We start from the raw sequence: 106,332 nt of genomic DNA on the forward strand, positions 1-106,332 counted from the left end.
GTTTTCCTCTAAAATATTCTGAACATCTTAGCTTAGAGAAAAACATGCATGTGCATTTTCTCTTTTCCTGCCTTCCTCACGAGCTAGCAATTTTCATGGGCTGCTCAGTTAATCCAACCATCTTCTTAAATAGAAATATCCAGTTGTGCCACAACAGAGAATAAACCAAATGCTGTGTTCTAAATAGCTGCATACACGATGAATATTTCTTTATTTTGTTGTTATAATTGTGCAATTGTGATGTCCCTAATATGAGCCAGAGTGCATTCTGCCGTGTCCAGTTGGAAACTGTAACCCTAAACTCCCATCGTCTCTTCTCGGTGAGCCCACTCTTCAACCATTGCCAAGGTTACCACAGCCACATAATCCGCTGGTTGTGAGTGTGCGTGCGTGTTTTTTCTAAAAGTGACTGATTTTCTCTGTTGGTGTGTGTGTGTGTGTGTGTGTGTGTGTGTGTGTTTGTGTGTGCGTCCCCTTCCCTGGTTTTCCTGTTTGTTACTGTGGTCAGAACAGAGGCAGGAGAGCTGGAACTGGAGAGGTTCTTGTGGTGTTCTCTATGAAAGCAGATCCTGCCGTGAATGACACTCTGTTGGCCCAGTACAGTGTGTTTTAGTGGTGTGTGTGGTTTCAAGATCTCATCGTCATGCGCTATTTATTGGATCTGTTCAGTAGCAGTGCCCTCAAAGATCGTCTCTTAGCATTGACAATATTGCAATATATGATGAAAGGGAATTATGGCCACATGCTAAATGATTGTAATTTCCCCCCCCTCTTTTTTTCTTTTACAACACCAAATCATAATTCATTAAAAAACTGAAATGACAGATCTTAAAACATATTTTAAATTGCATCAATGTGTCTGTAATACTGAATTCTTTTTCATTTCAGTTCATGGTGTGATGCCTTTCTTCTTTTCAGGCTGACCGACAGCACATGCGGCAGAGTCTGTTCCACCAATCAGTTAAGATTGTCATTAGCAAAGTAGCACAGCAAAGACCCCAAGCCAAATCTATGTTTGATGAATAATCAAGAGAATGGAGAGATAACGAAGAAACACAAGAACAATACAAAAAGGGTGATGAGAGAGGAAACAGGGAGAAAGAATGGACAGCTGGTGCTCAGTGGAGACTGCCTGCCTTCCCTTTGCTGTCTTTCCATGTAGAGATTAGATAACATCTCTTACCTTATTCACTGCAGCCCACATAGACTCCGCTCTATTGTACACAGGTAAGCTGGCATGTTGAGGAAAGGAAGAATAACCTTGCTGGGTTGCCCTAACAACACTGTTGTTCATAGACAGTCTGCAGGAAAAAAACAAAAAACAAAACAGTATTAGGTGTATATGTTAATGGACACATTTGTGTAGTGCTTGTAGCTTTTATATTCAAAAATGGGCCTGAATTGGCGATTTAAAACAAAATGCTACACATTAGCTTTGGTCAAGAGCAACTGTCCTGGGCTATATTGTTTTTAAGGATTCCTGAAAGTGAAAAAGCTGGGTAGTATGTGGAACAAGGAATGAAAGTGGCCATTTTAATGACTTGTCACGTTGACAGGTAACGCATTCACCATGTCCAGTGTTGTTCTTTGCCAGACTAACACACAGACCACCAAAGTAGGGTGCCACCAGCACAGTATATTCCGTATACCTCTTCTGTTCTGCACCATTACCGCTCACTGTTCTCACACGCAGCTCAACTGTAAAGGTCATTCTGCTTACCTCTGAATCCTCGCCATCTTTCAACTGCAGAATCCTCTGTCTATATAAAGCAAGTGGGTGAGAGAAATTCGCATAAACATGTTCATACAGCTATGGGTGCGCATGGAAGAGAAAATGAGAGAATGTGAGTGGTTAACAAGGAGGCGTTTGAATGTCTCCTCCTGTTTCTTGTCAGGCCCGCGCTTTGATCTGTCTTCGGGGTGTCAGCTGGCGGCCATGTTTGTTTGCCCAGCGAGGTAGGCTACCTGTGTAATTACCTCTAACGAAGTGACTTGTTTTGATTTGGGCTGAAATCTAATCCCCGGCCGGGATGAAGATGTGGAAATGGGTTTGAGGTTACTTGGGGATTTAGAAGGGGGAGTATGAGGGGTGAGAAGGTTCGCATTGTGAGGAGGAAATGTTGGCTTTGTGCGAGTTTGGATTGTTGCTGTTCTTTTATTCCCATCCAGACAGAGATTTCATGATCACTGTCATTGCCCAGCCCACCTCATTTTACACTTTCATCTCCCCTTATCTCCTTCTATTTACCTCTCACATAAATATAATGTGGAATATGTGCACAAACCCAAAGGACCTAAGAATGCCTGTTGACTCAGACGTTCTCCCTCATCTAGAACAGGCATAGAGCATACACATACTTCTGTTCCTGTGAATCATTTAAGCCCTGGCAGAAGTTCAACAATACTTCAAAGAGAAGCTTGTTGGCAGGAGGCAGCAGCACTTCACCTCTCAGTGAAGGTTAGCAAGAATACAATGAGACTCTCCTCTGCTTTCTCCTCTGTTTTCACCTCTCTCTGCACCTCCATCTATGTGCCTTCTTTCTTCCCACCTTCATCTTTCAGTTTTATGGGTTGCCACAGAACCATCGAGGATTTTTTTCATTTGATGAAATACCCACACGCATGGCTGTATTCCAGATGCATCCAACAAAAACTTGCTCTAGGTGAGCCCAACGTACCCTGCTGCAACCACGTTCCCATTAACTCCTTCAACCAGACCCCCTGTGCTGATACACAATATTTAATGTGATAATAAACCCCTTTTTTTACGTGTAAACACATTTGTCAACTAAAAAATCCCACTGGATCTAATGAGCAGTCGTGGAAGGAGATAGGTGGAGATGGGATGTGTACTCTCCACACAATGATCTGAATGTTTGAAGGAGAGGGGATGGACTGTACAAAGTAAGGAAGTGACCCCCACACACCACCAGCTGAGCGTCCCCTTCAATAAGACATTATTTTTGTTCACATACTGGAGAACACGCATATACACTCAATACCTCAAAAAAAAAAGGGTATTCTTTACATCCCTTCGCGAACCTTAATCCATGCGGGCGAGGATGTAAAGGAGGTGTGGAGAATCTGGTGGTCAGTGTTTATTTGCTCTATCTCACTCTCTTTTTTCAGAGAGGAACAAGAGCCATGTTGGAGACGCTGCATGAGGGCTGGGGGTACATCCTTCTCTTTCCTCTTCACCTCCTCCCTCTGTCCCGCCATCCCCCAATTCTCCCATCTCTTCCCTGCACCTCATAAGGATTCCATTGAAGAGAAACAATGTGATGTTGATGTTTAATAATGCAGGCGAGCCAGATGCTAATGAACCAGAAAGCAACCCGGTATGATCAAACTTGGACAAGCAGTGAGAGACATCTCTCCCTGCAGCCAGTCCAGTGCAGATGCACCATGACGGGCACGAGGACCTCGAGTCTAAGATAAGACGATGAATTATGTTGTAAGATTTAAACATACAAACGAAATCTCACGTAAGCCAGAATATTTCACCTGGATGTCTTCAGCCATTTAAACTTCATTGCACCCCTATATTTAAAAAAATAAATAAATAAAAGGGCAAAAATAAAAAAATACAGTAGAAAAAGCACTTTTTGTTTTGTTTTTCCAATACTTTCCTCTCAGTATAATAAATACTGAAGAAATAACATTAAGATGATTACCCATTTATGGGAAAAGATTGATGACAATTAATTTGCCATTGCTCGAAACAAATATTGAGGGTAAACTCTAGACAGAATAAAGTGTGTTTCCTTGTGACATTATATGAGGACAAAGTTTCCCCTTTAAGAATTACCCAATGCCAGTGTACACACATCAATACTGAAGTCAGTCAATGTAGTAAAAAACTTCGGATTCGGGGTTTAAATTCCTGCTCCATGTTAAAAATAAATATAATAATTAAATTACTGAATGAACTATTGTAACTACGTCAAGTGTAATAATAATAATAATGATAAATACGAATTATTATACGCATGAGAATTTTGCTATTAACAGCACCATTTAATTATATGACTTTTGCATTGCTACTATAATAATAATAATAATAATAATAATAATAATAATAATAATAATAATAATACGTTTCCTTGGTCTTGCCTGTTACCAGAGGCTGACCGGTCCCGACCTGACCCGCTGGTTCCGTTCAACGCATTCCACCCGCACGCGCAATCATAAACATCCTAGTCCCCGACCCGCGAGGGCAGGAAGTGAGCGAGAACAGGAATTCCACTCTTTCAAATTACATTACGTCCCGTTACAATGATGGCCCCTCCGTTTATTGTGGGTCCACCACACGCACACTCCATATAAAAAAGACTGAAGCGTGTCTTGTCTGTAGCCTATGTCAAATAAAATACAGCGACGAATAACACATCAGAGAATAGCTGTTAGTCTGTCTTAAATACGCCCGCTATGTATAATGCTATACGTTTACTAAACATGAGGCCAACGCCGAATAGACTCAATAGATATTTATAAATTATTAGTTTGAATGTTTGTCATTTTTCTTTCTTCCAGTATTACATCTACAGTTTGTGTATGCCATCCAGGCATAAGGACGGCTACATAAACATGGCCTAAATTTTGTGTGGCATGAATTTAAATTTCAGTGTCAGACATATTTCAGTAGTCTAGTTGTGGACGTTTGTTAGTGTCTGACCGACTGACTGACTGTGTGCTATTTTTATAGACCGTTTATCCGAGAGATGTTTGGGATCAAGCGATAACTTGAGAAGACTTTTAGAGGATGTATATTTATCTAAGAAGAAAACAGGGACTCTTCTCTGTCTGTGATAGCCTTCCCAGTGGCTGGGCTGCACGCCACTCACGTAATGATTGCTTGAAGGTCCATTACACTAACAATTATTTTCCTGTGATGCTATCTTATAGTATTAATGTTAATATTAAATAAAGGCAAAATGGGCAACTAGTTTAATTTAAAATCGGCTGTTGCTGCAAATATGTCAGTGCAGACTTGATTGAAAAAATTAAATATATATATAAAAAAATGAGAGACAAAAATAAAGTTAGGATACAGAGCTTTTCTTTCTATTTATTTTTTATTTTATTATTAAAATCAGCCCACACTGAATGATTTGGCGCCGTCCGATGCTTGGCCTCCTTTCAACAGACATTACGGCTAGGACCAGTTTTACTGTTAACTATTTTAAATTCATTTCAATATAGGCTATTTGTTTTTGATTGTCTTTCCAACTTGCCTAACAAAACAGGCTATGGAGTACAATCAAATTAACATTCCTCGTCGCCTTGCTGAGGCCTACAACCAGTTCAAGTTTCAGGGTCCTTGTTTTGTTTACAGCCTTGTGACAAGACGCGCATGCATGCAGCGGTTCAAACCTGGGAAGGTTAGCTGCAGGTAGCTAGCGGAGGAGGGGAAATAACAATAATAAAACTGTGACACCAAACGCTTGAGCGTTTGAAATATAGCGAAATACATCTATAGCGAAACGAAACTTAAAAAAAAGAAAAAAGAAAAAAAAACTATACACACACACATATATATATACTAGTATGCTAGTAATTCTGGTGCTTACCTGGCTGACGTTTCTCCAGGTGCATGTGTTAAGCTAGTTGTCTGGTGGTAGTTCATCAGAACAGGAATGTTGTAGCCATTTTAAAATATCTGATACATCGGCCAGATAACACAGCCTGCAATAAATGCACTTAAATAGTTATACAAATTCCTACTGGCATTTCTGGGGAACGTTTCTGGCTACATTAGTGTTAATGTAGCATATTTAGCATTTTAGCCTCCTTAGGCTACTTGCTACAATGTTTTAGGGGCTGATGCACGGGGGGCCACCGGAGCCTTTTGAAGGGGTTAATGGACTGTTTGCACATAATAACAACACTAAACAGCCATGTCATATAATTTAGAAGAAAGTAATTGATTAGCGTAGAAGATGACTACTTGCGGCATTTAATTTTCCTTTTTTATAATAATATATATTTATAAATATTTGAGAAAATAAACATTTTAAAATAGTGATAAAAACGACAAATATTTTAATTTTAAACAAAAATTACTTCTTCGTCCCTCGGGATTTCGTTGGGTGATCCCGACTCTCTTTATTTTTGTTTGAGAGCAGAACGAGGGAAGACGAGAAGACCACAGATTTTCTCTGCAACAATAAAAGAAGACTAAACAACTCCCGAAATCACGAGGTAAACCTAAATAAATTGCGGGTCATACAAAGGGTGCAATTGTGTGGTTTCTAGTTAATTTGCACAAACTTGCAAACCACTTGACATGTTACTGTTGACTTGAGTGTTTCATAAAGAGTATCCCCAAGGCATTTAATTAAAAAGTGTATATTAATAGACAACTTTAAAAAGGGAATCCATATTGTTTTGTTGCTGTTGTTGTTGTTTTTTTTGTTCACAGTGCAACTCGGGATTAATGCAACAAGTCTAAATAAGCTGTCATTTCTTTTATATGTAACATAACTTATTATATTATTTTACATTTATAATGCAAAAGTAACTGATGTAATTTTATTGATCGCCACTTTTTGATACGACTAACTAGATTCCTCGTGTTTTCTTGATAGATGTATCAATTAAAATGTTGAACAGTGTCACGTTTTAACCAAGGCCATTCAAAGCGAAGGCATTACGGTGGTGTTGAGATTATCGGGAAATGTTCTCCGTCTTAAACATGTGAAAAAGACATTGGGGAAAGAAATAACATGGCGTTTTAACGCTTGAGTATGCGAGGCCGTGGTAATTGCACGTTGAGAGATGGTTGGCTCTCACCGCGGTTCAGCTGCTGCAGCCAGGCTACAGTCTGGCTGCAGGGTGATGACACACATGCCAATGCTGTTCCACCTGCACAGTCTCCAAGAGTACGGAAATACACTCCCAGAGAAAGCCGAGGGGACCCTCATGGGTGGCCAGGGAAATGTATACCTCCCCCTGCACTTCCCTCTCCTATGTGAGCTAATTAAGCAGCACCAGCTAACCAAGGTTTTGGAGCAGCCGTTTGCAAATGTGTCTCTGGTGAGGATGCGAGAGTATCTGTTTGGCAAAGCTTCGTTAAATATCTGGCAATTGACTTAAGTCGTTTGGAACGAATTTTGTTCAAACCGTTTGTCTGCAGTTAAAAGCTCGCGTCAAAATGATATTATTAAACACGCCCCGGAGTAACAAATACATTCAAACATGTGAAATGTTTAAAAAGAAATTAATTTGTCCTCAGTACTTCGTTTTGTGGTTACTGTATTGTGCATTAAAACATGTCAAGCCATTTTTGCTTCCTTCTTTATATATGGTTAAGCTTGCATGCTTTCTAATCCAAACAGCAACGCAAACAAATGTCAATAAAGCTTTTATGCCTGAGCGTATTCTATGCGAATTCCTGCAATTTCTTTAAATGATGCAGATTTTCTGTACTCTTCCAACACTATATATTTTTCTCCATACTAAGTGCAAATATTAAATATCCATATTGTTCTATTTTGGTCTAATAAATACACATGTCAACAGAAGAACTGATTGTTTTTTCATTGACTGCAACTACTGGAGGCGGAACTCAAATACGCGCAAATCACAAAGCACTACGTCGCTCCGTGGAGAGCATTGGAGCAAAAGCAGCCTGTCAGTGGCCCTAGAGAAAGAGAAGGGCTGGGCTTACTGGCTCACAACCACAACTCGAGTTGCGCCTCCATCAGAAACCAGTTTAGAGAAATCCCAGTAGAAGAGACACGAAGCTCTGGTGCATTTCAGCTACGGAGCCGCAAAATTGATACCTCTCTGTATGCAGTTTGGAGAGACAGCTTTCGACCCCTGGTGCATCCTGAGGTTGTGGAACACACCATTTCGACAGTCGAGGTCCTAAAAAGTTTTTCTCAACGTTTGGAGTGGACTTGTTTATTTTGTTTTGCAGTGCGCGATGATGGCCACTTACCAAAACCCGGAGGATGACGCAATGGCCTTAATGATCCATGACACCAACACGACCAAGGAGAAAGAGCGACCAAAAGAGGAGCCGGTCCAGGACAAAGTCCCCGAGAAGCCGGACCCGTCCCAGAAACCACCGTACTCCTACGTTGCTCTCATTGCTATGGCTATCCGGGAGAGCACAGAGAAGCGCCTCACTCTTTCTGGTATATACCAGTATATAATCAGCAAATTTCCCTTCTATGAGAAAAACAAAAAGGGCTGGCAGAACAGCATCAGGCACAACCTGAGTCTCAATGAATGCTTCATCAAGGTTCCGCGGGAGGGCGGCGGTGAGAGAAAGGGGAATTACTGGACACTCGATCCAGCCTGCGAGGACATGTTTGAGAAGGGGAACTACAGGAGACGCCGCAGGATGAAGCGGCCTTTCAGACCTCCGCCAACGCACTTCCAGCCAGGGAAATCCTTGTTCGGAGGAGACGGCTATGGCTACCTGTCCCCGCCGAAGTACCTGCAGTCTAGCTTCATGAACAACTCCTGGTCGTTAGGCCAGCCACCGACACCGATGTCCTACACGTCCTGTCAGATGACAAGTGGCAACGTGAGTCCAGTGAACGTGAAGGGACTGTCAGCTCCCTCGTCATATAATCCCTACTCCCGGGTGCAGAGCATGGCGCTCCCCAGCATGGTAAACTCTTACAACGGCATGAGCCATCATCACCATCCAGCGCACCCGCACCATGCCCAGCAACTGAGCCCGGCCACCGCCGCACCGCCTCCAGTTTCCTCCGGCAACGGTGCAGGCCTTCAATTCGCTTGTTCCCGGCAGCCCGCGGAGCTCTCCATGATGCACTGCTCTTACTGGGAACACGAGACCAAACACTCGGCGTTACACACGAGGATTGATATTTGAAGTTTACCAAATGGTCTGTGTAAAAGAGAAGACTCTAAGATTGAGCATTAATTCCTGTGATTTCAAAACAGAACCAACAGTATTTTTGAAGAGACCATTGTGACGAGCTATTTGGGTCCAGCTGACATCCATAAATACCGATGGGGAGATACACAAGAGCTTTTATTGAGAAGATATTACAGTTTTAAACACGGGAAGTAAAAAGGACACACCAGGTAGTACAACTTCTCGGAGCCGTTTCGTTCGTCTGTATTAAATCTGGACTGATGGTCATAACTCGGTATCCTAGTCATAATTATGAATTGTGGATTTTTTTCAGGGGGATAGACGTTGCCGACCATGCTCCTGTATTTTTGGTATGCGTAAAAATGTATCCCAACTTTACGCACGGCGTATCTACAGTCTTGCAGAATGAAACGTGGACATAAGAGCTATAGTTAAGGCAGTGCTTTAATATGTAATTGAATCTGAGTTCATTTTGGCCTTGAGTAAGGCATGCACGGTGAAACTTCAACCCCTGTCATGGTTGGGACCTTTGTTAGGTTACAAAAGTGTGCGTAATGATCCACCAGACTGCCAAAATACAATTCAGGGCTTTCATATTTCTTGATTACATATGTATGTATGTTGTAAATTCCGATATGACGCCAGCCAGTGCCAGGTTTTGTTAATCTTTCTAATTATTATTTTTTTATAAATGTGATTAGCTATGTCTCATTCATGTCGAGGCCATGTTTCATTCTACTTAGCACTTTCCTCTCTTTTCTAGGTTTGTGAATTTCTTAATAAACTTGTATTTCTTAAAATAATACAGTGGTCATGAAGTAATCTGTTTTATGCTGTAGACTGTGATAGTAACCACTGTTTGCAGCAGATAAGCGATCAGCAATAAGCAAGTCTGCAGCTTGTTTAAAAGAGAAAATAGTCCTTATAAAGTGTAGTTCAGGCTTGGATGAAGTTAGGCGCTATTAGCTACCTAACGCGTAAAATGGCTGATATTCAGACACGTTGAAAGTGTAGTATACATGTATGCAGTTGTGCATCATTAGTTTAATGTATTTACATTCATTAAAATTGTTCAAATATTGCTATTTAGATATTAGCAGCAGTATTAATATTCAGTATCAGAACAGTAAGTAGTAGAATTTACAAAGTTGAAAATTTCCGACTGGTTTGCGCAGGCTATAGAATATCTTCAGGAAATTATCTTAGAGTAATTTACTTGACAACTGCTCAACAAAAACATTTATGTAATACTCTCCCAGCTCTGTATTCCTTGTTCCGTTAAGGTCACTGTGATATGTTTTTCTTAATATTTCATCATTTATCTGTGGCGTTGACTGGAGGCTATGACAGTCTTCTTATTTTACAATTCAATTACAAGCACAAAAAAAGTTAAACTAAATAAAAAATCAGTATAAAACAAATTTTCTGATGAATCACGAATAATTAATTTAATTTTTCTTTTGTACATGACAGTAGGGCAACCATTACCACAACAAGAACAACAACTGCTACTACTACTACTCTAATAATAATAATAATAATAATAATAATAATAATAATAATAATAAGAGTTGCCAGTTTAAAATTCTGCACTAGGGATTTTCCTTCTGACACAGTTATCGTACATATTTAACATATGTATTTAGGAAGTTAGTCAACAAAGAGAGGAAGTATAATGAAACACATATACTATACTATACTGATAATCGCATGCTGTCATAAAAACCGTGTACCCTTCATCACAAATAGGCGTGAACTGAATCCTTTGATTCTTACAAAGTTTCTGGTGGACTAAATTGAAGCATTCAGACCAGTGGCTTTTAGACTGTTGAACTATTTTCTGGGGTCCGAAGGATCTTACAGCTTCTTGATAAAAACAGACATGTTGAGTGAACTCAATACGCGACTGATCTCAACCTTGTCCCTCTATTATCACTAGTGCGTTATCCCAGCTCATCGGAATACTGGTGCCGCTGTCATTCACATTCAAGGCGTGTATCATTACTAAAAGTTATTGCTGTTTTGGCAACACATTACGGCTGTTATAGCTACGCATTATTGTTTTAAAAGCGGGCCAATTACAGAATGTCAGCTTCATATCCAACAGCTCGTTATAAATTAGGTTACGGGATCACCCTTCAGACACAACGAGCCCATCTATCTCCTAATTTTTGATTTTCCACGCGTTCACCTCAATCTACCCAGTCTTCCCCGCAACAATTGTCAAACACAGGCTCATCATCCGAGTGCACAAAAAATAAAACATAAAATCCACAATGTTGGATGTGTTTTATACTGTAAGGAACATCAGTGAGTCAGCGAACTGAGGCCCCATTCGTAGCGATTACAGAGTATATTGATTAATCCATTTGCATAAATATTTACAACTTTATTTACCTAAAAACAATCACAGTTTATAATGTTAAATCCACAAGATACATGACCAGGGGTTCATTTATTGTTGTGCAGAAGTACCAGATCCGTTACTTGAAGTTGTACCTTCTTGACCACTTTTCACAATAAATTGTGTTTTAAACGCCCCAAGGTACACATTCAAATTCTGAAAATTATGATGATTTGAAACTCTAAAAGAAAGACTAAGCGAAATTTAAGTTATGTTACAATATGTAAATTTAACCATAGGAAAATGAGTTCATATTCAAATATTTAAATCTTAGTTTTAATTATTATCTGCCTTTTTTTATCAGGTCTTCTTGTTTTGTTTGCTTGACTCACTAAAATCGCTTAATACTCGTTAGATTGTAATAATAATAATAATAATAATAATAATAATAATAATAAAAACGTCACATAAAACTTTGTTGAAAAATAAAATGTTTGCAATTCTTCAAAGTGAAATAGACTCGGCAGTTTCCTCATGGGTTACTCGTTGTTGATAAAGTCCAGATAATGTGTCTTTGTGGTCAAACATGCGGATGAGGCACATGATCTTTTGTTGACAGGCTTTCACTGGATATTTATTATTTATTTAAACGTTAAAAGAAGTGCATTAAGCACTCAATGGGAGAACATCTGCAGTTCATCACATGCGGACAAATTCTTAATGCAGCCATTATCAGACAGATGAAACTGAAAGTGCGGACGGGCTTAATAATGGACCCTACTGTAAACATGGCGTCCTCTTCTTGGCGCTGATAAAATGGTCCACAGCAGCCACCTGCCTGTGTGAAACACATCATGACGACGCCAAATCATCGGGGCTAATCAACAGCCACGGTCTCGGGAGTCACACCTACACTTCTCCATTCGCCTGTGTGCAGGGGCAAGCCTGAAATGTAGCTGTGTACATTCTCAGCTTCCTCACATTAATGTTTTGTAAACAATAAGGAGATAAGGCCGTGTTTGAACGGCAAGTGTATTCTAAACATAACTTCCAAAAAATAATAAATACAAGTGCTTTACAAGACATAATGATTCCAGGAGTGTAACGAGCCTTTACACAACTATAGACTGAGAGACATTAAAAAAATATACGATTTTTAAAGTTGCACCTGCCAATACAGTAGCTTTACAGGATATTTATTTATCCCGTTTAGTTATTTGTGCGGCAAAGAGAAAAAGAAGCGCTGTCGATTGCAGCGTCGGACAAGTGGGATTTATTGTTGGCACATGCCGTCTTAGTATCACACAGCCGGCAGACACAGCCTGTAAACCCCGCGATGGCAGATTTTACACTTTATCTTGTTTTGTCCCGCGTCGGTCGCTAAAGTTCTCTCAGCCTCTACGGCACATAGAGCGCGCGCAGTAAACGCGTTTGCAGACGCACGTGCCTCTTGTGTTCAAATGTGCAGTCCTGACTTCTTCTCTGTAAATACCGTAAATGCACAAAAATATTTGTGAAGGACAAACACGTCGAGTCGAGCGCGGCAGGTGTGCATTTGCGCGGAAAGGTTGTCAGTTCAGCCAGGCGACTGGGAACAATGGGCCTGCATACAGGATGTCTCAGGGGCTGAGGCACACAAGGCCAGCCGACACAAGCCTGCTGTAATATAGACTTCTTTTAGAATGATCAGTCAGCCTGGATATTTATATAGTTCTATAGCACATATATATTAACTGTATATTAGTGCGTATTCATACTACTACCTGATAAAAAAAACGTATATCAAATCCATAATATTAAATTATTTATCCAACTTCCTGGTTTCACTATTCCGTTGTACATAATAACAATTATAAAGATCATGCATAGCCTAATCGTGTGAGTTGATTTGCAGCATAGTGATAAATGTGCACGTCCGTAGGCGTTGAACGCATGTTTCTATAAATCCTCGATTATTTGTCCGTGACGTGAAAGGGTTTTGCGCAGTGTGCGGTTTGTTTCCACGCGTCTTTTCCGCATAGCGCTTTCTGAATAACCATGATTGTATCCTTTGTTGTGCTCTCAGAGATGACAGATTATAATCAACAAGACGAATGAGGTCAACTCATTGTAGAAGCAACGCATTTGACCCTCGCTTCTTCTTCGCCATAAACGCACACACACACATATAGACATGCAGGAGCGTACCTGAGCTCGCTGTGAGGATGACAGTTTGCATGCTCCACAGGGCTTCGGCGATGCGACCCGGCCGGTCATGTCACGCGCAGGTTGCAGGTTTCCCAATGCCTGCACACAATTGAATTCTTGGCATTCTCGTTAATGTTTGAGATTGAAGAGCAACAGTTTCTACTTAGACGCTGCGCACATCACCCCAAACCCATTGAAAAGGAGAGTAGGGGTCACCACTGTTTGGTATACATCTGCTCCAAACAGGAAAATATGCAGAGATTTGATTCGCAGAAAATCCGGCGATTGTTCAAATCGGCAAGAGTTTTTTTTTTTTGTTGTTTTTTTCATATTCTCTGGAAGGAGCAGGAATACTACAAGTTCCAATGTGTCTCCTGCGTATCTGCGCTATTTCTATGGCGTTACTTAATTTAGAACTGTTTATTTTCTGAACGCGTCCCCTGGTGAATCTCCAACTTGCCCAGGCGATCTACGTGATGTTTTCAACAACTGCTGATCCGTATCTTAATGACAGTCCCGCGAAACAATGGATTACATGTAATAATTCTTTAATAAGTCGAAAATAATGGCAATATTGTGTGTTGATACACGGCTACAGTTTCTAAATAGGAACAGCGCGTTTGTTCCCTGAATCTCTGGTCAACAAAGGTTCATCAAACGTCTAGAAATACCATATCTATAAATACGCGCGAGTGCCATCTATTCAAGGAAAAGATGGACTGTCATTCTTCACAGAGAAAAACACATCACGCACTGACCTCTCTATACCCTGCAGCCACCACCGGGACACTCAGATGTCACAGAGCCATGAACAATATGACGGATCTTCAGAGGAGAGGTGGGGAGATCTTAATAAAAAGTGTCTGCCAATATATATTAGTCTAAATGATGGCATATATATATATATATACTATATTAAAATAGGATAGATAAACTTTGGAGACTTTCTAAAACTAAGGTAGTTTATTTTATTTATTAATTTTTCTTTGGACTATACTGCCATCTAATCTAAACTAAACGATTTAGATGCGGGAAACACAGTTCAACCAGATAATTAGTAAATCTTGACCAAACAAACAGGTTTTTAGTAATGCGATACCACTTCTAAGCAATAACTGTTTATGCGCCAACGGGCTAGCATGTTAATTTCTGCTGCGGAGAGGCGGAAGTGGCCAACTTATACTGCAAAGGGAAACGCGATAAAATGTTTCCGTTCTCTTGATTATGAGCTGCAAATTGCTTTGTCGGGATTTAAATGGCAGGTCTTTTCCCATCGTGCACTGATGGAGCCTATTTTTAAAGCCCCTTTCTTTCTCGCCCCTCTAAAAACTTCCGCAGGGTTGGCAACAAGAAGCTATTAGGATAACTCTTCTCCTGTTAACATACCAATTTATCAAAGATGAAACCAAATTCCCACTGGGATCATTAAGGGCCAGCACCTGTTCTTCTGATAATGTAGGCTGTATAATAAAGCACAACAGCTTCTTGGTCAGACTCAGGGGATGCTGTGAGACATATAAGCACTGAAAGCCGGTTATACACGAACCCTCTATCAGTAATAGAAATACACGTCATTCGGATATGAATACCAAACACCAAGCTTACATAAAGCAAAACAATTCCAAACTGCCTTCAAATTTATACTCTCAGGGTTTCCTACATTTCATAATATCCCTATTAGGAATCAAATTTCAGGAGAGATAGATATGACTTAATGACACACTTGAATTCATATGAGGGAATCAGTCGGTTTTAAGCTGTTATGTAATATTCACCATTAAATGTGTATTATAATGCTACATTATAAAGGTGAATTTCTTTAAAATAACATTGTATCTCTCTTTAGGATAAAATATACACATGGAAAACAGGAAGTTGGCTAAAGGTCTGACCCTGGTCCTGCCATAATGAACATGCCAAACACAATCCCGGGTCACATCTCCAACACTGCAGTCCAACTTCAGCTATATATCTTTCAAGCAATTACATAGTCGACATCTTGGCAAGGCCTCACAATTAAACAAATGATTATATTTTGATATCCATAATTATACGCATTCGCATAAGGTACCCTTTCAAGTTAAATATGCTTTTTATTACATGCTTATCGTCTGTGATGAGATTATGCACAGTGTGGGTTTGGACTGAGTTAGGGTACATTTAATTGAATAAAAGGAGCAGTAATGGAAGCATGGTGGACCCAGAGCTATACTACATAGGCTGCTCCCTTTGAGCCCAGCTTAAGTTTAGCAAATTTCAGACAATGAGAACATTATGAGGGGGACTTTAAGGCAGAGCCTTTAACCCCGCCCACAGGTAGGTCAAACACATGGCACATTACTAACTTCTACCTCTCTGATGAGGTCCAGGAAAATTGTTCAAGGATATTGCTTAAGTGCACATAACCAGTGATAATTCGTAGTATGGTTCTGATCATGATCTAACCTGATAATCCTGTGAAACTTTAGGCCTATTGTAGGTCGGCATGGTAATATACCAATATAAATGAGCAGCATCTGAATAACTTAACTAGTAGTTTAGCTTTTTATTTTAACAGTTTATTCTATAGAAGTAGCGTTAACGTAAGTACGTTTACAATGAAAATCTAATCACCGGATCTTCCTTGACGCTGACTGTTTATGTAAATATACTGTGTAGGTCTTTGCTGCCCTCTTGTGGAATAGAACTTGCTATTACATTAATAGATGACTCGCGTTGTTTAAATGAACCCAAACCACACAATGTGTTGTCCTAAGCACATACAGCATTAAAATACTAAAAAACACAGCCAACACAAGTCCCTGAATACAGCAGGATATTTAATTGAAGATATGTAACAGATGCCGAAAGATCAACTCACATGTTTATTGGTTATTATGTGAGAACAATAACCATGTAGTCACAAGCTCTCACTGCCACAGCTTACTGGAACACTGTTAATACAGCCCACTTATTAACAACCTTATTATGATACCCTAAAAAAATATATAAAAATACATATAGTATATACTAAGCTACCTACTACTACTAGGCTACTGTCGATTTCAGTATGTTGAGGGAAACATATTTTGTGTGGTTACAAACAAAATATATCTGGAGTACTTTTTAGCCTTTTTCCCGAAGTCAAATCAGTAATAATGCTGCACATTTCCAATGCAGAAGCTAATCTCTCCTGCAGCTGAACTCCATGAACTGCTTTGGTGGAGCAGCTCTGAGGCCCGGATATCAGACTGTGTCGGCATCTCTTGTTAGGCATTTCACTATGGAACGGGTGAACCCTGTATATCTATAATTATGCGAACACGATTTTAAGTTCTAGACTCACACTTTTGTCAAAACAAACAAACGTAGTCTGTTACTCTCGCATGTGAATTATGCACAGTAATCCCATATAAATAAGTAATAACCCATTTGGTCACTAGATGGCAGCAAACATCACAATTTACCGTCAAAGCCTGCTGTAGAGTTTATATGGACCTAAGGAGAAATACTTAATACCAATCTAAAGGGGGCATAGCAAAAAATAAATTACGCTATATGAGCTGCCCTACAATCAATAACGGGTTGTATAGCTTCTTATACTAAGCTATTAGTCGGCTGCTGTTTAAATGATGAGTTTCCTGACAACGTATGCGTGTATCTTTCTTAAGAAGAGTGTTGAAAAACATAGTAATCCGAGTGAAGTTATTTCCTAGAATCTCTGATGGAGATATGAAATTCCTGGAGGAAAGCCGGCTATTCGTCATGCTTCAACCGGAGAAGTGCGTCAAATGAGGCACAGACAGAACAATCCCACCTCAAAGAAGACGTGGCCTTCATAATAAAAGCCCTACAACGTCACTTTGAGAAAAGCACATTTTGCTCAAGTGTGCTTATTTTTATTTTTATTTTTTATTTTGGGGAGTCGCCCCCAGCTTGTATAGGCCTACGTGAAAACCCTGCACACAAGCAAAACAGTAAAACTTATAGCTCGTGCTTTGAATTGACTGCTGTACTTGTGTTAACTGGATCTACCTTAGTAAATCTGCATACCCTCATAGGTCTCTGGTTCAGACAAACAGTCATAACACCGGGAAATGTATATATGTAAACAGTGTATGTTCTCTCTCTCTCTCTCTCTCTCTCTCTCTCTCTCTCTCACACACACACACACACACACACACACACACACAAATACATACATACATACATACATACATACATACACATCATTGTTTCTTATAAGCTATGCCTTCAGGTAAAATGAGATGCCATCACATAAAAAAAACAAAACAAAAAAAAAAAAACAAGATCTGACCCATGTTGTGTTGATACATAAAAGAAAAACTAGTCTGTGGGGAGTTGGCTATCTTAAGCTGGAGTCCTACAAATTTTTACCCGTCAGTGTTTTGATATGTATTTAAATAAGCATAAAACCCCAACGAAACCCAAGAAAAAGCCTAGCCTACTCCTGGCTGTTCAGCTTCAGTGGACCGGTTCCAAGAAGAGCTATCTGGAGATACTATCAGTTCATATCTAGCCTATAGGCCATGCCCCATATTCCAAGCGTTCACTGTAGATAGTGTCCTCTCTTTGTAGTTCCTAATGTAGCCTCTAACCGCGTTTTCCCATTACCCAGGAAACATTTCCTCCGGTATTAGCCCTTTATGTCAGCGAGAGGTTTTATTGTCGAGGATTTTTTACCGGATGTCCTGTTCTTCTCGTAGGCGCTGTGGCTTTATAGTGGTGAGGGGAACGGAGGGAAGCACATCGGCGGTGATTCACCTTCTGAAACAAACAGGAAGCGTACCGCGGTACTGTCCACCTGTGAGATCCACCTTCTTGGAGAGACTCAGTATCTGCGCAGTGCTCGTCACGCTGGCTCTTTGTATCCGACACTTCTGCGTGCGCCTGCTGAGACGTAGCAGCGACATTAACTTTCAGCTGTTTCGTGTGTTCTTCAGCGACCTCACGCCAGAGAGCGAGTAAAGGTGAGTCTCCGCGCGTTCTTTTCCAATTATTTGATTGATTTTTTAGCGCTAGGACGTCACGCCGAACTCCGCTCAACAGTTTTGACGAGTGAGTGTCACAGTTATTGTTGCTTAGGTCAGCCATAAAAATGTTGACACAACTTAAGAATGCGAGCTAATCCAGAGTACCCACATTTCTCGACACTCCTAAAATAGCACGTCTGTATAAAACGATTATATCTAATGTTGCCTTAAAGCTGATCAAACCATGTGTTGTCAGCTGTGGTGTAAAAAAAAAAAAAAAATCAAATTTTTCAAGTTTTCTTTAAAGTCTTTCCAGAAAACATTGTTTTCGTGTCAGTGATTCGTTTCTTTGTCTGCATTGTTGTGCCAATAAACAAGGCAACACCAGGCTCATGAGATCTCCAACCAGAGTGTGTTTGTTGATCTGCTACAGAGGTAGCTGTGATCATACCAGAGTCTAACTGAAGTGAGCCTGGTGCCTCAAGGGCCTGGTTGTAATTCTCCTGTTGCTTGGGAAAGATGTTAGTTTTGGGCAAAAAAAGACTGAAACGTTCTTGTTTTTTTTTAACATACAAGTACTATTTACCGGATCTTTTTTTAAGCCATTGATCCTGCTTCTAACTTTAGGAAACACTAATCTATAAAAGTGGTCGAAGTGACCCTTGTGACACTACTCCACTGACGACAGCTTTGTCTGTTATATGGTTGAGAAATGGACAGCAGGGCCAAATAAAGAGGATGTGAAACTTTGAAGAGTGATTTGTGTAGTCAGCTTTTCTGTCATAATCATATTAGTCTTGCGTCTGTGTTTCATTGTGAACTGTACCAAAAGGCTCAGTTCTCGATATGCTGTTTGGCGGTCAGGCTATGTGATTTTCTCCTGGTTTTGTTGGAGTGAAGAGGTTTCATAAAAACCCTTCGTTTTAATTTGTTCAGACGCAGTGTTTGTCCCAACTAATCAGTTTAACTTTAGACGTTGACAGTATGTTTGTAGGTTGAATTCAGATTTTGGCATTTCTGGTAAAACAGTATAAGATCTGATCTAATATGTCTTTTTATTTGTTTTAATGAAACAACAGTTGTTTAATGTCTTTACGCTTTGTTTTCTTGCACCCGCTCTCCCTGTTGATCATTCATAGTAATACCACTGAATAAACAATGGGAATTAAAGTTTAATTTGGGCTCAGTTTGTGGTTGTAGAGCTGGTCAGCATTTTAGTGTTCTTAATGTTGTGAGCGGAGCTGCATCCATAACAACCGTCTTGCCTCAAAGATTCTCCTCAGACCATCTATTATTTTCATTGCACACTAATGTTGCAACTCACACCTGTGCTTTATGGTAGTTTTGGATGCAAACTGGTTTATAAAATGTAATATTCCAGATTAGCCAACAACTGAAATTGCATGTGATTTGTTTAGCTATGAGCCATTTTGCCTTTGATTTCCAGAAAATGTAATCACTTACATGACTATAGAGCAATGATATAATATTACACATAACTCCATGATAGTGGACTTTATTCATAGCAATCACTCCCAACATAACCCGAGGCACTTTAATCTCTGAAGAGGGATAACCTGAGGGCCAAACAACATATTACAGAAAGCAACATTTCCCAATAGAGTTGGCCAATATTTTCTGCCTCTTCAGTTTTTCTACCACTTTGGGGAATAGTTCTGTCCCGTTTCATGCATTTCATGTTATTTTGATCAGGCACTGGTCCTGGCTGCCCTCGGCTGGGCAGGATCTGCTGTCAGGTCCCCACTGAGGTAAAGTTAGAAAACACTGATAAGGCTAACTGACGTCACTCTACAGACATCAGCCAACAATGCAGCTATTTACTCCAAGCCAGATTTAGTCCCAAAGCAGGCCTCTCTGAGAAGCTGGGCACAAATGAACGCAGAATTCTAAACAAGTGTTTCAGAGAAAGACGAGAAGTTTTTTAACTGTGGTGATGCCTGCTTCATATGTCAGTGACTGTACAAATTTGTCTCGCAAAGAGTGGTCACTTTCTGATTTCTGACATGGATTTGGATTGAGCTACCTAGACATGAACATGATTAACAATATGTCATATTTAGTTGTGAAGTAGAGACAGAGAAAGGTGGACTGCAGTTGGACCGAAAGTATGTCTCAGTGACGGTGAAATTCAAAGTGTTCGGTCCTTGTGGCTGATATCACCAGGCTGACGTTACAAAGCAGCAGGGTTTCTAGTGTCACTAATCAGAACAACAATACGTTTTCTATCATTATCAGCATGCTCGGCCTCAGCGGCTCTTCAGCTCTTAGATGAGCACGTCAGAACTTCAGGGTGTAACTGTATACGGCAGCGCGGTTAAGCCAGAGATGCAGGGCACTCTGTAACAATGATATATTTTTCATTGTTTTGGCTCTAGTCCGAAAAAAGTTGGATTTCAAGTGAAACAATCACTACCAGGGTGTTCTCATCCTTACTGGGTGAACAGTGTGGGAAAGTCAACACTTCAGCCTCTTTAGCCTCTCTTCCACCACACGGCCATAATACTCATATATGAGGCATGCAATAGGGACTATACTACCGTGAAAGATTAATATCTCGGTAAAATAATAGCAGCAGTCCTCTGTTAATGTTTTTGAGTTTTCAGTCCAAGAGATTTGATCTACAGATTTGAGAATAATTACTACAGCTGTTTGTGTTCAGTTTGTGTTTGACAGGCTCTCTGTGCGTTGAGCAAATGCAGCTGATGTTTGCCTGCCGAGGGCGTTTTGAGATCCACTTTGTCCGTGATTGCCTGCTGTCTTTCACCACTTTTTATACATTAGGCCTAACTGGCAGCGTTATTTAGCACTCAGGGGATGAGCCGTGAAGTAGCCTCGGATGAAACGCTGTTTTTCAGTGAGCGTGTTAGAAAAACGCGTTCATGTGAAGTCTGTGCATTTCTTTTTATGGGACCCACTTTTGCAGATTTAATTTAACGTTCTCTTGTCAGCATCTTTGTGTGGATTAATACACCTGCCTGTGCTGCAATTGTCCCTTATCATTTGTGCCAACCCCGTTCTCCCTCTCCCTCTGTCTCTCTCTCTCTCTCTCTCTCCCCATCTCATTCTCTCATTCACATTTCCTGCTGTTATACTTTTAATCTAATCACCCCTTCTTACAGCGTAAGGCTTACATAACATCCTCTCAAAGAGCAGTATGAGAGGTAGACAGTAAAGGTCTATTTTTCTTTTGTGTTTGTGTGAATAGGCGTGTGCTCTTTGTTTTTTTTACAATTAGTCCGCTAGCTTTTAGGATCATAGTTGCATTATCTTAGCGCAATTCATCTTCTGCTGTTCAAGCCGCTGTTCGAGAGAAGAGGATGTTCAGTTAGGAATCTAAATCAAATGTAACTGTGCTGCTTATCATCGAATTATACTTGGAAATGGAGATTGCCACATACAGGAATGTGACTGACTCTGAGGTGAGAGTGGCCTCCTGTGATTCTCTGCTTTTCTGCGCAGCAGGCCGAGACTTGCTAAAGAATGCCGTGAATACAGCCTGAGAGAGTTGGGGAGCATTGCTGGAGGATGTACAGTAAAATATCTTACATACAAACCCTGTGTGCATCTAGGTGTAGTCATCTTCAGATGTGTTTGGAAACACCTTCGCGTGTATCTAATTGGACCGATACCAAAAGTCTGTGGCGGGTGTGACGCGCCTCCTTTCGCTCTGCGATCTCAAATTAAACCTGTGAATCTACAGGCATACAAGCTTCCACTTTCTCAAGTCACTTTTGGGTGGAAATTTGAGAAAAACCCCACTAAAACATCATAGCATCTTCAGTCGGTTTTGTGTGGTGGAAGTGCAGACTCAACCGACGTGAGACGTGTTTCAAGCCGCTCTGTGCTGGTGTCACACTTGTGTGAGGGTGTGACATGTTCGACTTGAAAACTTTCCTCATTTTGCAGCAGAAAAACAGACCGAGTATGTATGCTGGCAAAACGGTTCTGAATTGCTATCTTCTTGCGTAAAAGGTTGTTTGTCAGACCGTGCAAAAGAGTTGAGGACATTGTGACAGTAAGACATTCAGCTTATCAGCATTACAAATGATCAGATACCAGAGAAGCATGTCAAACACTGAAAATGTCCAATGAAACAATTCATTACAAGAAGTAGAACAACCCTGTGATGTAGTTTAATTATGCACAAAAGCAAGCGCTCACATTGGACAAACAACTGTTTCTAAGTTATCAGTGCTTAATGCATAACCTTTTTTTTATAACCAGTGCAATTTCCGAACTCCCCTGCAAAAACAAGCATGATGACATTTGGTTTAGCGTGGATGGAAAGCTAATCTGAGATAAGCTGTGGAACACATTCCTGGCTAGACGCGGCCCATATGAAAACACGGGGACGCCTAAGCTAGCAGTCAGCTAACTTAATCTCAACCTGGAAAAAGTCTTCACAGCTGTGGTGGTGGAGCTGAAATACAGTCCAGTCTGACGGCAGAATAAATCTTCATTTAAGCACCGGATTCTGAGACTGTTTATTTTCATAGTCAGTAGAACATCTAATGAGGGCAACGTCAGTGCAGTAAACTCAAGTGTCTGTTATCACATTTCATGTTGCTATCTATAGCTGGAACACCGGTATACTATTGACTTTTTGATATGAGGTGGCATATGTTTTTGTTTTTTCTTTCCTTTATGATGTTGAAGATGATGTTTCTCAGTGTTACAGTTCCCTGACTACAACACACTGACTTTGAGACTAAGTGCACATAAATAAGCAAAAAAAAAAATTCTAAATCGAGCCTGCCAGTTGTTTTACTTCAGCCAAACACGCAGTGAGTGGGAAAAAGACCTTCTGACGTGGTGATAAATTGGCACAAAACACTGTTTTTAATTATTCAATCCACGTTACGATGACATAATATCGTACCACCTGTAATAAACAGGTAAACAAGCGCACGTCTGCGGCTGCTGGTCGTCTCCTAGCAGACAGTTCGGTGCGTTAACCGCAGCAGCCGCCCCGCGATGCACAGATAGCGTCAGGTTATGACATCCCTCGGGGGCTCGAGCCTCGGCTCTGTAACCCGAGAGTTCAGAACCTCAGCCTCGCATCGCTATGGCAACACTTTCTCACCGCGCGGGTCCCTTTCTGCAACAGCTGATGACACACGCACGCTCTGTCCCACACAAACTCTGTTGTGAGCATGAGTCGAGCCTTGTGATGTCTTTCGCATGCGTGCGTATGGCTCAGCACGCGGGGCGCGCCGAGGCGCCTCCACTTGCCGCTTGACGTTACTTCTACATTCCTTCACAAATGTATGAAGAAGTTGCGGAAAACTGCCAAGCTTTAAGCCTATTACACGTTAAATGAACGTGGCCGGGGTGGTGTGTAGTGGGCCACAGAGAACATATGGAGTTGGTGAAATACTCGCTAATCTTTTGGATGATTTCCAGAATAGACCGTATGCACAAAAGTCCATTTTGAGAAACGTGATCTCTTTAGGGTTGAACTATATTTTACCACAAGGCGACGTCTTCTAACTTCCTGTTCTCTGTGTGTGCTTGGTTTAGTACAGTGTCAAGACGTTATGTCCCCCTCGGTCTCGTTTTCACCTCTGTCGTCTCCTCTGTCCTGTAAAACTGTCTGCTTTTAGTTAGAGGTCGTTCTGCGTCTGCCTGCGTTGTAATTAATAAACTTGTGAGTGATCCGCTGCGCTACCCCAGGCTGAGGTAGACTTTGCTCTGTCACACTGTCGGAAGGTAACTGATTTACAGTGTCTGAGAGAAACTTTTGAGAATCCACATAGATACACTTGCTCTCCACCCACCTAAGGGCAGCTTCACAATAGCGGACTATAAATAGAGATTGAAGCAAGTAGCTAAAAGGGAAATGGGGGAAGAAGTGCGTAAAGGCCGTGGGTGGACTCAGACAGGAGTCATGCATTGACTGAAAGACTTCTAAGTAAAGTACTTCAGACTCTGATAACCGTAGTATCATGTGTGTGTGAGTTTCCCATGTTTTTCTGTGACGGAGATTTATAAACATCCCACTGTGCTAATGAATGGGTGTGAATTGTTTTTAGAAATGAACAGACAGTGGCCTTTTGTTTATGGTAGGGCAGTGATGACGCATAGTCAAATGTAATAGCGCCACTGACTACACTTGGTTTGTGGAGTGCATGAAATGTGTGCTCTAGTGAATTCCTCTTGCGCTACTTTTGCGTGATGGGGCTCATTGTCTTAAAAAAAAAAGTTGTAGTTAATGTCTCAAAGTTTTATTTTCCATTCATACCCGTGGTAGAAACAAAGAAAAAAAGTTTTTCTTTCCTTGCACAGTTCTCAGGTATTTTTAGCTGTTTGTTGACATGATAGACTGTATTTATGTGTAGGCTCTGAGGTTGCCTCATTGTGAGGTACAGTCAGGAGACAATGGTGGTGTGAGAAGGGGAGTGCCCTCTGGGACATTTGTATTCTTATGCAACCCCGAAGGCTACCAAAAGACACCTGCTTACAATAGGATCTTTGATTAGCATTTGTGGCCTGAGGGATGTAAGGAAATTAGGGATATTTATGAGAACAGCAGGAGGTGAAAACATGCTCCGTGAATGACACACATGACCCATTCATTGTGCGACAAAGGGCATATAGGCAGATGAGGTGCGTGTCTGAGTGTTTGGCAGAGCCTCAAGGTGAGGGACAGGAGAGACTTGGCTGTTGACGAAGCCCCCAGTCATTTTAGGATTGTGCATTCCTCACATTCCCGTACCAGGGGATGGGTGGAGGAGAGGAAGGGTGTGTGTGTGTGTGTGTGTGTGTGTGTGTGTGTGTGTGTGTGTGTGTGTGTGTGTGTGTGTGTGTGGTTATGGGGAGAGAGAAAGCCCTATCCAAGTAAGTTGCACACTGATAAGAGATGCAATAATTTGCGGGGCGGTTCTGAAGATGAGAAAATATCGTGCATGCTTGGTCAGTGCGTCCAGGACAAACTGGAGCGTGTGTGCAGTGGATTCCTTTTGCGCAAGTGACCGCACTAGATGCACATTAAACGTAAGGCCAACGTCACCAACCACTGCTGTGTGCATTGTGCTGGAAATTGTTTTCCCTGTGCCGTTTCCCGCAGAAATAACTTCTCGCTGAGTGAGTGGCTTAGTTTCTTATACTAATGTTGTTGTCTTCCGTGGCCAGCCTAGCCATTACGCTGTTGCTCACTTAAGTAGCAGTCACTTCTTTACCCACAGTAAATGCGTCTTTGGTAACCGTTTGAAGACTTTCCCAAACAAGATGCCTTTTAAGGTTGAATATTTTTTTTCTAAAAACAAAACGTGGGAGATACAGCACTCTGTCTGTGTCTGTTAGTTTTGTCTGTTTGCTTATGCAACATGATATGAAACATGATTAATATAGATTAAAAATGTATGATATTTAATCGTGATTAATCGAAATGAATCCACGGCAACCCAGTGATTAATCTGATTAAAGAATTTAATCGTTTGACAGCACTAATAAATCATTTTCTTTATGTTGACTGAGGGTTGTACCGACTAGTCGACTTGTTGCGCCGTGACCCTTTAAACATGAAGTCGACTATTTAGCCGCTAACGTGACAACAATAACACTGACAACTGACCAATGAGGAGTCCAGTGGATCATTGCAGCAAACTAGCAACGGCTCATCAAGTGTATGGAAATACTTCATTAAAGATGAAGCCAGTGTGCCAGTCAGTCCTAAACTACAACAAAAGTAATGCTGCAATGCACACCCATGCTTTTGTATTGTTTTGTTTTTCTGCTGCATATTAGAAGTGTCAGGCTGATGGTGTTTATTGTGTTGAGGCGGGCTATGGCCCAGAGCCACCATCTTCATGCTTGAGTTACCTTGCAGACAAGCCTCCATAAGTTCTTTTTGTGAGGCCCCTACAGGATGTATGCAGGCCAGGAATATAGATTTCATTGTTGCAAACCATTACTTTCTGTTGTGTTCTTATGTGTGATGACCCGAATTTCACCATTTATTAGCCAACTTCAAAAAATCCAATGTCGTTCAACCCCTAATGTGACCTAGCTCTAATAATGTGTTCTTCGCACTTAAAGATGATAGGTCGTTAAGGGAAATGAAGGCTTGAAGAGAAAAATATCTGGGTGTCTGTGTCTTCTTGTTCCTGAAGAACACACTTTTGAGAAATAACCTCACAGCTCGAAGAAACCCTTTTAGCCACAGATCATTTTTGGAGTCCGCGATTAAAGGCGTTATTTTTGTCACCAGCCTAAAAACAAACTAAAAACCCACTGACATTACAGTACAGTCATTTCCAGAGCGTTGAGACGGGGCCCGGGGGGGTGACCCTCCAGCAAAAACGTCATAGCTGAACCTCTCTATAGTGAATCCTCTGTCTGTCTTGTTCCAGAAATTTCTCCAAAAATCACTGTAACAGACACACTCGCTGTGAATCATGTGATGCTTTGAGTCGAATCCAGTTGGGGAGTTAAACATTGACTGTCTCTTGCCTGAGATTTTATCATGTTAAACGGCACATTTCCTGGAATTGGTCACCAAGTTCCACTGTCACGCTTGTACACAAAAATTTGCCTCTATAGCCGATTCTTTGCAAAGCAAGAGTCATTTTTCTCTCTATGAATTCGTTATCTGTCCTGTTATTAACTTATAAATATTCTTACGCTTATACATCTCTGACTGACACACACTCCCCGCGGTTATTCTTGTGAACCTCTCTGCGTTACACCCTGGTAAACAAGATAGAGCATCTTAACCACTGGGGAAAAACAGGAAGTTTACTGGCCTCAATCAGAGCGTGTGCATTGCGTGTCCTCGGCTTGTTCTGTATGTCCTCACTGTGTATTTTTGCCTGCAGTATATTTGTTTTCCATATCACTCGGTTCACATCTTGCTTTCCGTAGTCGCAGCTCTTTGAGCTGACGGAGAGGCCTACGGACAGCCTCAGGCCTCTCCGTCTATACGCCACATACAGAGCTCATGTCCTGCACTTCCTGTTTAATCTGAACATTTCAAGTTACACCCGATTTGGCCTCTTTTACATTCAGTTTCTACATTCACAGTCAATAATCGCCCATATTCGAACATAAAGCCGGCCATTGAGAGAATACATGGACAGCTAGAATTTCGTTAACCACTCAGGACTGTCTCAACAAGCCTTTTTATTTTGAGTGTTAAATGATTCAACGACTTTTCGCTGTAGATGTGACTTAAACTATATTATCTGAGTAATTCAAATTTTCGTCGTGAAACCTTGTGCTTCCACTCAATGATAAATGTGTTTTTCAAGTACTTTGAGCCACTACAAAAAAGCTCAAATCATTATGTGCAATGATTTTTTCTTTTACTAAAACTGGGAAGAATGAAAAAATCATCTTTGTTATCCACTTCTGTTGTTCAAATGAAGTGTTTCTTCAAACACACCTGCTTGTTGTCCTTTACTTGACTGTTTAAGTTTCCACTCTTGGAAAATGAATTCCACCAAATCCATTCTCTGGCTGTGTGCCTTCTCAGTGATTTTTTAAGTTATCATCACTGTGTCTTTGAGCACGAGGAATGATTAGGTGTCACAGAAAAAGGAGTCAGAGTGAGTAGATTGTAAGAAAAGGGGTCAGTAGTAATATCGAGGCTAATATCCATAAACCAATACCGATACTTTTAGACGCCTACTTCTGTATCTGTATATGTATATTCTTTGTGGTCTCATTCTACATTCTTTATCATTTCATATGTTTTTGTTAAGAAACAAGTGCACGTTGACATGATCTCTGTGTTTATACCTGTGATGGGCTCTGTGATGTGTTTTCTCTATATATTCCTGGATGTTGCCCATCTCTCTGAAGGGTTTCCATCATAGAGGTCTTTCTCAGGTGTGGGGGCATCCCCCCCTCCTCTAATCGCCTCGGCTCTACCTCGTCATGCTCTTCTGTGTGGTTCATTTTCAAGTGTTTGTTCAGATTTGCGGCGTTGCCACATTACCTTTCGACACCGGTCACGTGTTACTTCTTCTGCGTTGGCTGAAGTGAAATAACTCCAGGTGATGCTTCTTTCTATGTCTGCCACGCTGCAGCTTCATTCATTCTCTCCTGTCATGTTGTGACTGACAGGACAGGGCTGCTGTTGTGTGTGTGTGTGTGTCCACATATCAGTGTTGAGCAGAGAGGAATCCAGAAGGAAAACCTGTATCCTGCATAAATATTGACTACGGATTTTCCTTTATTGGAACTGATTACAGACTGTTGACACAAATGTATTAATATTTCTTGTGAAAGCGGACTTGGGATCGATATTTTGATGTGAAGATAGATTCTAAAAAAACGCACATCTAGATCGAACGTGTCAATATTTGTGGATCGATACACACATCCCTAGTCAATAGCAGGGTTTAATTTTGAGCTCTTTGTACCCTCTGTTGTCTTACCTCGAATGCTGGGGCCATGGAGCTAACCTGACTCCAGTCGGTCATTGTTTCTCACCTATAGACAGTTTCTCTTCTCTGTATTTAAAAAAAAAAAAAAAACAAAAAAAGACCACTTTATTAACTTTCATCCATTGTCTCTCAAACCTGCTCTTCAACTTTCAACCCCATTTTTGTCTCACCCCTCCCCTAACAGTCAGTTTTGTCCTCTCGTTCAACAGATGCAGTGTCCCAGAAGCTGCCCAGACGCCCCCAGTGAGCAGCAGAGGCACAGGAAATAAGAGATTTCAGGAAACAGCAGGTAAGTCCTCAGTATGTGCGTTAGCATGCTGTATCTTGTAATCATCTTGACCTACTTTACCTATGAAGCTGTCCAGCGTGTGTGTGTGTGTGTGTGTGCGTGTGTTCGCGTGCGTGTGTGTTCCGGTGTGAAACTGGGAGAGGAGAACTGGAGCGCTGACTCACTTGGAATCTGGGAGAGTGGGCCTCGTCCTGACAGGAATGTGTGGATGTCAGCCAGCATACTTTACTTTCATGTCAGAGATCAGTGTTACACCATCCCAGTAAACTCTCACTGCCTTGTTTCCGATGTGCCGTGTCCTCCGTACTGTACGACTAGTCTGGACGGCGCACCGTGTGTCAACGATCAACACTGCACAACCGCGTGTAAATGATCAACATTCCTTGATTTCTTGTTGCGTCTCTCGACTCTAGCCACCGCAGTAAAATAAATGTAGTTGAGTCATTTCCTCATCATGCATTGTGACATCTACAACCAGACTTTAAACTGTTTACATAACAGCGAGTCCTTAATGTAGGAAATATTGACCCGGGTGAGCCGGTCTGCAGTCCCTGTTTCATGTTGATCTGATGGATGGCGCGGTAAAATGTGGAACGCTCAGCATTAGTGATCCAATTAGTCAGTTCAGCCCTTGTTTACCTTTTTCCTTTCCTCACTCGCCACATGCCCTTATGCCCCATTAATGCGCAGTGTAAGAACGTCGGGCCGAAGCGGTTTTTGAAGCAGCTTGATGAAACATGCAGTGAACTTGAACTGTGGGAAACTGTGGCGACACTCTGAACTCCAGTGGGTGAAAATGACGCACATTTGTTGGCGCATGCTTAAAGAGGTGTCGATTAACAGTTTTAGTCATGTGTGTGTCATTGGGGGTAGGCGCTGAGCTAACTTCCTCATCCTTTCGGGCGAGATTCTTTATAAATGCAGGTAATGCAGGTGCAGCTTAGACATCTTTGAGAACGCTACCGTTATTACGTGCTGTCACTCAGTGCCGGTGGCCAATAACCACCAGTAATCGGTGCAGATGCCTCCCACCTGCGCTCTGTTTTCCCTGCTTCCTGCACTCCTACTCAAATGTGGAAAAAATAGCTCGATCAAATTACTCATGCTATGTTCTCTGTTTGACGATCTTAACACCAACACTGCGGTATTGTCACCACAAAGGATACCGAGTATTAATGGCGAAGAAATTAGCGGCTTTCCATTTTTCGCAGAAATGACCTCAAGTGTCCTGCTCTGCTCTGAGTGTTGGCGATCAAGCAGTCTGCCATAACTCTTTCGCTCACACAATCCTAGGAAGCCCTGCCCTTGGCCTCATTCTTAGTGTGCTTGGTTGGCATCATCTTTATGGCACTGACCTTGCTACCAGAGGTGGCGTATAATTAGACGTCGTCTGTGTTTTCAGCTGGAGAAAAACATGCGCTGCAACAGGAAAAAAAAAAAAAAAAAAAAAAGGCAGCGGCCTTGCATGCAGCGTTCTACTGTTTTCTGTCTACGGTTATAAAAGGATTGCCTTTTCTCTGTAGATGGCAAAGATAACACTTCATACCTGGCACTGGTTCTTGTGGCTAACTTTGGCTTTTGTATTATATTAATAGTTAAACAGAAAGAGGGGCGGTTGCATAAACTGAAGGGGGCGGGCGTCAGCGCGTCATTTACAGCAGCAAAGTGTTCCCAACAACCCAGTCACCTCTACGGCATAATGATAGCCGGAGTCGAGCAATGTCTCCCGTTTCCAGGCTCGTGTGTGTTTGTGTCATTCAGTGCCAATGTGTGGCTCTTTGTTTATGAGGGAGATAAATGGTGGTTTGGCAAGATGCTGGGAGACCAGCGCTGAAAAATCGGCAGTGTGTGTGGGAGCCGTCCCCTCCGCATTCACAGCATCTCTGTCTTATTTTTGTCTGTTTCTTTCCACCGTTTCCCGATATAATCAGCGGCTGCCGTCTTGTGAAGGCTTTGTGGCTGTTTGTGACTGGCTGGGATTTTCTATAAATCTATTTTCAAACTTCCTGCTTTTGAAGAGTCGTGTTGCAGTGAGCTGTTCTTCTGTCATTCACCTTAAACAACCCCTCGCTTTGCTCTGCCTTAACCATTGTTAACATGTGGCTCTATCAGACCACTCTGTTTTCACAGTAAATTATTGTAATGTTGTTTTTGTGCAGAATAGTTTTTCCAAATACAGATTCTATTTTAAATGATCAATCATATATTTCCTCTTATATAACTACGGTTGACATAATTAGCCTCCCCAGGCAGGCTTGGGGGAGTTTTAGTGGTCCTTGGAGAGAGACACATGAGACGAGAACCCAGTGTGAGATGGAATATGTTGTAAGATCAACAGAACATTAATTATTGAGAATTGATTTGTCCTGTTTGCGTAGACAGGCAGATTTTATAGCGGCTCTGACTATAACACACAGTTCATAGAAGCCGTCAAGTGGCTTTAAAACAACCGGCATCTTCAAGGTGTCACACTCCCCTAACTCAAATCCATACATAAACACTTTGTAGGTAAGGCTGTAAATGTGTGCACTGACAGAGGACCCATTTGGTTCTCATTTACACACCAGATCAGATTAGAAACCACAAAACCAGTCTCCCTGGAGCAAACCAAAGCATTTGGCTACAACACCAGCTCCCAACTCTTCAGTAAGTCCTACGTACGGTTTGTTTTCCTGAGTCGAATCCTCTGCTTACATTCAGCAGATAGTTATCACTTACGTTAACACGAACTGTTTTGGACGACCAAGATCTCACAACAACAAAACTACTCTGCGGCGTACACTTCTATCCAAAATCATTAAATCCATAACAGCGGCGTTACACATTATGGCTTCCAGCAGTGGCTCCAAAACTTAACAAATGATCACCTATCAACCTATCAAAGACAAGTTAAAAAAAATAAAAAAGTAGCAACGTGTCCTGGAGGTAAAGCCTCTGCCTTCCTCAAGAAGTGGTGCAAACTACTTGTAATGACTGGTCCTGTCAACAAATCTAACTGCAGCTTCTTCAGTGTAGTTTGAAGACGTCACCTTGGGCCTCAGGAGTCCCAAAGTTACTGTTCAAGTAATACATTTCTAAAATTAAAAGTAGTAGTATAGATAGAAAGATAAGTACTATCTATAGCTAAATGTAATGTGGGTCTGTTGATGTAATAAGCAAGCTATATTAACCGGTGGTATCAGATTTCATTTTCACTTACTACTGTAAGATGTGGTCATAAAAAATGGTAATGTTGTCTCCAGTGGAGGGGAAAAAAAAAAATGAAAATGACCTCAAGTTAAAGAAAAAGGCCCCTCCCTAATGCTAGCCGTTCATTGTTTCCTCTTTGTTAGACTTTCCAAGGAAAGATTACTCTGCCTTTTTCAAAAATACAACCTGTTGTGTCAAATGGAACAAAGGCTAATCTTCATGTCGCCCTCACAGCGCAGCTGTCCGCACACAACCGGGGATCATTGGATGCTGAGGCAGAGGAAGGTGGAGCTTAGGCCTCCAGTTATTCAAATACTCCCTTTAAAGAGGCAAACAAGGAAGTTGCTGCTTATTATTCAAAATAGACATTTTGCTTTGATGACCTCAAGTTCAGCTGCAGAAGATAAGGATTTGTTTTTCTAGAAATGGCCCAGGAAACTTGTCTGTTTCACTTGCTGCCAAGTGCAGACAGAGAGTAGCGCACTGGGCATTTCTGAGTGGCTATGTCTGCATTCAGTGTCTCCATTTCCTGTTTCACAGAATCAGATTGGGATGGCAGACTTTGCATGTGTGTTTTATTTCCTACAACACTCCATTTTTGTGTGCAGTGTAGTGTGTGTGTATCAGAACTGGTTTTGAATAATCGTGATCATCAACCTGTGATAAAAGTTTGCATGGGCTTCAGCTTTTCAGTGAACGTACGCTAAACAGCAGCTATGTTTGGTCGCGCTGCTTTCATGTCTGTTAGGAAAACCGGCGTGTATTTACTGCAGTACTGAGTTTAAGGAGTACTGCTTCAACTAACAAGGAGCTTATTTACGCATGTTGAGACTCTGACCCAGTTGACCGTGTGGGGGTGTGGATCCTGGAGGTATGAGTAAGGGCCGCCCGAAGCTACAGATCCCACATAGCAAAATACGACCAGGACCATGTGACTAAGTTGCCCCCCCTCCCCCGCCTCCTTCTGTTTTTACTTCTCAGTGAGTGTGTTGGTCTGTGAGGCCAAGCTGGCAGGGAAAGGGCAACACAAGGGTAGTGTTTGTGCAGGGCACGGGACCGTCCTTGGTGGCATGCACGTACACATACAGACATGCACACACACTTGCCAAAAACAGAGGCTTATTGTGGACAGCCAGCCCAGTTGGGTCCACCCACTACAGTCACACATTGTATCACATTTTGCATTTCCATTTCTCTTTCTCTTATCTTTTTTTTTTTTTCTGTCATCGTCTGTGACAGATCACTGTCTCTGTTTTTCGTTCTGCCTCACTTTTCTTCAGTGTGTTTTGAAAATGTCTTCTTGATTTTCACAACCGTTGTTCATCAATCATTCATCTGCATCCCGTCTTGAACACTGTGTCATTTCTTCCGTCCTCCGTCCCCTGTTTTAGATCCTGTCCTCTTGGCTCGTCCCCCACGCCCTCTTTCCGCAGACGTGCGCAGTGCTGCCTGACTGCTTCTCTGCACATTTGAACCTACCTTCATTATATGTTCATCTACATAACAATTAACATACTTGTATGTAATTAACGAATAATTGGGCTGATCATTGGGCTTGTGGCTTGCACTTTACAACATTTGACTACACTAACACCCTTGATGAGAAACGAGCCACGTTGCCGCTAATGCAATGATGATGTTGTCATCTCTTACAGCCTTGCACTCTTCTTTTGCCCCCTTCATCCTTTGCCGTCCTTTACTCATCAGTTAAAAAACACCTCCACGTTACTGATTCATCACTCGTCAAAAGATTGGCTTTTAGATCTGATGCGTGAATATCACATTGTTGGATCCCATTTGTTTGTATAAGGGTTTTTAACCCTGGAATCACTTTTTTAGGGAGTAAATAATTAAATGCAACTTTATAGATTTCAGCAGTCAGTAATATGTACTGATTCTGTACTGGTGGTTGTATTTGGTGGCATTAGTTGTAGCTAGCTGTGCATGACAAGAAGTAAATAAAATTGGAATGACTGCAGAGTTTACTCATCCATGACACAGTTGAGTGTGAATGGTGTGCTCTGGGCAAGTTCAGACTCATCTACTATAGTGGAACTTGTGACCGCGTGTTTTCAACATAAGAGGTTAATACATAATATCATTGGTGTTCAAGCGGTTTAATTCAAGGGAACACCGTTTCTAGGCAACTGATTTCAAGATAATGAGGGTCACCTTGTTGTCTTTTTTTTTTTTTTAAGTGGTAAATGAGTGTGTGATTTTTTTTTTCTCGCATTTCAGTGTATTGTTGAAACTCCTACTGTGACAGACACAACCACACAGGGATGTTGAGTGAATTCAACGGCCTTGTGTTAGTTGTCGTATTGAGAAGAGTTTGATGGTCTTCAGCACCATATGTAACCCGATGTTTGTGTTGAATGAAGTTATAAATAGCATTTTGTTTACAGTAACATGTGACCATCATGCGCGGTCTAGTTCCATCTTTCAAACCATGTATGTTTCATGCCATTCATGTCATGTCACAGGTTATTCACGCAAACTGAAAGCGCAGTCGCAACTTGCATTTCTGCACGGACACCATATTCACAGTTGCAGTGTGCACACAGACGCATAGTGCATCATTATAGCCATTAGCGAGTGTTGTTGGCGGGATCGTGCATTACTCTAAAAGCAATCTGTGGTGCGCAAGAAAGCTTCTGTAGCTGTTGCTCTCTGTCTCTTGACCTCCATTTGCTTGTCCCGCTCCATCCTCTCCACTCGGTTGACGACCCAGTCCTGCAGACGCACAAACAGAAGCCAAGTAGTGCATGTCAGGCCACGGCTGTCATTCAGACTCGACACAGACGCGGTCGCAATCTAACCGTCAGTGGCTCCAGGTGACGTCGCGGATACAGGTAGTTTGAGTTTTGAAAGAGATTTTCAGACAAGCCTACTGAGGAGGACATAGCTTTCATTATATGTGATGTTTTCATGCCGTTATGGCTCGAGTATGGTTAGTGTCACAATGGGTGAGTGGTGATGCAGCTACTGTCACACTGATCACAAGGGAATAACTATCTTCATTGTAATGCAGTGAGAGGTTCAACGCAAAATGACACAACAGAGACGTCATGATGTCATAATTATGAGTTTTACAGTACAAGAGAACATGTTGGCAATGAAGATATGATGTATATTACATCACACCTGATCTATTCCTCCAGCTTCTGTTTTTTTTTCTGCCTACCACGTCTCTGTACGGAGTCACACTAAATATAAAATTCCCTTTACTATCAGTTCGAATACATTATTTGAATTTGAGGTACTTGAAGCCCTATAGAAGTATGTTGAAAAATATTTCCATTTGAACATAAGTGAACTCATGCATACAAGGCACTGTTAAGCTCGACTACAACAGAGCGAATGGCGTCTGGAAATAATTCCTCAGCAATAACAGGCCTGCCTCTGATTCAGCATTATCACGTTTTTATGAATGACTGTTTGGGACGTTTTTTCTGGTTGATGTTTGTCACTCACTTCCTGTCTTGTGTCACTGCTTCCTGTCTGAGAAGTGGGTGAATGCCACTGTGTCACTGGAGGTGGTTAGTGTGATGGTACACTGTCAGCTGCCCGGATGTGGCCGGTTCACACATACAAACCTTACAGCTGCCAAAAATACATTCACATTTCCTCTCAGTCTCTGCATTCTGTTACTTAGCCAGTGTGAAAGTATTTTATTGTTTCCAGGCACATTTTCTGCATTCACTTCCGATTCAGATTCAGTTTTATATAATGAGGAGCAAAGCTGTGAAATTAAAGCATAAAAGAGTGTTCATTACAAAATAAAGGAAATATGGAAAAATAGAAGCGATAAATATTTAAGATTCCTCCTCTCAGTGGATTCAGGTGATAGCGATTACTGACTCAAAGAATAACTCTCTGCGCTCAGACTTTGTACAAACCCGAATGACCCAGGCACGGCGTGCCAGGGCTAAACTGACGGTTGAGTGTGTTTACCGTCTGCAGGCACCAGCTACGTCCAGTCCTAAATACAGTAAGCTCTAGTGACTCACATCCATGGACACTCCGACCACTGTACACAGATACACACCCCAGCTGACCGCTTATCCACTCACCAGCCACACAAACTCATACTCTTGGACTTAACCCCCCCTCCTCCTCTCCCTCGCTCTCTCTCTCTCTCTCTCAACACAAACTTTTTTCAGCCAGCTTACACAGTTAGTGTATTGTGCATAAAGTTGCAAACACTGTTCATTCATGTCTACCACTCAGACGGGTACATTGCTCTGTGTGCTCTACCTGAGGCAGCCGTAAACATAACAAGAATTGCCTGCTGTTGCTGGGATGGATGAGTTTCAGCGTCACCTTGACTCTTGAAATGAAAGGGTTTGGTGTGAAGATTGTGTGGGTGAGCTACTGTACCATTTGTCTTTGTTAGGGAGTTTCATTCAGTTTAATTTTGTGGTTAGCGGCAGAAACTGAAAACAACCAGTGTAGTGGTGCCACTAACCTACCGGTGTAGTTGTATCAATTGTGAATGTAAAAACTAACCCGTCCTTTGAATTAAGTTTATAAATTATAAATAGTCCTTTATGGACTGTTTATGGCCAAATAGAAACAATATAAATGCTAAGCTAGGTGAGGCCTTTTTATACACAAACACACATACATACACAGTCTGCTTCCCTTTAAGTGGAAACGCTGACTCAGTGTCAACATTGCTTCTATCTTTGCCTCCATAGTCATTTATGAGAGTACAGAGGTTGTAGTGGAGAGGTGAAGAAGTCTGAAATCCTCTTTATGAATTTTATTTTTAGCGCAGGGTGGAAGAAAATGTGTCACAGGACCCTTAATCACCAGGCATAACCTTTTACACACACACACGCGCCATTTATTCCAGCCCTTTTTTTTTTTTCAATCGCTTACACACAGAGACGTGTGGACACACTCAGCCCATTGTAGAAAGCCTCACAGGCCTCTTACTGTCAGACAGAAAGAGCTTTAGAGAGAGTGCTGAGTAACACCAGTGTTACTGTTAAATGCATCTGGGCATGAAAGCCATCACAACATGTCACCGGTTCAGAGGAAGCAAAGATTCACTTTGTCTTTATTATCTATGGTATGATTTTAGTGGCTGCTGAACTGCATGTCAGAGGCTGTATCATTCTGGGTTCTCGTTGACGGTGAGAAGCATTTTCATATAACCAAACAGGTTTGTGTGGTTTGCTTCTCTCTGATGTCCCATGTCTCTTTTCATCCCAGACTGTTCAGCTCTTTCAAGTCTGTTAAAGGGGAGTCACGTGGGACAATAATTAATCGGCAGCTTGAAGAAAAAATTAGGCAAAAAATGTTACGTTACGTTTTGAATTGGAGTTGATTTTCTAAACGTTATATAATCCCGACCTTAGATTGCACAGAAAACAGTCGGAGCTCATGTTGGTGTGATCATATTTCTGGACTGTCAAATGAAAACCATCATCAAAGTGTGCCCGGGGAACATGGGGACGAAGTCTTCATAGTGATACATTGTTTAATTCACCTGATGTTGACTAACTGGACATGTCCCTTCAGGCACTTCTGTTCGCCGCTACATGAAACTCTCTCTTTTCTTCGGGATCCTGCAAACCCACTTGTTCTCCTCTGATCCTCCCGCTGAAACCTGACCTGGCAGCAGACCTCTGGCTGTCTGCCACCACATCCTCAATAACCCCACTCATATGTGTACATACAGTGTGTGTGTGTGTGTGTGTTTGTGAAATATAGAGACAGAGGGAAAGAGCGGTGTCTAGGGTGAGACAGTGTTCAAGCTGTCTACTGTGAAAACGTCATTCTCGAAGCCCATAATTATTGAGAAAAGTGTTTATATGCACAGACGTGCTAACACATGTACTTGGAAATCTACCCCCGGTGACACAGAGCTGTCAGTGTTTCAGACAGACGTGGTGTCAGGTTGCCTTTCATGTGTGTAACCGTGCACCTTTGTGACATAAATTCACCACTGTCTGCACTGTGATTGTTAATTTGAATAGCTGTTTGTGTTGTTGTTGCCACCTGAAACTGCACATGTGTCTGTGTGTGGATCTGTTTGTATCGGTCGTTCCTCGTTCCATCCATACATCCATTTTCGCCCGCTTGTCTTCCTAAGCCGCCGTGCGGTTTTCCAGAACTTCTTTGAGGCCGGAGGAAGTCCTTCTCCATCGCTATCTGGACTCGTCCCACAAGCTTCTGTGGATGGATGATTTCAACATGGCCGTCTCAGATCCCATGTCCCCAACCTGTCCAGTTGACAACACACTGCACCTCTCTTCACCAGAGTGTCCAAGACATACAACCACAGATCTGATGATGCGATCACAAAGTCACAAAGTCATTCATCCTCTTATCCTTGGACATGATGTTCCTTATGGACAACCTGGGACTACCACAGAAGTCCAACAACAAACCGCCGCTCTGCTTAAGATCAGGCAGGCTGTTCCCCCCAGTTACTCCTCTCACTCCACTCCATCGTTGCCCACATGGGCGATAAATTCAGTTTCCATTTGCATGGTTGATAATGTTAAGTGGCTGAAACCGTGGCTCCAAATGCACCTCAGATATTACACAATACTCAGGCCTGTGGTGAAACAGCAGCTCGTCTCCTGGCTGCTCGAGCACTTAACTTCGAGGGGAAAGACCAATGGAGGCAATCAGCGCTGTCATTTCTAATGCGCGCAACAAGGCAAAATGGAGATGGACCAGTGGCCTCGTGAAAGAGTTAATGTACTAGGCCACTTGAGGACTAGATAATGAGAGAAATGCAGGTGGAAGTGGTGTACGGTGCAGCTGTGGTTGAGGAATGGGCCCAGATGGAAACCAGGCTGTGGACTGTTTTACTCAAGCATCTGGGAAGCCACTTACTGCTCCTCAATGGAACTTTGTGCAGTTAACATGCAGCGTTCATGTGTTTTTGTCCTCATGTCAGCATTTGATTTGTGCCTCCAACTGCATATTTTCGCTGTATACTATGAGCTCAACATTTTTGCATTTGTCAGTGGCCGGCAGAAACAAGGGTTGTGGGTTGTTTTTGTTTTTGTTTTTAGGCCTATGGCAGGAAAACCTCCTCCTACTTTTACTGTATTTAATCGTGTTGTTTGCATGTTTGCACATGCAATTCTAAGTGTGAGTAGATTCATTGTATTTGTTTTTTTGTACCAGTGGGGCCAGATTGTCAGATGAGGGGAAGACAGGCTGAACTTTTGTTCTGTTTGCTTAGTGGGCATTCCTCTGAGCACTGGCCCTTATCCAAATTAAAGCCAGCAGCCTCCCACTGGACTCAGCACAGTGCTGCACTCAGAGGGACACGGTGACACTGAATCATGTGTTGTTAATGAATATATGAGGGCAAAAACAACAGCACAATCATAGTATAAGTTGCTGAAATGGCAATAAATTATTGACGTTATTCTTAAATGGCGCATTGCTGAGTTTCGACTAGTTATAAAGTAAGTCTGTCATTTGATTATATCTGTGCTTAGCCAATAATTAACTCGTGTAAATCTTTTATACTCAAAAAATGTGTCCGTTTTCAACACCCAACCCCCCGCTGTACGCTTGAATCTTGAGAATAACATGAGAACAAATGGTTCACGAAACGCAAGATAACACGTCCGACTAACTGTACGGTTTGTTTGTGCTTTCTCTCCTTCGTCGCTCCAGGTCCTTATGGTTGAGGTAGTGTTAGCTGCCCTTTGCCATGCCTCCTGCCATGACAGACCTCCTGGACATATGGGTGGCCCACTCGCCCCTGGCCAGACATGCTCCGGACCAGGTTACCGTGGATTTTCTGCTGCCCACTGGTATCTACATCCAGATGGATGTTCCGCGCGAAGCTACAATTCAACACATCAAACTGGTACGTGGTGCTGGGTTGATGGCGTCTAACAGATATATATATATATATATATATATATATATATATATATATATATATATATATATATATATATATATATATATATATCGGCTATATATTTCAGCAGTTTTTATGACAGACCAAATGTAATATCTATTTTAAGATGCTTTAACACACATAAATGAATTACTTAGCTTGTTCTATTATTATTCTTACATAGACCTGTTGTCATACTAAGAAAAAGCAGAAGCAGCCGCCGACACTCACGGGTCCACACACACACACACACACACACACACACACACACACACACACACACACACACACACACACACACACACAGTCTGCAATGACAGGGGTGATTGTTGTGGCTGCTTGGGTGTTTTTCGTTTTCAAGTATGTATTCCTGTAAGCACTCTAATATCTCATGACGTCACGCGTGAGTGGAAGATTGATTTAATGAAGGTTTTAAAACGCAAGAAAATTAACTGCATTTTTAACAACATACTACAAAGTGTGTGTTAATCTGAATCTTTGCAGTTAAAACTGTACAGATGGTGTGTTTGGGTGGATGTGTATCTGTAGGGGGAGGATATATGACATGCAGCACAAGCATTTGTAATACGACTGGATAGCCCATTCCCGGTAATGACTATATGACAACTGGAAAATATAAGCGCCCAGCCCTCATCAACTCTAGTATTTGTTAGTGTCAGTAGTGGGCTGTATGTTTGAATTTCATTACCGTGCGCAGCATCTTTATTTTTCTAGTTACTACGTCCTACACATGCACACACTAAGATGTTGAACATGTTTTCCTCAGACGGGCACTATAAATTAAAGCCTAGGGAGTTTTTTTCTGAGGAGCAGATGAATAAATCAATTTCTGTTTTCAGAAAATCATGATAACATGACCAGAGATACAGGCAGATTTCACTTCTGTCTGATATCCATTTGGTCTTTATACAAATTAATACTTTTCGCTAGTGGTTGCACTAGTGCAGACAGGTGAGGACCCCAGTGGGTCGTTGCAGCAAACTAGCAGCGGTTCATCAAGTGTGTGGGAATACGTCACTAAAGATGAAGCCCATTCCAGCGTGACATGCAGAATGTGTAAGTCATTCCTGAAATACAACAAAAGTACTGCTGCATTGCACGCTCATGTGAAAGGCTAAAGCTAACAGAGGAACGGTCCAAATCCTCTCGACAAGAGTCAATTAACAACTTTGCTAAACGCGCCCTACGGTAACAGAGAGAAGGAGGCTGCACACCTCTACAGTCATTAGAGCTTTAGCTGAGGTACATGAAAAACAGGAATAAACGTTTCAGATTTTTTTTTTTGTCTTTTCTCACCACGTGGTGTTGTGTCCTATCAATTGACATTGTTGCTGTTGTTGTAGAGCGTGTTTCTAGTTGTTATAGTAGATCTGAGAGTTTGCTGAGTGAGAACCGCATGTCAGAAGTGTCAGACTGTGGTGTTTATAGTGTTGCCCTGGGCAACAGCCGACAGTAGCAGTGTTCAAGTTTTAGAAAACGTGTGAGACGCTACGATATCTATCAAGATCAATATATCATTGTTGCCTAGCGTCAGAAAACTGTGAAGTCAACTGCGTTTTTATTAGTGGCATTAGTTTTTATTAGTGATTTTCACCAAATAATGGTGGACTTTAAAAAAAAAAATCTGAAGTTGTTCAACCCCTACTTTTCACAGGTTATATAATAGAAGTTGACACACAGAAAGTAGCAGAAGCTGCACAGCACAGGGAGCAAGATGCTTCCCATACTTTCCTTCTAAATAAAAATAAAAACAGGACATGTGATGAATTTTTTTTTCGTAAAATACGTCTTTGACCTTTGCAGCTCTCCAGACTGCTTCATAACGGAGCTTTTTATTAAGGATCAGCCAGGAAGAGCACAATAAAGACTGTGTTTCATTCATTCAAAATTCATGGTCTAGACTTTATTTTTAAAATGTTAAAAAAAAAAAAAAGTTTTGGGTGTCTTGAAGGTTGTCATTTGGAAAATATTTCCAACTTTCCAACATTTTTTTTCATAAATGTGTATAGGAGGAATTTGAAAAACAATGTGGAGAAGTATGATCAGCTTATTTAGAAGCTATGCTGTGACAGCAAATGTGTGTATAATGAGTGTACTGCAGTGTAGCTCTGTGCCATCAGACAGTACTTTACACGTAACCCTGTGATTATATGGAGGGGGCACAGGGACATGAATCATGTCTGCGCTGGTGGACGTAGTATTCACATCCTGATTACGTCATCCAGGAGTTGTGTCATGTTGTCATGAGTCATGTTTGTTTCTGATCATGAAACACACATTTTGCCAGTATAATGATTCTCTTGTCTACACACATCATTTCAAGACTTAAATTCATGTTCATATTACAAGAACCTTGAAACGTATTAATTGTTCGACAAACCCATTCTAAAGCCAGAAGATCTTCCGTAGACATGCCCATCAAGCCAAAAACAAAGATGTTGTTTATTCCAGCCGCACGTATTCTAAGAAGCATTTTATCAATTTGGTCAAAATGGAGGCAATAAAAACACACTCTGTGGCTTTGTGGGGCAGAAGTGCTTTCAGTGATGCCCATTTGCTTCCCTCCCTTCCAGCTCTTATGGAAGCAGGCTCAGACCTTCCCACTGTTTCCTGCCCTCGGCGAAATGGAGAGCCACATGTTCGAGTGTGTCAACCAGGCGGCCGTGCACGAGGAACTGGAGGACGAAACTCGCCGGCTGTGTGACGTGCGGCCTTTCCTGCCGGTCCTCAAGCTCGTGACGCGCAACTGCGGCCGAGCAGAACGGCTGCTGGACTCCAAAATCGGCGTGCTCATCGGCAAGGGTAAGACGGCGTCGCTTTTGAGGCCCCCCACTCGGTTAAAAGTGGTAGCTCTCACACGCATTACTCCCTCTCTGATTGATTCAATTACTGTCCCTGTTCGACATTCCCAATAAAGGAAAGCACTTAAGAGTTGGTAAGTGGGACAGTAAATCACTCCCTACACACAACAAGCCTTTATCACCTCTTCCAGTATGCTAAGCAGCTCTCCTACTCAGCACATTCACTGCAGCCGTCAGACCCACGGCTCATGTGCAGCTGCCTCCTATCAGTGGCCCAGCTGGCTGATGTGAAAGCGTGATGATGGACTCGAAGTGTTCCTGACGTGTCTTCCATCACACGTCACTTCTCATTATCTCTGATGAAGATTAGGCCTTTTAGAGGAGCAGAGGAGATTGATAACTGAAGTATCAAAGTTTAGTCCTCTGAAGTCGTCAGACATCTGTTGAAGCTCTGATCCCGGCCTAATGCCTTATGAGAGAGGAAAAATGAATTCATTGATTCAATAATTAGTCAGAAAACTGCGCCAAACATTTTCCTTCTTGCCATATGAGTTTCTTTACTAGATGTGATTTTTCAGTATTTTTGAACCAATAAAACAACTAGTCGAGAAAATCGTTTGAAGATCACTGTTAAACATACATTCATACATACATTTTTTTAAATTGAATCTTGACATGCAGTGACTAAAAAGTACATAAACACTCTGGGTTAAAACTTGCCTTTCTGTGCAGCGTTTGCACATGTTGTCCCTGTGCCCGTGTAGCCGGGTGCTCTGGCTTCCTCCCACAGTCCAAACACATGCCGGTTTCTTCCTCGTTCTAAATTGGTCGTGGATGTGAGTGCGAGTGGTTGTTTGTCTGGCTGAGTTAACCCTGTCCTGGGTGTAAACCACCTTTTGCCCAGTGACACACTCCATACCTCACTGATCCTTTTCAGGACAGGAGTTAATCAATAATGTTCTCCTGATCAAAATATCCAAGATTATAGAAATTCGTTGCTTAACTCTGCAGAAGGAGACGGTCATAAAGAGCCTCTCAGTCTTATTGAGTGACACTCAGACAGTATTGATATTCTCCCGCCCTGGCTCCTCTTCGGTCTGACCTGATCTTTTAAAGGCTTTTGTCAGAGTAAAGTGGTGCTTCCAAAGGGACCCCACAGGCATGTTTGAAAAGTCAATGACGCATACACCCCCTGTCCCGTGCAGCGCACTATAACAAGCTGTTACCCTCTCACAGGGCCAGTCATGTTTTTTTTTTTTTTCACAACAGAAACTCAGTCACGTAAACAGGCCCACACACTCACACACTCTAACGTGGTCCTGAGCTCCTCGTTGAATGTCGAGGGTCACATGAATGTTAAATGGCTGTAAATGTCAACGTGCTTTCGTTACCAAGAGAATAATGTGCAGCACCCTTTTGATGAAAATGCATCAAACCTCATGCATTTCATACAAGTGTGAGCATTAGGAGGCTCTGCTTTAACCACACAAGAGACTATTTGTCATCCTTTTGATATTCATAACTAGTGTCCGGCGTCAAGTGTCCCACAGACGTTTGTTTTGTTTATTCATCATTGTCCTACTTGACACTTGTTTGCGCTTCATGAAATTTATCGCAGTCCATCCCTGGTCAGCCACCCTGTTCTCTGCTGTGACAACCTCTAGGTCTCCATGAACTCGATGCCATAAATGACCAGGAGGTGAAGGACTTTCGCTGTAAGATGTTTCGTATGAGTGAAGAAAGGATGCAACAAGTGCAGATGATGACATTCACGGAGTGGCTGCAGGCCTGCTTCTCCCCTCAGCTGGAGCCCACGGCAGGAACGGCCATCACGGATGGAGTCAACGACCGGCCGGCGGACCTTAAAGTCACCATCCACTTCGACTTGTCACAGGTGAGGGTCTGTAACCCAGTGCTTTAAGGAGTAGTTTGTTCAATTAGTGGACTAAGTGTACGGGATATACATTAAATGATGCTGAACTTAATACTTCTAATATCTCTGCATCCCCAAAAAATATATTGGAGAGGATATTTGAAAAATACAGGAAAGGAATACGTAAAACACAAATATCCAGCGAGAACCAATATGTGTCCCTTATTAAACGTTTGCATTTATTTCCCTGGGGGTTTGCAGCGCTCATTACCGAGTGTATTAATGTTTGCAATGTGCAAACAATTCAGTCAAACACAATGAATCTTAAAAATGATTTCGTCAAACACAATAGGTGCATTGTTGTGCGACGACGTTAGGCTATGTTAAATGTTATTCAACAGTGTGACTTAATGGTGCTTGTGCAGAAGACAAAACCACCCTGTTTGAGTGGGAAAAGTGTCCATGTGACTCCACCAGCGCGTTCACATGTACTGTAGTTCACCCTCTTTCTCTGCTCACAGTTGGCAACTCCACAAAAGTCACGTGACGAGACCGACTAGCGAGACATGTGACAACATTAAGTGGGTCAAAAACCATCAGTGAAATTGTGCCATTCTAACACACACGCGCACACATTCGTTGGCATCTCCAAGGACTGATTAAAATGATCTTTCTCCTTCTGTACTCACTTGACTGTGTCCTCCCGTGTCTGTCATTCTCGTTCCCTCTGTTTCAAAAATAACAATATTTGATAATAAAGCAGATGGTCGTGTCCCTCCAGACTCTTGTGTATCAGCCTTGATCAACATCGTGCACATACACAAAGACAGGGGCCATCTGTGCCACTGTTCTCAGGTGGACACAGACAGGAAGTCTTATTGGGGGGGGTCAGACACAATAAGCCACATTATAGACAGGAAATATGGTGGTGTGGTTTATTGTTCAAAAGTAAATATATCCGAGGCTCGGCGTGTCAGTGACATCTTTACAGCTTAGGGGGTTTCTGATTTTAAAATTAAAATACGTTTTAGAGAGGTTGCACGGTTGCAAAGCACTTTCTGGATTGTGTCTGTATGTGATGTAATTTTTTTTTTTAGTTCTGTCACTATGCGGTCATGACAATTTTTTGTTGTTAAATATAAATAGATGACATTATTATAAATCCTCCAGGAAATCATAATTCCACCTCAGGTATCAGGTCAGAGCTGTGATATAAATAGCATGAAGCAGAGTGGCTGTGATGATGTGTGATACTGAGGCCTCACATGTATTTAAACTCATATTAGTGCACGGCCACATGAGTGAGTTCATTCAGCCAAGAAGGCACATCACGTACAAGTGATCACTTGTACTCTATATGAACTAAGTCACTACGTGTCTGTTAATATACAGATACAGTTTTCTTGAGCTGTATGAAGTCATGTCTGTTCATGTCCATCTTATTTAGAATTGCATGTTCTTTCTTGTGCCTCGGCTTATCTCACCTAGATGTTTGTCTTATCTTCCATGTATATATAAATATGTACATTTCTAAAAAGAGCTACCAGTTCACTTCAGTATAAGAAGAGGGATAAATCTGCAAGGCCTCCGGTGATAGCGTTCATCCTCATTTTTAACACTTGTTATTGCGCTATTTTTTCCATGAGGTTCAACTTTGACCACTAGTAAACACTCCTCTCGTCACGCAGGACTCCGTGAGTCTGATGGTGCCGTCATCTTGCACCGCCACCGAGCTGACAGAGCTGGCCATGAGGAAGTGGCTGACCACCCACGGGCCCGAGGAGGAGGCGAGGAGGGGTCCGTATTTGCTGAGGGTCAGCCACTGCCTGGAGTTCCTCTGCGGAGACCAACCCCTGATTCGGTATAAGGTCAGTGGCTATGCGTCGCATGTGGAGGTGGTGTCTGTGGTGCCTGCTGTGTCACTCTTCGTGTTAATGTAATGTCCAGGACCAGATATAGCAGATATACTTATCTTAAAATATTTTTATTGTTGTTGTATAAGACCGTCTACAGGGTGGCGAGCAAAGTCATGCAGCACTATTACTGTGACAATAATAACTCAAAGTTTGTTTGGCAGTGCCAGGAAAAGATGTCAGCAGGTCGAACTTGGAAAAGTTTAACTGTAAACAGGATCGAACCACTCTGCTGATGACTCAACAACAATGTTTTTAGTGGGAGGTGTGGAGGTGTATTGAATGTTTACAGTATGCATGTTTATGTGTCAGTAGTTTCAGCTGCATGCACCTGGAACAAAGTTCCTCGGTCAGTTTATTCAGATGGATGGATGGATAGATAGATGAATAGATAGATAGATAGATAGATAGATAGATAGATAGATAGATAGATAGATAGATAGATAGATAGATAGATAGATAGATAGATAGATAGATATGTCTCATTCATACATATTTGATGATAGTGGCCTTTGTTATGAGTCTGATACTCTGAAGTTATGGTTTCATTTGTCTACAGATTTAACAGGCGTGATGGCTGCATCAGTCCAGCTTTACCAGTCACATGTCAGTTATTATGATTGACTTGTTTTCTCTGCCTTCAAACACCCGTTCCCGTCCTGTCTTGTGTGCAGTACATCCGCTCATGCCTGCAGACCATGGAGCCTCCGCACCTGACCGTGGTCCGCACCAGTGCTGTGAAGGCCATGTTTGAAAAGGAAATCTCTACCATTGGCGCCGTGGTTAGCCGCAAGTCCTCCAACCCACCCTTACCACTACCTCCCAAGAGAAGGGTTCCCACGGTTAGTCCAGCATCACGCACGGCTTTGTGTTTGAATGCTTTTGTCTGTGCTACATCTACACTTGCTTTCAAAGGGACAGTGCTTTGCCAGCACATCCATACATGGGCACGTCATCCAGCTGTTCTTAATCTTCACTGAATACAGTGAAGTCAAAGGCTTTTTTTTTATATCGCATACCATTGTTGATAATACATTTAATTTACACTTGCATATATGACAGGTGTCGAGGAATAAACTGAGGTTGCTGATGCACGTAAGAAATTGCACGTATGTACACTAGATAACAATCTCTTAATATCCGCAGGTGTTTACTGACTTGTGTTCTTGTTGCACCAAAATAGCAAAAGCTCCACAGTGAAATTGATTCACCTGCACGGAACGAGGCAGGTGTGGAGGTTGACTGAGTAAACATGAACTTGGCAGCTGCCACCTGTGTTTTATGAGGCAATGTTCTAAGTGCCTTGGACCAAGCCCACTGTGGCCTGCCAAAATCTGCCACGTTGTCAGAAAACAGCGCCGCCTCCTTGCTGCTGCCTCCATGTGCACAGCAACCGCTCAATGCGTGCGTCCACATGTCAAATGTCAGGATGACATTAATTAGTCTTCATTAGTGAGTTTCCTGGGGGTTTTAATTGCCTGATTCAATGCGGCCGATGTCCTGCCTGGTGATGTGTGGTTTGGAAAGTTGATCAATATTAGAAGTGTGAGTCACGTCATACCGTAAAACATTACCAAGTTCTATATAAGTGTGCTTTTTTTACTCTTCCTATCTTGTGATTTAATGTTGGTTGATTTACAGTAAAAACCAACCAGCAGTTTCATCTCACTTCCACATTTCATTGATCAGACCACATACTTACTCCCTGAGTGATGAAATTCGAGGAATTACAAAGTGTCACATTGGCTATTTAATATAATTTATGGAAAAGAATAAATAATTGGTAGTAGTTTTATTTATTTTACTTTAATCTTATTTTGTTTTTCTTGTTTTTTTAACGAGTGTTTTCTTTTATGTGCAAGAAAGCTACGGTGACAAAGTAATTTCCCTCGTGGATCATTAAAGTAAGAAACAAATGTGGACAATTAACGACACTGAATGTTTTTCAAAAGCGCAACTCTCCATTTGATGGCATTAACAAGTCTAGAACATCTAATTTATTTACATATATTAATTTCATTTATTTAACCCTTTGGATGTAGATATTCACAGATCAAGCATAACATTATGCCCAGTATTGTGGAGGTGTTCCTCGTCTCTAAAACAGTTGTGACTCATCAGAGAATGGACATGTGTCTTCTGAGGGTGTCCTGTGGTGTCTGGTAACAGGATGTTGTTAGTGGGGGCCTTTGGGTAATATTGGTTGAGGGGAGGGGCCTCTGTGGATCATCCCACAGATACTTGATCAGTTTGGGATTTAGTGAATTTTGAGGCCAGGTCAGGTCATGTTTTGTTTAGTTGTTCCTAAACCGTTTTTGTGCATGTGGCTGTTCAGGCTGCATCCTGCTGGGGGTGTCTGGTGTGGTCTAGGTGGGTGGTACATGTCTGAGTAACATCCAGGTTCCCAGCAGAACACTGAACTGTCACAAGATAGTCAGTGTCATTCACTTCACCTATCGGTGGTTTTAATGTTGTGGCTGAACGTTGCGGCCTTCTTCAGACAAGCTACTTTTCCTGATTTTAAGAATCAATATCTTGTTTTGTCAGTCAGGTTGATAGTGTCTTGACTAATCTTAGAAGTGATTGGAAAATGTTAACAATGAATGAGACCTACTCTGCATTACATACTGCATAGTTTTATTCCATGGTCAGGGTTAGGGTTAGGGTTAGCCCTAACCCTAACCCTAACACATAAAAAAAGAGGGCTCGTCAGAAATCCCATTCAGAACGTGATTTGTTGATGTGGCATTTTTCGTATGTTTTTTTTTTATTATTATTATTTATCCTATATGATATATTGGTCTGGTAACTGTTTTTGAAAAGTGCTTTAACCTCTTACTCATTGAAATACTATGAAATTCTAAATTTCAACCCTGGAGTGTTATTGTAGGGCATAAGAAGACTTTTTTTTTTTTTACTAATTTTCGTGAAGATTAATGACTTTACCACATATGGTTTCTTGCCTTTAAGTGGTTACCAAATGTAAACATGCATTTAGACTATTAGAACATTGGATCTTATTCTGGCACTTGACAGCGTTATCACATTAGACCACATCAGGCCAGTTCTTCGTGGTACCTCATAAAGCAGTTGCACTCAGCGTTCATGCAGAGGTGGACCTAGCACACCACATCCGACCCCAATTTGACCTGAGAGTGTGTACTTGATGTTCTCTGATTGGCTAAATGAAAACCACATGCCTCTAAACCTCACTGAGAGGCACAGGGACGCAATTTAAAACGCATGCTGAAGTGACCGTATATGGTTTCTTGGCGTCTGCTATGATAAGCAGTGTAAGGCAGGAAGTAGACGAGAACAAATGCTGGTCAGACAATAATGAGCTTGCTGTAAAAGGGTGGCTATCTCTGACAGGAAGTGAGATTTATTTTCATCAAAGGAACTTGTTATTGGATGCTCTGCTGTAATGCTGACTGTTAATTGGCGAAAACAAAGCAAGAGAACGGAATAGGAGGACGAGGTGTGCATGAGGTGGTTCGGTACACGGAGCTCCTCTTTCTGCCTGCAATAATGGAGGCGGGCAGGAATAAAGTCCCTTATCTGAGAAGAGATGCATTACACACAACATCACGCTCACACGTGCATGTAAACACACTGAAGCAGACATCCACACACAAAGAGAGAGGAGGCAAACAGCAGGAAGTGTGCTTGTTAGTCATGTCCATAGTTTGTGGGTGTCATGTGATTCTGTTTGTTCTGCTGACTGCTGACCCTCGCAAATCCACTTGGCTTGACATCAGAATGACCTGGCTGACCTCCCATATTGTTTGTGTGTGTGTGTTGTGAAGTGACAGGGTTGAAGAGGCAGCTATTTGGAGTACATATTTTTACAGTACTTTATGCTAATTGAGCTTAGTCATAGCAAGTCTCTCTTTCTCTTCTCACTTTCCCTCTGCAGCAGGTACAGACTTGTGTGTGGGATGTGTCTAGCCCTTTTAAGATAGTCCTCCTGAAAGGCAGCAAGGTGAACGCAGAAGAGACTGCAAAGGTAAACGCTTGTTTCATTTCTGTCTTGAAACCAGTTCTTTAGGTTTCCGATCGTACGTCTCTGCACAGATAAAACCTGCTGCAAACACACGTGTGGCAGGTTCCTGTGCAGTTTTACATACCACTAAATATAGTCACATGCTGTCTAGGACTAAATTCAGTTCTGTAGAGCTAATTTCTCTGGTTGTAATAATACATAAAAATAATAATAGATTAAAAAAAATTATGTTTTACAATTACACATATCGACCTCTCCCGTCCACACAGGTCCAGGTGAGGGCAGGGCTCTTTCACGGCACTGAGCTGCTGTGCAAGCCAGCGGTAAGCAGCGAAAGTAGCGGGCGCTCGGATCACACGTGGAAAGACAGCACGCTGGAGTTTGACATCTCTGTCTGTGATCTGCCGCGCATGACCCGCCTCTGCTTTGCTATCTACGCTGTCATGGATAAAGTCAAGAAGCAGAAATCCACCAAAAATGCTCACATAAACAAGTACCAGACCATCCGCAAAGCAGGGAAGGTGGTAAGTGACACCTGCACTGTTTTCAGTTTGTACTGAGTCAAACAAGGGCCAGAAATGAAACGGTATCCTTTTTCAGTTTCCAAATAACTAATAATTACTTGTGTGATACAGCACTACCCTATAGCTTGGGTCAACACCATGGTGTTTGACTACAAAGGCCAGCTGAAGACCGGAGATATCGTTCTGCACTGCTGGTCCTCCTTTCCTGGTAAACGCGCACATAGTTACACTAATACTTTCAGTTCAATTCATGTCAGTTGAGTGGATGTTCTGCCGTTTGTTCTGCTGACTAATGACCTTTGCTATGTCGATCACAGACGAGCTTGAAGAGATGCTGAATCCTATAGGAACTATCCAGACCAACCCATACACTGAGAATGCCACAGCACTGCACATCCACTTCCCAGAGTACTCATCACATCCCATCATCTTCCCTCCTTTTGACAAGGTCAGACAGCAGTCAATCGTTGTACTTAGTGCAGCTCACAGAAACATACCCATCTGCCTCTTTGGACATGCCATTAAGCCAATAGTTGTAGCATAAGCATAAATATTTATACAAATCATTTCTCCGGTCATGTGCGCAGACATGTTAAAGCTGGCAGGCTCACGCTATTCATCTGAACATAACACCTGGAGGGGATACATGTTAAAGACACGGTTGTTATTGAATTTGTCACCATAGTGGCTTAGTGCTCGCCATAATGGTACCTAGTGATCATGATGAAGAAGCAGCTCTTAGCATGAGAGGATCAGAGCGTGCACTGCCTGCTTAATGCAGTCTAGCTAGCAGTGATGTGTCAGGGTGTTTTCACTCATACAGCTCTCACTTACTTTTTTTTTTTTTTTCAGATACTGGAAAAAGCTGCGGAGATCGCCAGAGCAAGTGACTGCGGATCCATAGTGAGTTCATACGCGATAGGACCCAACTGTGTGAACACGATCAGTGTGTTTTTTGTTGTTTTTTTTTTATATTCAGCATACGTGAAAGGCGTAGCTGTTAGTTGTGGCCTGTAACGAATTTCTCAGCAGATCTTGCGCTCTCCTATCAGACACTATCAATATACCCTCTCAGAGTAGCACCTATTGCTAGTTTCCTTGGAAACCCAGTCATTATTCCTTTGGCAGTGGCTAGCAGCAAAAATATTCAAACCCGCTTCTAAACCAGAGGCTCCGATAGATGTATGTTTTCCTGTCTCACTGCCCCTCAAATAAAAACCTATTCCTGGGCGTGTTACAGCCGGTTACGTAACCCTGTGTTATGTGGAGGGCATGCTTGAACACAGCCCTTTTAATGTGTAAATCTGCGGATTATCACTTTCCGAAAGTTAGTGTGCGTGTTTGTTTTTGTTTTGTTTTGTTTTTTACTGTGTGCGTCACCTCTTGTATTACTTTACGACTCCATATATAACTTTGCTATCATTAATTGTCTATAAAGATTCTTTGTGTATCACAACACAGGTTATATTTGCATTTTTGGCTCATTAAAGCTTGTGTGTCTCTGTTCACACAACTTGTTTTAACAGATATGTGAAGAATAATATATATGATGTCCTTGGTATGGATTAATGACTACACTTTGATGCACTCCTGCCCTCTTGTGGTACTTTTCAGTCACTGCTGCTCCTCTCACTTAGTCTCACTCACTCAGTCTCATTCGAGGACTGCATGTACAGTATGTAAAATTGATGAAATGTCTTCTTCATTTTGTTTTTGTCACCCCCCCAACTGACCGCTCTTCCCTCATCATTCCTCTCAGGGTCGTGGGGGTAAAAAGTTCCACATAGAGCTGAAGGAGATCATGGAGCGCGACCCACTCTCTCAGCTGTGTGAAAACGAGAAGGATTTGATCTGGACACTACGCTACGACTGTCGTGAAAATTTCCCTCAGTCGCTGCCCAAGCTGCTACTCTCCGTCAAGTGGAGCAAACATGAGGACATGGCACAGGTGAGATAAAAACAGGACAGGAAACTACCCTCAGTTGCACATTTTACATAATCAGTGTCTAAAATTAGACTAGTAATTAACAAGAGAGAGCAGGCACAGCACTTAAACAAACACTTGTAATACAGTCTAGCAACACAATAAAGGTTGTGTGTCAGTGGTGCACACAATGAACTTTAATTGGTTTACATAATCATCACTGTCATTACTGTTTCTACTGTCCCAAGTTTTTTAAATAAACATTTCATTCACTGAGCTACACAGGGACTGCATGTACAGTATGTAAAACTGATAAAGCGTCCGTATCAGTCCGAGTCTGTGTTTGTGTCTCAGCTCCAGGCATTGCTTCAGATTTGGCCCAAACTGAGCCCCAGAGACGCTCTGGAGCTTCTGGACTTTAACTATCCTGACCAGTATGTCAGAGAGTACGCAGTGAGGTGTCTGAGTGATATGAGGTAAATTAACATTCACTTTAATCAAATGCAGTGGATCATTCTGTTTTTCTTAGACTTATATTTTTTTTATTCATGTCATTATCCACTAAAATTGAGCGGATAATATATAGATAATATTGCTCTTGCTTCTTTCAGTTCAGTATGTATGACAGTCAGTCATGCTGCCTGTTGGCTCTTTATGTCGAGTAATCAAATGAATCGGATATAAATTGCAGCTAGAAAACAGCCTTTCAGAAAAGGTTCTTTCATTCTTCCTCTCTTTTGTTTGTTCTCTCCCGTCATCAGTGATGAGGAACTGTCGCAGTACCTGCTACAGTTGGTGCAGGTGTTGCGTTATGAGCCTTACTATGACTGTGCCCTCACCCACTTCCTGCTGGAGCGCGCTCAGTGGAACCGCAAGATTGGACACTTCCTCTTCTGGCACCTACGGTTTGTGTGGGCGCTTGAATCAGTCAGTGCGTTTACGTGCAGAGCTTAATCGATCTATGCTACAGTCATTGTCCTAGTTTACATAAAACGGAGAAAATCGAATAACTGACGGGGACATTTCCTCTTCCTCCACACTAGGTGGCGATATGTGTCTTTGCAGTGGGATAATACCACATTAATGCGGTCCATTTTCTGGTTGACCTATTTCAAGCATAGATAAAAACAAGAGTTGTTCATGCGGCAAACCAGAATAAAAAACAACAACCAGACGGATAATAGTACAGCTCTTTTAATCTCCTGTGCGTGCTACTTCTGGTGCAGGTAAAATATGCGCTATCCCACAGGCCGTTCTTCTAATAGCTCTGTTTACCGTCTTCTTCTGCGATCGACTTTCTCCGATGTTTTTGTTCCGGGGTCACGCGCCAGTACAGTGGTTATTAAGCATGCGCACACGTATTATACGATTGTAGTCCGATTATACATGGCGGAGAAAACCGAATTCCAATTACATTATCTGGGTGTCTTCATCAGATAAAGAGAACTCGGATTTTAGTCAGAGTAACATGTTTACATGCACTTACGTTAACCAGCCAGAGCCCGTTTAAGGCAATAATTTGTTTTTTTCACATGCATGTAAACGCACTGAATGAAGCAGTTAAGCATTTAAACATAAGGGCAATGTTTGAGAGGTTTCTTATCTGTCTGTGTCTCCTCTCTGCTGCCCTCTGCAGGTCAGAGATCCACATGCCAGCTGTTTCGGTCCAGTTTGCCCTCATCCTGGAAGCTTATTGTCGAGGCAGCATCCCTCATATTGAGGTTCTAAAGAAGCAGGCAAGCCACACACATCTTTTGTAATATTTATTGAAACAAATAAACTCCAGAAAAAAATCAAGGTGTCTGAAGGTTTTATATCCCACATTATTTTCAAAGGCACTGGAATGTTTTTTAAAAGTCCTGAATTTCTTTAGCAATTCTTGAAACTTGTCTCATGTCTGAAACTTGTGACAGATCTCAGAAAAACATTATGTGCAATTTAATGAATTCAGTGGTTAATCCATCTACTAAATGGGGCTATTTATTAGCCTGCTCTATTGTTAACCCGGTTAGAGTTAGATTTATAGTATGTTAGGCCCATCACAACAACAGCAGTGTCACCCATCCTGCCTTCAAACCTTTGCCCTCTACAGCATTGGCTTTGACAGTCACTCCTTCAGACGCTTCCTGCTACTTCATTGTCACTTATCTCAACACTTTCCTGTTTTGAAGCGCATACACACTGGCCTGGGATCACAATGCTGACATCATCCGTTTAAGTAGAACAATTAGAGACCTAATAAAACAAATCAAACAAATAGTAAAATATATATTGAAGTATTGTGGCAGCTTTTGAACTTTTTGTTCTGTTTTATTCCTACTCTTGACTCTTGACAGGTGGAGGCCCTGAATAAACTTAAGTCGGTCAACGAGCTTATAAAACTGGGAACCATTAAAAGCACCCGGAGTAAAACCAAGGATGCAATGCTGACCAAGGAGGCCATGATGACCACTCTAAGACAGAGCGGCTACTCAGAGACTCTGTCGGACCTGCACTCACCTCTCAACCCCAACGTTCTCCTGTCGGGCATCAAGTAAGACAGCACTGCTGTTCATACAGAAGTGTGTGAGAATCTCTCTGATAGGAAGCTCAATATCAGGTGTAAACTTCTCTTCTCTCTCATCTTGCCATCAGTGTAGAGAAGTGTCGGTACATGGACTCTAAGATGAAGCCACTCTGGATTGTTTACAACAACAAGCTGCTGAACGGAGACACGTTGGGAATCATCTTCAAGAATGGAGACGGTAGGAATCAGAGAATCAGAGGATTTTAAAGAAAGAAGGGGTAGATGGGGCCATGCAGACAAGGGAATAAAATACTACATTTTCTGTCCTGTAAGTAAATAGTTCCCCTATTCATCCCCACTCTTTTCCATTTCCTAGACCTGAGGCAAGACATGTTGACCCTCCAGATTTTAAGGCTAATGGATCTTCTTTGGAAAGAGGCCCACCTGGACCTCAGGTGAGTGTTTTTGTGCATCCGTGTGTGTGTGTGTGTGGGGGTGGTATGGGTGTTAAATGAACAGACTTTGTGGGGAGGGGAAGCACTGGTGGGCTGCAACAGAAGGAAGGTAGACACTTAATTATCCCCGTGTTAGTTTAACCTCCAACCCTTATACACCCTGGACGCCCCCATCCATGCACAGAAACGCTGCATTCAGATACAATATGTCTGTTGCAGCTTAATTTAATCCACACCTTTGCACTTTGGCAAACCCCCTCTTCTCCCATCATACACTGACACATCTGGATCTGAGCCCTGGAGGGAGTTGTTTTGAGACTTGAGCTTGTAGATGGTGCTTCAGATTACAAGGACATGGGTTCAGAGTTCAAACACGGGGAAGAAAAGCAGGCACAATGTACTGAAACCTATACGATACAGTATATTTTACCGCATACAACCTTGTCAACTGTGTGATTTTTTTTTTTTTTTTTTTTTTTTTTCTTTCTTAAACTCGACACACTGTAAGTTAAGGAAGTGCCTTTGAGGCGTTTGGTCTCCATTAACCACCAAATGAAATCTAGAAGCTAACTCTGCTTTGAGCATTGTGTAAAGGCAGTTAGATAACTTGGGGGCATTAAGTAACTATATTATAAAAGAGAAGAACTGTTCCAAGGAGGCTTTGTGCAGACCACATAGTTCTGCATATGACAAACCAAAGGCCCACTGCCATCTGGTGGAAGCAAAGAAATGGCAATAGGGGAATAAAGAGGAAAATGATGGTTCGTTCCATTTGCCCTGTCTCAGTTCACTTTGAACAGTATATTCTATCGACATCGACAGTCTGTGACCTGCATCACTGACTACATCAGTTTCTGTACCTATGAAGAAGGTACAATGTTTCTCCAGCAACAAAACCTGGGTGACCCCAGAATTTAAGATCGTGTTGAAAGAAAAGAAGAGAGTTATTAAAACTGGAAACAAAGAGGAGCTGAAGAGGGTGCAGAAGGAGCTGAAGAGAGACATAAGGAGGGGTAAGGACAGCTACAGGAGGAAGCTGGAGGAGCGCCTTCAGGGAAACAACACTAGAGAGGTCTGGACAGGCCTAAAAACCCTCTCTGGACACGGCAAGAACACGCCCTCCCACCAGAGCCCAGAACAGACGGCATCGCTAAGCCACGTCCTACCCCCTTCCCCTGAGACCATCTCTGTCACAAACAACAGCACACCTCTCTCCCCCCTCACTGCTCTCTGTCGGGGTGTTCACCTAAACAATAAACTGGACTGGACACAAACGCAAACGCTCTGTGCAAGAAGATTCAAAGTTGTCTTCACCTGCTGAAAAGACTGAGGTTCTTTGGAGTGCGCAGGTCACTGCTCCAGACTTTCTGTGACTCTGTGGTGGCTTCTGCCATCCAGTACGCAGCGGTCTGCTGGGGGAGGGACAAGAAGAGACTCAACAAGCTGGTCAGATGGGCCGGCTCTGTCCTGGACTGCTCTCTGGACTCCATGGAGGAGGAGGGTTTTGGCCAAGCTGACATCAATCATGGACAACCCCTCTCACCCACTGCATCAGACAGAGGGGAGCTAAGACTGCAGACTGCTGCATCCACGCTGCAAGAAGGAACGCTACCGCAGGTCCACGAGGCTGTACAACACCAGCCTGAGTTAACAATTCTCTTTGAGACCTGATTGGTCCTTTTTGCAGATTCTTTTTGCACAATAATCTGCTTTTTTGCACTTTCAACGTTTACTATCTTAGTAATTTTATTTATTCATACAATTAATTTAATTGTTTTTTTGTATACATTTCTTACCTAATCCTGTGCTACTGTGACAAGGTCATTTCACATTTTATATGAGTGAACTCCTACTTAATATTTTAATCTCTGAATTACACTGGAACTGGATCTACATACCTGCATTAATAGACATCGCTATGTGTGCTGTTTTGGTGATTTTCTTTTAGATTTACCCATAAAATTCTCCAGGGTGGATATATTCATAATGTTCAGACCAATTACGTAAAGTTTGTTTCTTCTCTGTCTCTTGCAGAATTGTACCATATGGTTGCTTAGCAACTGGCGACCGGACAGGGTTGATTGAGGTTGTGTCATCTGCAGACACGATTGCAAACATCCAGCTGACAAGCAGCAACGTTGCAGCGGCTGCAGCGTTCAACAAGGATGCTTTACTCAACTGGCTCAAAGAGAGAAACTCTGGGTAAGATGGTGTCTGATGTTTGAGTTAAACCCTTAAGACCCACAGCCACTGTTTACTCTGAAGGTATATGTGCACATGCCAGTTGTTGAGGTGTGTATGGTGTGTGTCTTCAGCGATGCTCTTGAACGGGCCATCGAGGAGTTCACTCTGTCATGTGCAGGCTACTGTGTAGCTACTTACGTCCTGGGCATTGGAGACCGCCACAGTGACAACATCATGGTCCGCAGCACCGGGCAGGTTAGACAAACACTGCAGGAATCATCCAGACTCTGTTCAGATGTTCTTGTTTCTCCGGCGCTCTCTCATTGGCCCTGTTGTCTGTTAGCTCTTCCACATAGACTTTGGCCACATCCTGGGCAACTTCAAATCGAAGTTCGGCATCAAGAGGGAGCGCGTACCATTTATCCTCACACACGACTTCATCCATGTCATCCAGCAGGGCAAGACGGGATACACAGAGAAGTTTGGCAGGTTTGTGCTGTTTTTGAATTATCTTCAGCCCTTACCACTCTCTTTTAGTGCAATTCCCAAGTAAACTGTTTATTGTCTTTTTAATGATAGGGTTGCCACTGCTATTACTGTTACAGCACTACATCAGATTGACCTTGCACCAGGAATTCCCCTAGCTTCTAGTTCATCTGTCAGAAATTGCAAGGTGTGCTTTATTTTCACAGGACGCAAACGTTTGCTTGACTTACAATGCAGTTAAACATTTTACAGTAAAGTAAAGCAGAATGAATAAAAGGATGAATGAAATGCTGTTGTGTTGTCAGACAATAGTATTGACATCAGATGAATGAGATGAGATCAATGAATTAGAGATTGTCCTGCAGTTCCCTATCCCACCATCAGTGGGCAGTAGAGACTCAGGCATTGATGAGTTCCTCTTCTCAGCAAATGTCACTGAAGAGAAATGTGCGCAGTTTGAATTCAGTTGGATGAACCTGTTTCACAGCAGACAATTTGACATGTTTGAGCAGGAAATGCCAAGTTGCGCCTTGGGGAGGTCCTGCTGTTGTAAATAGAGATTCTCTGGATTACTGCCACAACAATGGGACCTCAGCCATCATTTATGCTAATTATTCCATCTGTGATTTTCTTGCTGTGGCAAGTCAAAATGTCTGCTGGGAAAATTTTAGCAGAATGTTACTTTAGAGAGGGGAAGACTGACTCATGCACAGTTGTTGAGCTCTCTCATCTTCACTCAGACGTCAGCAGTGTCATGCGTACGTGCACACATGCACATATGTCTCTAGGCTGAGGAAACCATCTCCTCTATGAACTGTTTTATGTGATATATAAAGAATATAAATTAGGCACCTCTGTTGTCCTAAAGCAGGGCATTTATGTGGCTGCTGATTCCACATAAATACTATTAGAAGGCAAATTCAGCAGCACTACACTACCAGTCAAAAGTTTGGACACACCTTGTCATTGAATTGAATGAGAACGTGTGTCTGATCTGGCAAATCAGGTTTATTGATAAAGTTAATATGTATTCATGCTGTTGTTTTGATAGAAACGTTAGTGTGTCAGTGCTTTCAAACAACTTTGCACTGCAGTACACCAATTTAATGTGCAGTTTGAATCTTTAACACAATGTTTATCAAGTCAGAGATTGTGCTGACTTATCGTTTGTGGAGAAAACGTGAACGTGTGATGAAAACACATCAGATAAGTGCACATTGGTGCAGTGCTTTAAGTGTGGCATGCAAAGCTTTCATCAACTGCCAAGCTGTACATTGTTTACTAAGTTGAGGTTTGTGATGGAATCATCTGATGTGAGAGTGGAAATACCCAGCGTCAGCGTGACGATTGCCTACATTCATAACATTGCATCAACAGCGTAAACATCTGGAAACAAGGGTGACAAACATCAAGTGTTCATGCAGCTGACTTTTAAAAGCTGAAAGAGAAAAGGCAACTGGACTTGGTAGAGTTTCTTAAAGATGTTTCACCAATCCTCAAAGAAGCATCTGCACATGTTCTACACATGAACACGCATGCAAAGAATTTGTCCTCTCCATTTAACGCATCCCAAGCGAGGACATTTGGGGCAGTGGGCAGTTCTTCCAGGCTGTGGTTTGCAGTGTTAATTAATGAGTTTACACCAAATAGATGGCAAATAGAAGTCTGGCTGGAAACAACATCATTTTAATCACAGTTGCTGGAGACATTTAATATTGAATTGCACTGGCTGAATGCTGAATTTATAATGTACAATATACTCAACAACAACAACAATTTATTCATCCAGCTGCACTGCAGTGTGTTGGTGAAGAGCAGCCCAGATGTGTTCATCCTGCCTAACACGTTGGCATGAGCTGTTATCTGTTAAAAAAAAAAGTAGAAAAAAAAGAGAGAGGAGTACAGTCGGGGGCACTTCTGCGTCACATAATGTGGTATATGTGGGTCCAACAAAAAGAACACAGTGTGCCACATTAGGCTGGAGACGTCAACACAAATTATTTAGTGAAAGAGGAAATGGGCTGGTGGAAATGTTCCTCTGTGTCAGATGCTTCAACAGCTTCCTTCAGTGCCTCTGGGCCTTCTTATTAAAGTACATGTATATCTAATCTATGTAAATATCAATTATTTTATGAAAGTCAGCTTATGTCAGAAAGGTCAGCCAGGTTTCAATAAACCCAGAGGAGTCTGCACTTTTAATGATCATTTACTGAAACAAAGTCAGGTTTCACTGAGTCACTGGTTGGTTGACTTGACACATAAAGGAAGTGTTTGTCAGCGACTGTGCGGTGTGTGTGGGGAACCTCATTTAGTTCACTCACAGCCAAAGTGAGAAAACAAACATCTTTATCATAATCACCCGGACACTCGAGGTGGTTCTGACTGGTTTTTATACCTTACTTCAGCATAAAATAAACAGATATTACAATTACAGTAGTAATGCTATTCGTGATGCTATTCATGTTCAAATTAGCTTTTTCACTTAGTATCATTTTAAGCACTGTAAGTCACTCAAAAAAAAAAAAATAATAATAATGATGTAACCTTCCACACCTAAACCAAACAGGTGCAGATCTTTATGTCAGTAGGCATCAGTTTTTGAACTGCATTGATTTCTGGTTTCCAGAGGCATCAAAGAACCGTACAAGAAATCCACTCAATAGGAGTGCATATTGTGTTTACCGGGGATGCTGCCATTGAAAGCTGAATGACGTGGTAGTCATTTTCTGTGTTCTTTTCTCGTAGTTTCCGTCAGTACTGTGAAGACGCCTATCTAATCTTAAGGAAGAACGGCAACCTGTTCATCACTCTGTTTGCTCTCATGCTGACTGCTGGGCTGCCTGAGCTCGGCACAGTCAAAGACATCCAGTACTTAAAGGTATGACGAACGCGCGCATGTACACAGTAAAATCAGCATACCCAAATTAACACTGTAAAGGTTGATCTTAGCACTTTTAAAGTGTCTATATGGGTCCACACCTCAGAGTGTTAATTTAACACTTTTTCAAGTGTTGGTACCTTTACACTAAGTTAGTGTAAATTTGACTCTTCTTATAGTTAAATTTTACACTGCCTAACACCAACCAGTGTTGTTGTTTTTTGACTTTTATGTAGTGTTAGCAATTAACTATCTCAGAGGACTGTTTCTTAACTACACAAGTGTTACCCCCATAACACTTAAGAGGTGTCAATATAATTCCTATATAATCCTCCAAAAAATACTTGGAAAATGAACTTTACTAAAATAAAAAGGTATTCATGTTTGGCAGTTCAAAAACATTTATTTTCAAACTTGCAGCACAAATATTAGAACATGCAACAGTAAGGCACAATGTATGTATGTAGCGTTAGCACCACTTTAGCACGCTAGCTAGCAACTCCGAACCATTAGCATCATCTTATCGTGTTTTATATAACTCTACCCAGAGTATTATTTACTCTACCAGTGTATGTCTAGTTTAACATCAAGAATTCAACTCTTCTCAATTTGCTGTGTAGAAATGTTGGGGGCAAAGGAACACGCTATAGCTCGAGCTTAGCATATATATATATATGTACACTTTAACCTGGCTCAAAACTGTCTGTCCTCATCTGATTACATACCAGGTGGACTTATGAACTAAGCTCGAGACAAGAACTTTACTCAGTAGACGTTTGTATAGATTAGCTGAAATAACACACCAGCGCAAGGTCACTGACATTTTATTTTTCGCTTAGAAGTCTCTTAATGTTGTCAGCTCTAAATGTGCTTATTCAAATAGTCACTCCTAATAGTGAGCCTGCGTTATGCTTAATTCAGACAGATTTGTACATAGAAATCTTAAACCTGGTGCTGAAGGACGTTGCTATTTGGTAGATCATTAGTTAATCTGTCACTAAGCAAAATAATTTGTAGGTGACGTGTGTCAAATGACACCATATTTACTTAATAAATTCAGCAGGTTAGGTCAGTAAGTCTTTTATACAACTAATGCTCAAAATAATGCCAGGAGATGATGTGACCACACTAATTAATAATCAGTGACACACTTAATCAGACACATTTAAATAGATTTGTATTAGTGTGTATTTGTGCCTGTTTGTTTTACGCCCGCCTTGTCACTTGTACAAACTGAATCCCTCTCCTCTCTTCAGGACTCTCTGGCTCTGGGGAAAACGGACGACGAGGCGCTGAAGCAGTTTCGCCAGAAGTTCGACGAAGCCCTGAGAGAGAGCTGGACAACCAAAGTCAACTGGATGGCTCACAATGTGGTCAAAGACAACCGCTCCTAGGGCAGCAGCAGCCCCTCAGAGGCTCGGGGGGCCATGGGGCCGAGAGGACACACTGAGGGAATGTGTGCGTTCGTGGGATGGCCAAGACGTGCCAAGGAGACGGTGGGAAAGCCACCCTCGTTTCAAGAAGGGAACCTAGCAGAATATCCCAGACATGAGCAGACTGACTCACATGTACAGTTACCCCGCACCCTTACTCACTGTACCCCTCCTCACCTACACGGTGCTCCCCCCCCCGAACATTCAAACTCATGGTCTTGTGACATTTCTGTGGAATCATAGTGGGTAAGGTCATTGCAAGTTTTGCACAGGCATAACAGCTGATGGATTGAGAAGCCAAAGGAAGGGAACTGAAGCACCCACTCTACCCACACTAAACCTTCAGATGTGACCTGTCCACACGGGGCAGGCTGAACCACTGCTTATAATATGAAGCTTGGCAGTGGTCACATTTTTTTTTCAAAAAAACTCTGCTTGAATGGACTATGAATGAGCACATAGTTTGACGACGCCCCTGAACTGTTTTGGGTAGTGCAGAGAAAATGGACGAGAGTGGAAAGGGCGGAGCGGAAAAAACAAAAACATCTGACCCCCTATGTCTTAAAAAAAAAAAAAAAAAAAGAATGAATGTGCACCACGGCTGCAGGATGTGCATCTTAACACTCACCGCTGTCTCAAAGTGTGCCTCAAAACTACACGAAGATTGTATCGTTTGTGAGGTTCCTTTTTCTTTTGCCATGTAAGAATTGATCCTGAGAAGTCTATGTGCCAGGCTACTTTACGAGTCCACGAAGACACCTTGCGAGGGACAGGCTGCTGGGAGAAGAAGGTGCTCTGAGCCTTTTGGTCCACTATTTGTATCTCAGCTCATTGGGACCATTGAACACTGGAATGTTTTTAGAGAGTCATATATATATGAGAAATTTCAAAATAGTCTTTTAATAAACTCAACACTTTATTTTAGTTTATTTTGAAATGACAACATGTATTGTTTCTGCTAATATTATCAAATCAAAAAGCATTATTGGACGGAACACTTATCGCTACCCAGTATGTCGTCCTTTTAAAGCCCCACCCAACTCACTGTAGTAACCTTCACGAGTAAATTGGCTGAGACATAACCAACGCTTTTAACATGTTTGGACCAAAACAGGAGGCAAGTGTTTAGTCATTTTATTGTTTATACGTTGTTTATAAGGACCTGTTTCCAATGAATGTGCAAATATGTGCCGCTCTCTTTTTAAGTGTATTTGTTTTTATACGAGCAGGTCTGGGTGGGATGTATCAGTAGGGACATTACACTGCGATGCAAAGCTACTTCCTTGTTTCGACATATGGTGCTCTCCCAGCATCTGCATCTGTGTTTGATCTGTGCAATATCCGAGTATATGAACCATATCTTATTATATATATATACATATAGATATATATATAAAAAAAAAACACCTTGGGCCCAGGCCTGAGCCTATAATGGTTTGTCTGCTGGTTTATGTGTGATGCAGCTGTATTTCGCACCACTAGCCTTCAGAAGTCTCAGACACTGGATATTGTCAAATGTACAGGCTTTTATTGTTTTGCTGTTTTTTTTTTGTTTTTTGTTTTCATAGGAGTCTAATTAAAGTTATTTTCCACTGTGCTGCATTTCCGCCCCGGTCCATTTTCTTCCTCTGCCCATGGATGTGGGTTTTGTGACCGTGCGCCCACTTAGGATTCGTGGATTCGGTCTCTATTTTGAAAACTTTATTGATTTCACACTAATATAGCCAGAATTATTTTCGCAAGAGAGAACTTGAAAATAAAGCAGCTCAGATCGGTATCCTGGAAACCGTCTTAGAGGAAGCCTCCACATTTTCCTTTTAAAACTCAGTACTATTACAGCAAAGGATTCAACTGGAAAACTAATCGATTATTTTTACCCAGGCTAGGGTGTTGAGATTATACAACAAGATCAAATTTAGAACTTTAAGGTAGTGTTATGCTGATGATTCAGTGAACTGGGATGTTTCTGTATTTCTTTTATTTTATTTCACATGTAACAACCTCCTGGTCTCAGTTAGAAGATGCACAATACTGCAGAGGGGAGAAGATGGCAAATCTGAGCATGAGCATAAAATACAGGTTACAGGTCACTTTGACACAGTTACAGGGATGAGATGAAAGCACACTCTCTGCTTGACATGGTCACTCTCCAAGCAACCTGCTAGGAGTTGCTTTAGGGCAAAACAGAAAACCCACAGAGGTAAAAATGAGAAACGAGTACACCGAGTACAGCACTGAACAGCAGCACATTTTGAAATGTGAATCCATCTTCATGAACGATTTGCATCGGTGACAGTAAAGGCCTAGTGTGTTGCCAGCCTGCTGAAAACCTGATACTTCACAAACTGGTACACTGATCAGCCATAACATTAAAACCGCTAACCTGTGAAGTTAATAACACTGGTGATCTTGCCACGTCACAACACCCCCATGTCGACAGCAGGGGGAGGGGGCGATCCTTGCATCCTGTTGCCGTATGATCCCCGGCCAGGCGACGCACGCTCACCTGGAACATCCATGTGATTTTAAAAAAACATGATGCAACCTTTTAATCATTGCTCCAGTTCTGATGCCGACATTTCCATTGTAGACGCTGGCAGCAGCCTATGGGGGTTGGCATGGGCAACCTGGCTGGTCTCAGGCTACACAGCCCCATACCGAGAAACCACTGCCGGATGGAAGCCCACTGGCCAACCTTTGCTCCCACTCACCATTTTTCCTTCCTTGGACCACACCATGGTGTGACCCCGTCATCTCGCCATCCAACCCTGGCTCTTGTCAAATCCTTCCTCTCTGCCCTTTTTTTTTTTCTGCTTCTGAAATCAAATGAGGGCAAAACATTCACTTGCTGTCTAACATGTCCCACCCACTGACAGGTGCCGTGGCTACTTGATATTTTCTTGGCCTGTGATTATATCATGACTGGTGAATATATTATAGTTTAGGCTGTATTTTGAAGCTTACTGTGCCTACAGTGTCCTCAGCATTCGGACTTACGGCACATCATATACATTCACTGGCCACTTTATTAGGTACACTTGCTAGTAACAGGTTGGACCCCCTTTTGCCTTCGGAACTGCCTTAATTCTTTGTGGCGCTTTCAAGACTTAGACTCAACTTTATTGATCCCTTTGGGATGAAACTGTATAGAGTAGGTGAACCAGGTTGTGGTCCGAACAACAAGGTTTCAACAAGATGTGGGAAACATTCCTCAGTGATTTTGGTCCATATTGACATGATGGCATCATGCAGTTGCTGCAGATTTGTTGACTGCACATCCATGATGAGAATCTCCTGTTACACCACATCCCACAGGTTCTCTATTGGACCACGAGAGTACAGTGAACTCATTGTCATGTTCAAGAAACCAATTTGAGATGATATGAGCTTTGTGACATGGTGCATTATCCTGCTGTTGTACGTTCAGATATGGTATTCTACGTTCCTTGGTTGTAACAAGTGGTTATTTGAGTTACTGTTGCCTTTCTATCATCTCCAACCAGCCTGCCCATTCTCCTCTGACCTCTATTATCAACAAGGCATTTCCGTCCACACAACTGCCACTCCCTGGATATTATCTCTTTTTCGGCCCATTCTCTGTAAACCCTAGAGGTGTTTGTGTGTAAAAATCCCAGTAGATCATCAGCTTCTGAAATACTCAGACCAACCTGTCTGGCACCAACAACCATACCACATTCAAAGTCACTTAAATCCCCTTTCTTCCCCATTCTGATGCTCGGTTTGAATGTCAGAAAATTGTCTTGATCTCCTGCATTGAATTGCAGCCATGTGATTGGCTTATTTGCTATTTGTGTTAACAGGCAATTGAACCTAATAAAGTCACCACTGGGTGCAATAATAACTTTATATGATAATATGAGCCTATAATAGTTTGTCCTTATGTGCTGGTAGATGTGACACAAAATGTTGCAGTGTGAATGTGAAAATTATCTGAGGAAAAGAAGACTGAAATAACTTACAGATTGCCTAAACAATTGTTACTTTATCACCTGGGAACATCTGGATGTGGCAGTTGATTGCGTTGATGTGTGAAAAGAAAAGCTGCTACTGATGGTGGTCTCCTGTTATGGAAGAAATACGTGTTTCCACGGCTGTTGAAGAAATGTGGAGTGACAGGAACAGTATTTCACCCTTAAATGTAGCAAAACAACAAGTCAATCACTGAAAATCATCTGTGCATTATTCATTAAGACGACTATTTGATTCCTTGTACCTTTTACTCTTTACTTGCACAAGTCATTTATCATTGTAGGGAAAGGACGGGACCCTGAAACCAGTTCAGTTAAATAAACTTCTGCTGTTATTCATGTTATTGTTTACACATGAGCACTTGAGCACAAGTCAAAGTATTATCTGAGGACGAAAAATACCTTGGTTGTTTTGCTTGTTTAGAATGTGGCACAAGGTTAACTCTCCTACCCACTCTTACCCACAGTGTGTTCAGTTAATTTAGTTTTCTTCAAAGCTGCGTTTCACTCTTGCGTATGTGCTGCTTCAATTGACCTGTCTCTACACTTACATACTGGAGGGATCTTTGTTATAACCACTCTGCTCATCATGAAACTTCTTTGTCGTCTGAACCTCACAAAGGAGCTGTTTTATTGTGGTTTGTATGACTTTGGAAACCACTTTCTTTTCGCTCAGTGGGGAATGTTAAGTCGACGATCATCATTTATTGATTCTCTGTCTGCCAAAGCTACAATCACTCAGCGTGAATCATCCACTGTATACATTGTGTGTTGTTTTCCACTACGGTTACGTAACACAGTAACCTGGAAGAAGGGCTGCTCATAGGGAGGAAAGACACATCCTGGACACAGATGTAAATAAGTGATATTAAATACCAACTAAATGTGTAAGCAGGATACAATGATGAGATCAATATGCATGTTAACAAAGTATTCAGAGCTCTTCACCTTTTCCAAATAAAACAACTCTTATTCAACACTTTGTAGATGCTTGGGATTTCTATCTGGGCTTTTGCTGGACTACTGCACGTATCCTGACGATGCTCCAGCATCAAATAGCTAATCAGCCAGTCACATGGCTGCAATTCAATGCAATTAGGCATGTAGAGGTGATCAAGACCACTTGCTGAAGTTCAAACCGAGCAAACAGAAACTGATGATCTACTTGGATTTTTAAGCACAACCATCGCTAGGGTTTACAGAGAATGGTCCGAAAGGGAGAAAATATCCAGTGAGCGGCAGTTGCGTGAAAGAAAATACTTGTTGATGTGAGAGGTCAGAGGAGAATGGGCAGACTGGTTGGAGATGATAGAAAGGCAACAGTAACTCAAATAAGCACTCGTTACAACCAAGGAATGTAGGATACCATCTCTGAACGCACAACACGTCCAACCTTAAAGAAGATGGGCTACAGGAAACTGGGACTACAATTCACACAGGGTCGCAGAAACTGGACAATGAAAGATGAAAACGATGGCCCACTTCATACAATGTGCATGTTAAATGGCACACTACTGAGTATTGTTGCTGACCATGTCCATCCCTTTATGACCACAGTGTACCATCTTCTGACACCTACTTCCAGCAGAATAATGCACCATGTCACAAAGCTCATATCATCTCAAACTGGTTTTCTTGAACATGACAATGAGTTCACTGTACTCCAATGGCCTCCAGACTCACCAGATCTCAATCCAATAGAGCAGCTTTGGGATGTGGTGGAACAGGAGATTCTCATCATAGATGTGCAGCCGACAAATCTGCAGCAACTGTTTGATGCTGTCATGTCAATATGGACCAAATTCTCTGAGGAATGTTTCCCACACCTTGTTGAAAGTATGCCACAAAGAATTAAGGCAGTTCTCAAGGCAAAAAGGGGTCCAACATTTTACAAGCCACCTAATAAAGTGTCCGGTGAGTGTATAATATCCAATAAGTTCATTTCCCTCTCAGTGTGACCTATTTGTATACTGGGCTCCAGAGTGCACGCGGTGACACATCGGAAGCAGGGACAGAAACGCCTAAAATGCAGAGGATTTCTGGTTAGGTAATCATGATAATCATGACCAGTAGTCAAGGCTTTCTGGGCTTTACAGAGAGAACCACCCACATCATGACTCAGTATTCTTTAGGATATTCCACCCACCTATAGGATATCCCAGTCCGCTGCCCCTGCTAACAAGTGTGTGAGGTTTAAACAGGGGCTGGTGAAAGGAGCTACTGATGAATAAGTCTCCTTTTACTCTCCAAGTGAGATCCACCTGCACCGCTAACGACAGACAAAAGAAACACCTGTTTCTTAAAGCAACCACGTGAGAGGCTAAGGGAAGCCAAGAAGAGTTCTTCATGAGCTGGCAGGCTCTACTGAGAGACATAGTGCTGGCTGAATGCAAGCAGAGGGTGGATGTGACAGACTTGATTCTCACATGTTTGGTGAGTGGACACTGAGCACCATGAGGCAGACAGCAGGGTGTCGTTTTGTTGACTAGAGTACTATCTCAGCATGGGTGATCATCTCTTGGATCTGGCACCTTCAGAGCTGAGTCCAGATTTCTGCACTGAGCCATTCAGTGGAGGCGGGTTGACTTGGGAAAGTGAAAATATGGTGTTGTGGTGTACGGTGCCAATATGTGTGCACTCTCCAGACTCATTCACTCATTACAAACTGTGATGAATAAGCTTGGCACCATAGTCCCCATTCATCATCGTGGTCTGTAGAACAAAGATCTGGGGTGACACCAGACTTGTAAAACCCTCACGTTTTTTCAGGTGTTGTATGATGCAATCAAGAGGAGGGAGGTATATCTTCTCAGATGTTTTCATTGAATGAAGTATCTTATGTCATGGCTGAGTCGTTTGTATAACAGTACTAGTCTTTTTTTTCCCCTCTGCTCCATATTGTGGGCATGTTAAAACGCAGCTCTCTGAAAGCAAGGCGGCACCGCACACATACACACTCTTACAGATGACGCAGTTGACGATGGAAAAAAAATCATGTTTATCTGACCAGCTTGTTTCGAGCCACCCACTGCTGACGTGTTGTCATGGAAATTAAATTTTGTTACTATGTTCGCAATAACTTGTCATTTCGGGCACTTGTCTGACTCTCGTTAGAGTCTCTAACATTCCCAAATGCCCAGCCCTCTAATATTTAGTGCATGTTGGTTTTAGTTTGATGTTTTCACCGGACACTTTTTGCATATATGTAACTTCAACACCCGATCCGTTGTTTAGGGCTCCACCGGTCGTAACTAGTACCACGCCACACGACACACAACATGGGATTCCACGTGCAGAGGATGAATTGTTTATATAAAACGACGGACAGCGCTCTGGACCAATGAACTCTAGTTATTGCATCCCCGTCACGTTCACCATGGAAACCTCAAGCTTCCAGCCAATCGAAAAGCGCCGGGGGAGGAGTCTGAATTGAGGTCGCTGGCCGCGCTCGCTGATTGGCTGGTGGGCGGATAGCGGCGAGAGCCGGGGAGGGTCTGTGGACTAGTGTGTCAACCCGTCTGAATGCCGTCTCCCATTGAGGAATACTGGAGGGATAACCGAATGTTTTATTCACTGCTCGCTTCAGCTTTTGCCTGTCTCCGAAGACGACCGGAGGGACAAGTTTTATATCAACAGCACAGGTTGGTTTTTGAGTATTTCCACCTTTTAGTTTGAGTTAAAACGAATAACCGAGCACAAAAAAATAAGTTGCATAACGAAAACCGGTGCGCGCATGCGCGAAGTCCTCAGTGCTCTACTTATTGTACTTTTATAACCAAAAAATGCTGGTTTGGTTCATTTTGTTGATTAACACGGGAAGACAAGAGTCTGTTTTTGTAATGTGTGTGGTTTGCGGACAACCGGTGGCTGTTCTGTCGTTGTTTTATACCGATATCGTTACTTTTACATAACTGTGTCAGTGTACCGTGCAGTGGATTGCAGGTCAACGTGTGTGTGGATTCTGAATAGCAGGTCAATGGGAGTTAGATGGGGGAAGGGTTGTTAGTTCCTATTACGAAAGAAAAACTATATATATATTTATACATTTATATTTTTTTAATTTAACATTTAACAAGTATACGTCTATGTATGTGTTGTGGTATTTGTAATGCAGTATAGTTTTTGACTTATAAAATTAACTTTTTAATCTGAGTTGCATGAATTCTAAAGAAGCTCTAACACGATTACTCACACAAGTATGATCCGAGTCAGTGTTTTTAATTTTAGTATATTAGGTGTATTATCGTCTTAAACAGGAATGGGATGGAATTAGAAACCAATAAATTTCATTTCCACCTTAGTTGTACCTCTCTCAGACCCACTGTCCAAACAGAGAAAACTGATTACCCCTCCCACACTGTACCTGAGAATATTAGGTCGACATGATAATCACATTAAATGTACTCTGGATATTGATCCAAGGCGTCTTAGAACACCAAAGGTAGACCTTGAGATGATTTTGACTCCTCATTATGGAAAATGCCTGACCTTTTGTGTATAGTTTTACTCATTGTACCCTCCAACAAAACTAATACATTGTAAGCTGACAAGTAGTGTCTGGGTAAGTTATGTATGTTGGAAGACACTGTGACATAATTACTTGTGATATAATATTTCAATTAAATACTTACCATTCATCTGTATGAAAATATTACCTCCTAAAAAAAAAAAAGTCTTCTTTAGTCTTTTCTCTTGTTTAAATTTGACATTTTTTGTGTGTGTGAATGGCCGGGAAGATTTTCTGCACCTGTTAAAATGTAACAGATTTTCTTTTAGTAATGGTCTCTGTGTGAGATTTCAGTATGAAATACACCTAAGAGTAGCTACAAGTGAAAGCATGTGGTTTTATGAAACAAGGCTACCACAGCTTTGTGCTGCACTGTAGCCAAATCCATGTGACTGGAGCAGAGTTGTATAATGCCTGGGATCTGTGCTAGTGTGCTGGGTGTATCAGCGCTCTAGCTCAAACAGGGCTGAGCTGCGAGCGGAGGGAGTTCAGTTTCATTATGTCACTCTTATGCTCTGTTTTAAGAGTTACACGTTTGCCTGCGAGAGTTGGGGGCGGGGGGGAGTTGTAATCTAGTGTCTTATATTATGTCCATGGTAGGATAGTTAAAATTGGATGCACCTCAAAGGGTTAAAAACACTCTAAATGTAGTTATTTTATGTTTTTTTGTTTCCCTCTTGTTACAAGCAATTAAATAGTATGGCTGTTTGTCTAATTGTAGGGCAGTTTGTTTGACATTGTCATGATAATTCAGGATTTATAGTTAGTTTCAGCCTCAAGGCACGGATGCCTGACACCTGTCTACAGACAATGTCAACTAATAGGGAACAAATAGGGAAAAGATTTCAAAACATTTATCTGTTTAACCTAGTTTTTAATATTTTCTAGCTTTCCTCTTTGTTTGTTTAAGGCCTTAATACCCTGCAGCATACGGCAAATAATCTGAACTATGACAATGAGCTTATTCATTTTTAACAACATGTTTTATGACTTCATGTAATTAATACCATGGCATTACATTTGGTGTGTTTTCTCACACACAATGAAATAAGTGTGTATTGTTAAAATGATTAAAATGGGTAGTCTTTCTTGAACTGCCCCTGACTGGCTGACTTCGCTCCAGCCTGGTGTTACGCCTTGCTCTCTCCTGATTAGCTGTTTGCGGGAGCCAATAGAAAGTCCGGTCAGAGCACTTTGCTACTTCCTCTACTAAGCTCAGGAGTGGGTCACATCTAAAGGTGGTGGCAAGTTGTGTGGGTGGCTGGAAAGTCGGCTGTTCTTTTTGTGCATCTTCCAACCTGAGAAACCCCCTCTAAAAGGTAGAAGTTATGTAAAACCGCTTATGTAAAGAGTGAAGAATGGGCAAACTCTTGAACGTGAACCCTTACATAAATAGCTGCAACCTGATCCTGGATGGCAGAAAAACATTAAAATAGTTTGGATTTGGCTTCCGTACCTGCTTCCAGCATTTCCCTGTTCGCTGTGGACATAAATAGCTTTAGCTACGGCTGCTCCGCTGGAAAGGGTGTAGGAGTTAGTGGAGGACATTGGACATAGGACATATGATGAAAGCTGTTGCTGTTTAAACACATTGTTACTGGACTAAGCCTGTCATGGATCACCTAAGTTCACTTGTATTTTTAGGCATTATGCACCTTTTATTTTTCATATTGCTCATTGATTCAGGGTTATTTCAGCGTGTTACATAAGGCTTTTTCATTTGATTTAGATTTAAGTGAACATGGACGATGCATAAAAACTTGCGTTTAAAACGTGTTTATGTTGGATCAGTTTCCATGGCATCATTGATAATACTGTTACTTGGTGCAGCATACACTCCCCCCCCCACAGACTGACTGACAGGCTGTCCTCTTACCTGTTTAGTAGTTGATTTGTGAAAGGCCAAGCAGACGTCCACAGAGGAGACCCAACCATTAGTAAACCACCTTTCAAAGGGTATTTTGTCTCTGTTGTCCATGTTAGCGCTGGTGTTGCCGAGACTCTTCAGAGCTGTGTTTTCATCTCTGTTCTTTCACCTTTTATGTGAAGAAGCTCTTTGAAAAATTGAACTGGATCACACTGGTCTGGGGTTTAAGTCTGCCAGCAAAGGGCAAATGACGGCCTATTTACTGAGCAGACCTTTTGAAAGATGGACAGCTGCAGCCCTGGTGTGAATTTGTGTTTGTGTGTACAAGTACGCACACAAAAACCAAGATCGGTTTGCCAGTGCCGATGTGCCCTTTTATTTATGATTGATTTTTAGAAATACTAAGCTGGCTGGCCAGATCAAAAGGATGGCCACTTTTTTGTTGGATGGTTTGTCTTGATCCATGTTGAGTTTAGGGCTATTTCTGTGTTATTGATCTGTGGTCACACTGACGCACTGTATTGTAAAGTGTTTGTGAAAGTGATTTCACCGGTTCTGTTTTTTCTCCCTTAGACTACATCACCACTCCTGAGGCATCATCTCCATTTACAGCCCAGTGCCGTGCACTTCATGGCAGTGCCATGTGGAAGGTAACTTAAAGTCTCATCATTTACCTCTTGGCCTGTCCCATGACTGAGGATAGTGATCCAAAGCACTACCGGTACTCAACCCTGGACGGGCTTGAACTCAACAGGGAAAGAATCGGCTTCCAGATGGAGGAGGAGCAGGGCTCTCCCTGCAGCTCCATTAACCAACTTCACCGCATGGCCAACAGTTACAACGAGGGTTGTGGCGGGCGGGACAGGGTCGAACTTGAACCTGAGTTGGGACTGCCCTCTGAGGGCAGCGACAGCGGCCATGAACACCCGGCCTCGCGGGGCTCCCCGCACGACGACAGGAAGCGACCGCGGCCAGCCTTACATGAGGACGTAGAGATGGGCGGCAGCGGATCGAGCGGTAGCGGGACAGAATCCCACGGCAACGAATCGCATGGCAATGAGTCCCATGGAAATGAATCTGTGGGCAGCTCAAATGGCAACGGCAAGGATTCTGCCCTTCTGGAGTCTTCGGGGAGCAACAAAAGGTGAGGGCACATCAAATGCATTGATTTATACAGAGTTGTGCCTTTGACCATTACCATGGGGGAGCAGACCATCTAGGTCATGGAAGTAAGGTCCATTAAAGTAATTGAATGGCCATTTTCGCCTGCATGAGTCATGATGGCCTGAGTCATTTTTACAGCCAAGCTTCAAGAGTTTAATGTCCAGGAAAGCAGAGGATATTTTATCCCTGATTCTGATCAACTCAGATAAAAAAAAGACAATTTATTAGCTTAGTTTCTTCTCTGATGACATTTTACATCCTTTAAATGTCTCAATGTCAGTTCTGCAAGTGTGAAAGACAGTTTGATCCTCCTCTGATGACATATTATCAAATTTGATAGAAATTCTCTTTCCATTGGTAATTTGCTGAGACGTAGTCTTTGTTGATCAACGTAAAGATTCAGAGATGTAAGGTTTTAAATAACGGAGCCTCTACATTAGTCTATCGTTTTCATCTGTTGTCGTTAAGAAACAGCACACCTACTGAGGGCTGGTTGTTACATAACCACTCCTTGTGCTTTCTCCATCTCCATTTACAATGGACAATATATTGCATACATTTTGTCATAGAGCTGAGCTGAAATATGAGCGTAGAACCCACCTCCTCCTTTTGTGTAATGATGATGGATGACCTCAACTCCTAAATCTTATTTGATGGTATCTGTACAATATTGACTGGGCTCGTTAATTGCTTTACAATCCTGAGTGGATGTATTACCTCCTCAATGATTGATGATGTTACATATGAGAATGCGTTGACAGAATGAGTTCAGGGTTTTTACACACACATACGAGGAATTCGGAAAACCTGAGGTTCACATGTAAGACGTGGCCAAGCTGCTTCTGTTTGATGGCTACAAGCTCTTCATGGTGCTCGGTTAAAACACACAGACCCAATGAATGACTTCTTCTTCTCTCTCGTTCCATCATGTTTGTCGCCAAACCATTAATATTTCAGCTCTGTTCAGCAATTCACAGTGTGCAGCATGGTTAAAGTTCCAGTCAGTCTCTGTGAGAAGTGAACGATGTGTCGGGTGTTTACTCTACATTGAAACCGTGCTCATTTTCTGCAGAATTTTTAAACTTTTCTCATCTTATACTCATGCGTCCCAGTCTCACATTTGTCCAAGTTCTGGTGAACGACTCCGACGAGCTGATTAATGCCGCTCATCACCGGCTTAAATGTCCGGGGTTATCATAGCTGTTTTTAGTTACTTGTGATTCCGAGTGGGTTGATGCTGAAGCAAGTGCATGTCAGTGCAGCAGCTAATGCGTCACAGTGTGGTTCGTCATGTGGGGTGACCACATAAACAACACAAGGGCGCTAGCTGTGGTTACAATGGCCTATTTTTGCTGTGCGTGCTTGGCTGTGGGGTTCTCAGGCTGTAGGTTCCGTGGAGGTCTAGAGACCCTTTGCTTTTTACATCAGAGAGTTAAATTGAACTGAATCTGTTCAAGAGCACTTAAAAGTCAGCTAATTCATAATGATGGCTCTTAAGAGAAAGGACATCTCATGTCAGTTATTATGCGTTTCCTCTATTCCTCCCTGTTGTGCTTGTTGATGGGACGAGGAAAAGTTGTTTGGCTTTTTCCTATTGGGTCTATTTCTTCTACTGTGATGTATTTAGACACAGAACACGCTGTGACAGGCTTTCTGGTGGCTGATTGCTCTGTTCAATTTTCTTTCATCTCGTTCCTCTCATCTCCTCTTGCGCAGGCTGGTTTTGATTAGATGATTTACACATCTCCTGTTATACACATGCTTCATTGCATCAGCTATTTCTCAGATTCTTGTGGTTTGTTACACTGACAACAGATGCAACACAAGAAAAACATCCCCTCCAGTATGTTTTAAAGGTCAAAATGTAATTTAACATTTAAGATCTGTCATGGTTTCTCCATTAATAAAATGGTTAAGCTGGTTGGAATTTCTTAAATTCGCATATATACGTTATCCCTCAATGAAAATATTGCTCATTTCAGTTTTAGCTGAAAATATAAAATGTCATCTACACCCCCAAAACCTGCGTCAGCTTCATTTATCCACATCTCACGTGTTGTGTAATTTGCACATGGACCAGGGGTGGCTCCTTAGTTAGATGAGGTTATTACATTATTACAGGTACACAGCTTTAACTTTTAAGACTTTAGGGCTGTGTTAAGGTTTCCAGATGGTTTGAAGGATGTTGCCTGGTATCAGCTTAAACAAATAACCTTCTGCACAAAGAAGAAAATCCAAGAGAGTAAACATTCTCGGTGAGAACATCATGGCGGTCGATATCTAACTTTATTTAGGAATTGTAAATAGATTTCCAGGGTCAGGAATTATTTACTTGCCAGTCTTTATCATCTGCTCTCCGTGTGTGTATAGTCTGGGTTCTTATGTTCAGCCTTGTTGTTGTTGTGCTCTAAATAGTTTTTCCGACCTCTTCCTCAGTAACATGACATGTTGTTGATGGTTACAGCTCAAACTCTCACAGCCCCTCCCCGCCGAGCAGCTCCAACGCCTTCAGCCTGGTGAGCTCCGAGCAGGACAACCCTTCAACCAGCGGCTGCAGGTTGGTTCACCTTTGAATTTTCCTGCCGCAGTTCTGTCAACGCTAGATGCAAAGTGTGTGGGCACTTAATTTACATGCAACAGTAGAGAGATTTCTGTCAGACCCACCCGGTGCCAATCAATCCTTCCCGGTAGCGACCCCCTCCTCTTCTACTCCTCATGCTGGAAAGATGAGTGTGACAGCACTGGTGAGACCTTGTCATTTTGACGCACATGTATCTGTCTCATGCTCGTTCTGCAGCAGCGAACAGTCAGCCAAAGCTAAGACACAGAAGGAGCTCTTCAAGACCCTCAAGGAGCTCAAGATGCACCTGCCGTCGGAAAAGAGGAACAAGGGCAAATCCAGCACCGTCAACACTCTGAAATATGCGCTGCGATGTGTCAAACAGGTGAAAGGTAAGACCCGCTTCCGATGACATCGTTTTCATGCACATGTTCATGCATTTATTCACGTTGTTATAGTTTAACAGCGATGTTACATTGTTTTATTGTTTTAACTTAAATACATTTGAAAGCTTGTTGGAATTTGTTGATATCTGCAATTTGTGCATTGATCCATATTGTCTTGGCTTTGCAGCCAATGAAGAATACTACCAGATGCTGATGATTAATGACAGTCAGCCACCGGGGTTTGATGTATCATCTTACACTATTGAGGAACTGAACAGCATCACCTCGGAGTACACCCTCAAAAATACTGTAAGTACAAACCACACTTCACCACAGTAAAGCATCAGTACTGAACTAGTCTGATTACTTATCTTTGATTATAGCCCTAATCAAGCCTGAATAATTTATATCAGTCGCGTATTGTCAGCACAATAAAAAAAAAAGTGAAATTTCAAACAGGCTTCATGACATTAAATGGAATAAGTGGAGATTTTAATGTGCATGAATCTTCAGCTGTTTGGAAATCAACCCGTTCTCACTGCTTAAGCACTTATATTTCACGTTTTTATTTTTTCTTTAGGATATATTTGCTGTAGCCGTGTCGCTCATCACGGGCAAGATTGTTTACATCTCGGACCAGGCGGCGTCCATCTTAAATTGCAAACGGGAAGTGTTCAGCAACGCCAAGTTTGTGGAGTTCCTGACGCCCCAGGATGTCAGTGTGTTCTACAGCTTCACCACGCCCTACCGCCTGCCCTCATGGAGCATGTGCACTGGAGCAGGTACAGACCATCAATGGATGCACTTTCTTGATTGAAAACATATGTACATTAATCACTTTTATTTCACTTCACTTTAAATTCACTTAAATTTAGTGAACTCTCAGTGTTACCCATTGGAATTGTATTGCCTGTTACGTCCCAACCCTCTCTCCCTCCCGCTGCCACAGCAGCTCTGGTTGAAGTCTGGTTAAATAATCAGAATATTTGTGGATAGGTGTTTAGCTCATTTTGCTCATAGCTCCTGGCTTTGTGACACTTCTCATGTCTCTTTGATTGTGGGAAATTATTTTTCAATATTGATCTGAACTGAGGGAGCAAACATTCAGCATCAGAGTAAAAGAGTTAAGTTTACCCTGTTGTGTGAGCACATCTTATTGTCTAGCAGCTGTGTACAGGTTGCAAATGTGACACTAACTTTTAGCTATCCTCTTTAGTGAGGATGCCTGCTGAGTTTGGGTCTCTGACACGGGTAGCATTGTGCTTATTATAAAGCATTTGGATGAACAAAAACAACCTTACTCCAAGTGGAAGGGCTATTCATAGACAAGTCCAATTTATTTGCATAAGAGAGTGCAGGGGACAAGGGAGGGGCTGCACAATCAATCAAAAATTAATCAAAATGTTCATTCTTTTAGACAACCTAAAAATATTTGAAAATCAATGTGTGGCAGTCAGTGTTGATAATGTGGCCCCGGAGGAGAACCTTGAAACTGTTGGATCTCCTCTAAGTGGGCCAACATGGAGCAGGGCTTTGTGAACATGCATGGTAGCTTTCCATCACCAAAAACAGGCACGTGGCAAAGCCACATGAAACACCCATACCACGGGCATCTATTTCATTCACATGCTCATACACACATAACACATATTTCATTAACATCGTGTTAATTGACGCACGCCCACTCAGACACCTGTCACATAATTACGTATTGGCGCAGTCAAAACCTCCACATTTCTGACTTGTACACCTGCTTTCTTTAATGAAAACCTGCCCACTCATTTACAATAATGTTTTTTTATGAGGCATATTGTGTCATTTTCCATTTTCTACTAATAAACTACTTCTGACATGACAGCTGCATTAAGTTATGTAATCCTTCTATCCGTTTCTAGATGATTGCATCTTTGCACGCTTCCTTTAAAGCTGTACAGGGGGTACTTTTTGAATTTGTATCTCCTCTTGGATGAGAGAAGAACTTTTCAGGACCCATTAACACTGTGCTGAACATTGATGACTAACCAATGGTCGAGCTTATTTGTCTGGCGGCATATTCATCCCACCTTCTCCCTGTCCTTTTTTCAGAATCGTCTCCCACGGAGTGCATGCAGGAGAAATCCTTCTTTTGCCGCATCAGGTGAGTGACAGCGGCCGGCCTCTTTTCTCCTATCCACAGTTTCCTGACCTAAGAAGCTCTGAGTCAGTGCAGGCTTTGTGAGGGACACTAAGAGAGGAAGTCAGCAGCTGTGAGCTTTTGATCTGTATCTCCATCTAGTGGCCATATAGTGTACTGCAGGTATAACTGACATCACAGACTTCTATATAATTTTAATTATATGATATAATTATGTATGTTTAGCCATCAGGGACATGGCACAGTATCATTATAAGGGTAGTATTATGAGCTTGAGCTCAGCATTTTCTGTGTTCATTATGACATATTTATTTGGAATAGCGAAATGATGTCTTGATTGGGAAATGAATAAAAATAAAATATTTCATTAGATTTACTTATCAAATTACAACAGGAAAAAAATATCCAAATCTACAGCTTTCAGTTTATGTTTCAGACCAATAAAAGCATGGAAGGTAGCTCTTATTTTTATGCTTTTATTCGTGTGATTCTCGAATGTGCAAAATCACATTCTTCTTGTAAATGCCTACACCTAAAGCAAATTGGAACAACAAAGCAATTTTAGGAAAACTGTAAACTTAATTTTTTAGAGCATGCAGTACTATGAAACAGTTTTAAGACTGCGTGTGTTTGTGTTGCAGTGGTGGTAAGGAAAGAGAAGGGGATCTCCAGTACTACCCTTTCCGGATGACTCCATACTTGATGAAAGTCCAGGATGCTGAGCTGGCGGAGGAACAGTTCTGCTGCCTCCTGCTGGCTGAGAGGGTGCACTCTGGTTATGAAGGTAAGAGCTGTGAGGACATAAACATAGCTTCACACTGCTTTCATACTGTCTCTATACTGTCTCATTAAGATTTGATAATTAGTATAACATATCACCGTGAGAAAATAAGTGACTATTAACCATCCTGCAGAAGCCCACAACTAATTAGAGAAACTGAAGAAAAAATACAACAATAACCTAATCTGAGGATCTATGAAATGATGATTTTTGATGTCTTTTTTAAGGAGAATTTGTGGTTAAAATGCACTCTAATGAAGGTCTCTTGAAGGAATATGCTTTTAAACAGAAAGATAATAAAGGGGTGTAATTACATTGTATAACAGATTATTAATGGTTCCTCATGGGAGATTCATTAAATTTTCAGAATGAAGTGATCCTGTAGATATGTAATTTATTATTTACCTATTCTTGCCACTACAGCACCCAGAATTCCCCCTGACAAGCGGATCTTCACCACCACACACACACCTAACTGTGTGTTCCAGGATGTGGATGAGAGGTAAGCGGACTGAAACCCTTGTTAACCTCTACAGAAGTATACTTGTTGCGTCATGTGTGAACTCTTTGCTGATTCCTTCTAATCGTTGTTCCTCCACCAGGGCTGTGCCTCTCTTGGGGTACCTCCCCCAGGACCTGATTGGGACCCCCGTGTTGCTCAATCTGCACCCGAGTGACCGACCACTAATGCTGGCTGTGCATCGCAAGAGTAAGGATTTAAGAAATTGTCAATATACAGGACGGTCGTGTTAATCTGACTGGTGCAGTGGATCCTTTGTGTTGCTCTCTCACTCACAAACTACTTTCTGCTTCCAACAGTCCTGCAGTACGCTGGTCAGCCGTTCGACCATTCCTCCATTCGTTTCTGTGCGAGAAATGGCGAGTACATCACCATAGACACCAGCTGGTCCAGCTTTGTTAATCCCTGGAGCCGCAAGGTCTCCTTCGTCATCGGCAGGCATAAAGTCAGAATGTAAGACACGTGGTTTATTTTTATTCTTTTCTGTTGTGACTAGTAGTGTACACACATATACTAGTTTCTCTCTGAACATGCCTTGTAACAGTCGTGTGTCTGTGTTTCTTCAGGGGTCCTGTGAATGAAGATGTCTTTGCAGCACCAGCTTTCCATGGGGGGAAGATCATGGATTCTGACATCCAAGAAATAAGCGAACAGATCCACAGGCTTCTGCTCCAAGTATGTACACACACACTCCCAAGATGGCTACCCACATACAAGAGGCTCTTGTCAGTTCCTTTAACAAGCTCTCTCTCATCAGCCGATCCACAACATGGGCTCCAGTGGTTATGGTAGCCATGGCAGCAACGGTTCCCATGAGCAGCTGGTGAGCATCAGCTCGTCCAGTGAAAGCAATGGGAACATTACAGCTGGCAACACGGCAGAGGAGACGAGCAAGACCAAGCCCCCCAGGACGTTCCAGGAGATTTGTAAGGGAGTGCACATGCTGAAGAACCAGGACTCCCAGGTCTGCCTGCGCTCCCCTTCTCCCTCGCCCTCCCCATCTAAACATGAGCACAGGAAGAACACTGACAGTAAGTTCAGTTCAATACAAACAAATCTGTGCCCCTCAAAATCTATTACAGGGCGCAGATTATGATCTAAACCTTGTACTACACCATTTTATTTGTTTGAGTCAGACAGTGAGGTGGAGAAACAAAATGAGAGCATTGTGTATGTGTAAGACATTTTCTCTTCCCTTTCTTTCTCTCTAGTGTCAGCAGTTCAGAGGAGTTCAGCTGTGCGACTGAAGGACTCAGCGCCCCATCTGCAGTTCAGAGACGGTACTGCAGCAAGCATGGACGACTTCACCTGCAAAGACCAGACTGTATGCTCCTATCAGCAGATCAGCTGCCTGGATAGTGTCATCAGGTAACGTCTAGGGTTTATGTTCATGATATTTAAGGGGTTACACATCGCTGTGCATTACCTTTGGAAGCTCTAATTCATCTGAAATTGTCCTCCTAGGTATCTGGAGAGTTGCAACATCCCTATCACAGTAAAAAGGAAGTACCAGTTCTCCTCAAACACCACCTCCTCCAACTCGGATGATGATAAGAAGAGCTCAGAGAATGGTGTGCAAGTGCCACAGGATACAAGCACAGGTATGTCATCGTGCATCTGTACACGCATGCTACACACATCGGGATCAGTTTCATTTGGTCTGCAGAAATAGACTGTAATCCTCACAGGTTTGAAACTAACAGCTCTCCGTCTCTTCATCTAGATCCCTTGATGTTGGATGCCCAGCCAGGCCTGTCAAACATGAAAGCACCTAAGAAGCCTCCACCTGGGGCGGCCGCTGTGGTGGGAGGCCCCCTAGCACCCCTCACTCTGCCCAGTAAGGCTGAGAGTGTGGTGTCCATCACTTCACAGTGCAGCTACAGCAGCACCATTGTCCACGTGGGAGACAAGAAACCTCAGCCGGAGTCTGGTGAGTTTCTATATGTCCATTTTTATAAACATTTACAGAACACACACACGAAAACACACCTGGAATCGAATTATGTGTGTATTCTTCCAGTAACTGTGTAATTAGGTCAGTTTAACTAATGTTTATTGTACTTTTGTTTTTCTACAGAGATAATTGAGGATGTTGCAGAGAGCCCGGCACCCCCAGCTCCTCCTGTTAGTATGGTTTCTCCACCCAGCCAGGAGAAAGAGGCCTACAAGAGGCTGGGGCTGACCAAGCAGGTGCTGGCAGCGCACACCCAGAAAGAAGAGCAGGCCTTCCTGAACCGTTGCCGAGAGCTACGCAACGCCAGGACCTTCCAGAAGGACTGTTCCACGTATCTGCACAAGCAGAAAGGATCCGTCACTGCTGAAGGTGTGAAAGGTTTCACAGTCTATTTAGTGTCTGGTCCACCTGATTCAGACCGGTGTTGTCTAGAAATGCCCATGTGTGGAAACTTTTAAATAAACCATGTACCGCAAACACACACTGCATGGGTTCTAAACAGTATTATGTATTTTGATGACTGCTGAGCTTCGGCTATACACATATACTAGACATTGCTACTGTTGATGTTGTCCTCTAGTGGCCCATTACAAATAAACAAATGCTTGCTAATCATGCTCAAGCTCAGAGCGTTCGTATTTCTGGCAACTCAACAGAAAGAACTTTCTGACCTCTACGTGTTCCCTTTCAGAATCACCTGGACCACGAGGTGCTGCCAAACAAGGCGTGACCAGGCCGGAGACCACTGCCAAAAAGGGCAACCGCAACAGGAAGTCCAAGAAGCCACGGATCAAGCATCCTGATTCCTCAGACAGTGCTGTGTCCAACCGGAAACCCCGGCCCCCTCTTCAGGGTCTCAACCAGACGTCTTGGTCACCGTCTGAAGCATCCCAGTCAGCTTTTAATGTTTCTTACCCCACCATGGTGCCTGCATACCCGCTCTACCCTCCGACGGCTGCTGCTCCGGCTCAGGCCCCTCGCCCTGACCCCTCTCTCTCTGGAGGCTTCGGAGAGGGGCAGACCACCCAAGCTCCACCTACTGCCACTCCATTTCCTGCACCTATTGTGACCCCTGTGGTGGCTCTGGTGCTCCCTAATTACCTCTTCCCCCAATTGGGACAGTTAGGTCAGATAGGGCAGCTCGGAGCTGCTCCTAGGCCGGCGTTTTTCCCTGAGCCAACCCAGGCGCAACCTGCATACACTACCCAGCAGGCTTTTCAGCCCCAACAGACTGCCTATGCCATGCAGACACAGCCCGCGTTCACCAGTCAACAGCCGTTCCCCGTGCAAGCTGCCTTTACCCCCCAGCAGCCATTTCAAGCTGCACAGACCCCCTACACTACGCAGCAGCCTTTCCAGGCTCCACAGACTGCCTACACTACTCAGCAGCCATTCACAGCCCAGCCCTCTTTCCCAGTGCAGACTCAGTTTGTGGCTCAAGCCCCTTATCCACCTCAGCCCTTTCCATACAGCTTAGCCTCAGAGCCTTCCAAAGTTCCCACTGTGGGGCCCCGAGAGGGCGCTGCATCACGATCCTCCACGCCTGCGTCGGGGGCACGGGAGCCCACTACATCACCACCGCTGTTCGAGTCGCGCTGCAGTTCACCCCTGCAGCTCAATCTGCTGAGCATGGAGGAAGGACAGCGCTCAGTGGAACGTCTGGACAGCACAGCGCCCTCCGCTGGAGGCCAGGGGAGCATTATAGCCGCAGTGTCAGGAGGGGCAACAGGGGAGAAGAACGGAGGCACAGCCAAGAGTGATAGTCACCAACAGGTGAGACAGACTTAGATAGTATCTTTGATTCATCCTCATTCTCTCACGTACACACCACACAGTCCCTGTCGCAGCACTTCAGCGCTGATGATTTACCGCTTTGTGTTTCAGGTGGAGTCTCCAGGAGATGGTGCTCACAGCGATGGGAACTCATCATCCTGTGACCTGCTGGACATCCTGCTGCAGGAACAGGAGGACTCCCACTCTGGCACCGGATCAGCCACCTCTGGCTCTATGGGCTCAGGCTCAGGCTCTGGATCAGGCTCGGGATCAGGTTCAGGCTGCAACGGCTGTGGTACCTCAGCTAGTGGAGCTTCGGGAAGCAGAACAGGTCAGTAGAGAAACATCCAGGCATGACAAAATAACATCCCCACCCTTTAAGCAATTCTGATTTGTGTCTTTGATTTTTACTTTAATTAAACCATTTGTAGAATGCACATGTTAAAGAATATTTCTGACCGCGTCATGTCTTCACAGGGAGTAGCAACACCAGCAAATACTTTGGTAGCGTTGACTCTCTGGAACACGACCCCAAGGCCAAAGCCAAGATGAGAGGTGAAGGAGACTCCGAAGGTGGAAAGTCGCAGGCCAAAATCTCAGCTCAAGGAGACGGAGACCATTTCATAAAGTATGTCCTACAGGAGCCCCTCTGGCTGCTGATGGCCAATGCTGACGACAAGGTCATGATGACATATCAAATGCCGTCCAGGTAATTCATTTTTTTGTGACCTTCCCTTCATTAATATATAATGACGTGTCAGTCTTATCTGCAAAGTCTAATTTGCGTATTCCCTCACAAACAGGGACATTCAAAGGGTCCTGCGAGAAGACAAAGAGAGGCTGCGACAAATGCAGAAGAGCCAGCCTCACTTCTCCTCGGACCAGCGACGAGAACTAGTGGAGGAACATCCCTGGATGAGGAGGGGAGGTCTACCTGCTGCTATCAATGTGAAGGTTAGTCAACACTGTCTAGCCTGCACCTTTGTGTTTTTATTGCTATTAAATAGCAGCACTAGTCACTAACGGCACGTGTATCTGTTCAGGAGTGTGTGTACTGCGAGGACACGGCGGCAGCAGCGCCCATCGAGGAGGCCCTGCCAGACATGGACATGGGCGAGATGAGTGAGGAGCTGAGCCAAGAGGGTCAGAGCTCCCAGAAACAATCAGAGGATTCTCAGCCTCAGCCGGACTCTGGCTCATGAGCTCACACGCGGCCAACAGGAGGACACAAAAGGACCCTGTTGAGGGGCCACACAAATGCTTATACACTTTATGGACGTAAGACAAGCAGCTGTGTGGTGACCATCCCCTCACACACACACACTCGTAACGATCAGAGGTAGACATTCCCGATGATAGTTACGGTGACGTGTGCCGCTGGTGTGCTGGATGTAGGACTGCTACTGGGGTGCAGTTCTTACTGCGTCCTTACAGGGGGCAGTAGTGCTTTATGGGGGTTTGTATTGGTGATCCACATGTAGTACTTATGCCACCTTCAACACACACACACACACACTCTAACACACACACACACACACTGCCTCTAAAGTGACCTGGCTCTTTCTTATGTAAATATAACATCCTCTCGGTCAGAGCCAGAGCTTTTATTCTAAAAAGTTGTTTGTGGCCAATGGACAACTTATAAAATGTTCTAAATATATTTGATTGAAAAAATGTTATTTTGACAAACTACTTTTCATAAGAAATATTTAAAAATGTTATTAACAAACAGCCCAACACTGCTGTTTCTACACTACTCTGCCCAGCGTTATGTTTGTATTTATTTGCCACATGATGATCCCATTTGACACCTTCAAAGGTTGCGGTGCTCACTGGATGATGTATGTGTCAGGTTTATCTCACTATTCTCCTCAGACCTGAGCATTTGAAGCATTCCTGCGACTAACAGTGGTCGTGTTGGATTCAGCAGCCAGTAGAAGTCAGGACACGTAGGCTGACTGCGTCTTTCCTCAACGGCGACAATCAGAGAAATAATATTCCTTTAAATATCTTATTTATTTCCATGCAGATGATGTATGTAGAATAGTTTATTGCAGTTGAAGCCAAAATGAATTTAGCTAAACTAACTAAACTCTACGGGACATTTTAGAGTCTCTTAAACTCTATTCGCAATATACCCTCTAAGTGTTGTGGGGCTCTGCAGACCTTAAAGCGTCACTTTGCTTTGGTGAAGAAGGAATCAAAAATGATGCCCACACAAAATGCAGAATCTCACAGAATGTTTTCGAATAATGTTCTTCTGGTAACATGGTGCAGCTCTAAAACAAAAACTTTCTCGTAGAACAAATCAGTGCTATTTTAGTGATGAATACTTTATGCAAGATAACACTGGCAGAATTTACGTTTTTTATCCTCATTTTCTTGATGATCTGTTTTACTGAGTAGGAAGTTGTTTTTACAATATTGCAAAGTTGTAGGCATCGTCAAAAGGACTCCAAATCACAAATATCTGCAGGTGAAAGTGCAGCAATACACATCCTTGAGTACTGTGAACGGTTGTTGGTCCTGGCAACTTCTGGCACTGAAGTAATGTTAAGTGTCACGCCTGAAGTTTGCCGTACAGTGGGAAAACAGTATTACGATTGTAGCAAATAAAGGGGGGTCATGTGATGCAAAAACCATGCAAAACCATGCAAGTCCCTGGACCTGAATACATGAAGTATTAAGGAAACTGTGATCCACACTGGCTCTGTATAGTTAAAGCGAACCGTATGTAAAATAGAAACAGCTCTGGTGCTGAGGCAGGGTTTGTGAATGTACAGAGACTGGACCAAGAGCATCTCACTGACATAGTTGGTTTTCATGATTTCACCATTGAAACTTGTCAGAACTTTCTTTTTTTTTACTCTATTTTACTCTATTTTTCTATCTTTCTTATGTGTTATTAACTGTCTAAAGAAGTCAAGAGATTTTAAGTGTCATAGGGGGTGAACCCTACCTCTAACAAATCCCAGGTCATGTTACTGTAAGCAGAAGTTAGCATGTGTATGCATGTGGACAGAGCGATCAGATACTTTAAGTGATTCCAGTGAGCGACTGACATGTACAGAGAGTCTTTGGCTGGAACTGGCAGAGGTTAATGGACTGTATATGTGTGAACGAATGCACGGAGGGTGAAAGCACATGTCATTACCTTTAGCAACTGCAGTCTCTGTCTTTGTCTCCTTCTCTGAAAAATATCTCCAAGGGACTTCCAACTCTCACCCGTGTACAAACCACTGAGACTGGCAGAAAGTCGTTCATTCATTCATTGGGAAGATACTGTTGAAGGGCGATGCGCTGAATTCTGACAGTGGGTCAAGCCTTACTCGTCTCACGAGGTCTGGGGGTCCATGTTTAAACACACTGGTGGGGTGTTGGAAGCACCCTGATCTGTAAATGCGCACACACGATACTGGTGTCATATATGGTCATGTAAATATGTCTCATTACCACCGTATGAGTCTCTGGTGTATTAAACTAGCACAGTTCTGTGCTTTTTTTTGTAGGTGAGATTATGTGCTGTTTGAGAAATGGACACAATGTTGTAATAAAATTGCAGAAATACAACCTGTCTGGTGTGTTTGCCCCTGTGTCGTCTCAGCTGAACTCTAAAGAGTGTGGTCAGTTATTCCACAGCTAACAGCTGTTCCATAAAGAAAGACAGAATTTGATTTTATACATGACAGACGAGCCTTTTTCAGCAAAACGTTTAACCAGTCATTCATTCATACATTCATTATTCAAACATAAAGCGGATTCAAAACCTCAAGCTTGACCATGGGCCCAATCCAATCTAATCCACCCACAGACACTGAAGACATTTAGGAATTACCGTCTGATATCTTTAGCTCTTGCACAAGCTACAGTTTACAATAAAACCTAAAGAAATCTGTATCACATAAAGGTTAAACAATTACTTTTACAACAACTGTATTATCTTTTATAAAGTACATTTGACTGTATCTATGATTAAAATTATAGACAGAGTACACCAATGCCCCTAAGTAGAAAAAAATAAGAGTTTATCCTTTATTAATGAAAGTCCATTCATATATATTCCAATATGTTTGATGTCTGCCTTTATTTCTGATGACAGATCGAATCCTGAACATGAAGGATAATATGTTGCCATTCTTCAAGGTGATTCCTTTCAGTCCTATTGTAACACCAGCTTTATTCGTTTGGTTTAAAATCAACCCATGCTTCATGATATATTTTGTATACTGGCCATAGGGGGACCCTTACTTCTTTCACTTCTTCTGTTATGTCAGTTCAGCATATTGCTGAGAACCTTCGCAGACATGTTGGCCCTTTAGGTGTGTAGTCCCTGGAGGACAATGCATATAGAAGTGCCTACACAGTACTGTATGGCTGAGTTGTCTCAGAGGACACTATGTTCTGTGTATAAAGTCATCTACAGCCTACAGAAATTAACCAACTCAATACTTAAATTTAGCAGTATTATTGTTGGGTAGGAAATCTGGCATGTAAGCTTTTACGGAAGAAAGAAAGAGAAAAAAAGACACAAAGTAAAGATCAAAATGTATGCAGTGATTACTTTGCCATTACATGTACGTAGGTTCACACCATGTGATTGAATGGAGGGAAATGTTTTAGTCATGTTCAGTTTCCCACTCCAGTTCGACACTCAAACAGATATCAAACGAGCCTCAAATTCTTTAGTCTCTTGTATGAATTGAAATAACTCAATACTCAAATTACAACCAGAAAAGACACATGCAGGAACAAAATAATTACAATTTCAGGTCTGTCCTTCCAAAGCTTGTTTCGGTGTGAGGAGTAGTTTTGAGCTGCTGCTGCCTCCCGTCAGGAGGCGATTGTTCTCTCACAGTCAAAGGCGGTTGAGAAGCACCGGAGGATGGCAGGCTCCCCTGGGGATCTGTTTCAGCGCCATATGCTCGGCCCTGCCGTTGAATCGCCCTCGCACCAACTGTTGCATTGCGCTCACCTTTCACCCCAGAATTCATACGCAGCAACAGACCCACAACTGGTGCAGGCGTTCCCCCTCCTGTCCAATTTTCTTTTTTCCCTTTCTCCCACAAAAACTAAATCAGCCCGGTCATCTGCCGCCAGATTTGTGGGCACACGACCGGGTTTGATGGAGGGAAGCGTTCCCACAGTCACTATCTCCTCCAGTCTAACCAAAACTACACTTTTGTTTTTACGTAATTAATGTCTGATTTTGCATAATGCTATGAGTTTGTAGTTGATCCACTGTTGTCCTTTAAGTGCCCGTGTTCACCCCTGGCACGTGTCCCCAGCCAGCCCCTGAGATCTGATCTCAGTTTCGTGCATGACAATAAACAGAGGCGCCATTTTTGTCCTCAGTAGAATATTATACAGCTGCTGTCTCTAACAGTGTGTGTGTGTGTGTGTAGGTTTTCAGTTACACCCCTTCTCTCGCTCCCACCTCCACCAGATTCACGGTACATGCGTGAAACTCACATGAGATGTCCAGAAGGCTCGGCTGCTGCTCCAGGTCAGAAGACGTCCCGTTGTGACTTGTTATTTTCTGATCTGCGAGTGTTTGGTCGAAAATCCTAGAAGTTTGCTCCCTGTGACACGTTGTCGTCATAGCAACACACTATTCTATGTTTGAGGACTTTCCTGCTGTGTTTTTAGTCAACTCACTTACTTAAGCTAAGCAGCCTATACCCAAAGCATCTACAATAAAAAGTATCTTTCCCGCTGTCTCCCTCTCTGTCTCGAAATACTTCAAATTTTCAAATGATGGTTAGCATGCTAACTGTTAGCTTCAATACAACGGTTAATTAATAACTCAAACTATTTTATAAATACACATTAGAACGTAATACAAAATGTTTGCCAATGGAAGTAAAGCTTCACGTCAACCAGCGACATTGTCTACGGCCTTCACTGCTCTGCCCTTTGATTGATTTTATTTCCTAAATTTGCCTCCACCAGTTAGTTACCTCTGATGTCTTTAGGTGTCTTGATGATCAAGTGTCAGCGTGAGTGTGTGCCGCCGGGTCCCTTTGAAGAATCTGAGCCTGCTTGTGTCTTCTTTGTTTTTTTCTTTTTTTTTTTCTTTTTACTGTCTTTTCAAACTCAGCCGACTTTGACGCTCCTCTCTCAAATGGTGGCAGGGGGCTTTGATCACCGTGTCTCCTCCGCTCCTATTTCAATGTGTTTCCTCCCGATGTTCACACCCAGGTCCTCCACCTCCTCCTCCTCCTCCTTCTCTACGGACATCGAGGCTTGTTAATTAGCCTATTCCTCCAAAGGGTCCAGGATCCTTTGACAGTGAGCAACATGAGCGACGATTTACACCAAAATCTGAAATAGTAGCTACCGCGTTGGCCGCGAAATACGAGACACAAGTTCCCTTCCCTTCTCACTACATGTGATTTTATTGCAGGAATAAGCGCTGTCACGGGTGGAGGTTGATGGCCGCTCCACAAAGGATCTGACAGGCATTTGTTAACGTGGTCATTGTAACTGAGGTGAGAGCAAAGACACTGCTGGAGAGGTGTGACTTTTTCTTTCATGTGCGCACCCCTGGTGCAGGGAGACAAGGCGACTGTCTGATCCAAACAGGGAGGCTGACCTATTCAAACACTACTCTGAAATATGTTCCTCTAATTATTTCTGTCACTTTTCTCTGTTTGATAGTTCAGGTCCGTCTAGATGATCGAGTCACACCTGACGAGAACCATTTCAATTACATAGTTTTATTTTAATTCAGACGCTTTATTTTACTTGCAAAACATTTCTACACATCATTACAACATGAAGTTCTCGAGGAGGCTAGCCGTCCAATAAACTACTGGAATTTATGAAATACAATAGAAATATTTATATTAATCGGAGGTGTTTCTAAAAAAACAAAACAAAAAAAAAAACAAGAAAAAAAGAGCTTTTCTCCGCACACCGATCAAATATACACAGAGTTATAGACAAAACAAGTGTGAACGGTTCCTTTTCTGTCCTTGGTTGTTGGGTTATAAGTGAGGGGAGTTGTTTTTTTTTTCTTTTTCCGGATTTAAAGAAAAGTCACGAGACAGCACTCAAAGCAAGGGTGTGTTACCATTGAGGCTGCGAACTGAAGGGGCCACGAGACGCAGGGCCCTTCTGATGAGATAAAAGGAAACTCTGCCCTCCCTTTAACACACTGGTAAAGATCGTGGTATCGCAGATCGCAGCACTGCTAGTGTCCTCTAGGCAAACGTTGTCCCATCAACTTAAATGACTACTTCTACTTAATTTTCTGCTTTGCTACATTTCACCGCATGCAGAGGAAAGGGTGTGGACTTGCTGCGTTTAGTTGTTGGTGAAGAGAAAATCCAGCCTCTCCTCACATGTTGAAGTAAAGTTCCACTGCGTACCCGAGGCTGGTGTGAGTTGGTCCCTCTGTTTCTTGTGGAGCAGATGTGAATATTGGTCACCAGTGCAGGGAAATCCAGAGGCAAAATCCATGAATATCAGTGTTATTAGCTGCGGGAAATGAGTCCAGAAATGCTACAACCACGTGTTGGAAGGTGGAATCTTCCCTTTCAGTAGGAGGCTCAGTTTCGCATCATAAAAGAAAGCCCACAGTCCGTGCTCCAGCGACTCCCAACTGTCTCCCATCCAAACTACCAGGGCCTCCACATGGAGCGAGGGTAGGTCAGGGTGGCCACGCTCAGGGCCTCCCTGCTCTCCATGCCCTCCGTGGCGCTCTGGTTGTGCTCGCTGTCGGTCTCGTCCAGGTCGGAGCACAAGTCCTCGCTGGAGGTGGTGGAGGGGGCTGGGGACAGAGCGGAGGACGAGCTGCTGGATAAGCTCCGTCCTCCGGGGGATGCCAGGTTCGTGCAGAGCGCCTCCCCTTCTCCGTTCCAAGTGCTGTTGTGGCTCCCGGGAGCGTCCGTGATCAGGTCCATCAGCACGTCCTGGAGGTGGTCCTCGTTCAGGGGCATGCACTCCAGTAGGTGGTTGAGGAGCTCGGCTGCCACCGTCGCATCAATCCCAGGACAGCTGGACACGAACATGTGGACCTCGTGCATGCACTGGATGTAGCCGGCCGCAAACCTCTCGCTGGCCTCTTGGTTTAGTGTGTCTGTTTCTGCGGGGGGAGAGACGAATGCAGTGATTATTCAGTTCATGTAAACATTTTCCTACAGAAGTAATCATCACCTTATAAAATACGATGTATTATTACAGTGCCCAAAAATTATATAAATTAATTTAGAATATGCTTCAGCTACACGTACAACTGCTACCTAAATGAAGTTGCATCTGTAATATATTTCAATAATACACCATAGGCTATACGGTAACAGACATTTCTGAAAGGTTTCATCCTGCTAAATGAGTGCTTTTATTAGTTTTATTTTTCTGCATTAATGCTACTGTGCACTATACTTAAAATGTTGAACCCATTACTTTTACTGGAACACTTTCAAATGTTGGGGCTCCTTCTGTCAAATATACTGGTGACAGTGCCGAGTTGAAATCAAACCCCTGACATAAAAGACACAAAGGGAGCTCTGCCACAGTCACCGACCTCTAAACTACACACTCAACTCCATCATGCATTCTCTGAATCCTTTCAGGAACTCTGTGTCCTCTTCTTTTCAAACTTGCATTAGTGATGCATTGCAAAAATGGCCATGTTAGGACCATGGAATTTTTGGTTATTATGTTGGTTATATTTTTTTCATTAATGTGGCTTTGCAGTTCAGACTAACTGTCGATAATGAAGAGGGGACTACTTGGCTATAAGTGCTTCATGTCATGGAACTGATACATCATTTGACCCCTCTGATCATGTCAGCAGTTTTGCATTTCAAAAGACAAATTAGTGTGCTCCTGTGCAGTGCATCAGTGCATGGAGAAGCGTAAAGGCTCAACAAATGAGGGCAGACCTTGGGTTCTGTTCTTCAATATGTCCTCCACCTTCTTCACCGTCATCTCCAGCACCTCGGCGTTCTCCATCTTGGAATGAAACTGTGGAAACAAGCAGAATGGGGGTTAGAGCTCCGTCAGCAACCACACTCTCACCCCATCACCAATGACACCCGGCGGGGCTGGGCTGACCGAGGTGCGCAGTGTGAGCGCTCCGTACTCACGTCTGTGTCTGACAACAGAGTGCGCAGCTCCTGCAAACTCTCATTGATGCGAGCTCGCCTCTTCTTCTCCACCAGAGGTTTTCTAGTCTGCAGGAACACAGAAAAGATCAGTGGCGGAAAAAGGATTCAAAGGCAGAAGCTTTAATCTGTGACGCCGTTGGTGAACGCTTGAATGAAAAGCAAAATGGGAAAAAAATCGCTCTCTGAATAAAGCTGCAAATGCATAATGTAATTAAAATGAAACCATTAGATGTACCCTCGAATAAGAAAATCAGACCTAAAACTCTGCAGATGCATTGTTATTGCGGCGTGACAAGCGCGACACTGACAAGTGTGTCCACAAAAGTGCCACCATCAGTCCCACAGTCGCTACCTTTCTGTCTCCTTTCTGGATCCCGTAGTAGGACTCATCTTCTTCCACGCCAATTCCAGCGTTATCGGGCCGAGCCGAGGGGGCCATGTTGGTCGGATCGCCGCTTCTGTGGCTTCTCCCACCGCTGCCTTTGCCTCCTGAGTCGTCCGAGAGGGGCAGCTGGCAAATGGAGCCGGTTACAGGCAGGGAGAGAGAAAAAAAAATCGACAAACACGCGAGGCGAGACGCCCTGTGTTTATTGTACAATCCCAGTGAGACGTGCTGCTGGCGCTGAGTGGCTGTTGTTAGTATTTATAGGGGCTCATTAACATGTGAATACGGGCTGAGTTGCTCTCGCTGGGGGACAACAGAGCGCACACGGCCGGAGCCAATGAGCGCTCGCTCCCTTTGTCTGCGGTCAGCCCGGTCTGCGCCCCGAGGAGCTGGACGGGCTTTAATCAGACAATTTGTTGGGTTGGGGGACCGACCGCCCTTTTTTCAGCTTGTGCTGTTACTAGCAGTGTGCACTTCAGTTCAACTGTGTAAAATGTATTGGCATGCATATGCAGAATGGGAACAGTAATGCATGTCACCTTATGTTTAGATTAATATGTATATATAAGTCGTGCTCATCACCAAGTTAGTCTTATATATATTATTACTCACTGATGAGTTATTGAACGGAATATACCACTATGTTAAAAAAAATAATATGAGTGTCAGAATTGTTCAAATGCAGAATTTTTGGCCTATATTTCGCCATAGATTTACATCTTTGTTGCCGATTTTGTTGACCAGTCGTAGGTTTTCACAGCATCATATCACGAGACCCGGGCCCTGTCTGTTTTCTGCCCTACCCATTCTTTTTTTCTGCTGCCTTTTGTGCCCGAGCCTCAGCAGATTTACCCGGCTGTTTGGCGGATGTAACGCGATGCCTTCAGTTGGCAGCTGCTGCTGGCGGCCCCTCGGCCTAAACTGAATCAGCCGGGGGAATTAAGGGCCCTTCTCCAAAGAAAGCGACAGGTGTTAGGTCTGTGCCTCGTTTGTTCTCCCCGTTGTTTGGTGACTTCTGATTTGTGTGCAACTGCATTCTCACGTTGCCCTACTCTCACGTTGCCGAGACAGATAATTATGATGGGATATCTGGTGGACATTGTTAATAAACTGCAGAATTCGTGCTACGCGCTGTCTGTAACATTAAGTGCAAATGTGCAAACTATTAAGCTGTTATAATCTAAACACATGCACTGGTGATAACTTAATGGGGCTTTTACTTGTGATGCCGACGCGAGATCTTCTGCTTTTGAATGTGCAGGTTTGGTCCCTTTGCGCACAATGTCTGTTTGTTTTTGTCTAATAAGAGCCCCCAACCCTTTGCCCTCGTCGTGTTTTGAACACCGCATTGTGATGCAAATCGCCTCCACAATGGGGCAGTTGCGTCTGCTCGAAAGGGAAGCAAGCATGCGTCTGTGCAACCTTCCAGGTAGGTGCAGCGCTGCATTGTCAGGTGCCCTTTTACGCACGGCATTTGCCCAATTGCGCAGCATTTCCGAAAAAACACTAAACTATATAGTGCCTCAAATGAAGGAAGCGCCCCAGACCTTTGAAGTGGAGGTTTTTTTGGCACCTCGCCACCCCCAGATTCCAGCTCTAGATCTTTAATGGAGTGGACTGTGGAGAGAGCAGCTGTCTCGGCTCGCTTTTGTTGGTGAGCTCCGCTGAGGGACCAGGCGTCCCCCTCTCTGTCTCTGCCTCTCTCTCTGTGTTCAGACCCGCCGCCTGGCTCCATGTGGCGGCCAGCCATAACGGTAATAATAGCGGGAGAATGGGCCATATGCACATTTGTAGTTCTCACAACCCAGTGAAGAATTGCATCTTTATTAAAACTTTGACCACAGCCAAAGTCATCTTGAGGTATTGTGCTTCCAGTTGGACTTGATTCTACAAAGTGATCCCAGTTTTTACTAGGTTACATTGTAGATTTTTAGTCTTGATCATTTAAATTTAGAATTATACCAATAAAACAGTACCGTCTTAACCAATGAAAATAGCAGTCTACTCAGCTATTATTCGCTATTCATCCAAGAGAACCTTTTAGAATTATCATCATTTTGCCCTAGCAGTCACAAAACACACACTTAACTAAAATTTTGTTCATCGATTACCTTGTACTGATATTAAAAAAAAAAATCCCCCAAAACGTGAAGAAATAACTTTTTTTCTGACCCACCTTGTGGTTTATTTTGCAGTTTTTCAGGTTTCTGTCCCCACCCAAACACACTGGATGAGACCAACATTTCTTTTGTGGCACTCAAAACATCAAAAGATAAAGACTCAAAGACAGCATGTCTGTCCAGCAACAATGTCTTGGTTATTCAGGATAATCCACGGATCTCAATGGAACTATACTGTACTGTGTAACAAAGACATGGTCGCAACCCAAATGGAAATAATGCACGAAATGTACAGGTGTTACAGATACCGTTAAAGATGGCTTTGTGCCTCAGTAAGCCAGAACATTGTTCATTTTATTATTAAGGCGCCACCTTTGTATTTCCTTCTCCAGAACATCAGAAATATGTTTTGTGGGAAATCCTCTACTTTGACATTTCTTGATTGCATGTGCATAAAGCTCACTGAACAGAAAATAGAACATGTTGTTTTATGATTTGGCTGTTTAAAAGTAGCATTTAGAAGACAAGTTGGACAATTGTGTGTATGTAATTAAATAAATCTTTAGTGAAATACTTTAATTTCAGCATCCCGTTGTACAAGAAGAGATTTTGACTTGTCATTGTAGAGAAAGGACATGCCCATTAATGGCGGCTCAGTTTCAAGTGTCCCGGTAAGTGATGGCAGTCTACCAGCATGCACAAAAGCAGGGAATCTCTTAAGGGAAACCCAGCCATCATTAACATATGTGCTTTCCTTCCTGTGACAAGTCAAAATGTCTGTCATAAAAAAAAAAAAAAAAAAAAAAAAAAAAGGTCCATCCGGGTGAGCTGGTTACAGGATGGTGCTATTGTGCATGGTGGCTCACTGTCATCGCTTACTGGGACACTTCACGGAACTGAGCCACCATTAATACTCCTGTTCTTTCCCAATTATAGGTCAAAATACACCAGGAGGCTGACAATAAACAGAATAAAAGTATTTTGGCAAAGATTACATGCACCAGAAATTATCAGAAAGGTCTGTTTGGGTGAGTGGTTCCCCACTTGCTATTGTGAATGCTTGGCTCACCAAGACACACGGAGCAGAATAGATTCATCTTTCATGTTTTTTATTTTTATTTAGATTTGCTCTCTTTCAGCTATGATAACACAAAAAGTCTGATTTGAAAAAGCTTTGCTTACCTTCCTTTGCTTGTCATTGATTTTGTCTAACACTTATTAGATGGGATGCGGCCATTAAAACAACCAGCTAGAAGAAGCTATAGAAGACCTATGTAATATTCATGGAGTCAAATGTATTGATCCATTTAAGCATTTTTTCAAGAATGTTAATCGATAAAGGTTAGACTGTAGCTTTATGACTTCATTTTTTATAGCACAGTTCTATTGCTACTTGATCTTAGAAGTCTAGACTGACATACAGCAATAACACAAGGCATTTAAAGATGACAAGGCCTGGGTTGCTACCCCATGGGACGAACAGCGGTATTACAGGACCTTATGTCCTCCTGCATTCATGTCCACAAGTGCCGAAATGTTGAAACTTAAGTGACATGCATCTATACATTCCCCTGATTCATAAAGCTCATCAAACCACTGGGAGTATATAATAGATTTTATTATTATTAATGTTTATGTTAATCATACAGTGAAGGATGAAGGCATAGAAATCCATGCAATGCCAAGCAAGTGGTCTAAGAAGCAAAGTCGTGCCTTACAATATGCAATAAATAAAGCTGTTAATACAATAAATACATGAAAGATTAATAAGAGCCTTCTATAATGCAGGCTACAAGAAGTCCACTTCTGGAGGGAAGTACTAAGAAAAGGTCTGTATAGAATCATCATAGCACACCTACAATAACAATAATTACTGGAACAAAACCGCCCCACACGTTTGTCTTCTGAGCAGCATATCTATAAGATACATAACAGAGGATGGCCTAACAAAATAGAGAACCAACATCATTGATCCGGCTGTTCACCAGGGCCTCCACATCTCCAGCATCCCCAGGTGGGAGCTGTGGAGGGCCGGCCTCTCCTGACGTCCGACCACGTGGCAGGTGGGCCCCTCTCGTTGGAGCTGCCTCGCGGACAGGGGGTCTCCTCTGAGGGGTGTGCCCGGGATGCCGTGGCCGGCTGGAGGGGTGGCGCTGTGTCTGGGTGTTTGCTGGGAGAGGGGGCGCTCGCTGGTGGACCTGGGCAAAGACTTGAGGAGGTGGTTGAGCAGACGGGAGCCCAGAGTTTTGTCCATCCACTCACAGGTCAGGAGCATGTTGTGGACTTCGTGCATGCACTGGATGTACCCCGTGCTGTATCTCTGCTGGGCCTCCAGGCCTAAAGTGGGGTCTGCTTGGAAGAAAGACATGAGGAGTGAGGTTATCAGAATCTACAGCGACCCCTGGTGGTGACAGCACAATATGCTCTTAAAAGGTGATGCTGTGTTTCTCTTTAGGGATGAGAACAACCAAAAAGGAGAAACTACTAAAAAGAGGATTTCCGCCTCAATCCACGCAACATCCAGACACCACACTGACCTAACTATTACTTTACTTTCATATTGTTCAGCCAGGCCATAACTTTTCATGTGCTTATGCTGCCCTCTGCTGCCTAATATCACCTAGGACAGTGGAGTTTAGCCTACTTAATGCACGAATCACATATTACTAATCTATTCATTAAGTTCAATTCCCCTCCATAGAACTTCATTAAGGGATTTAGATAAATTACAAGAGTCAACAGACACCTAAGTTCCAAAGTCATCATGCTTCAAAACTCACGCGTGTGAGACACAAAGACTGGTACACAGCGCCATGATCCTTACCGCTCAGCTTGTTATTCTGGATGTTCTGCAGATGTTTCACCGTCATCTCCAGGATGTCTGCCTTCTCCAGTTTGGATTGCTGTGGAGAGACCCCAAAAGTTAACTTTATACTTCACACACTACTCAGTCTGGTCGCAGAAGAGACGAGACACGAGTGTTTCATACTCACATCAAGTCTGAACGCTCCGATCACAGTTTCCTTAAGCTGATCCAAACAATTGTTTATCCTCTCCCGCCGTTTCCTCTCAATAAGCGGCTTTCTCAGCTGGAAAAACGAAATAAATGGGTAAGGCTAAAAAAAAAAAAAAAGGAGATGCTTGGGCGCAGGGGGCATCCGAGTTATACTAAAAAACAGACTGATCTACAGTATTTCCAAAATACCTTTCTCTCCTCCTTGGCAGTGGGGTGTTTCTCCACGTTGCGCGCCACGGATGAAGCAGTCATGTTTTCTCCTCGGGTTTGTTTGCGCGCACGTCTGTCCCTTCTCCTCCGAATCTCAGCGCGTCTCTAGGGTCCTCGGCGCGCCACGACCCTCTTATTTATAGGGCGCAATTAGCATGTGAATGCTCCAACTCTTTGGCTGCGGGATTTTCCCACACACGGGGTCCCATCAGTCAAGACTGACAGGTCACTGGCTCCATTCAATGTACGAGAGACCCGGCCTAGAAAAAAAAAAAAAAAAAAAAAAAACGCTCACAAGCGACAGATGTCCAGCCTGAAACCATGCACTCCACTCCCTCCACCCAACAACAACAAAAAACTGCAGTTTCCTCTTCTCCCAGGGATGAACAAGAGTGTGCAATTACCGTGCTTTACTCCGGGGAGCCCCCTGGCACATTCTATTCAAGAGCAACATTACACTACCTGCAAAAAGGCCAAACCTATTTCCTCAAAGCTCACGGGAAGACACAATAGACCGACAAACCACCTGAAAATATATGTGCTCAGTCTTTATTAGCCATTTAAAATCTCAAAATCTCGTGTTGCGTTTAAAGACGAATACACCAGTAGGAAAACACTGATGCTCCGCACATACTTTTAAAGGGAGAGAGAGACACACAAGAAAACAGATCTCGCGGTGTGTTTGGCCTGCTTTGATCACGTCCCGTGTTTTCAAATGTCCGACATCTGCTATTAACAGTTTGCGAGCAGATGTCAGATTGACCAGATGTCCCCCTCCCCCTCCTCTCCCCTCCTCCTACCTTTGGGTCCCTTAAAGCGGGGGCCCCTGTTTCAGAGCCACGCGACTGCCAGGCGAATGCCGGGTCGTGGGAAACGGGGCCGAACAAAGGCCGCTATTCATCCAAACCTAATCAGCATGAAGAGAGTAATAACCTTCAGAGAGGGTGGACAGTCCAGCCGAGGAGGAGCAGGAGGAGGACACTCAGGCTTTGGCAGGTGACCAGTTTATTACCAGTGCCATGGCCAGGTGTAACCAGTACAACAACCACACAGCCAAATGAGTCTATTAGACCTGTACCTGCACAAAGGCATCTATGTGTTTTTAAAGGGACCATCGTTCTTTATGAGGTTTTGTGGTGGACTCTGATGAGTTATTTGTATGCTTTTGTTGGTCTCATAGCAGGATTCATTCACCAGAAGGACCCTTTAACCAAAATGAGCTGAGGTCCCTAACTGACCCCCAGTCTTAGTGCATTCCTAACCTGTCAGTTAGCAACCAGAGATTAGTTTCTAGACTTATCCTGGATGAAAAATCTGAATCGGATTTATTGCCACGTATGCTCACACACAGTGTACAAGGAGTTTTTTTTATTGCGTTAGGTGCAATAAACATGAGTATACATGTAAGAATTATGAACAATATAAAATACACAAAGATCATGTAAACATTTTAGCTCTTCGCTGTTATGAACACACTATTGCATCATCAGAATCAAGGCCATATGCAAAATGGAAAATACCTGTTTATTTACAGTAGCTGCCGAGAAACTTGTTTATGATTTTGAGCTATGGTACCGGCCACAAGACAGACACAAGTTCAATGTACACTCTCCTTTACCTCTGTTGTCGGTCTTTGTTATAGTCTCTAACTCCTGAGGGAAATATCTGCCTCTCTAGCAGTACATTGCCTCACCAGAACCACAGCGTGTTCTCCGGTTACTGACTGCTGTGGTTATGGTGACGCAATGCGCTGTGGAGTTTTGGGCTTTTTTCCTCCAAAAAGAGCAGCTGTTGGAGATTATGGTGAGAGCAGTGGGCCAAACTAATTTCAGCCCAGGATGCTGAAACTCACCGTACAATTCCTTGAAGCCAACCAAAGATGCAGATCGAGCTAGAAAATGTTCATGGCTAATAGAGATCTTACTAAATGTTTTATATTTTTGCATTGTCGTCCCCTGCTGCTGTAATATGGGGATAAATAAAGTCCTGTCTCAACTATTGTTATCTTGTCTTAAGGGGAAGATAAAGGAAGAGTATTATCTTGTTTCTTGTTTTCTCTGGCACAATAAATCAATATGAACATGACTAAAATTGAAGATAGATAGATAGATAGATAGATAGATAGATAGATAGATAGATAGATAGATAGATAGATAGATAGATAGATAGATAGATAGATAGATAGATAGATAGATAGATGGGAAAGTAGTAAATGTATCATATTTTCTATGTTAATTTGTCGCTGCATATGCAGAAACCATATAATTTAGTATGGTAATATAGACCACTCCCAAGAGAAGTAAATAACACTGACCATAACACAACTCAGTGTCCTGCCAGGAAACGTTTGAATCTGGCATTCACGTTGATGTCACTTGGACACCTCCACCCATAGCAATTACGCACACCCCAGCAGCCTTGTCTGCAACTTCACTAGATCCCAAACTGATCAAGTATCTGCTCCCACTAACAACATCCTGTTACCAGACACCACTTGACACCCTCGGAACGTCCATGCCCATTCCCTGATGATTATGCAGGTGGTCATGATGTTATGCCTGATCAGTAAATGCGAAAGGCTGAGGTCGTGCCTGTCCGTTGGGTGAGCGCGCCCTCTGGTGGCCATCGGCCGTCCTCGCAGTGCAACCTCCATTGTTGCTATGACTCCGGTTGGCCAGAGGCGGCGGCAGAGCCGCTGCAGTGACAGCAGCTCCGCCGCTAACGAGTAGTCGGGCTCAGAGAAAGAGCTAGGAGGAAACAGGGGCCGCACAATTAACAACAGCACAAACAAGGGGAGGCGACGAGCAAGGAAAACAAAGCAGAGTTTGTTCCAAGGAGCACCTGTGTTGCATTTTGCTGTCTTAACATATCAGGAGGAGCCAGTGAAAACCTCATTTGCAAGGTATTGTGCTGTCTATTTGATGCCACGGATTGATATTTGCAGGCACAGCTTCCTCTCAGTGGAGTCGGAGCTGAACCTAGCCTAGTGTTGGTGGTTGCTGAAAGCCAGGCATGGGTCTCACAGGAGGAGACACCGCCAGGCCTGGCTAACATGAGGCTAACGCTAGCGGCGTCGCTATATATATAACTTACTGGTTATTGTACGCGTTGCTCGCGCGCTGCTAGCCGTGTTCTAAACAAAGCTTATGTGGCTAGAAAAATGTTATTGTGAGCATTAGGCCCGCCGAGGCCTCCAGTGTGTCGACAACACACACTTTCACAAGCAGAGCTGCGGTAGCACTGTTGTTTGGTGGACAGTGATTGAAACATTACAGGCCTCGTTAGCTTCCCAGCACGTAAAGCTAGGTGACAAACGAAGAGCAGGGGTAACATCATCGCACATTAACGCAGCAGTCATCCTGCAGGTCTCTCTGTGTGGAACTGAGTTAAAGTGTCCATTTTGTAAGCATTGCGCAAAAGTTGTCAGGCTTCACACCATCACAAACCAGGCGTGGATATAACAGTGATGGGCGGTGCTCACTGTCATGTTCACGTTGGACACATTTTTTTTTTTTTTTTTTTTTGAGGGCAAGAGTTGCGAGTTGTTGTTGTTGAAGTCGTTGCAAGTCTCCAACGCGAGGGTTTATTAGCGGCGTCGGGTTGCGACACATGTAAATAAGTTGGATGACTGGACTAGCCGCGGTTAGCTGCTCGCAGTGGTCAGATGTTCTGCTGTGAAAGGTGCAGGTGACGTGCGAGCTTTCTCCTGACACCGCTTCGTCTGCTTCCTGGTAGGTAAGTACACTTTAGGCTCCCCTGGCATTTTTTTTTTTAGTAGCTGTAATTTGAAGTGTGCTCTGAGAGAGTGCGGTTTGGACGTCCTCTGTGTGTTTCTGGTTGCGTTAGATCAGGTTGTGCAAACCTCGGGGCCGACAGCACCTCCGGCGCTCGCTGGCCTTTACATTAGTCTGGTCCATTGTACCTGATTAGTAGCGGAGTCATCGTGGGTGACGTGCTGATTTCGAACCTGCCATATGTGTTGCTTTTCCTATTTGCGTCACCGACACCGAAGCGGGTCAACAGCAGAGATTGCTGGCTACGTTAACCAGCATTACGCTGTGCCAAGGACGGATTTGGCCACCTGGCGAAGTTTAGGTGTGTCTACATTTATAGAGGTGTAAGCGACCAAACCTAAGTAGTTGAATCACCAGTTTTTTTGTCTTTCCATTCAGTCACACATGACACATCATATATGAATGGTGGGGCTGCGCCTCCCACTGCGCTGCCGCTCGGTTCATATTCTAGTCCCCGGCATTGCTTTCTAAATGTGGACTCGCTGCCAAGGCATAAGAGGAAGTTGTGTGTGCGCTCCAGGGTTGGTTCGCAGAGTTTAGAGGATCGAGGACAACAGGTTGGTGTCACACAAACTTAGCGGTTGATGTGTAACGTACCTAAAAGACTAGGGGCTGGTGCTCTCTGCAGACGTTACTATTGCTACATCTTAAAGTCCAGCATGTTTGATGACCATATTTTTAGCTGAACTGGTCACAAGCCTTGAATTACACTTATTGTTCGGCTCTCAGAATAGGTACTCTTCATATCTTTTAGTAGAAAAGCTCATTTGTTGTTGTGTTTGAATGCTGTTTAAGGGTAATTCTTCTATCTCTGTGTAAGGTGACTGGGTGGGTCAGGGACGTGCAGATAAGGGTCCTTGTTAAGTTAGAGCAGCGGCGAGATACGGTGTCACATCTGTCAGTTGCATCATCCAGGCCCTTGTTTGTGTCTGTGCAGGAGGGTTAGAGGTTTTTGTATGTATACACAGGAAACTGGAAGTATGTGTTTCTGAAGCTAAATTTGTCTCCCGAAAAGGTGTGTTGAGCAACATTACATTGTGTCTATTAAGACATATTAGTCAGAGCACAGGGAGTGGGTCACACAAAGGTCTGAGGCGGTGTCACGGTGTAATTAGGCCTATGTCATAGTCAACATCACATTGTTAATCATTTATCACAGTGACCAGAAGATTCATAAGACTGCCCTTTTTGCTGAGTGCGCAACTAAAGGTCAGATACAGATATGATGCTCACACATTGATATATGAAACAAATTTGTATTCATATATCAGTTCGTTCTATTCAGATTCATTGGTAAATTTAAGACCAGAGATTGGTCTGAGCACTTTATGCTTAACACAGACTTCAGCGTCAGGGCTAGCTTTGCTGCGTATGGCTTTAAAACCAGAGCAAATGGTGCTTCTCAGTCACCAGCCTTCAAACCAACTTCCCTCCAGATGACCACACTATTTTCGCTGGTTCTGAAAGAAGGTTTTGCTTTGCGTTTCCTTCCTCAGGTGGACAGTCCGCTGCCTGGTTGCTCGTGGTAACGCTCCGCCATGCCTTTCCCGTTCGGCAAGTCCCACAAGTCGCCGGCGGACATCGTCAAGAATCTCAAGGACAGCATGGCAGTGCTTGAGAAGCATGACATCTCTGATAAAAAGGCAGAGAAGGTAAAGTGAAGCTCACAATTGTTCCTCACTTGCACCTGTGGGATACGTCACCTCTGACGTAGGAGGTTGTGACGAGCTTTGTTTCTGTGGAAAAGACTATTTTGAGGGAGCTTTCAAATTAATCTCCGCTGCCAGTATGTTTGCCTGCACTTATGTATATATACATATGTCTAAATTTAGGCTTCAGAGGAGGTGTCGAAGAGCTTGGTGGCCATGAAGGAGATCCTATATGGGACTAATGAAAAAGAGCCCCAGACGGAAGCAGTGGCCCAGCTTGCACAGGAGCTCTACAACAGCGGCTTACTCAGCACCCTCATAGCAGACCTGCAGCTCATCGACTTTGAGGTGAGACTCCATCTTTTGTCTTAAAGCAGAACAATACGGTCTGATTGAGACCGGAAGAACAGGAAATACAGTGGTTAAAATTTACTACCACGTAGGTGCAAGGTGCGTACGCTAAGAATCTGTCTTCGGAAGAAAAACAGATGCATGTGTTTCCAGACTTTACACTGAGGTCATGAGAACGGTCGGTTGTTCGTGACGGACCTGCTTCTATGGATACATGAGAAAAACTCATGTCTCTCCTGCAGTATGTCAGACTGTGTGGTAACTGCTGCATGCTTCCCTGACTCACCCTGCATGACTCACTGTGTTGTGTGATCTCTCTCTTCCTCTTCTACCCTCGCTCATCCTCCCGCCCTATTCAAAAGAAGTGGCTGGTTAAGAATGGCAACTCACAAATGCCCTAGATTGAAATGTGATTCAGTTTTTTAGATGCACCTTTTTGTTGTCGGTATGTAATGACTTATCTGTGCAGCTCTTTATCCATAGAATTATATCCATAAGAGAACATGAGTCTTTCTCTGTGTTGAAACATTAATGAAAAGCAGCTATAACTCCATCAGTATAGAGATTAAAATGTTGCAATTTATTGCAGTTTTATTAGTTGATTATACATATTGGCATAAAATTTAAAAAAAATAAATAATAAAAATACGCCTCACCTTAATGCTTTGAGGTGCATCTTTTCACCATGACCTAATCTGCTGGAAGTGTGTTGTACAGCCCTTTTGTGCGTGTACTCTGTAGTGCATTGTATGCGTCAATCGCTTCTTTATTGTATCTTATTTGTCTGTTAAATTCAGGGTAAAAAAGACGTGGCTCAGATCTTCAACAACATCCTGAGGCGTCAGATTGGGACTCGAACACCCACGGTAGAGTACCTTTGCACCCAGCAGAACATCCTCTTCATGTTGCTTAAAGGGTAAGCCGACAC

General features: G+C 42.8%; 6 protein-coding genes across 11 annotated transcripts in view; 4 read left to right on the forward strand and 2 right to left on the reverse strand.

Moving 5' to 3' along the window:
- Positions 1 to 7,664: 7,664 nt before the first annotated feature.
- foxl2a (forkhead box L2a) lies at positions 7,665 to 9,657 on the forward strand. The gene has a single exon (XM_047593198.1). It carries the CDS (start codon positions 7,928 to 7,930, stop codon positions 8,846 to 8,848), a length of 921 nt encoding a protein of 306 aa, XP_047449154.1. The 5' UTR covers positions 7,665 to 7,927; the 3' UTR covers positions 8,849 to 9,657.
- Positions 9,658 to 17,976: 8,319 nt separating this feature from the next.
- On the forward strand, positions 17,977 to 64,733 carry pik3cb (phosphatidylinositol-4,5-bisphosphate 3-kinase, catalytic subunit beta). Of its 3 annotated transcripts, none has more exons than XM_047593922.1 (24): positions 17,977 to 18,355; positions 28,977 to 29,056; positions 39,899 to 40,094; positions 42,725 to 42,953; positions 44,617 to 44,846; positions 46,514 to 46,693; positions 47,413 to 47,580; positions 50,658 to 50,744; positions 51,011 to 51,265; positions 51,377 to 51,473; positions 51,583 to 51,713; positions 52,118 to 52,168; positions 53,025 to 53,213; positions 53,544 to 53,665; positions 53,951 to 54,094; positions 54,826 to 54,925; positions 55,526 to 55,722; positions 55,824 to 55,933; positions 56,072 to 56,150; positions 58,185 to 58,352; positions 58,466 to 58,589; positions 58,678 to 58,823; positions 61,566 to 61,698; positions 62,955 to 64,733. In XM_047593922.1, the coding sequence occupies exons 3-24, from the start codon at positions 39,936 to 39,938 to the stop codon at positions 63,090 to 63,092; spliced, it is 3,237 nt and encodes a 1,078-aa protein (XP_047449878.1). In that variant the 5' UTR covers positions 17,977 to 18,355; positions 28,977 to 29,056; positions 39,899 to 39,935; the 3' UTR covers positions 63,093 to 64,733. The 3 variants fall into 3 exon arrangements, with proteins under 3 accessions (XP_047449878.1, XP_047449876.1, XP_047449877.1); XM_047593920.1 differs by having other exon boundaries at positions 17,980 to 18,355; positions 50,655 to 50,744; XM_047593921.1 differs by lacking the exon at positions 17,977 to 18,355 and having other exon boundaries at positions 27,209 to 29,056; positions 50,655 to 50,744.
- A 5,866-nt stretch (positions 64,734 to 70,599) lies between these two features.
- Positions 70,600 to 88,336, forward strand: LOC125013199 (period circadian protein homolog 2-like). 2 transcript variants are annotated; one of them, XM_047593646.1, is made up of 23 exons: positions 70,600 to 70,761; positions 74,068 to 74,144; positions 74,249 to 74,638; positions 77,123 to 77,215; positions 77,456 to 77,610; positions 77,792 to 77,913; positions 78,185 to 78,386; positions 79,690 to 79,741; positions 80,380 to 80,522; positions 80,943 to 81,021; positions 81,122 to 81,228; positions 81,339 to 81,492; positions 81,606 to 81,714; positions 81,797 to 82,070; positions 82,251 to 82,407; positions 82,504 to 82,640; positions 82,763 to 82,969; positions 83,117 to 83,362; positions 83,685 to 84,766; positions 84,878 to 85,097; positions 85,244 to 85,475; positions 85,570 to 85,720; positions 85,810 to 88,336. In XM_047593646.1, exons 2-23 carry the CDS (start codon positions 74,125 to 74,127, stop codon positions 85,966 to 85,968), a joined length of 4,491 nt encoding a protein of 1,496 aa, XP_047449602.1. In that variant the 5' UTR covers positions 70,600 to 70,761; positions 74,068 to 74,124; the 3' UTR covers positions 85,969 to 88,336. The 2 variants fall into 2 exon arrangements, with proteins under 2 accessions (XP_047449602.1, XP_047449601.1); XM_047593645.1 differs by having other exon boundaries at positions 70,610 to 70,761; positions 74,068 to 74,638.
- A 3,130-nt stretch (positions 88,337 to 91,466) lies between these two features.
- her13 (hairy-related 13) lies at positions 91,467 to 94,615 on the reverse strand. The gene is made up of 4 exons (XM_047595212.1): positions 94,232 to 94,615; positions 93,859 to 93,945; positions 93,655 to 93,736; positions 91,467 to 92,852 (listed from the first exon to the last, which is right to left on the reverse strand). Exons 1-4 carry the CDS (start codon positions 94,316 to 94,318, stop codon positions 92,386 to 92,388), a joined length of 723 nt encoding a protein of 240 aa, XP_047451168.1. The 5' UTR covers positions 94,319 to 94,615; the 3' UTR covers positions 91,467 to 92,385.
- Positions 94,616 to 97,981: 3,366 nt separating this feature from the next.
- her8.2 (hairy-related 8.2) lies at positions 97,982 to 99,794 on the reverse strand. Its single transcript, XM_047594341.1, has 4 exons — positions 99,590 to 99,794; positions 99,378 to 99,473; positions 99,209 to 99,287; positions 97,982 to 98,733 (listed from the first exon to the last, which is right to left on the reverse strand). Exons 1-4 carry the CDS (start codon positions 99,650 to 99,652, stop codon positions 98,366 to 98,368), a joined length of 606 nt encoding a protein of 201 aa, XP_047450297.1. The 5' UTR covers positions 99,653 to 99,794; the 3' UTR covers positions 97,982 to 98,365.
- A 2,523-nt stretch (positions 99,795 to 102,317) lies between these two features.
- Positions 102,318 to 106,332, forward strand: part of cab39 (calcium binding protein 39) — a 9,305-nt gene continuing 5,290 nt past the window's right edge. The window contains exons 1-4 of one of the 3 annotated variants that reach the window (XM_047593592.1): positions 102,318 to 102,512; positions 104,901 to 105,056; positions 105,237 to 105,401; positions 106,202 to 106,320. In XM_047593592.1, the coding sequence (XP_047449548.1) occupies positions 104,943 to 105,056; positions 105,237 to 105,401; positions 106,202 to 106,320 (398 nt within the window). In that variant the 5' untranslated portion in view covers positions 102,318 to 102,512; positions 104,901 to 104,942. Of the gene's footprint in view, positions 102,513 to 103,146; positions 103,346 to 104,900; positions 105,057 to 105,236; positions 105,402 to 106,201; positions 106,321 to 106,332 lie in introns of those variants that run through there. The other 2 variants (XM_047593594.1, XM_047593593.1) reach the window with 2 other exon arrangements.

This window comes from Mugil cephalus, chromosome 9 (assembly GCF_022458985.1).
Source record: "Mugil cephalus isolate CIBA_MC_2020 chromosome 9, CIBA_Mcephalus_1.1, whole genome shotgun sequence".
Taxonomy (NCBI): domain Eukaryota; kingdom Metazoa; phylum Chordata; class Actinopteri; order Mugiliformes; family Mugilidae; genus Mugil; species Mugil cephalus.

What these genes read in the sequence shown, in the direction of transcription:
- foxl2a (XM_047593198.1), top strand. Translation starts at nt 7,928, where the DNA reads ATGATGGCCACTTACCAAAACCCGGAGGATGACGCAATGGCCTTAATG.
- pik3cb (XM_047593920.1), top strand. Translation starts at nt 39,936, where the DNA reads ATGCCTCCTGCCATGACAGACCTCCTGGACATATGGGTGGCCCACTCG. An exon ending in ACGCAGAAGAGACTGCAAAG is followed by an intron (nt 50,745 to 51,010) that starts GTAAACGCTTGT and finishes CCGTCCACACAG; the next exon opens with GTCCAGGTGAGGGCAGGGCT. An exon ending in TTGAGGTTCTAAAGAAGCAG is followed by an intron (nt 54,926 to 55,525) that starts GCAAGCCACACA and finishes GACTCTTGACAG; the next exon opens with GTGGAGGCCCTGAATAAACT.
- LOC125013199 (XM_047593645.1), top strand. Translation starts at nt 74,184, where the DNA reads ATGACTGAGGATAGTGATCCAAAGCACTACCGGTACTCAACCCTGGAC. An exon ending in AGAGTGATAGTCACCAACAG is followed by an intron (nt 84,767 to 84,877) that starts GTGAGACAGACT and finishes TTTGTGTTTCAG; the next exon opens with GTGGAGTCTCCAGGAGATGG. An exon ending in CTGCTGCTATCAATGTGAAG is followed by an intron (nt 85,721 to 85,809) that starts GTTAGTCAACAC and finishes GTATCTGTTCAG; the next exon opens with GAGTGTGTGTACTGCGAGGA.
- her13 (XM_047595212.1), bottom strand. Translation starts at nt 94,318, where the DNA reads ATGGCCCCCTCGGCTCGGCCCGATAACGCTGGAATTGGCGTGGAAGAA. An exon ending in TCCAGAAAGGAGACAGAAAG is followed by an intron (nt 93,946 to 94,231) that starts GTAGCGACTGTG and finishes GTGTTCCTGCAG; the next exon opens with ACTAGAAAACCTCTGGTGGA. An exon ending in ATTGAAGAACAGAACCCAAG is followed by an intron (nt 92,853 to 93,654) that starts GTCTGCCCTCAT and finishes CTCCCCCCGCAG; the next exon opens with AAACAGACACACTAAACCAA.
- her8.2 (XM_047594341.1), bottom strand. Translation starts at nt 99,652, where the DNA reads ATGACTGCTTCATCCGTGGCGCGCAACGTGGAGAAACACCCCACTGCC. An exon ending in CTGCCAAGGAGGAGAGAAAG is followed by an intron (nt 99,474 to 99,589) that starts GTATTTTGGAAA and finishes TCGTTTTTCCAG; the next exon opens with CTGAGAAAGCCGCTTATTGA. An exon ending in CCAGAATAACAAGCTGAGCG is followed by an intron (nt 98,734 to 99,208) that starts GTAAGGATCATG and finishes TCTTCCAAGCAG; the next exon opens with ACCCCACTTTAGGCCTGGAG.